The 144,179-nt window shown below is 41.4% G+C and overlaps 5 protein-coding genes, 1 long non-coding RNA gene and 1 pseudogene across 7 annotated transcripts in view; 4 read left to right on the top strand and 3 right to left on the bottom strand.

The window, feature by feature from the left end:
- il17ra1a (interleukin 17 receptor A1a) overlaps positions 1 to 10,795 on the top strand; it is a 13,780-nt gene extending 2,985 nt beyond the window's left edge. Inside the window, exons 5-11 of the mRNA XM_033614239.2 lie at positions 1,538 to 1,664; positions 3,536 to 3,583; positions 3,670 to 3,824; positions 5,943 to 6,017; positions 6,146 to 6,215; positions 8,475 to 8,591; positions 9,193 to 10,795. Of these exons, the coding sequence (XP_033470130.1) occupies positions 1,538 to 1,664; positions 3,536 to 3,583; positions 3,670 to 3,824; positions 5,943 to 6,017; positions 6,146 to 6,215; positions 8,475 to 8,591; positions 9,193 to 10,649 (2,049 nt within the window). The 3' untranslated portion in view covers positions 10,650 to 10,795. The remainder of the gene's footprint in view (positions 1 to 1,537; positions 1,665 to 3,535; positions 3,584 to 3,669; positions 3,825 to 5,942; positions 6,018 to 6,145; positions 6,216 to 8,474; positions 8,592 to 9,192) is intronic.
- A 10,494-nt stretch (positions 10,796 to 21,289) lies between these two features.
- Positions 21,290 to 26,051, bottom strand: tmem121b (transmembrane protein 121B). Its single transcript, XM_033614896.2, has one exon. The coding sequence runs from the start codon at positions 25,930 to 25,932 to the stop codon at positions 24,661 to 24,663; it is 1,272 nt and encodes a 423-aa protein (XP_033470787.1). The 5' UTR covers positions 25,933 to 26,051; the 3' UTR covers positions 21,290 to 24,660.
- Positions 26,052 to 30,769: 4,718 nt separating this feature from the next.
- mkrn1 (makorin, ring finger protein, 1) lies at positions 30,770 to 60,367 on the bottom strand. The gene is made up of 8 exons (XM_033614780.2): positions 60,237 to 60,367; positions 59,417 to 59,548; positions 48,283 to 48,464; positions 40,477 to 40,700; positions 38,945 to 39,159; positions 35,423 to 35,533; positions 34,692 to 34,836; positions 30,770 to 31,170 (listed from the first exon to the last, which is right to left on the bottom strand). Exons 1-8 carry the CDS (start codon positions 60,308 to 60,310, stop codon positions 30,958 to 30,960), a joined length of 1,296 nt encoding a protein of 431 aa, XP_033470671.1. The 5' UTR covers positions 60,311 to 60,367; the 3' UTR covers positions 30,770 to 30,957.
- A 15,025-nt stretch (positions 60,368 to 75,392) lies between these two features.
- LOC117249153 (uncharacterized) lies at positions 75,393 to 77,415 on the top strand. Its single transcript, XR_004500962.2, has 4 exons — positions 75,393 to 75,816; positions 75,892 to 75,978; positions 76,067 to 76,131; positions 76,200 to 77,415. It is a non-coding gene; the product is annotated as an uncharacterized LOC117249153 (long non-coding RNA).
- Positions 77,416 to 83,099: 5,684 nt separating this feature from the next.
- Positions 83,100 to 87,747, top strand: LOC117249146 (toll-like receptor 1). Its single transcript, XM_033614550.2, has 2 exons — positions 83,100 to 83,190; positions 84,731 to 87,747. The coding sequence occupies exons 1-2, from the start codon at positions 83,177 to 83,179 to the stop codon at positions 87,198 to 87,200; spliced, it is 2,484 nt and encodes an 827-aa protein (XP_033470441.1). The 5' UTR covers positions 83,100 to 83,176; the 3' UTR covers positions 87,201 to 87,747.
- Positions 87,748 to 92,954: 5,207 nt separating this feature from the next.
- Positions 92,955 to 143,706, top strand: cnot4b (CCR4-NOT transcription complex, subunit 4b). Of its 2 annotated transcripts, none has more exons than XM_078165087.1 (13): positions 92,955 to 93,186; positions 104,151 to 104,380; positions 114,429 to 114,626; positions 120,095 to 120,181; positions 120,313 to 120,414; positions 120,523 to 120,648; positions 121,833 to 121,957; positions 122,273 to 122,452; positions 123,001 to 123,058; positions 123,889 to 124,144; positions 128,102 to 128,668; positions 137,476 to 137,715; positions 143,310 to 143,706. In XM_078165087.1, the coding sequence occupies exons 2-13, from the start codon at positions 104,207 to 104,209 to the stop codon at positions 143,594 to 143,596; spliced, it is 2,400 nt and encodes a 799-aa protein (XP_078021213.1). In that variant the 5' UTR covers positions 92,955 to 93,186; positions 104,151 to 104,206; the 3' UTR covers positions 143,597 to 143,706. The 2 variants fall into 2 exon arrangements, with proteins under 2 accessions (XP_078021213.1, XP_033470822.2); XM_033614931.2 differs by having other exon boundaries at positions 104,146 to 104,380.
- Positions 108,339 to 110,935, bottom strand: LOC144461813 (E3 SUMO-protein ligase ZBED1-like; annotated as a pseudogene).
- Positions 143,707 to 144,179: the final 473 nt, after the last annotated feature.

Raw genomic sequence — 144,179 nt, 5'->3', positions numbered from 1 at the left:
CATGCTTTATATTCTAGTTTCTTCAAAATAGCCACCCTTTGCTCTGATTACTGCTTTGCACACTCTTGGCATTCTCTCCATGAGCTTCAAGAGGTAGTCACCTGAAATGGTTTCCACTTCACAGGTGTGCCTTATCAGGGTTAATTAGTGGAATTTCTTGCTTTATCAATGGGGTTGGGACCATCAATTGTGTTGTGCAGAAGTCAGGTTAATACACAGCCGACAGCCCTATTGGACAACTGTTAAAATTCATATTATGGCAAGAACCAATCAGCTAACTAAAGAAAAACGAGTGGCCATCATTACTTTAAGAAATGAAGGTCAGTCAGTCCGGAAAATTGCAAAAACTTTAAATGTGTCCCCAAGTGGAGTCGCAAAAACCATCAAGCGCTACAACGAAACTGGCACACATGAGGACCGACCCAGGAAAGGAAGACCAAGAGTCACCTCTGCTTCTGAGGATAAGTTCATCCGAGTCACCAGCCTCAGAAATCGCAAGTTAACAGCAGCTCAGATCAGAGACCAGATGAATGCCACACAGAGTTCTAGCAGCAGACCCATCTCTAGAATAACTGTTAAGAGGAGACTGCACAAATCAGGCCTTCATGGTCAAATAGCTGCTAGGAAACCACTGCTAAGGAGAGGCAACAAGCAGAAGAGATTTGTTTGGGCCAAGAAACACAAGGAATGGACATTAGACCAGTGGAAATCTGTGCTTTGGTCTGATGAGTCCAAATTTGAGATCTTTGGTTCCAACCGCCGTGTCTTTGTGAGACGCAGAAAAGGTGAACGGATGGATTCCACATGCCTGGTTCCCACTGTGAAGCATGGAGGAGGAGGTGTGATGGTGTGGGGGTGTTTTGCTGGTGACACTGTTGGGGATTTATTCAAAATTGAAGGCACACTGAACCAGCATGGCTACCACAGCATCCTGCAGCGACATGCCATCCCATCCGGTTTGCGTTTAGTTGGACGATCATTTATTTTTCAACAGGACAATGACCCCAAACACACCTCCAGGCTGCGTAAGGGCTATTTGACCAAGAAGGAGAGTGATGGAGTGCTGCGGCAGATGACCTGGCCTCCACAGTCACCGGACCTGAACCCAATCGAGATGGTTTGGGGTGAGCTGGACCGCAGAGTGAAGGCAAAGGGGCCAACAAGTGCTAAACACCTCTGGGAACTCCTTCAAGACTGTTGGAAAACCATTTCAGGTGACTACCTCTTGAAGCTCATTGAGAGAATGCCAAGAGTGTGCAAAGCAGTAATCAGAGCAAAGGGTGGCTATTTTGAAGAAACTAGAATATAAAACATGTTTTCAGTTATTTCACCTTTTTTTGTTAAGTACATAACTCCACATGTGTTCATTCATAGTTTTGATGCCTTCAGTGAGAATCTACAATGTAAATAGTCATGAAAATAAAGAAAACGCATTGAATGAGAAGGTGTGTCCAAACTTTTGGCCTGTACTGTATGTATGTACTGTATATGTATTGTTTGGAAGTTATTGACAGCTAGTGCTATTTTGTGTTTTCAGTGGTCATTCTCAGCTAACATGCTGGTGCTGGACCCTGGTCAAAAATACCATGTCTCTGTCTTCAACATCCCCAAACCAGAGATGGGCCACAGCATGTACGACATCAGCAGAGATGTCAGCGTTCCTGGTGAGTTGAAGTCAAAGCCAGCAGTTGGTTGTTGTTTTGGACTGAGGGCATGTACCAGGAACAAGCAGCAACCTCGAAGAACCAAAAACTGCAGTTCCTCTAATGGCCATTGAGGCTGGCTCCAAAAGCGAGTCAATCCCCATAGACCCCCATGTTAACATGTCCAGTTTTACAGCGGAAATAAACATGTTTACAGCCAGGTACAAAAACATTTCTGGTCTCTATAGCTAATTTCTCCATTCATTACAACTATACAGGGGATGAATTCTTATAAAACTCACCTGTTTATATGTTATTAAAGCATAAGTTAAGTTACACATAATTAAGGGCATGGCCACTCCGAGTGACAGGTGGGTGCCATACCCTGACAAGTTGCTACCATGGTACAGCATTGGTTAGGTAATGAAACCTTGGTGTAACCCCAAATTCACACTCTGAGGAGTCGGATATTCAGGTTTTCAGGTATATACATTTTATATTAATGGTTTTAAGCCTGTTTTGTAGCAGTGAAAATTAGCATTTACATTACCAGTATCACAGTTAACCATAGCTATACAGGCACTGTGCTAACTAAGCTAGCAGCTAGCGTTTGGGTTTACTCCTGTCTCTCACCCAAATATGATCAGTTTTGGCTCCAAAAATCCAAGATGGCAACGGCCTGAATGCTAAACTCTCATTACAATCTAATGAGTGTCATGATGGCTACGTCCATTATTTTATACAGTCTATGGTCAAATTTAGCAGTTGGTTTTTGTTGTTGTTTTGGATTGAGCAGAAGCCCCAGGAAGAGTTTCTGGTTTGTTCATACTCCTATCACTGTTTGGTTTACCCTATGGGTTAGTTAGGTGTTATTTTCATATGCCTCAGAGACAGCTGTGGGTGAAGGCATTATGTTTTCGGGTTGTCTGTCCATTTGTTTGTCCGTCCCATTCTTATGAATGCAGTATCTCAAGGGCGCCTTGTAAATTTGGCACAAATGTCCACTTGGACTCAACAATGAACTGATTAGATTTAGGTGGTTGAAGGTCAAGGTTACTGTGACCTTGCATCATCCTCATTCTAATGAACGTGATTATTTAAGAACACCTTGAGAGAATTTCCTCACATTTGGCCCAAACGTCCACCTCGACTTAAGAATGAATTGATAAGAATTTTATGGTCAAGGTCACAGTGATCTTAAAAATAAAAAAGGCCATAACTCTAATTATGATAAAATTTCACACAAATGTCTAATTAGTCATATCTCAGGAACAGAAGGGGAGACATTTGGTCAGATAGTGAATTGGTGACTCTAATCATGGGTGTCCACCTTGAAATTGTGCTGATTGTATAGATCTTCTGTGCTGTCGGGGGGAAGATGTGTGTGAAGCATCCATGGTTTCACAGACATGGATATAAACTGTGAGAGAAACTTAACAGGTTGTGGAGGCATATAACAATGGGGCGATAATTCTAATTAAATGTGTTTCTGTATTTGTGTTTAATTAAATACATCTCCCAGTTTTTGTATTTGTTCATATGTGACTCATCTTATCAATCTGTTCTGTGTGTGTGTGTGTGTGTGTGTGTGTGTGTGTGGAGCCTAAATGAAGTAGTTAACTGGAATATACAGGATTATGAACAGTACTGAAATATGAAGTATCTGAAATGGATACCAAGTCAGCAGCTTCAGAAGTCGTAGGCAGCACACAGATCTGGAAACAGAATACATTGTGAGATGATTCATGCAGCTCTTGCGCAACTTCCTAAACTCAAAACAACTATGTTTTAGCTGAAATAAACAAAGTAGGCAGATTTTGTGCATCCTGTGTTGTCATCACTTTACAGAACTTTTGGTCTTCGGGATTTGATTAATTCTCTTGTTCACTCAGATTGTCAAGATCCCAGAATGCAGATGACCCAGTTTTGCATAGAGAGAGGTGAGTCCTTGATATTCCAAAGTCCAGTAAAAGTGAGTCAGTCACATAAAACACTTCTAACACTTTGTCTCGTTGCTGTACTGTAGGAAGTCTGTGGCAGCCCAACATCAGTCTGACTCCGATCACTGCAGTCAGTGGAAGATCTGCACTGGCTGTCAGCTTCACTCCTGATACACTCTGTGAGGAGTACATAGTCATTGTTAAGTGCTCCACTACCCAGCATGTAGTCCGTACATACAAGGTAAGGCCACATCATGCTGGACATTCAGCTGTATTTGAAGACTACTTGCACAGTAGGCTGTCTCACATAGAAGATGAATGTATTTTCCTTTTCGGTGATTTGACCCAGAACCTTACTGGATGTGCTCATTACAACATCCTGTGTTTCTTACCTTAGCCTAGTTTTTACCCCAGTTTTTTTTTTTATGTCAGTACAGGAAACTGTGCCCTTGCGCTCTGTTTCTACTGACTGTAAAAAAGGCTGCTCATTATATTTGTAAACTACTTGAATGTATGTCTCCTCACAGAGGCATGAGCTGCAGTTCATTAGGGATAACTTCTGTCCTTTCTTAGGAATGAATGGTCTTGACCAGTACCTACATTATTATACAAGACAGAGTGAGAGTGGACAGAGTTGTTGCCCAGTGGGTAAACTTTCTGCTCCCCTCTTCAAAGCACAAACCAAGCTGTAGTCTGTGGTGCTGTTGAATTGTATTGTGATATGAGGAGAGGATACAATTTAAAGTCTACCCTCAATGAAACACGTGATTTATGGTGGATTGCTATATTAAACTGCACTGGTCTTAGCTACATGTACGCAAGAAACTGTCAAATTAAAGGAAAAATTATATTTTAAAATGAAAACAATCACTCAAATGTCTTAGCAGCATTTTAAAAAATAATCTCCTTCCATACTAACAAGCCTAAAAACACATATCACATGACCATTCACCTTCACTGGGCATGTGCGTGCTGATGTTGACAGAGGGAAGTTGTCTACTTTATGGTTGGTTGCTTAGTTACAGAAAATACTATGGAGATGGCTAAAAGTAAGAAGTATGATTTGTTTGTGGAAAAGAAGAGTCGTTGGAAAGCAAATACTGTGATATATCAGAGGAAACCATGGCAATGGGAAAGTAGTACCCACATAAGAATGATGCAATCACAAAAGATATGCAGACCTAGCTTTAATGCTTTGGCTTTAAACGTCATGACTGATAAGACCCAATCAGGAAGTGAATGTGGGTGTCTGCGTTATCATTTTCAAAACGCTCTGTTTCCACCCGTCTGAAACATAACCCCACAATTTTCAAAATATAACGGGGTCAGCAGTGTTTTCAAAGGTCTCTGTTATAGGGCTTTTTAAACACCAGAGTGGTGTGGACCCTAGGTGTAACTGTAGCACTAGAGTGGTGCAGGGATGACACATTCTTGTAGGCTGACCAGGAAGTTAATTTCACCCTGGTTTCGTCGACAAAATGCCTATGGGATTTTTCAGTTGGATTTTTGATAATTGCAGATAATAGGATCTGTGGCAAACAAACATTTATGAGACTTACAGGTTTTGCTCAGCAAGATAATCTTCGCAAATGAACACCTCTTTTATTATGTTTGAAACCTAAATGTAATCACCAGAAGTAAAATGCTAACATTAGGGTATAAACAAACTATCAATCAATCAATCAATCAATCAATTTTATTTATAAAGCCCAATATCACAAATCACAATTTGCCTCACAGGGCTTTACAGCATACAACATCCCTCTGTCCTTTGGACCCTCACAGCGGATAAGGAAAAACTCCCCAAAAAAACCCCTTTAACGGGGGAAAAAAAAACGGTAGAAACCTCAGGAAGAGCAACTGAGGAGGGATCCCTCTTCCAGGACAGACAGACGTGCAATAGATGTCGTACAGAATAGATCAGCATAATAAATTAACAGTAATCCGTATGACTACACCACAGTCGCATGACTTCAGTGTTGCCACCGCTACGAGGCTGTAAAGTGGTGTTTGCCGTGATGACGTTCTGTAGTGTCCTCTAGCCACTTGTTAGCAACTTCCTTTTTGAAACAAGGAAACTCTTCAAAATTCACAAGAGGGGTATTTACTGACATATTCTATGTCAGAGAATAAAAACATTCAAGTCTCTGCAGCTTGTTTTAACCACAAACCTTATTTCAGGCATCTTTGAGATGAGAGAACTAGAAGTGCATTAAAATGCTAATTCATTTTCAGGTTTTAGGACTCATTCCTGCAGCACTTTACAGTTTTATAACAAAGCTATGTTCATGTGAATGTAGCCCTAAATGCTGTGCCTAAATAATAAAACTATGTGCATGAAAAAAACTCTCTTCTCCAGGCTAATCAGACGACCCTGAATGTAACATTCAGCCTTGATAAATGGCCGAGATCTTGCTGCCAGTTTGATGCTCAGGTAAATCTTTTCAAATCTGTTTTGCTGTGTGATGTTAGCGCATTACTAAACTTTTTTTCCTCTGCATTCTCTATGATCACATTTGACCCTGTTGTCAGAGTTAACAGGATTTTTATTCTTCTCTGCAGATCAGTCCTCTTTTCCCACAATGTGGCCCGGACTGCGTCCGTAGAAAGAGAACTCTGGATATTTGTCCTGGTATGTTGGCAGAAATCAGTATCATGGCTAAGTAACTATAGGCGCTGTCTGATGATTACAGTACAACATGTCTTTGTCTCACAAAACACAACCATATAAGATACGGCTTTATTTGGAAAAAGAAGTGCTGTTTGGATAACCTACCAGTGGTGAAGCTCCTGATCAATCAGGACATACAAGCAACACCTGCTTTCCACAGCAGTTGGCCACGTCAGTGAAAATAGATGGAGCTCTACCTGTGTGGCAAACTCTGTTCACAAACATTCCTCACACTACTTCCTCCACAGTGGTGTGTGTTCACTGCTGAACCACAGCGGCTGTTATGAAGAGGGAGTGTGCTTTGTGAAAGGAGGCACTAAAGTATTAAATGATAGCCAGGAGAGATAAATGCTGATAGATAAACTCTCCCTACACCAAGACAGTTTAATTTCAGCTTGTACAGCTGCTATTGAGGGATGAAAATCTAAGTGAGAAAAAGGATGAAACAAAACAATTTAGCAGTAAATACAAAGTAGAGCTGAAGCCGGTGAGAATGCCCCCAAAGGAAATTTTTTTTTTTTTTTTTTTTTTTTGGTTTTGTTTTTTAAAGATACGTTTTGGGCATTTTTAAGCCTTTAATCGGTAGGACAGAAGAGCGTGAAGGGGGGAGAGAGAAGGGGAGTGACCCCACAGGCTGGAGTCAAAGCTGGGCTGCTGCTGCAACAGCCTTGTACATGGAGTGCCTGCTCTACCACTAAGCCACCGACGCCCCGGAAATATTTGGTCTATCGTTTGCATATTTCAGTTACATATAAAATTTCCTCCAAGTGAGTCAAGCAATTCTAACATAAACCAAAAAAGTACAATTTTTGTAATTAAATTAGATAAAACAGATTAATGGACTATGGGAATTTATGTAACGCCAGCTCATAAAATGTACCTAATTTACATTAATAAAGTTGATGTCATTACCTTTTATTTATTTTTAATACGATGATATTCAACATATTTGAAATACATTGAATTTATAAACAATAATCACGTAGACTTTGTTAGAGTAAATTCAGCCTTTTTGAAATACATAGAATTTGTTAACAGTAATTACATAAACCATAAATAAGTTAATTTAACATGTATAGATTACATAGAATTTACTAACCGTAATTACATAATCTTAATTTAAGTAAATTCAACATGTTTGAAATATGAAGAATTTATTAACAATAGTTACATAAACTTGGTTTAAGTAAATTCAACGTGTTTGAAATATATAGAATTTAATAACAGAATTTACATACAATTTAATAAAGTAAATTCACCATCTTTAAAATACATTAAGCTTATAAACAGTTATTACATAAACCTAATTTAAGTAAATTCAACAACTTGAAATACATATTTTTTTATTTATTTTGCTATTTATTAACAGTAATTATATCCACTTTAAAAAAGTAAATTAGATCGATTCTATGACCTTTATTTACTCAAATTCTCACAGTGTATTTATTTCAGTTTGATTTGATTTAATTATATAAACTGTACTTTTTTGATTTATGCTAGAATTACTTCACTCATTTTGATGGAAATTTGATCAGTTATTGAAAAACATAAACCTGACCCAATCATGTGGGAACCAACTCAGTTAGCTGTTAGAGAATTATGTGAATTTATACTTTTCAAAACATTAGTTACAGGCTTAGACTATATTCAAATAATATGTTCAAAATCACAGGCTGACACTTTGAATAAGATCAGATCTTTCTATGTGCTTCAAGGCAGAACTGATCTCAAAAAGTCCACTGTTTAACCAACATGAGATCTCAGCAGTGAGCATGTATCAAGTTGGGAATATCTGTAGTTTGGTTATTGTGGTCACAAACATCAGTTTTCATCAAATTTAAATTTGTTATGTACTTTACATATTGGACGACATTCGGGCTAAATATGGGCCGAGACGGACATCCATTGTGGGCTAAACTTACACCAGATCAGACAGACGTGGATACCGGATGCTTGGTAGGAACTGTTTCAGCAGAGAAGTGAAAAAGTGAAGTGTTACTGAGTGGCACTAAGGAAGAAAAGTTAGGGGATCAACAAAATCATTGAGATTCAGCCCTGATGACCATAAATGTACAAACTGTCATAGCAATCAATCCCGTGGCCATACTGACAGACGACCAACCGACTGACTTTGCCATCCATAGAGCCTTGTCACTAGCTTGACTAAAACATCACTTAATAGGAAATGCTAATCAGTTAATTGTGTTCTGATTTCCACAGCGGTGCCAACAGATGCCCCCGATGACCCTGTGTACCTGTACATTTTTGTCGCCCTGGGAGTGGCATTAATGTGTGTTGTGATGGCAGTTACTATGTACATCTTCTGCCGAAAGCGAGGTTAGTCACACATACAATACATTTTCAGGTCTAGCTCTATAAAACCGGGAAATATTGGTTATATTGTTGCTATGAAAAGAGCAAATGCATGTGTTTATTTCTTAATACAGCAACATTTTATTGACAATTTGTTTGTTTGGTACACAAAATACATGTTTAAGCCATTTATGTTTATCCAGTGGTGTAGTATACGCAGGTACACAAGGTATACCCACCTCTTTTTCTGGCCATTTACAGTATACCAACTTGAACCCACCTTGTCCTTGGTAACCTATTCATGAACCCGGTAGTACATCCACTGTGTATATCTTCATGTAAATTATATTCCTGTTTAATCGTTTGGTGTTTGTAAGGGCCAAAAGCTGCTTTCATTGCACATGGGAGAAGTTTTCCTTCAGAGCTTTCTGACAAAGGTCAAGTGACGTATTATAAAGAGCATTAAAGTCCATGAGACTGAGTAAAAGTGCTAGGCACGGGTCTTTCACCCAGGAGACTGGATTTGAGTCCTGTGTGGGCCATTGTAAGTTTATTATTTGGTTGTTGGTTTGTATGTATGTACATTTTGCTGTTGCCATTTATATGTCCTTTCATGCACTTTCAGGCAAACCTGTTGATCTTGGAGCACCTGTCAGACAGAAGATACCGTGGGAGCAGCAGCTTAACCAATCTCCCAAAGTGCTGGTCATCTACTCCCAAGACCACCACCTCTACAGGGATGTAGTGCTAAAGCTCTGTGCCTTTCTCCAGGCCAAGTGTGGCACCAAGGTGCTGGTGGACCTGTTAGACACCACCTCGGTCGGAATGGTGGGGCGCATTTGCTGGCTTGAGTGGCAAAGACAACAGCTTAAAAATCCTTCAGACAAAATCCTGGTGCTGTGCTCGCAAGGAGTACAGGCAAAGTGGAAGGCCATGTGCGGTCAAGGCCGGGTGACACTGAGGGAAGATGTTCTCTCCCCTACTGACGATATGCTCACTCCCTTTCTCAAACTCTTCCTACCTGATATGTACCAGCCAGGCATGCAGGGCAAGTACGTGGTGGCTTACTTTGATGACATAAGTAGCGATCAAGATGTGCCATCAGTTTTTGACATCACAGTCAAATACAAGCTGATGAAGCATTTTGAAGAGCTGTACTTTCGCATCCTAGACATGGAGAAGTATCAACCAGGTCAGGTCAACCATATCAAAGGCATTGGCGGAGATGATTATTTTGAGTGTCCCTCAGGTAAAGCCTTAAAGAATGCCATTGAAACCTTCCAGGCCTACCAGGTGGAAAATCCTGATTGGTTTGAGAAGGAGTGTGTGGAGAGTGAGGAGGAGGTCAAGACTGAGGCTAACCCACTCATTGACCAGCTGCAGATCCCTCCAGTCCTAGAGTGTGTTCCTTTAATTAGGGAGGGGCCTCCTGTATACATCCATGAGGTAGAAATCCATGAAAATTGCGACAGTGTTCATGTCCTTACACCTGAACTGAACCCAGAGCGCGAGCTGTCATCAGTGGTAGAACTTACTCCAGCAGTGTACCCCGAGTTTGAACATCAGTATCCGTCAAATCTGAGTGAAGTGTGGCCAGATCACCTTTACCCTCACAGCCCCAGTCCATCTGTCTACATAGCGGAACCTGTTTTGAACAGCCTTCAACCACCAAGACAGAACTGGCTCTCCCTCAAGGAAGAATCTGTGGGTCAAATTTCCACCGAGGAGGAGGAGGATTCCCTGCTACCTATCAGCCAACTCTCTGCTCATTCGTACCAGAGAAGCTTGGCCCAACACAACTCACTGGACTCAACACCTCAAGAATTCTCTTGTACCAGCATGCAGAGTGAATATCTCCCTCCATCTGAAATCAGCCACTCTCAGCCTGTGGAGATGGAGGAGGATGAGGTTCTGGAACCCAGTGGAAAGGGTCCAAGCAGTGGATCTGATCAAGGCTACATCTCCAAAATGTCCTCCCAGCAGGAACCCCCTTTCAAAGAGGATCCACTGGTGGCTCTGCGAAGGCTGCAGGAGGAGCTGTTTCATAATGCATACTCAGACTTAGATCCTGAAGGGTACTGATACTCTCAGTCCAAAGTCTATCCATCCATTCATCCATCTATTTTTATCCGCTTACCCAGGGCTGGGTCGTGGGGGCAGCAGGCTGAGCAAGGTACTCCAGACATCCCTCTCCCCAGCATAATTTTCCAGCTCCTCCTTTGAGATCCCAAGGCATTCCCAGGCCAGATGATATATTTAATCCATCTAGCATATTCTGGGTCTGCCATGGGGTGTCCTACCAGTTGGACATGCCCAGAAAACCTCTAATGAAAGGAGGCATCCTGATCAGCTGCCTGAACCACCTCAACTGGCCCCTTTCAACATGAAGGAGAAGCGGCTCTACCCTAGGCTCCTCTGGATATCTGAGCTCTTCACTCTATCTCTAAGGCTGAGCACAGACACCCTACAGAGGAAACTCATTTTGGCTGCTTGTGTGCATGATATCTTCTTATCAGTCACTACCCAAAGCATATCACCATGGGTGAGGGTTGGGCTTTTAATGGCTTCAGAATTGGAGGTACTGACTCTCATCCTGACTGCGTCACACTCGGCTACAAACCACCCCAGTGTCTGCTGAAGGTCACAGTCTGACCATGACCAGTCCAAAATCTACACTTATAAATATGCACTAAACCCTCAACGACTTTAACCAGCATCACCTGAATGTAGGAAGGTTTAAGTGCTCCAAACAAAGACATGTTTCTGTGACCAGTAAAGTGTGGGGCCTGTACGTAACATATCCAATGTTGATGAGTTTTAGAATATGTTGTTTGATCAAAACAGATTCAGACAAATCACTGTGATCATGCCGTAGAACAAAGAAGTAGACACAGTGGCTGCAATGAATGTGTAGGTTTATTTGTCAGTTTTGTCAATGGGTTGTGAATATGTTGTCAATTGATTTCAAAGGTGTGTATGTCATCCGAAAAAAATTGTTACGCACAGAAACCTTGCACACTGATTCTAATGCATTTTATTGTTCTATTTGTTATGCAAAAATTCGTAACACGTGACAAAGTGAAAAAAAAATGCATTTTCTCCTTTGCCTCCCCACTAGTCTGAGTGGGCGGAAGTTCGCTGCATAGATCAGCCTCTCATTGGGCGGAACGAGCCACCTGCTGAAGTCCCGCCCTACCACCTCCGGTTGTGTAGCAGTTTTCAACACGTCCTTTACTAACTTTTGCGGTGTTTGATTTTGCGGGGGATGTAGCCATTTTTCTGCCATGGTTTGCGTCCTGTAGGCGATATTTTTGTGGGTGTGTTACACCAAAACCTGTTTCCCCCGGCAATATTTTTGCAAGCGCACCGTTGCTGTGGCACCGCCAAGAACGATTGTGATTGGTTGAAATAAAAAAAGCCGGGGCGTTTTTTTCTCCAATCTCAAAGTGAGAGTCGGCGCAGTGAGCGAGACTACCTCTCCACTGGTTACCTATCTGGCTGTCACCACTCCCTCCTTGTCTGTCATTTGGCACAGTACCTGCAATCAGAAGGCGGAGCTGTCCTCCACATTCTGTTTGCGGTCCACATCCTCCTCCTCTTCATCATCATCCACCTGACTATTACTATCTGACCTGTTGAAAGTGAGCTGTCTGAGTTCTGAATTGATTCTGTGCGTCCCTGTTCTTCTGATTAGGTCAAACAGCTCTCTTATGCAGTGGTTTTCAAACTTTTTGTGTCCAGGGCATACCAAAGCCAAAATATCAAGGCACACCTGTATTTATATCTGTGCACAAAAGACTCAATAACATGTTGTCACTCTTATCACAACATAAATGTAATATAATAATAGTAGTAGTACCAAATAACAATTGACAACCAACTATTACTCATGAAATATTAATTAACAAAATTATTTAAGAATTAATTTTAAACTTTTTAAAATAACATCAAAGCACCAATAACACATCAATTTAAATGGAAAATAATGTTAGATAATGTGATGTGTAACACACTTATAATTCCCTCGCAGGAACGGTGACAAATAGGTTCCCTGTGAAAGGTTTTTTAAATTAAATCAAATCACATTTTTTAGGTAGAGTTTGCCTCTTTATTAAGAAATGGGTGCGCACAACATACTGATTAAAGATCAAAATTAAAAATTAATTCATAACTTATGATATAGGCCCAGTTGAATATTGCAGTAATAATGTGTGGTTATCACAATATCCCACAGCACAGGATTTCCACCATTTGAGTACCACTGCTTTAAAGGCTTCTGATGGATGCAAAAAATGCAGAAAATCAAACCTGTTATGAAAATTTTTAATTTAAAGTTTCACACTCAATGATTAACACAAAGTAAGGTTGTATTTATTTTTAGACGTGCGACAATTTCAGGCTTCAGTCTGTTACAAAGTGTGCAAAGATTAACTGATTTTAAATCTTGTATACTTTTTGAGATATGTCAAAAAACAATTCCATTAAACCCTGTGGAGCTCAAGATTTTAAAATGTATCTCCTCTTACAATGTTTTAACCAGACACTCCTAGCTCCGGTGTAATAGATACTGTTGGTATAAAGGTTTATACACATTTTCAAAATTCTTCTTAGTATAATTAAGTTATTTTTATTTCCATACTCCCAATACTGTCACATACAAACACCATTCCAACATCCATACTTTTTGTCTAACATAATAGTTTTGTAAAAAGTGGTGGGGACATGCCCCCTCTGTCCCCCCGTAAGTCACGCCCCTGAATAGTGTTTTGAAAGACTGACAACAAAATCTGAGGTTTACTGTTGAGGCTCTACATTGATGATTTTTTTCCCCTGCATTCAAATATTGACATTGATGTATTTTGATGTGATGTGTTGTCTTTCTATCCTTGATAGGATTACATTTTTTTGACAGTGAAGGTCTTTGTGAAATAATGTCACGAATAGCACTCACCTTTGTTGTGTTTAGAGCACTTATCATTTTCTTATGTTATTAAATAATCCAATAATAAATATCATATACAAACCACTTTGTATGGTACTTTCCTCAGATTTATTTCAGGTTTCGACCACATAATACTCTGTCTTACATCTACAGTACATAGATTGGATTATATCAGCACAGATTTACACCACACAACTTTACAGTACAGGTAGAATCCTATCTGTAAACAACAGCAATGTTCTTTCCCTGTAAACAAGTTCGAAGAAAAAGAAAGCTCATATAATATAAGACAGGAGAGTTTTAAGATTGCACACATTGTGTTTTTCATTGCACGTAGGCTAAAGAAGAGAAACCATTTGAAGCTGTGTGGCACAATTGACTCCTTTGAATATCCATGTTCATGAAAGCCTTTGGTAGTTTCAGTGTGGTTATGCACTGTGCTTGTACATGCACGTTAAAGGCCCACTATACTTCAGTTTAAAGTGAATACATGGTCCCGCTTGTGATTAAACTGTGTGGTAAGCTTCATGTGCAAATTCAAATCAAGATTGTTAAAGAGCCTTTCCAACAGCGCAGGATACATATGCAAAAGTTAAGCAGATTACTGGCACAAGGAAATAATACAAAATAGTATAAAATATAACATTTGAAATACTTTGGCAATATATGACAAGCAATAAACAAACAGAAGCCATTCTCAGTGCAACATGAGAAACAATGCCGAGAGAAGCACTGAAGCAGTCAACATATCGTAGTGTGTGTACAGCAGCAGCTCTCCGATCTGTAATCCTCCACAGAGAGGTCAAACATCAGGGTCACCATCATAGCAGCCGTCTGCAGACTAAATCAACAACAATCCATAAATCTGACATAATTATTAATTCAACAGTCAGAATTTTTGAGAGTGAAGGTTCATTTTGGATTTTGTAAAAACAAAACAACACAAAAAAAAAAATCTCGATCCACTTACTTTCAACCACATCTCACAGTCTAAATCAGCAGTCTTCTTCATGGAGATACCTCTGTCGTCATGTGACATGAGTATGGAACCTTTTCTAAATGGGTCGTCATGTATTTCCTGTTGGCATGTTTTGCAGTGTATGTGAATGATCAATTGACAGGAAGCAAACATGGACCCAAGCTGTTGCCCTAGCAATGCAATTCTGGTAAAATGGTCTCATCCATTGATTTTCCATAAGCGCCTATCCTGTTGGGGGGGGGGGGGGGGGGGGGTGGTACACCCTGGACAGGTTGCCAGACTATCGCAGGGCTGACACATAGAGACAGACAACCATTTATGCTAACATTCACACTTACAGCCAATTTAGAGCCACGTCTTTGGACTGTGGGAAGAAGCCGGAGTGCTTTTAAGAGCCTGTATGCATTTAAAAAGGTGAATCTGTACATTTTCAGTGAAATCAGACCTTTATTTTGAAAAAACACAATGCATGTAATGAGCATGAACTGACAGGCTGTCCCTGAGCATCCAAAAGTGACGCTTGAGGGTCCCTGGCACGTCATATTTGATGTGTAGGGCCACTGAGTTGGGAGTGAGAATGTGTTGGAAAACTGGATAAAGATCAAGAACATTCACATGTGACATCAGAGACAGAGGTTACCATCTCCAGCCATACACAACCACCTGTTATCATGTGACCAAAGTTCCTGAGTGACACAAGTTGAGGAAGGCTGTGACATGTGGTTGAAAGCTCTGAAAAAGCAACACTGACCTTGACAGGATTTGGTGAAAATATTTCATTATCTATATTTCATTGTTTTAAATAAATAATTATCATTATTTATTTGTGTTGTTTAGAATAAATAATCCATTGCATTGTCTACAGCTGAATTGACTGAACATTTCCCCGCAATGCTCACATCAAAGCTGACCTGCAGGTGGCAGGTGGACATAAGAAGCAACACATTGTGACACCCGTCTGGCATGTGTCATAATTAGGTCTGGGTATTGTTTAAAAAAATACAATACCAGTACCCTAAAAGCCATAGAGCACTTCATTCGGTACCCATATTGTGAATGGAGTGGTGTGTCAGCACATTCTGGGCATGTAGTAGGCATGCTGAACTGCCAGCTCTGTCAAATACATAGCACTTGACTTCACCACACTACAGACTGCACGGGTTCTAGCTGCTGCTGCGGGAATGTGAGCTTCATGCTGGGTACAGTTGTGAGAGTCTGTGAGAGCTTGTGTTAACCAGACAGACAAACTGTTCACCAGAGAGCAGCTCCAGAGACAGCAGCAACAGAAGGTTTGCTGATCACTTCCCCAAAGGATCGAATGCGGGTATTCTTTGACTTCAGTGCTACTTGCTACCGGGCTATTTTGGTCAATATCCTAAAGATATGGAGTACCGAAACCCTGCCGTAGTTGTAATGGCTGATTGCTGCAGGTCAGAGTTTTCTGAAAAAGTGGACAGATTTTTCGAACAGTCAGTTCAGCTGCACAAGATGCAACAAATACAGGATTATTTGTTAGCAATTTCTGGGGTGTCAGGAGCCTTAAAGGTAAATAAATAAGTCCCTGATTTTGTCAAACAGTACAACAATGAACTCAGATCTCAGAATATTTACAGTCCGAATGAGAGCTATAGATCTGACAGTGTACCTTGAAAATAGGCTGAGATTCCATTCATTTTAAATTGATTTCGATGTGGGTCTTTATTCGTGTTGGTAAAAATCAGCAAAATGTAAAGTACTCGTGACTTGTAGTAAAGGAGCTAAAACTTCACAAAACCCAGTATCATCCTTTATGGCGGACTTTCCTTTCCTCCTCTTCATCAGTCTTGACCCCTCAGCTGTCCTCCTACAAGGCACAACCTCTGACCTGCATACACTGATCACTCTCAGAGAGGCAATCAAAGCTGGTACATTGCACACATCCCCTCACTGTGATTGAATTCATTCAGCTCCAAAATAATAGGCACTAAAATCAGTTCAGACCCCTCTGACCCATATTGCACAATGTCTGCACTATACATCTTCACATACAGTACAGGCCAAAAGTTTGGACACACCTTCTCATTCAATGCGTTTTCTTTATTTTCATGACTATTTACATTGTAGATTCTCACTGAAGGCATCAAAACTATGAATGAACACATGTGGAGTTATGTACTTAACAAAAAAGGTGAAATAACTGAAAACATGTTTTATATTCTAGTTTCTTCAAAATAGCCACCCTTTGCTCTGATTACTGCTTTGCACACTCTTGGCATTCTCTCCATGAGCTTCAAGAGGTAGTCACCTGAAATGGTTTTCCAACAGTCTTGAAGGAGTTCCCAGAGGTGTTTAGCACTTGTTGGCCCCTTTGCCTTCACTCTGCGGTCCAGCTCACCCCAAACCATCTGGATTGGGTTCAGGTCCGTTGACTGTGGAGGCCAGGTCATCTGCCGCAGCACTCCATCACTCTCCTTCTTGGTCAAATAGCCCTTACACAGCCTGGAGGTGTGTTTGGGGTCATTGTCCTGTTGAAAAATAAATGATCGTCCAACTAAACACAAACCGGATGGGATGGCATGTCGCTGCAGGATGCTGTGGTAGCCATGCTGGTTCAGTGTGCCTTCAATTTTGAATAAATCCCCAACAGTGTCACCAGCAAAACACCCCCACACCATCACACCTCCTCCTCCATGCTTCACAGTGGGAACCAGGCATGTGGAATCCATCCGTTCACCTTTTCTGCGTCTCACAAAGACACGGCGGTTGGAACCAAAGATCTCAAATTTGGACTCATCAGACCAAAGCACAGATTTCCACTGGTCTAATGTCCATTCCTTGTGTTTCTTGGCCCAAACAAATCTCTTCTGCTTGTTGCCTCTCCTTAGCAGTGGTTTCCTAGCAGCTATTTGACCATGAAGGCCTGATTGGCGCAGTCTCCTCTTAACAGTTGTTCTAGAGATGGGTCTGCTGCTAGAACTCTGTGTGGCATTCATCTGGTCTCTGATCTGAGCTTCTGTTAACTTGCCATTTCTGAGGCTGGTGACTCGGATGAACTTATCCTCAGAAGCAGAGGTGACTCTTGGTCTTCCTTTCCTGGGTCGGTCCTCATGTGTGCCAGTTTCGTTGTAGCGCTTGATGGTTTTTGCGACTCCACTTGGGGACACATTTAAAGTTTTTGCAATTTTCCGGACTGACTGACCTTCATTTCTTAAAGTAATGATGGTCACTCGTTTTTCTTTAGTTAGCTGATTGGTTCTTGCCATAATATGAATTTTAACAGTTGTCCAATAGGGCTGTCGGCTGTGTATTAACCTGACTTCTGCACAACACAGCTGATGGTCCCAACCCCATTGATAAAGCAAGAAATTCCACTAATTAACCCTGATAAGGCACACCTGTGAAGTGGAAACCATTTCAGGTGACTACCTCTTGAAGCTCATGGAGAGAATGCCAAGAGTGTGCAAAGCAGTAATCAGAGCAAAGGGTGGCTATTTTGAAGAAACTAGAATATAAAACATGTTTTCAGTTATTTCACCTTTTTTTTGTTAAGTACATAACTCCACATGTGTTCATTCATAGTTTTGATGCCTTCAGTGAGAATCTACAATGTAAATAGTCATGAAAATAAAGAAAACGCATTGAATGAGAAGGTGTGTCCAAACTTTTGGCCTGTACTGTACGTATCTAATATACTTTGATCAGCCATGTTCTTTAGATACAACATTACTACAAGCTTATGGAAGAGCTCATCATGGAGGACAGTGAACATGCCATGACATACTGTACCTGCTGTTACTCAAACAAAGCTGTTAGGTTAGTAAATGTACAGTACTGCTGTAAATAATGCACTGACCCACTGAGAGGGAGTCTGGAATCCTGGGTTGTTCCCAGCAGGATGCAGATTGTCTCCCATCTCAACTCATCAGTATGTAAACTTCTACATACACTCTGAAAAAGGTGGATTTTAAACACAAACTGTTAGATATGGCATGTGCATCGCTTTTCATTTGTTTCCAGTCCAACTTTTTCAGTTTGATTATTTGACTGTCTTATACAGAGTCCGACTGAAAGGTCGATGTTGGTGTCATCTCTTTGCATCCAGTACAAACAGGTTAAGAATAAAGACCGGAGGCTTGTTAGCCAGGCCAAGAGTTACAATAGAGCTTCAAGCTAGCAGCTCTGTCATGAGGACAGTGAGCACCACACCAAGCGTTTGTTAATAACAGTGGGGGCCCTAGAAAATCTTTGGATGGCATACTGAAACCAAAAGCCACAATGCTGTTATGCTGTTGAAGTATATAGGCTAGCTGAAAACTATGCCAATATAAGTGTTAAGGTATTGCATACTGATATACTTATCAGTATCCCTATGTAGGACTCATACTTATCAGCTTCACTATAACTCGCAGGTTTCAGAGACAAAGCACTTATCTTTTGCTGGACACATTTTCCCCACAAATACAACATGCTAACATTATTAGCACATGCCTATGACATTTATACATTGTGACGCACAAGTATAAATCTGCCTTACTCTCTTATTTTACAGTTAATATCAATGATTATCTGACGTGCATAGATTAAAGGGATAGTGCAACCTAAAAATGAAAATTCAGCCATTATCTACTCACTCATATGCCGAGGGAGGCTCTGGTGAAGTTTCAGAGTCCTCACAACACTTGAGGAGATCCCAGGGGAGAGGGGGTAGCAGCACAACTCCACCTAATGGAGACTTGTGGCGCCCCAGATTCAAACGTCCAAAAACACATAATTGAAACCACATAATATCTCCATACTGCTCGTCCGCCGTGAGACATGGGCACTGCATTCATGTGTGTTCACGTGTTTCGCTTTTCGAGACCATCGAAAGCACGTGAACACACTTGAACGCGGTGCCCATATCTCACGGCCTTGCACAAGCTCACACAGGTGAGCGTGGTCCACAGAGAGGCAGTCAGAGCTACAGGCTACAATGAGGCTAAAAACAGAGTTCAAATGACATTTTTCCAAACAACTTTTTATGTCGGGGCTTCAGGACACTTGGATCATTACGGACGAGCAGTATGGGGATATTTTGTGGTTTCAATTATGTGTTTTTGGATGTTTGAATCTGGGGCACCGCAAGTCTCCATTAGGTGGAGTTGTGCTGCTACCCACTCTCCCCTGGGATCTCCGCAAGTGTTGTGAGGACTCTGAAACTTCACCTGAGCCTCCCTCGGCATATGGGTGAGTAGATAATGGCTGAATTTTCATTTTTGGGTGCACTATCCCTTTAATACCAGTACAGTTAGTATTTTGAGTTCCACAATCAGTGGTGTATATCAGTCGCGCACACGTTCCCGAGTGCCTATTTTTTTTTAGGGCGCAGCGCCTGCACCTTGAGATAAAAAGAGCACTGCATGATAGGTGACAAGGAACAACCAATCACAGCCAACATATATCTTTCCCTTCTTCCATAAATATCAACCTGTGATAAATATGGAGAAGAGGTTTATCATTTTAGTGCCGGGGCGCCAGGGCTTTACATCTGTCTAATGGACAATATTTTAGGCCTACACACTTAAAAAATAGCACCTGGAAGAAGATCAGGTCTGCACTCAGGATTTCATGTAAGTAGGCAGGTGCTTGTTATGGTTGCTTAGCAACTTCAGATGCAACCTGCCTCTGTGCTCTTTAAAGTTGGCACAGAATAGACACAAGAGTCGCACACAGCGCCCGGCATGTGTGCTGCACCTTTAAGTGTTGACAGGACACAACAAGTCAGTAATGAAGTTTGATTTGTTGGGCCAGCTTGTTCCAAAGAAATTCCCTAAATGTCAGATTGTTCCTTTAACACCAATAAAATAGAAGTGAGTATTATTACATTAAACTGATCAGATCGTTGATGACTGCCATTGGTTCAGATTCGGGAGGTCACCTGCCAGATTACTTTTTACCATTTTGTTTTCCCTCTCTGTAATCTGTGACCTTGGAGGTAAGGGACATAAAAAAGAGAGATTCGAGGAACGACAACGACCATCTCTACATACATGTAAGCACATTATTTTACATCACTAATTTCTTTTTCCCCTCAAACTGATTTTCTTGACAGAATTGGGAATCCATAGATTACGAAGTACTAAGTCAGTAATGCATATATCTGTAGTCCCAGACTCACAGTTGTGTTGAAAATGACTTTTTCAGAGTCTGCTGAGCTTTCTTGTATACTGGGTGCGACCTTTTAGCAATGAAGAAATACTGAGGTCCATGAATGAATAAATAGGTGTTCTTGGTGAGAGATTAAGAGCTGGGCTCTTAGGTGACCCAGAATACTGATGGATGTCAGAGTGACCAGTAGCCAGTGATCTTTAAGGACTCGTGATCCAAGAAGTGTGAGAAGTAGTAAAACAGCGGCACAGCCAGCGACACCAACAGAAACTTCTGTTGGCAGGTGGTCCGTTTGAAAACGGCTGTAGAAAACCTGTTAGTCATGGCACTGTTGGATCTTTATACATGGCATTAACTTACACACAAGTGTCTACTCTACTGTTAGTACCGGAAACAGCATTTAGAAGCAGCACAGATCCGCAGACAACACTGTCACCAATAGAAAACACTGGTGTGCAGGGGGTGAGTCAAAGCAGACGATTCTTCAAATTGCACTTTACATCCCAACACGACACAAAGTCCAGCTGTTGTCTCTCCGTTCAAGGTGAAACTCACAGACTGAACACACACAAGTCGACAAGGTCCAATGCACTATAGTTTGATCTGTGTTTGTTAGTAGGCTATTGCAGGTGTTGGGTTTGACTGTAGCACCTGTAAACTGGTCTGAAAGGGGAGCTTTGTAAGGCTGGTACAGATGATGCATTCCAGACATGTACAAAAATTGAAAAATCCATCCTCCTGTAATGTAAAATGTCATCGGCCGTCCGAGAGAAAACCTCAAAAAGATTAGTCAGCTCCAAGGTTTCAGAGATACAGTTATCTGACGTCACTTGGACGTAGCAACATACCCTGTCAACGAAATCAAACTGCTGAGAAATGAATGTTGTTAGTTGTTAATAATGAATCTACGGACTCTTTTTTTTTTTTGCATCACATGATGTCATATGCATCATAACCGCATTGTGGTTAAAGGTTGGACACAGCTGGACATGGCTGGATTATTGGGCCCTGAAGGCCCCAGGTTGTGTGTGTCGCAATGACTTTCTGGTTATTTGTTTGGCAGTATGCACTGCTAAATGAAAAGGGCCCTAAGGTGGGTCTTGTATTTTTATCCAGTCATGGGGCCCTATGTCAAAATCTAATGTAAGGCTGCAAATACCTTCCCAATAGAAGCCTGTCTTCCTCGTTGCCATGTCGCAGGTTACTGGTACTTGGCAGCATTTCGAACAGCTTAAGATCTGTGCCCAGGTTTAAAGTTAATATCGATATATAGATAATATAGACAATTTTAGGCCAAGCAAATGCTTCTTTTTTAAAAGCTGCGGAAGAGGGAGGGACCCTTTTGCAACTTGACAAGACATATAGAAAAGTACAGTTGCGCTATCGGTTGTTAATCAGTTAAGGAGTTGGCACTTGCAATCCAAAGCAGCTGCCTTAGGGCCACAGACACCAAAGGGCCCCCAGTTAGCTAATTGTAACAGTTGTCTAACAGTCCGAAATTTGGGAGAACCCTCTGACTTCTGCTGGAATCTAACCCTGCAGGTATTGCCATTAGACTGTGTCTATTTTCTTTCACATCTCTTTCTTCAACACTATACAGTGGAAGTGAATTCAGTTTTGTTAACAAGATTTTAAAAGATCTAACGCAACACATCCCTCTCTACAAATGATCTCCCTGTTACTGTGGATCATCCAAAGAACACAGAGACAGCTTTTATAGGAACTACTCTTTTGTCAGTTCCAATTAAAACTGCTGACAGTGTGTTCTGTGGATTATTCAGAGTAACAGGAACACTGTTTGTGAGAAGACAAATGTCATTTTCCGATATGGTGAGTAGTAGAAACACTTTCTGTTCACCATCATTATACATTGTTGAATTACTAACCAGGGTCTCTAAGAAAATATGTATGTCACATTTTGGTAGTGTTGCAGCGGTATGAGATTTTCACAGAATGATAAAATATTGCGGTTTCATGGTATCACAACATTACAGAATTGATAGTATCAGTCAGAATGACCCTTGAAGGAATGAAAACAGAAGGGTTATTGTTGGTTGAACAAACGTTTTATCACTATAACTGAAACTTGAAACCATTTTGTAAATGGTAGCATGTGTAAAAAGTCTCCTCTTTGAAAATAAAGGGGAGAATTAACGTCAAGTTGCTTTTTTCTCAATGTCGTAGATAAGCAAATGTACGCGAAACTTTTATATCACAGTATACCTTGACACCGGTAGATTGCTGCAACTCTACAATTTCAGTAAAGTGACCATTTAAAGGGTAACTTGGGTATTTTTCAACTACAATGCTATTTTCCCATGTTTTTATGTATACGCGACTGAACAGAACAACATTTTTTTTAATTAGTCCAATACTGAGCAAGACTGAAAAAGACTGCAATGTAATCCCAGCGAGCAACTGAGCACCATCAACTTACATCCATTTAAAGTGCTTGTTTTTGCCACTAACAGGCTCAGATTGTTATTTGAAGTTTCTGATAACATTATGGAATGGTTCTCTATCGAGACAGAACTGTTTGTTAAAGAGTAGGGCCTTTTCACACCTAGGTCGTTTGGTGCGGACTTTTGGACTTTCCAGTTTGGTCCGCAGTCAAAACTACCCCCCGACCACGGTCCGGACCAAACAGACGAAATTTGGTCCGGCCAAAAGAGGTGGTCTCAGTCCGGACCAAACGGAACCATGGTCCGGTCCGTTACTAGTGTGAACGCATTTTTTTGGATGGTTCGGACTTTCGGACCATTGACAGGAAATTCTGGTGCGCCGGTTGTTCATTTCCGCCAGGAGAGAAGTCAAGTCCACCATCAAAAATGAGCTGTCAATGGTCACTCACCTCGACACTGGTCGCTCCCAAGTTAGCAGGGTTCTCAGCATTGCTAACATTGCTAGCTGTCTCCTCCTCCTCCTTTCCTGCCGGCGACGATGACATCTTCGCACAAGGTGTAGACTTATTTTGTTTTTGTACGAGCCGCGAATATTGTCTTCTAGGTTGGCGCTGCAGCTGATAGCAATGTCAAAATAGTATGCGTAGCGTGACGATTATTAGAATCGGTTCATCCATTTTCGTGAGGTAATGCTTGTAAACACTGAGGGGATTTCTACCCACCTACTTGACAACACACTGACATCAGACCCCCGCCCATTTATAAACCAATCAATGTCAAATATAAGGTGACGCAAGCTACGTAGATGAACGTAACTATGTCATGTAAAGTTCTTTAGTCCGCTCACAGAATTGCAATGTGAATGCAAAACCAAGGGACCAAATGTATACAATAACAAAAACATGAACCTTGGTCTGGACCTTGGCTTTTTGTTAAGCCAGAAACAGCCCTGAAATTGTTATTGCCAGACCCACCAGACTCCATTTAAATAAATGTTAATTTTATCATCATGAAACACACTTCATTCAAAGTCAGCAGAAGTGAAATAAAACTCTCAAAAGCTGTCTTGGTTCATCTCTCTGCTGTTCCATCATCAACTCTGGTTTGGATGAAATAAACCCTTAATTCACTCTGTTAGATATGAAAATATGCTGGCTTTATATGCTCTTAAATTACTGTTTTAATAAATGGAGTCTGGTGGATTTAGCCATGGTGATTTCAGGTCTGTTTCTGGTCAAACTAAAAGGATCTTACTCTTTAACAAAAAGCTCTATGTATGTGGGGTCCTTTCAGTGATGTTGTCAGACACTTATAATAATAATCTGAGCCTGGCAAACACTTTGGTGGGAGTAAATTGAGGGTGGGAAGATGCCCCATGTGGTTACATTGCAGCCTGTGTCTGCAATTTACTTTGTCATATAACTGTACAGAGTAAATCACTTTTCCCTACTCTCATGTATGTTGATACATGTTGCCTTAATACCTTTGTGTGGCTTCGCTGTCTATCTGGAAGCAGGAGCTGTGTTTGTAATTTGGATTTTCCCATTTCCAGCTGTGTCTGGAACGCAACACGACTCGTCCACTTTGCCCGCCATCAGACAGACAGACGGACAGGCGGCCCCTGGCCCTCAGTCAGCCCGGGCTCTAGGACTGTGTGACGGCCAGGGTGTTGACATATCCGTGCGGACACATGTCGTTCTCGGACACACAGTGGGAGAACTGGGCCGGGTTGCTGCCTCCGGCCAGCCTCCGAACCCCACGCACCGCCACGCACTGCTCCACCAGCTCCAGGAACTTACACGCCAAGAAGAAGATGTTTTTAAACATGAACACCGACACCGGCATCTTGTAGACGTAAACCTGGAAACACCTGACCACAAGCAGGGGCGCGTTGACCACCAGGCCCGTGGAGAAGCGGGCCCACAGCCACCGGCAGCGCAGCTCGGACGCCGTCAGCTCGTAGAGCCAGATCACCGGCACGGCCAGGGCCACGAAGTACACCGTGATGACAGTGTACTTGAGGTACACGGTGGGGATCTCGCTCCTCAGCAGCATCTCCACCAGCGTGAAGCTGTCCAGCAGGTCCAGGCAGGTGCTCATGAAGCAGCTCTGGGAGTGGTGCCGCGTCGCCCCGTTCAGATCCTCGATGATGGAGTTGATGAGGCAGAAGAGCAGCGGCGCGGACAGCAGCATGATGATCTTGAAGCCGGTCACTCCGCACGGGACCTTGAGCGCGATCAGATCCAGGATGGACGTCTCCAGGATGAGCACCACCTTCGGCGTGCAGGCGATGACATAGATGAGCCAGGCCAGGTAGGCGTAGGTGAACTCCCCGAGGTTGCAGCCGAAGATGGAGCTTTTCTGGTGGAAGCCGCAGGCCCGCTCTCTCTTGCTCCGCGCGTTCTTCATGAAGAAAATCCCCCAGCCCGAGATCACCACCAGGTCCGTGGCTATCCATGAGCACCAGTACAGGTCGTTGAAGATGATGAGGTAGAAGTCCAGAATGCCGCCCTGGAAGACGAGGAGGAGGAAGCAGAGCGCCTTATACAGCAGGCTCCTCTTGGATTTGTGCGCCAGCAGGGGAGCGGTCTGCATGAACTCCCCCGATGTCATGATGCAGGCGGCGGCCGCGGCCGAGGAGACCAGGGGCTGGATGCTGCCGCTCTCCTCCGGGATGATGCTGCCGCTGGTGGTCTGGGTGTCCCGCCTCCTGCTGAGGTGCCCGGCTTCCGGAGAGGAGGAGACGGGGGAGTCTGGGCTATAGCTCGCTTCGGATCGGAGATACTCTGCCTTCGGATTGTCGTTCCCAGTTTCTGAGATCATTGTATTTGTGCGGTCGCCTCCCTTTCTCCCCTCTTTCTTCCTCACTGATGCTTTTAAAGGTGGAGAGAAAGAGGCGCGCGCAAAGAGAGGCATGGACTCTGATGGAATGGACTACACCTGCTTTTGTTTACAACAGTTATTTGCACATGTTATAATGTTTTTTCATTACGTCATTTTATCTACAGATTTTTTTTTTTAAATATATACTTCACACTAGCTATGATTGCTTAAAGCAATTTATGTTGTTTTCAATATTTTGTACTGAACATGATCCTGAAGCACGATGATATTTGACATGTTTCAACACTGATGCATGTCGAGTTAAACATATGCACAGGTAGAATGATAGCAAACATATTATATACAAATGGACTAAAAAGAAAAATAGAGAATTAGGAAAATAATATTTTTAAAAGGTATTCAGTTTACAAAAAATGATATATGTAACCTATTCACTTAACACGTTTGGACTTTTTTTAACGTTGGTATTTCTGTATAGACATCTTATACAGTAAAGTGCACTGTATACACAGTGTTATTACTCGTTAATGTTGGTTTTAAGTTGATACAGGGGCTGCATTAATCTGTTTGGGGCCCTGGGGCATAAATGAGCATCTGGGCCCCTAATACACCCCATTCTTCCCACTGTCGCCCTGTTTCCACCAAGCAGTCCGGTACGGTTCAGATTAGTTTGGTATGCATTTTTTTCCCATTTCCACCAAACACTTTTAGTATGGCACCTTTGGAACCAACAGTAACCCTTCAGACATGGTACCAAGACCCTACATCTGTTTAGCGTTTCCACTGCAGACAGTACTCTAACTCTGTGGGCAGGGTTGTCACTCACTGCTCCGTCCAGTATTCACTGTATTTCCTCATCACTGGTGACACTGAGGGAAGTCTGCACCTCATTTATCCTCCACAGAACGAAGCTGCACGCAGACATTTTCAGAACCAAATAAAACAGGCTGCAGTGAGAGTCTCTCTCCATGGGATATTTGAAAATAGGGGTTTGTGCATCTAGTCCTTCTAAGGCAAGCGCAGGGGTTTAGTGTTGCTGGAGCCCACAGGAACAACACTCCACAACACTTTTTATTGTCCATCTGTGTCACCGGTAATGAGGAAGTACAGCGAGTGCTGGACGGCGCAGTGAGTGTCAACAAATGTATTCTTTATATGAGGGGGACGACACCTGTGCAAGGACACACACTATGCAGCAGTCAACAAAAAACAAATGGCAGTAAGCGAAATATGCAGGTTGAAAATTACAACTTCAAACAAACTTGTTTGAATAAAAAAATACAAATTTCAAAAAGCATTCAGGATTTTTGTAAATTTAGTATTACCTGTTAAATAGCTTTACATTCGGTGACAAACACATTATGAGTTGTTTAGGACTCAAAACTCAAAGTTTAGGACTGGGGACTTGAGACTTGACTCAGGACATGCTTCTCTTGCCTTGGGAGTTGAGTGGCAAGTCCTGAGACTTGCAAACTAATGACTTCTTAGTCCCACCTCTGCTGTTTGCTTACACTAGAGTACTAAGGTAGTCATTTGGAAGCACAGTCATTTAGGAATATGCAAAACAGGTTAACGTGTGGTTAGGGTTAGGCACAAAACGCATTTGGTTATAGTTGGAAAAGATCATGTTTTAGCTAAATATAGTTGCTTTTGGTGGCACAATCCCGGCTATTAATGGTGGGAAAAAAAAGTGATGAGTAGCGAAAAACCATCCATGTTTGGTGGCTAAATAGCAGCTGGAAACACAATGGGCCCCTGTAAAACAACAGCTTTTGTTGTCTGTTGGTCTCAAACAGTGGCCTGCAGCTTGTCACCAGATGACAAAGTCAGCTGATAGACTACATCAGTTTAGAAACGATATGACAAGCATAAAACGTGTAACTGTTGACGCATATGTGGTTCGCAGAATCGTACAATGCAAATATTTTCCTCTGTCGCCTTGCTAAACATGCGAGTACAGAACTTAAATGGAAATTAAAGTAGAGGACCAACCTCAAGGTCCAGATTATGTCACTTGATAACACACTTTGGTGGTGCATTTCCTTAAAAACACTTGAAATTAAAAAAGCTCAAATCAGTTTACTCTGAAGCAGCAGATCAGAGGTGAAAACACCACACTGACAAAACACTTCATAAAATTTTTAGGGTGAACAGCCCGGCAAACAGTCCAATATACTCTCTTTTAGCTCTGTTTTTGGTCTCCACCAACTCCTGTTGTTAATATATGCATCTTTAGCTGCTAAATGCTCCACTATGTTCACCAGCTAGTCTCTAACTGTGTCTACTTGCTGTTCAGTGCTGAGCAGGTAGTGTGCAGTGGCTTTCTCAGAGCTTCTCCGTAATTCAGACAAGACAAGACAACAGACAAAGAGTCAGACTCCACACAGCACAGAGATTGATAATAAACTTTAATTTCAAGTTAAGATGGATGGCTGTGGAACATAGAAAACACACATTTCAGTATAAACATATGCATTCCGATGGAGTTTAACAGGTTGAGACCGGCTATCAGGAGTCTGTGGATGAACATCTCAGCAGCAAAGCGTTACTCAGTGAAGCCAACACAGAGCAGTGAATCTACACTTCACACTGGTGCTGTGGGGAAACTAAAAGTGTCTCAGCTCCACGATTCTCTGCACTGCAAGTCTGCTGAAGAGCTTAAAGTGTTGACTCTTTAGCCGGGTTCTGACAAAGGAGTTGTCTTTTGGTACCACAGGTGTTCCTGGATGCTGAGATTCAGGATGGTGTAGGGAGAAGATTTGAAACAAAGTTCTTTGTATTTTGTCTGAGTGACGTAGCTGTTTACTGATGTGGGAGCAAATTGGACCACAGAGAAGTTAGAGCTTTGTAGTTCGATCACAGAAAAACAAAAGTATCTGGAAAACCTGACATGACATTTCACCTTAATTGCACAGTAAATTCATTCTTCATTCAAAGGCAGTATGTTTCCCAGATTCACTACAGGTGCACAGGTGCGTGTGTGTGTCTGTGTGTGATAGAAGAGGAAGGTAAGGGTCATTTAGCCCGTAGCCACTTAGTTTTTTACCCCTAGCCTTGATCCAGGACCTGTCATACAATGCATCAGGGTCTTAGATCATCGTCTTTGTAACCCAGACACTTCACTGAGCAGTGAATGAGACTCTTGACTGCAGCACACTCAGCAGCAGTAAGCTCGCTGCTGCCACTGGTGGCTTTTGTTCAGTAGTATAGCTGTAGTATAGCTTCCAGCCACCAGTGGGAGCACTGAGCAGCACTCTGTGGCCTCAAACTATGCACACCATATGCTAGAGGACTTGGGATCTTAAAGGGTCACTATTTACACAACTACAACTAGAGTCCTTTTGAGATTGTTTTCCATCCTGCTACTGGAGGATGATCAAACTCCCTTTAAAAAATATTAAATAGTAATTTCTTAGTGTGTGCAAAAACACATGATTCTACAAACACAAGACAAAAGGCGTCAAATGTCAACAGTACACTTGTGAATTCGGCATCAATATAATGCATAAAGATAAACTGTATCAGTGGACAAACTTGACATTTTGGATTCTGTCGCCTCAAATTGCTACCAGCCTCCGATGGTTAGCGGCACTATTTTAGCGAGACGAGACCGTAAGAATGAGAGGAATGAGAGATTTCTCACTAAAGTAAGTGCTGGTTGATAGATCAGATACACGCCAAATTAAACACCGACTCCTCCAAACTGGCCACCAACGTCATTCGATGTTGATATTTAAACTTAGGTTGTGATGTCCAGTGACGAAAATTCAATATCGGGAGGTCTAATCCCAACGTCAATTTGGCGTAAAATACTGACGACAGATGATGTTGATATTTTGTTGGTTTTAAGTTACAAAAATCTATCGTCTTCCAAACTTCTCATGTCAAAGTCATCTCGACCTACAGTAACAACATGATGTAAGGTACGGAGAACAAAATCCAATGTATACTTCACAAAGTTAACGTCCACTCAACGTGAAATTCTAACGTTGTTAGACATGTCAACCCAGTTTTCATTCCAACTACAATTTAACATCTGATGTTAGAGTACATTGAGTACATCACATCATTCAACTTCAGTATTTGCATGAGCCAAGGCTAAAAACTTGCATATTATTAAACACGTTTGATTTTGTCGGAACATCAGGACGAGAAAAATACAGCTCGTACTACCTCTTATGACCACTTTACACCAAACTAGCCAGATCACAGGAGCACGCAACACCAAAGGGAAAACTGTCGTGATTTTATTCCGACACTGGAAATTTTTCTGCGACAGTGAAATCGCAGATCAGTGTGCTCTAGAAATTTCACTTTAAATCCCACAGCTGCAGATCAGCCTTTGTAAACCTGCTCAGTCTATGAAATGTCCAAGTTGCAAACACGGCTACTCAGGATCAGGGCTGGTGGTAAAACCTCACAACAGTTTGACTGTTTGGGCTCTGATGGACAGTTTATGTTCTAAATGCCCCATGAAAGACTTTCTGACCCTGAATAAAGGGGACAGTAAATATTTTTCAGTACAACATGGAGATGATTATGGTAAATGTATTAAACATCAGCACAATATATTGGCTATCAGCAGCTTAAAGGAAAAAAAAAGGTATGTAAAATCTTACAACATGCCCATCACGATTACAGTAAATGGTGCGGAGTAAGTTCGAGTGCATCCTCAGAGTCTCAGAAGTATGTATTAACACCTGGGTAGATGATAACAAGTCAAACCCACACCCACAAATAAACTTGACAATGTTTATTAGCAATATTTGAAGTTATAATTTTTGTTAAATCTTATATTGAGCTCTTTTTGTCATTTTATTATTTTTCCTTTTAACATGAACCGCACAAGATAGACCCACAAGGATAGATGTCTAGAAAATGTTTAGCACGAGCGCACTGACTTGCTGAATTTTTTTTTCTTTTCTTTTTTTTTTTTTTTAATCTTTTATAAGTTCATTTATTTTATTAATGGCCTGCTTAAAGGCACTGCCACAATACAGGGGGGTGGGGGAAAAGCTACTGTCCATCACTCGCACAAGACAGTCCATTCTAGTGTCTAATATACACGAGGGCGGGTGGGGATAGTGGGTGGGGCTGCTATAGGTAAATCTCATAGAAATCGTCCAGCTCCTCGTGAAACAAGTCCCATTCATCCTCTGAATCTGTCACCTCGTCGTCGGTTCCTGCGGCGAGCAGCATGAGGAGCATCTCGCTCAGCTCAAACGTCACCATCTCCTCGTCCTCGTTGTCAAAGGAGTCAGTGCTTTCCCGCTCGTCAAAGATGTCCCACAGTGGCGTTCGCCTCGAGTTCTGGGAGGAAAGAGGAGAAGGTTTTATTTTCCAACAAGAACATACTCTGGAAACCGTAAATACTGTTCCCATATAATATCATTTAATGTGGAAACAGACAACCTTTCAACTAGCGCAAGCTAGCTAACACGGCCTGCTTATCAACTCCTTGATCATAACAGTATATTGTAACTTTCACCACTGCTCATTTTAGACAGGACACCACAAGAAAACATGTTTATGTAATATAATGTGTGTTTAGATTGGTTCCTGTTTGGACCCAGGCACAATCCGGGGAAAATTAAGGCTCACTATTGTTAGCATGTTAGCTAACACTGGCAGCCAGACAACAAACATCTATGATCCATTGTCCGTTTGATAATAGAAACAAAGAACACATTTTCTTGTGGTGGCATTTCTGAAATGAGCAGTGGTGGACAGTACTTTATTCTGCCATGATCAAGGAGTTGATAAGCAGACAGCTTTATCTGAAAAGTTGTCTACTTCCCAATTAAATTATATAGAGTAGGGCTGCCCCCTAATAGCTGACCAACTGTTAGTTGACAGAAAGGTCGTTAGTCGGTAAGATTTCATTGATCGTTTAGTCACAAAAAAAACTCTATTAGAAGCTGCACCTCGTCAAAATAAATCAAAACCTATATGACTGGACCATGTGGGAATTTAATTTGAAAGGACAGACACAGGAGGTGACCATGCATGGCAGGAAATCCAAAGTGTGGGCTCATTTTGAGAAGGTGGAGGACGAACCTAAAGTGATATGTGAACTCTGCGGGCAAACATTCGTCCAGTACAAACATGAAGTATCATCTGAAACATGGAAGTAGCTACATGCCCATTAGCCACTTAGCACAATCAATACTGCTTTGCCGACAGCATCATTAACAGGCGGCTCGCTCAGTGTGTGACGTGCACTTGTAGATAAAATATAGGCCTATATTAATGAAGGTTCATTGGTACGGTTTTGTATTTCTCTGTAATGCAGCACAGTGTTAACAATTTTACTGATACTATTCCCTCTCAGACCTTCAACTCAAACCATTGTGTTGCCTCACTCAAAATATAATTTAATAATTTAATAATTACATTAATATTGTAAACATGCAGGCGACTAGTCGACTAATGGCCCTAAATGACAACTATTGGTCAACTAGGAAAATTCTTGGTCCGGGGCAGCCCTAAAAAATAGCCTAACAGACATGAATGACTGCATTCAAACAATACTCATTTGATAAGAGAAGAGGATATTCAATAAAAACAGGTCTTAACTGTGAAACTTCCTTCATGTCTCACATATCTGTTCACCATTTGACATTGTTTGCAAAACTGTATTTTCCGTTTCATTTATTATTCACATTTAACAATGGAACCTACACTGAGTAACAGATAGAAATCCCTGAATAATGTAAATAATGTTCATTTTACTAATTTCAACTAAAATCTTATTCTGTAATTCTGTACAACCATCCTGTCACACTACTGCCTTTACATACAGTACAGGCCAAAAGTTTGGACACACCTTCTCATTCAATGCGTTTTCTTTATTTTCATGACTATTTACATTGTAGATTCTCACTGAAGGCATCAAAACTATGAATGAACACATGTGGAGTTATGTACTTAACAAAAAAAGGTGAAATAACTGAAAACATGTTTTATATTCTAGTTTCTTCAAAATAGCCACCCTTTGCTCTGATTACTGCTTTGCACACTCTTGGCATTCTCTCCATGAGCTTCAAGAGGTAGTCACCTGAAATGGTTTTCCAACAGTCTTGAAGGAGTTCCCAGAGGTGTTTAGCACTTGTTGGCCCCTTTGCCTTCACTCTGCAGTCCAGCTCACCCCAAACCATCTGGATTGGGTTCAGGTCCGGTGACTGTGGAGGCCAGGTCATCTGCCGCAGCACTCCATCACTCTCCTTCTTGGTCAAATAGCCCTTACACAGCCTGGAGGTGTGTTTGGGGTCATTGTCCTGTTGAAAAATAAATGATCATCCAACTAAACACAAACCGGATGGGATGGCATGTCGCTGCAGGATGCTGTGGTAGCCATGCTGGTTCAGTGTGCCTTCAATTTTGAATAAATCCCCAACAGTGTCACCAGCAAAACACCCCCACACCATCACACCTCCTCCTTCATGCTTCACAGTGGGAACCAGGCATGTGGAATCCATCCGTTCACCTTTTCTGCGTCTCACAAAGACACGGCGGTTGGAACCAAAGATCTCAAATTTGGACTCATCAGACCAAAGCACAGATTTCCACTGGTCTAATGTCCATTCCTTGTGTTTCTTGGCCCAAACAAATCTCTTCTGCTTGTTGCCTCTCCTTAGCAGTGGTTTCCTAGCAGCTATTTGACCATGAAGGCCTGATTGGCGCAGTCTCCTCTTAACAGTTGTTCTAGAGATGGGTCTGCTGCTAGAACTCTGTGTGGCATTCGTCTGGTCTCTGATCTGAGCTGCTGTTAACTTGCCATTTCTGAGGCTGGTGACTCGGATGAACTTATCCTCAGAAGCAGAGGTGACTCTTGGTCTTCCTTTCCTGGGTCGGTCCTCATGTGTGCCAGTTTCATTGTAGCGCTTGATGGTTTTTGCGACTCCACTTGGGGACACATTTAAAGTTTTTGCAATTTTCCGGACTGACTGACCTTCATTTCTTAAAGTAATGATGGCCACTGGTTTTTCTTTAGTTAGCTGATTGGTTCTTGCCATAATATGAATTTTAACAGTTGTCCAATAGGGCTGTCGGCTGTGTATTAACCTGACTTCTGCACAACACAACTGATGGTCCCAACCCCATTGATAAAGCAAGAAATTCCACTAATTAACCCTGATAAGGCACACCTGTGAAGTGGAAACCATTTCAGGTGACTACCTCTTGAAGCTCATGGAGAGAATGCCAAGAGTGTGCAAAGCAGTAATCAGAGCAAAGGGTGGCTATTTTGAAGAAACTAGAATATAAAACATGTTTTCAGTTATTTCACCTTTTTTTGTTAAGTACATAACTCCACATGTGTTCATTCATAGTTAAAATGCCTTCAGTGAGAATCTACAATGTAAATAGTCATGAAAATAAAGAAAACGCATTGAATGAGAAGGTGTGTCCAAACTTTTGGCCTGTACTCTATGTTAATTGTTGGTGGCCATTTTGGGGCTGCAACAGCAGAGCTTTCCAACACATAACTTACTCTGTTTACTCTCCAAGCTCCATAAATGCACTACATTTTCAGTATGGCACTATTAACGGCAGGGTTTCTGTTCATCATTACACCTCAGAGGAGTTTTTATTTTCCTGATCACTGTGCATGTTATTACATATCATACTTTCCACATCCAGCAGAGGGTGCTACAGCTGAGGAGCTGTGGTTACTTTTACTGGCAGAGTAAAAGCAGAGGCTTCTGACAGCATTAACAATCCTTACATGTACCAGTAAAGAAAACTTTGGCTATCATACAAACTGTGACTATCTTATGTATGTTTAGGAGTACTTGCTGGTGCAATGACAGGGTGTTAATGCGAGCTGTTACCCGATTCCTGCTGTTGGACCCGGTCTGTCTTCGCTGTGGTTGAGCCTCCTCCAGCCGACCATCAGGGAAAGCGTGCTTGTAGAAGCAATTTGAGCCAAAAGGACATGTTCCACGACCCTCGTCAAAGTATCGACACGGTTTACTCCTGGGGAGGACAAGAAGAAGTCAGAGAATACAAACAAAAAGTGAGATTGTCTCAGTAATTCCAAGTAAACCTGTCATAATAATGTTGTTATCAACTTATCGTACGATATTCAAACATGACCTCAATCATTGTGCTGACCTCGATACTGCCCACTGTGTTAAGGTTACATGTGTGTTTGTTTACATCATGCATCGGCCCGCTCCCTGTAGAGCTTCCCACCATCACCACCCACTCCTGCAGATTCACCATCCCACTCATCACATCCACCCGCAACAGCTTTCTATTCAAAATCTGTCTGCTCCATCCTGAAGGGAAAATAATGGACTTTGCATTGCTGATATTTAACAATTTCAAAAGACCAGAAAATTACAAGAAGAAGCAGCTTCATTAAATGCCTTTAAAGAAAAGACAAGAAAACTCAGCTTCAGCTTTAGTGAAAACTAAAGAAGCAGAAAAGCTGTATGCATTGTGTCCTTGTTTCTCTGGTTTGTTTGTTTCCTGTAGTAGATACAAAGCAGTTGGTAGAAACAAGGCTTCAGTGCAGCACTTTGTGTAGTGAGTGTGTGGATGTGTATCCTTTGTGTACCCCATGCCATCCTTGTATTTCTGGATGAGTTTCTGCTTGTCGTCCTTATCCTCCACCCAGTACTCGCTTGGGATGACAAAGTTAGATGTGATTCGACACTCTGGGCAAGACCTGCGAGGAGAAGAAAACAAGTGGTGGAAAGAGTCCTGGAACATTGAGAGTCTGGTACAAGTACTGTTAAACATCAGCTGTGTGGTGACTGGGATTGGGCCAGTGTGGCATCCTGACCAGAACATTACAATAAGAACACAACCTGTTAACAAAACTCCACCTATCTGCCCATATTTTCTTTACAACAAAGCATTCCCATAAATGAATATGTCAAGGGAAAGTATGGGCTACGATTAGCTGTGGTTAGCTAGAGGCAAACTGGTTCCATGGTGGACAACTTTACAGCTCTGTACCTTTTATTCATCCAAAAATGTATGCCTCTGTATGTAGATTTCGCCATGCTGTTACCGGCTTCTTCTTCTGTCACGCATTTAATGCTATTCCACTTCCGCGTCAAAGCCCAGGGCGGAAACTCTGAAGCATGCGCAGAGTGCCTCGGCTAGTTTTGACCCCCAATCCGACTTTGAGAAATCTGATTTTGTACGATTTCAGTCGCACTAACATGGGCCCCAATCACACACAAAGCATTTTTCAGGTCCCAAAACACCTCTACTTTTTTTTTTTTTTTTTTAAATTGCACTTAATTGCCTCTAGTAAAAACACACTTGCTGTGCCCTTTTATTGTTGTCAGGCAACCAACCCCTCACCTCCATAGCCTAACCTTACTGTGTAGTCAACCTACCGCTTATTTATTTTATTTGATAGTAATTAGCAGCTGGTTACTAAAATGGACAGGCAGAGGGTGTTTGCTGTAGCTCTGGTTGAGGGTGAGAGGCTGTCAGCAAGTAGTTTGTTGGGCACAGGGAAGCGGAAATCTGTGGGTACATGACATCATAAAAAAAAGAAAGAGGGTGGATCACAGGGCGTGCCACCAGTTGGTTCAGCAGCTTCGCCTCCATGATGGCCATTTCCAGTTTGACAACCTGCTGTCTGCTGTCAAGCCTAGCATAACAAAATGAATACTAACTATAGGGAGTCCATTGGTCCTGCTAAGTAACTGAGTACCACCAGTTTCTCCTCCATTGTTTACCAACTGTAAGCTTGTTGTTGTGAATACCACAGAAGTCCTGCCACTCAAATCATCCGATTGGACAAGGGGAAAAAGACAGAGACAGTGGGGCGCTTTTCTGCTTTGAGTTTAGGTCTTTTTTTAACTCAAGGAGTACAGAGCGCTCCAGCAAAAAAAAACAAACAAAAAACAAACAAAAAAAAAAAAACAATAAAAAAACAAGGCGCCTAGAGTGCAGCAATGTAAGGTGTGTGGCAAGGCAAAAACAGCAAGCAAAAAGCTTTATTCTCATTAGAAACAATTAAGGACAGACCGGTACATCGGCCGGCCGATATACTGGGCCGATATTTGAGTTTTTTACTTGTATCAGCATCGGCCGATACGCGCGTGGGTTCGCGGATTTATTTTTCCCTGGCACTTTTTTTCATTTGAAAGTATGTGGTTAAGTTGAACAAAGCTGTTGAATCCTACTGTGTACAGTAGTTGTTGTTTTATTTATGCTTCAGCTTAAATATTTGTTTATTTTATAAAGACATTACTGGAAGATTTAAGAGCACTGAACTCTTTTTTTTTATTTGAATGTATAATAATAATAATATTCTACCTGTTCAACCTCAACTTTCCATCTTGTTTTAGTATTTTTTACTGTTCAATAAATGTTTCTTATTTTAAACTTGAGACCTGTAATATTTGTTATCATTGTGTCATTTTTTTTTATGTAAATTGAGGGAGCAAAAGCAGTATCGGCCCCAAATATCAGCTCAAGAAAATCGGCAGTCCATAATCGGTCATCGGCTAAGGGTGATGGAAAAAAAATCGGTATCGGCATCGGCCCTAAAAAAATCTGTATCGGTCTATCCCTAAAAACAATTACAAAAAGCCGCTTCCAGCTGCTAAAATGCTTTTTGCGATCAGGGCCTTAGTTGATTTCACACAATAAATCGCTTTTTTCTGATGTCATGTAAACGCACTGAGTGGCCTCATATTCCCTTAGCATATGCATCAGGGTTGTGCTGTCTTAAATAGCTTCTCATCCACTTTTAAGTCACATTTTTACAATTTTATGATGATTTTTAGATCTTTGCCATTTTTGACTACATATTTCAGCTAGATGAAGGATTCTAGTCATCTGACGTCTGGATCTTTAATTATCAGAGAAACAAGCTGAGCAAAAGTTGCCAAACACCATCAGAGAAACACTGATTTTTAATGTAAAGCTGCTTTGGTCAGTGTTGTTACCACTTTTAATCACCTCGTAGGTTTGTTTTTCAGAGAAGGAGATCTCTGCGGATTATTCGGTTCCTGGTAAAAACTTCCTTAACAATGAACACTGAAAGAATCCTAACTGTGAGAAACTGACTGCACTGAAAGCATTGCTTGTTTTATTTGTTACTGTTTTGATTAAGAGACCCCTCGAGGCAGAAAATTCCATACTGTATGTTTAACTGATCCTAACCTATCATTGATTTTATTTAGACGTTCCCAGTTCCTACAGCTACAAACGTCCTAAAAAGCTTTCAAAACTCAGCCTTACAATCCCAGAGTCGGAAATTCATTCTGAAAACATTTCACAACCTCTGAATGTTATTGATTTTTTATTTGAGCTCTTAATAAAGGAGCTTAAAATACAAAATAAATTCCTCACTTTGGGCTGCTTTGGAATTTAAAGTATTCAATTGCAATAAAGGTGAATTACACATTTAACAATGGATTTAAAAAAAGGACATAAAGAGGATGACCTGATCTTGACTTAGTGAACCTGCTTCTCTTGTCTATATAACATTATGTGCTAATATTGCACGCAGCACTGTTGTATTTCTGTCAAGATGGGATGCCTGAAAGTATTTCACTTGTCTTTATTTCCTATCAGAATAAACAGGCAGATGTCTGCCCTCCAGCACACAGAAGAAATGAGCTTTAACTAAATTCATCTCTGTAACTTCCTGCACTGACAATTTAGGGAACTGGCTTTATAAAGAGGAATAAAATGTGAAATACGGTTTAAACTGAAGTATCAGCTCAATACAGCACTACAGATAACAATGTTGAAATGATCGTCCATTTAAGGATCTTGACAGAAACTTAATCAATGGCTATTTTGATAGTTGATCGAGGAGACACAAAAAATGTGCTGTCCAAAGCTTCTCAGTTGCATGGACGCTCTGTTCGGTTCACTACCTGGAAATCAAATACCTCTGGATTTTTACACAGTTTGTCACATAGATTTTACAACTTTTCTGGTCATCTGTTTTCATGTTCTACAGACTATAACTCAATAAAAGCTACCTAATTGATTAGTGAATATTTGACAGTCTTCTGAGAAAATCGACGAGAGATTCAAATTCAAAATCATTTAGCCTCAGAGTGATGGAGCCCTACTTTGCCATGTGTAAGTGACTCACTTGATGATTTTGCTCTCAAACTGCTTGGCACTCCTCCACTTGCGAATGCACTTTAGACAGTAGCAGTGGCTGCAGTTGGAGAGGATGCCAAAGCGGCGCTCGCTTGGGTTGGCCTTCTCAAACACCACCTCCATACACACGCCGCACATCATGTCCTTGCTGCGTTGGATGGCAAATGAAATCTCCATGTCTTTCTCGTGGGCCTCGATGCATGCCTAGGAGAGGAAAGAGTTAAACCAACACACTGAGGCCTCTTCTGTTTAACCAGGGTTCTATTCAACTGTGCTCCTTTAGCTAACAGATCAGGAGAAAGCAGCTGGGAGAACGCGGAGGAGTTCAAAACATGGCAAATGTAAAGTATTTCTTATAGACTGGACTTTACAGAGCTGTGTTCAGATAAGAGTGGCTCAATCTTACGTGCAAGAGTGAATTCACCACCGCTTTATCAGCCCCGCATTGGTATCGGAAGTTATTTGCCTTGTTGACTGCCATTAGCCAAACAAGATGACATTCACCGATGGCAGCAGCCGATAGTTTTTAGTTATGTCACAAGAGGGCTCAAAACTAACTGTGTCCTGTTGTACCAGGGACAACAGAAAGGTCTCTGGGACAAACTAAGGTCTTCCCTGGGACACCACTGGGGACAAAAAGGACACAGTAAACTTGGTATCGATGTGTCAGAGAACGCACCCCATTTTTTTTTTCTCATAATGCTACACTGAAACAACGAACCCGTGTCAGCTGTTAGCAGCCAGTGGCTGGAACCAACAGCTAACAGAGGCTACATTACATATCTTTACTGAGTATCAGCCAACAGTAATCAGCTGGCCATCAATCTGGACATCCCTAATGTGGTTATAATATCACTGCAGCATCTTGAGACCTCTCTTTTTGTTTTTGCCTTTCTCCTAATATTAGGCACATTAGAGCCCACGGGAGTCAACATTTTTGGCTCCGTGTTGCCACGGATTTGCACAGCAGCCAGAGCTTTCCACTGTGCCTGTTCTGCTTGGCAACCATTCTGATAAATGTCACTGAAGTTGCTTGGTGGAAGAGTCACTTTTTTATCAATAACTTATTGCATTTTGTTGTTTTTTTATTTTCTGAATGTTGCCAGGTATACGTCCTAAGTATTGGTTTGTTTGATAAAAGCAAAAATCTTCTTGAGACTTATTGCTTAAATAAACTGCTGTGTCATGTTTTGGTGCCTGATCAACCTTCAATAGGGGAAGGGGAAAAAAATTGTTTAGCAATACTGAGGGACTGCTTAGATGGAGGGAAGTTTACCACAGTTCATTTACACATACTACCAACATTGTTTTGACACAAAGCTGGTTGAAAATCAGCAAAGTATTCCTTTGAAGTATTGTGAATTCATTATCCAATCTTTCATCTCTTTTCATCATTCTCTAATTAGCTAAGATCAGGGTACAAAACATTTAGGTATTAGCATCTCATTTTGAGCTGTTGCAAACAGTCAATGTCACTGGATAAAATGGCTTTATAATCCATTCCAGGGTATTCCAGGTTACCTTTGTGTGCTCAGAGCGCTGAGCGTTGTCAGTGGGGTGGAGCACCTGGAGGCCACACATGTCACACACATCGCCGTGGAGATAGGCACAGTTGATTCCGTAGCGGCACTCTCCAACAGCTGCATACGGACAGAGCTGCTTCCTCAACTCTTTGTTGTCCTGCGATGCCTCACTGTCAAACTCCTCGATGAGAGGGACGGAGCTCTCCACCTTCACTGGCTCAGCTGCACAGAGAAAGATTTTTATATTTATTTTGTGCCACATGCATGAGAACACTAAAACCTTTAATGCTTACGAATTGTCTTCCCTCACAAATGAAGATAAGATGATCTGAGGACACTTTCCCTTTATCTGTTCAGACATGCCTCAAAATGCAACCTAACCCTCTGAACTAAAGTTGAGCTGCTCCAAATTTCAGACCACATGACCTTGGATGAACCCTATTCACAGTGGAAGCCACATGGCATTTTTTGTGTCATTCATGCCTCTTGTTCCGTTGACTGGTACAGACCAAAAGAACAGAAATTACACATAAGCTGTTTTCAGACCAAACTGTTCTGGGGACTCCCTGTCCTTAGTACTATGGAGTTTCTGTGCCCCTGAAAACATCTATTGTTGTTTTAGTGCTAGTCATTCTGTGTTCACAAACCAAGAGCAGTAAACATGGAGGTAAACAAGCACTTTTTTAGGAAGTCTTGGTCTCGTTGTTTGGCTAAAATCAATGTGGCACAGACATGGTGCAACACATCTGCAGCACCAGACTGATTCTAATCAACTAAAGCCACCATATCAACCACGGAAGCATCACCCTGCTCTTCACTATTTTTACACAGCTGGTCTCTTTTTCTCTACGCATGGCTTTGTGGCACTCAAACAGATAAAAAACTACACAGAACTGTGTCAAAAACAAGTACAATCTGTGCAAAAATGATTAAAACTACTTCAGTTCAAAGCATGTCTGTCCAGCATTATATTAAAATTGAAAGCTCCACCTTTACCAGATGTAAATGCAACTACTTTGTTGCATTACAGAATGCCGCTCTTCCAAATAGCCATGCCACTGTGCCTTTCTCCTCTCTCACAATCTCCGCACAACTCCGCCCCACTCACTCACTCATACACAAGTTATCCAGAAACACTTCAGGTGCTTTTACATCTAACCTGTTTGGTTCGGTTAAAACTAACTCAGGTCTGTCTGCATGGTTAGTACGGTTTGTTTGGGCTGGTATGAAAGCTGTCAGTCGAACCCTGGCATGGACGAAGCAACTGAACCAAGACCGCTTGAAAAGGTGGGTCTCAGTCTACTTCAGAATGGGCTCTGGTGCAGTTTGTTTGTGGTATGAAAGAAAATGAACCAACCACAGCATTTTATGATAGCAGATATGTGATTTTAGCAACAGTTAAACTATCAATAAATCCATCTGCTGATCATGAAATCTGTCTGCGATCTCATGATTGATCCTAATAAATTGCCACTTATATCCCATAACCTTTTAATGGTAATGCATACATGTAGCCATGGTAACACATATGCACGTCAGTGAGGGTATTTTCCCTGATTAAAAAGCTGTCACCATTGTATCTGACTCCATGTACTTTATCTGTTCATTAACTCCATTAAAAGTGTGTGATACTGATCATCCCACAGTTTTAAGCCCCAAACCATCACTGTATAAGACGCCTTCTTTTCATCCTCTCTGTTAGTCATTATTCATAACATGCCATTGATTTGCAGTCTAATAATAGCCTACTAATAATGCATACAATAAGTTATTTCTCCACAAGCTCTTTGTGAAACCAAACGACATAAATATAAACACTTAAGAAGCATTAAAGTGCTGCTGCATTAACTTCTGTCAGTCAATCGAATTTGATTTCCCCACATGGGTCCTGATGATGCAGGATGGGAAACACCCAAACTGTCCAGTCACTGAGTTACCCATCAGTCTGTAGAATTTCATGTTTACTCCTCTTGTTTTGTTTACAAAAAAGTCAGTGTGAACAGAAACCGAACCAAAACTAAAATGCAACAAAGGAGCATTTTTTCCCTCTGGTGCGGACCAAATGAAACCTACAGGTGTGAAAGCAACCTTAGAGAAACACAGTGCTGCAGCTCTGTTTAATCTGTCTGTTCATTAGTCTACAGTGTGACATCGGTCTATATGTTTCACACACTACACTAAATCAGTCTGTGAGATAAATGAAATGACTGCAGTAGCACACGTGCAGTACAGCGCTGTGCTGTATGTGTAGGAGACAGAGCTGCTTGATTGTGTCAGGTCAGTGTTTGTTTGCTAGTTTGTGTGTGAGGTGGACCATAGCGCATTTCCATTCTTCTTGGTAGTTGTAGTCTACTGTGTGACATTTAAACAGTGACTGGATGCAGGCAACAGATGTGTTTTTAAAAATGCAGTGACAACACAGACTTGTTATATACAAGACATATATGACAAGGACAAAGTGTCTCTCGCTCCTTCACTCCCTCAGCCTCTCTGTTGATGCTGTGTGCATAAATAAGATTAGTAGACTAAAGAAATAAAAATATTTAAATCATTTTCCAGCACTAACGTCTTTTAGCTTTTAAAGGCGCTGTATGTAAGAATGTGGCCAAAACAGTTACTGCACTCAAATTCAAAATGCCGTGGCAGGGCCGTGCCGCCACATCCTTGATCTTCAGTTTTCCGCTGCTGCTGGAATACAGCTGAGGAGGAGCCGGCTGCTAATGCTACGTACCGGGACACTGCTGACGCTGCTGCTGGAATACAGCTGAGGAAGAGCCGGCTGCTAATGCTATGTACCGGGACACTGCTGACGCTGCTGCTGGAATACAGCTGAGGAGGAGCCAGTTGCTAATGTTATGTACCGGGACACTGCTGACGCTGCTGCCGGGATACAGCTGAGAAGGAGCCGGTTGCTAATGCTATGTACCGGGACACTGCTAACGCTGCTGCTGGAATACAGCTGAGGAGGAGCCAGCTGCTAATGTTATGTACCGGGATACTGCTAACGCTGCTGCCAGGATACAGCTGAGGAGGAGCCAGTTGCTAATGCTATGTACCGGGACACTGCTGACGCTGCTGCTGGAATACAGCTGAGGAGGAGCCGGCTGCTAATGCTATGTACCGGGACACTGCTGACGCTGCTGCTGGAATACAGCTGAGGAGGAGCCAGTTGCTAATGTTATGTACCGGGACACTGCTGACGCTGCTGCCGGGATACAGCTGAGAAGGAGCCGGTTGCTAATGCTATGTACCGGGACACTGCTAACGCTGCTGCTGGAATACAGCTGAGGAGGAGCCAGCTGCTAATGTTATGTACCGGGACACTGCTAACGCTGCTGCCAGGATACAGCTGAGGAGGAGCCAGTTGCTAATGCTATGTACCGGGACACTGCTAACGCTGCTGCTGGAATACAGCTGAGGAGGAGCCGGCTGCTAATGCTATGTACCGGGACACTGCTAACGCTGCTGCCGGGATACAGCTGAGGAGGAGCCGGCTGCTAATGCTGTGTACCAGGACACTGCTAATGCTGATTGCCATGCTGCTGTAGCTCAGTTGTAACTGTAACTGATGCTGAGACTCTACTGACTGTGTGACTGGTAGATGGCGGTGGGTGGCGCAACAGGCCAAAACACAAATTCAAAACATAAACATGATTTGCGGACTGTAAAAATGTTTTTTTAAATGTGAATATTCTGGCTGTTGTTGTTGTTGTCAGTGAGATCAGTATGTTATAACAACATTTTTTTTTTTTTTTTGATGTTTAATAATTATTTATTTGATTTTGAAAATCATCTGTACATAGCGCAATGTAAATAAAGAACCAAAAATAAAAAAACATGAAAACAAACAAACAGAAACAACCAAAACTAATGAACAAAGCAAAAATTGTATGCTGTTTCATATGGTAGAACAAAGGAAAAAAATGTATGCTGTTTCACATGGTCAATAGAGAATTATACAACAGTTAGTTCCGGCCCTGCAATCTGATTGGTCGAGAGACAGTAAAACCATGACGATATTGGAGTACAACATCACGGTTATTTCACTGTGTATGTATCACTCTAAACGCTAAAGCTCCGCTGGGAATAAACTCACTCGCACAGATGCTGCCGAAGATGTGTAAAGAGGCGGGGACAACAGCTATCTACACCAATCACAGCCTCAGGGCGACTGCCATCAGAAGCCAAGCGGCCTTTAATGAAGCCAGCTTGGTCTGGATGAACCAAGGACGAGATACAAGTGTCCAGTCATCTTGATAAAACTTTTGCATATAGTTTGACATCACAGTTTAAGATTGCTATGGGTCTATAGCTGGAACATTCCAACGGGTCTTTACCTTTTTTTAAAAGAAGAGAAATAAGTGCAGTTTTTTGATCCCGATGGAAGCCTCCAACCACAAGTGAAAAATTAAAAGAGTCCAAAATGACTGGACCAACCAGGTCCCATAAAGCCACAAGAAGCTCTGGTGGAACGCCATCTAAGTCTGGTGATTTTGCTTTTGGCATTAAGTCCAGAGCATCTTTCATTTCAGTTAGGATAATAGGGTCCTCATGCTTAGAAATCTGCTCTGCTGAAAGAGTGGGTAGATTCAAGGAGTTTAGAAATGACAATATTGCCGAATTATCTTTGTGACACTCAGATGTATATAATTTAGAGTAACAGGAAGAAAAAGTTTCATTAATTTGTGAAGGAAGTGTACATAATTCTCCATTAGCATTTTTGATCATATCTATGGATGCTAGTTGTTCAGACTGCTTAAGTCTCAATGCCAAAAGTTTACTTGGTTTCTCAGCATTTTCATAAATCTCTTGACAAGTTCTGAGATGTAAGAACTCCGCTTTAGAAGTTGCTAGAGATTTAAACTCTGATTTTACTATAGATAAATCTCTCTGTCTATTCTCAGAAAAGGAAGATTTCTGAAGAGATTCAAGTCTCGATATTTCATTCTCTAGAAATAGAAATTTACTTTTACATTCTCTACTCAAATGAGAGGAGAAAGAAGTACATATACCTCTTACACAACACTTAGTAACTTTCCACAGGGTGTGAGGGTTAATCCCTGGTTGTAAATTAACCGCTAAAAACTCTCTCAGTTCGTTGGTGATTTTGTTCAGGAAATCAGCGTTCTGCAACAGAGAAGTATTGAAATGCCACCTTTTGAAATGAGAGTGTCCAGGCATAGTTTCAAAAGAAATAAGGACAGGTGAATGATCAGAGATAAGCATTGATAGGATGGACGCATGTGAGATGCATTTTAAAAAAGTTAAAGAGATTAATATATAGTCTATTCTAGAGAATGAATGATGGCGAGATGAGTAAAAGGTGTAATCCTTAATAGCTGGATTTAATGTGTACTGAGTCAGCAGAATCCAACAATTTCAGCTTCACACCATCAAGGAATGTAGGATTAAACACATTAGGTGCATAAACAGAGCACACACAGAACTTTGTTCTGTTGAGGATTAAGGTTGCATAGCAAAACCTTCCCTCTACATCTCCACCAGAGATACCTATTTTTATGTTAAGTTTTCTTTTGACAACAATTAATACACCCTTTGATTTATTAGGGGCACAGGAATATGATATAACTTTATACATTTTATTATTAAATCTACTTATATCTACCTGTTTCAAATGAGTCTCTTGCAAAAAAGCCAAATCCACATGCTTGAGTTTTAAAAATTCAAGGCATTTCAATCTTTTCACTGGTGAGTTCAAACCTCCTACATTCAGGCTCATAAAATTGAAGTTAACCATAAAGTGGAGATGTAAAAGGATGAAGAAAGATTATGTAGATCATATACCATATTTGGATACAGCATACACAAAAAACAAAACACAAGGCAAATGAAGCAAAATTGAGTAAAAGTAAAGCATAAACGAAAATGAAAAATGAAAAAAGTGAATAAAAGTGTGCAGTATAGGCTATGTACCCATAAATAGCTAATTTACTGTGGAAAACAAACAATACAAAACCGGTATGCCAGGGAACAGCTCTGAGAAGCCCCTGTGAAGGCACCGGTAAATAAGAGCATATAAGAGCTCATTGGGATACTGACACACCATGATGTTATCCATTCATAAATCAAGTTAAACACTGGGATCAAACATATCAAGTCACCGTTTCTGAGCATTGTAGCAATGTGGGGATCCCAAGTTGAGAGTGAAAAGGTGAGGGAATGTAAGCTTGTGTGTATGCATTGGTCCCACTGGAAGTGCACGCACGTATACACGCATGTCCATAACCGTATGATGTTAGCGTCTGTCTATGTGAGCGTCTGTGAATGTCTGTAAGTGTAAGGAAAAAAAAAAAAAAAAAGTTCACCTGACGTAGGGAGGATTCAGACTGTAGTTCAACTCATTGCAGCTCAGCCAAGAATTTCTCAGCATCATCCGGAGTTTCAAACAAGAACTGCTTGCTGTTATGGGAAACCTTCAGCTTCGCTGGATAGATGAGGAAGTGTTGGATGCCCTTCTTACGTAGATCGGACATCACTTGGGCGAAAGCTTTCCTTAGCCTGGAGGTGGATGGAGAGTAGTCAGCAATAAGAGTAGTTTATGGCCCTCATATGTTAGAGAAGATCCAGCAGCTCTGTAGGCATCCATGATAGCTTTCCTGTCAGAGTAGCGGAGAAGTTTGGAGATCAGTGTTCTGTTGAAGTTCTTGCCATCCGATTTTGCAACACCATAAATCCGACGTGCTCTTTCAATCTCAATAATCCCACGGGATGAGAGACTGGGCAGCCAAGCTGATAGATGACGCTGGAGAAAAGCGATGGCGTCACCCCCCTCCGCTCCCTCAGGTAAGAAGCCGATGGTATCCCTTTGTTTGCGCACCTCAGCCTGGATTAAATCAGTGCAGCTTGATAAAGTTGTGAAAGACTTGTTAAGAGTAGTAAGCTCCGTTTCAATCTTGTTACTGACCTCCTTACGGATATTTTCAAGAGATTACTTAATGTCTGTGACTGCTGTGGAAATTCCAAGAACAATAGATAGGACATCCATGGTGGCGGCTGAATCAGCTATGTGCTGGAATGGATCTATTGGAAGAACGCCGTCAAGGGCTGTTTTCGGCTTAGCCCATTTCGCCCAGATAATGTGATTGGAATTCAATTTTCTTCGGCTTCGCCCATTTCATAGAAATTACCGAGCTACATACTGTATATCGTGTATCACTGGCCTAAAAACACAGTGATATGAATTTTTGTCCATACAGCCCAGCCTTAGTACAGCCAGCATCTAAGCTGCAGTCAATAAGCGGCGGCCAGCACACTGCTTCTCATCTGTGCAGAGCGCTGTGCTTCCTTGGGTCCAGGAACAAAAGTGTACATCCTGAAAGTGACCTCGCTAATGCTTGAATTGTTCAACGTTGCCACATGTAAAATCTCTGGTCTCTTTCTTTATCTGGTGTGTGAATGTATAGTAGAGAACGATAGAGAGTCCTTGTTTACAAAGATGAAAACATGCTTGACTCTGCAGAGCCCTAAAGCCCCGCCTCCGCACAGACCCACAAAGCACTGTTTTGTTGATGTCACATGTCCAAATCGCACCACTGCAAGTCCTTGGGTCCCCAGCAATACACATACCAAGTACAAAATAGGTTGGATGAACAGTTCCCAAGATATGTAAAAGACACTCTCACATGCATATTACAGCACATACAGACAGAGATTCCTTGCTTTATAGTAAGATAAATTCATCATTGTACCAGAAGCAATGTGTGGCTTGTTGAGGCTTGCTGTGTTTTTACACAAGTGTTAAGTATCAATATCAAACTTGATGTAATCAGGTCTGGTCACTCACCCCGTCCACAGTATGGCTGTCCTGGAACAAACTCGGCAGCGTTGACCCAATCTTGTGCCCCTGAACCAGGTGTCGGCCCACTGGGTTCTGGGTCTGACAAGCCGGCCAGCGAGGCAGAGGGCAGCGGCAGCGTCTGAGGTGTTGGCAACTCCTCATTCTTTGCTGGTTTACAGTGTTCATACCTGAGGAAGCACACAGGACCAGGACTGTTACAGTACTAATAATCTACTACCCCACAGCACTCATGCAGGAAAGTTAGAACCGGAGAAATGACTGGGAAAACATGCAGCTGAAAAGGTGAAATACAGACAGCCAAAACAAAGCTGATAATTAACAATCATAAATTACAACATATAGTCACTAAATATATGCAACCGGGGATTTTAAGATTGCTCACCCTATTTAACATCTACTTACAAGAGTGTATGAAACAAACTTCTACCATCAACAAAAGGGATGGACATCGAGAACCAGTTCCAAATTGTCTGATCCACTGGAACTGTATGCCTCAGAGCAGTTGTGCATTGCAAAACAATGACGTCAAACTCATATGTCTATCCTGGAAACAGCAACAAGAAGGAGTCGTGGTAGAGCAGGAAAAAAAAACAGTCAGAAGAATGGTTTCATTTCAGAAAAAAAGATGACAACAGTGCTGTAAAGCTGCTGGTGAGTTATGTAATGCAAACTCATCCATTTGACACAATGGCGGCCAGCTGGTAACAAATAATCTCATTTTACAGTTAAACAGTAAGCTAAAATATGTTTCTAACAACAGTAACAGAAACTAGTTTCACAGTTTGATCAGAGTTTGGTCTAAGAAGGAGATCGAGGAGCGTTTCTGTCTGTTCATCCACTTCTATTCTCTTTGTGGTGGCAGCATGGGTGGCAGGCAATATGAAAATGCACAAGTACAGCCGGTGGTTCAAGCAACAGCCTGAGAGCCAGCAAAACTCTGCCATCCAGCTCACATCACCATCTGCCTGCTTGACTACCATGGGTTCTAGAGCCTTCAGCTGCTCTGCCCCCTTCCTCAGGAACTCTCTTCCCCCATGACAGTTGCAATATTGACTCCCTTTCCTCTTTCAAATCCTGTCTGAAAACACACCTTTTCAACCTGGCATATTTGGTCTGATTTAATGGTGAAAACACATCGACTGTTCGATATTGTTATAATAAAATAGATCAAAGTGAAACCACTGGTGCTTTTATTTTGAAGCATCCTTTGAAGCTTCTGGTCAACAGCTATTGTTAGTAGTTAGCACAAAGTTAAACTGTTGCAGCTGCACCTTTAAACATGACGATGTTTTTACTGTGAGCTGAAAACAAACCAATAGTTCTCCACTTCATACATTCATAGTATCTTGCAATGAGGTACCTTGTACTTCAAGGTACCTCATTGCAAAATGTGACTAAATAGTAGTGGTCTGGAGCCCAGCAGGTATACAGATTCACGCTTCCTCTGCTCACGCCATCGTAAATCCTGAGGAGTTAAACTGATGCTGCGGCACCGTTAAACATTAAGATTTATTCACTGTAAGCTGGAAACAAACTAACAGCTCTCCAGTCAATTTATTAATAATACTTGCAAGTTGCAGTGGTGCTCCATGGTTGCAAAATGCAACTACGTAATTGTGGTCTGGAGCCCTGCAGATGACAAACACACCTCGCCTGCTCACAGTCACTCAGGAGACAGTGGTCTGGATGGGCGGAGGAGTGTGTGTTACGAATCATGTCTGTGAGTCTTTTCATGTGTATCTGTGAATCGGAGAGAGCTACAGAAGAGAGCAAGAGAGCCAAAATGCTGAAGTCTCTTGCTGGTTGCTTAAAAAATCATGTGACCATTTATACTTTCTGTTCCCGACACAGTCATTTTATACATCCCACGAGGAACAAGTCGCGATACATCGATCATATTTGATCTATCGCCCATGCCAACTCAACGGCTAGTGCTCCAATACAATACTATGGTCTGATACAATCAGTACGTTTACATGACACTTGAAAAAACCGAATTATTGCCTTAATCCGACTATAACTGGACAAGTACATGTGCATGTAAACGCGTTACTCTGACTAATATCGGAGTTCTCCAACTCCGATTAAGACACTCAGATAATGCGATTGGAATTCGATTTTCTCCGGCATGTATACGCCTTAATCAGAGTTAAACTAGACAATGCATGTGCGTATGATCCACACCTGCACTGGCGTATGACCCCGGAACAGACAAGACATGCTATTGTTGTAGCCCTCCAACAGTATACGGTGTTCTTGTCTGCCTCTCGAAATCACCATGACCATGAGGGATAGCGTGCACCTTATCTGCACAATCAGTAACGCATACATTACGTACAAGATGAACAAAGCTGTACGATTATCCATCTTGCTGTTGTTCGAAAATAACATTCTGCCGCCTGACTCCAGCTGTTTATTATTAAGTGATGTAATAGGTCAACCGGAAAGGCCGTATTAACCCGCTGAAATGACGCATATCGCCACCTAGTGTTGAGGAGGAGGACACATTCCCGTCAGTAATTCGATTTTCTCAGTTGCATGTAAACTGGGACAAGGACAGAAGTCCGATTAGACACCAAAATCGAATTTTGAGTATAGCTCGATTAAGCTGTGCATGTAAACATACTGAATGAGAAGTGAATTTTCAGCTTACTGGACCTGTGGAGTGAGTTTTATTCAGTTAGGTCTTTATAGCCTTAAGGCACTAAAAAGAGTCACTGCACCTGATTTATCACTGCTGACTGACCTCTGCATCTAAAATGTAACGTCAGTTTTGTTTACAAATTCCTTTGACATAATTGATGCATAACCTATTAACACTGCAGCAATATGAATGGGGACAAACACAGGTTCTTGAAAGTAGGCTAATGGCTGAATGACGACTAAAAGTCAAACCTATCTGTTCCAAAATGTTCAGCCTCTCTGAACTGTTCTGTTCTGTTTGAGTAAAAATGTATTCTAATTTTCAGTCCTCAGTGTAAAATTAAAAACACTCAGGCAAACGCCATGGATCAGCCACTGCACGCCACGGTATAATGTTTGTGCAGTGAGACAAAAGTTTACAGAGACAGAAGACAAAGACAATTCCAAGATAATGAGCTTTGTCTTCAGTATGTTCACTTTTTACAAACTGGCACACTCCTTTGAAGAAAGGACACCATGTCCCCAACTGTTCAACTCTAGTGCTTCTATCTGAAAATAAGATTTTGGTTGTCCTTCTTCCCCTGTCAATAATAAGCATGTAAACATGCTGACATGTCCCCTGCTGGGCTGTTTTTAGTTGTAGTTACCCTCCATAGTATTGGGCTGCATAGGGGATTACAGATGACAGTTTCAGTTTCACAACGTGACAGACAACTTGAGCGCACAAAAAGTGTCCTTCAGTGGTCATGGTCAAAATATTAGGGATACAGAGTGTGATGTTTCATCATGTTGTAGAGACAAAAACACAACAGAGGATGTTAAATTGGCATATACCGCACTTCAATAATACAAATACAGAATGCTTATCCACATGTGTACAGATTAGCCAGGGGCTTCTGTCATAATGTGCTTTGTCACCAGCAACTTCTGTGATTTAAAGAACTACGGAAAAAATGACTGAAAATTGTTGTGATCACATGCGTCATTGTAATAACCTTGAAACAATGGAGAAAGATGAAAGAAGAAAGATGGAGGCTTTGTGGGGGGAGAGTCTGAATATTTTAATGTGTAAATCACAGAGCAGAGCTTGTCTAAAGGCTATATTTAGTTAGGATTAACGTCTCTTGTTTTTCCCCGCTTATGATAAGGTTGTTTACTGAGACCCTCACACATAGATGGGATAAAAACAGGATATGGGCTATTACATGTTCCATGTTGAGGATAAAATGCCATAGTAACACTCGTGTTACCGATGGATGACACTGATGAAATCCTCTATCAGGGTGTATGTATTTTACAATATATCTAAATATACATCATGGTATAGCAGGTTTTCTAGACTCAATCAGTAAGTGTCGTATGGCAAATTAACCAAAGGGATGAAATGCAAATATCAGATTAAAATCCAATAGTTACATATAGTGACAACAGTCCCACTCATTGATTTGCAACATTGCCCGCGATGGTCTGATACACACAGAGATATTACAATACAGGAAAGCTACCACGGGATTTATGGTTTGACAATACCGGAGTTACCAGAGTTTCAGTATGTACATCATCCCCAAGAATTTACATAGTCAAATCTGATCCTTCAAGTATTGCCTTCCATTGAATGACAGTCATATCATGTTTTTTGCCCTCATTGATCCATATTCTCACATTAATTTAGATATTTTTTTTTCCACCAGACAAAAGAGCTGAAACTACCAATTAAGAAATTTGTCTTGTAAGAACATATTTTATAATAGAACATATTCCATCCACCACTGTTTGTTGTGTGTTGGGTGTGTGTGTAGGTGATTATGTAGGTGTGGCAGCAACGCCACCCACAGTACTAAAGGGGGGCGGAAGAGATCGACAAACAGAACATGACACATAGTGAGGGAGAGAGATATACCCTGTAGAGCTGCTGCAAAGTCCCTTTTTTATGCCTCCTTTGGATATTTACACATAACCAAACAACAAGGGCATCATGCCACTCCGGTATGAGATTTTAAACCAAGTTCAGACCAACGATTCACAATGAGACGAGTTGAAACAGGCAACTATTTGCAATGTGCCATTCTGCAACATTCTAAAAACCTGCTGGTTCACACCAATGCAACTAGAGGGGACGATGCATCATCACTATGCAACAACTCTCTGTACTTCTGTAATGATTTTCAGCTTTTCAGGCTTATTTTGTAGCTGAATATAATCTGTAGCTTCTGTAATAAACCCCCCACAGTGTTTCCTCCTCCCAATTTTGACAGAGAACCCTTCATAACTTGAAAAAAATAGTGCCACATTCTTATGCAAGTGCCTTATTAAATAATTAATACATTTATACCAAAATAGCTTATAAAATCTGACATTCAGCACCCTCTTACAGCCCGAATTAAAAAATCCTTTGATTCATAAACACATTGTCCCGAAACTGCAATGATTCCACTGTGAACCTGTCCATCGAATAAAGCTCCTCATAGCAAATTGCCAAGTATTTGATTATTCTAAGTCAACCCTAACTTCTATACTTAACTTTCAGATGTAGTCATGCTTTTGCTACAAAACCCCTTAAGTTATCATGTTATTTAAGTGCCACACTACACACATTATCTGCTGGGCTTTACAGTGTTTGTATTTTGCCCACATATGAGAGTGAAAACTAGAGTGTGCACCTGTCAAAAATTATTAATATTAATATTTGGCTGAGCGAACACCCTGGACACACAAATTAGCAAAATACATGGATTTGCTCAGCACATGCACTAACAAATCTATTGTCAAGTCATAGGGGCCATACACATGCCGTGTCTTTAACCGGCTGGAAAGCGCGAGGTTGGGCGCTGGGTACTACTTTTGTGCCTTTTGTGCCAGCTTTCAAGAGCACGGCAGCAGGTTGCGTCTAAGGTTGCTAAGCAACCTCAGCAAGCACAGTACCATAGCCTGTTGACCTGAAATTCTGAGTGCAGAACTGATCTTCTACCAGGTGCTGTTTATAAGTGTGAGGGCATATCGTCTGTGGGACAGATGTAAAGCTCTGGCAGCTCTGCACTAAAGTGTGCCGCAACGGCATTGCTCTGGCATCTGAGTGCACCTCCTGTGCGTCTAGATTGAAAACAAAGAATTGGAGGCCGCAAAAAACGCAGCATTTGCACGGCCCCTTAAGGCTTGTGCATCAGCTCTATGTAGAGCCTAAACTGTAGCTTACACACGCGGCCTACGCCGTTGTGAGCATTCATACTTGTGTGGTGGTGTGTCTGTGTCGATCTGCAGTTACACCTCCAAAACATGAGACAGCGGTGGGATTTCTATGAAGTGTTTTAAAGTTGATTCAAAACACACATTAAACATGGCTTGATAGAGACAATTTCAAACACAAGTACAAAATTCAGCTCCATTACAACTCACAAGGTTCACCGACAAAATAACTGTCTTATACAAAACACGTTTTCTCCGCAAATACAACATACAAATGTTTTTAGCACAAGCCTATGACATTTTACATTGTATAAATTAGCCTAGTGACTAGCGAAAATTTCCTTTAATCATATGAAGCCAGGATAAATCACACTCAAAACTTAAAATGGTATTTTGTGGGGGCTTTAATATCTTCACAATTTAACGGCTCTTATCTGTGTCAACGCAGAGCTTACGCCATAGGTACGGTGTTGATTTGACGCAGAAGTAAAAGTCCCACTTTACATCTCTCCTTTCCTTATAAGCCAAGGCAGTACTGGTTACATTATCAATTAAGTTAACGCTGTGAGTAACCTGTAGGGTTGTGCCAGTAGATGTTGATCTAAGGATGATGAATTAGTTTTATTAGATTAATATTACATTTAATTTGCCTCATCATAGTTTAACGTTGGTTAAACACACACACACACGCACACGCACACAACTGACAAGGCTTTCTGTCAAACACTGTGTAGAAATAGATGAAAGTGAGTCTTTCTTCAGTGGAACAAGCAGCACCACTGTAGTCTGAGCCAAAACTTAATTGCATATTAACACAGACCCAGCATCATGAGGGGGCAAGAGGGGGCTGTCTTTTCTGCCCCTCCACTTTAATTTGTATGTGCCCTATGAATAAATGGCAATATCAACAAAAATACAGACAGGCAACATTTAGGCTATGTGCATTGTTTTTAATTCTCTTTATACAATTTAGTGTTGTCACGATACCAAAATCTTTGTTTCGGTACTGATACCAATATGAATTTCCATACTTTTCGGTACTTTTTCCTAAGGAAAAGTCCTTTTGGATACAAACCTTTAGAACAATAAATAGTAGGGGTGTAATGGTACAAAAAAATCATGGTTCGGTAAGTACCTCAGTACGGATGTCACAGTTTGGTTGCTCAAATGTTTCATAAGTTGGTGTTGTCTCGTGTTGTCTCCCTTTGCGATTCAGACTTTCTCTTGTCTTTTTTCACGTGCGCCAGCTGCGGATGTTGATACAGGTGTTGTCATACACACCACTTTTGCAATCTGCGCTCCATTAGGAACAAGAAAGGCGTTTGTGTGCATAATTGAGTAAAATAAATTAACTAAATTAATGAACTGAATCAATTTCAAAGTACCGGTATTTTCCAAATGCAGTATAGTACCGTTTGGAATACTCTAGTACCGCGGTACTATTTTAGTACCGGTATACTGTGCAACACTAATACAATTTCACTGAGCACTGTTGAATGAATTTGCAATCCAAGATCTTAATTTCCAACTACAGTATCTCTTTAACTGTGCAAAATATGGCAATGCAGAACTTGAAGTAGTAGTTGACCACTTGCACTGGGGTCAGTGAACAAGTGTGGGAACTAACAAGCTTTGGTGACAAGCTATGACTTATACATACTGCAGCAATCGCATAAAATGTCAAGCTGCATTTTGGTCTGAAGCCTGCCATGTTGCATGTTAGGAGGACAGCAAATGTGATTCTATTTGGAGTATAGTGCCAGCATTAGCAGCAGGTTGAGGGTGGGGGATGGGAAGGATTAGGGGTCCAGTAGGGTTCTGGATGGAGCAAGATCTCTATTGCACAGAGGCTTTCTCCATCTGATGCTCTGACTAAAAGCAGTTCATCTGTCATTCTAAAATACTACCTCTGTAATCTCGGCAAAAATAAAAGTGTGTGCTCCTGACAGTCATCAACAAGCATTGGATAAATATCTAGCAAACATGGAGGAAGTTTTGAGTTTGCATTAATCAGGAAAAAGGCAAAATTATGTCTGCTGTTGACGAAAAGCTCTGGATACTGTTTGTGACTTTATGGTAGTCTTTCATTTCCATCACACAAGGGAGATTTGTTTTTTTTGACCTCTTTGATTACAGTTTGTCATGTGGTGTTTGTCACAGACTTATACCACTTGTATATCCAGCAGAGGAGAACTAACAAGTACTTAAATGCAACTCATCTCCTGCTAATATCAAAACAGCAGAACCATTGTCATGCAGGAATGTGATGGCATAGAGGTATGAATCTACATCACAATTACAGTATGATGTGGTGCAGCCCAATGATAGACCCTCAGCTGTGTACATAAACTGTCTGTCAGAGTGGCCTCATAGCAAACAAGTCAACTCCACAGCTACAATACAGCACAACTAACAGGCCATGACAGCCCGTGCACACAGCCATATAAAAAGGAACACCTGACCTATCTCTCCTCCAGCCTCCTCTATGATAGTGAGCTCCATCAGTACACACTGTTAACCAGTCTGTTCCCAAAGAGCTACTGGAGCGCTGGATGAGCGGGGAGGGGAGGGGAGGGGGAGGAGAGCTGCTACAGCTATGCATAAATAAATGAGAGAGGAGGGTGCTGCAGCAGAATGAACCTGGGGAACCCAGCAACAGCACAGGAGGAGGGGGGGCAGCTCAGGGAAAGAGAGCAGGAGGGAAACAGAGAGCGTTATGCAATTGCCATGCAGGCTGCAATGCACTCTGTCTGGCCCTGGGGGTTGCAGGGGAGAGAGAGAGGGGGAGAGAGACACAGAGGCAGAGTGAGAGAGCGAGACAGAGCCCATCACAATAGACAGAGCCCAGGGAATTCAACCATAATAAACCCCCACAGTGAGAGCCTTTCTCCGGACTCTTAATACAGGGTGCACGGCCCCACGGGATCACAGAAATAATGAGGACACCCTCCTCACTGCAGCTCCATCACAAGGATGGAGGAATGTGACTTATCAACACAACAAAACATCAACAACGGCAGCTCAGAGCCATACACGCCCAACCAAAGGCTTCCTACAGGCAATAAGCATAAGCAGACTGTTGAAGAATAATTATCAAGCATGTGAGCAACTGATGTGCCCCTGCTGCTGCTGGGCTGGTCTTCCTAGTGCCTCGGTAACTATGGGGATGCTCCTGAAGCCAGACATGGAGCAGACACTGTCTATACAAGCTGGCTGCTGCTGTCTGGGTACATTCATGCCTGGCAACAGACTGGGAGCTTAATCCGCTCCTCAAAGGACCATACCACTGCATGTGTGAGCACATTTACGACAAATAAATCCTGCTCGCCATCTTCAAAGCGCCATCCAGTGTGAAAATCAGCATGCATCCATGAGAGAGCTAAGATGTGTTTAGAAACAAAATGTCTCCTTAACCATTTTTAACTATTGATAGGCTGAGAAATATCACAATATTTTTGACTAAATACCTCAATATTGATTTTGTGACTATATTATGGTAAAGGCAAATAATAGAGCAGCTGGAACAGTCTGGTAATACATAAACATATTACAATATCCAAAATAAACAACGATACCTAGTGTTATATCACCATATCTATTAAATATCGATATACTGGCCAGACCTAGTTGATAAAATCAAACACTCTGACAACCTGAGGCAACATTATGATGGATTTATATTTTTTTTAAATGCATAACTGATGTGATTATGGGAAATCACATGGCTAAGCTCCAAACTGAATTTTAATAATGTGCACCCAAATACACACAGCATATAGAAGATGAAGTGTATGACAACGTCATGTTTAACATTTATTTTAACGGGATATCCTGTGGATATACTAAATGGATAGTTAAGTTTCAGGTTTCTGCAATTTCATTTTCATAAAATAGGCTACAACATGCCTTGAAAATGTAGAGCTGAAAGGATTGGTCAAGTATTGATTAGCCATTCAACGCATAATTATTAGGCACTCATTTTGATGACTGATTACATCGATAGGTCAAATTTTTAAGCAAAAGGACCAAAAGTTCACTGGTTCCAACCTCTCAAATGTGAATATTTGCTGGTTTTCATACCCTCCTCTGATAGTTAACTTAAGTTCTTTGGGTTTATTTGTACATCAATATATTTGAACTTGGTATCTTGAAAATTGTGATGCATTACTTACTATTTTTAGACATTTTAAAAACAAATTACTGATGACAACATTTGCAGATGAATTAATAATGACAATAATTGTTAGCTGCAGCCATAGACTTAAAAATAATCGACGTAGCTACTGGGATGTTACTCAGTGGTTTGTGGCATTTCAGCCGTCGTCATGTAGGCAGAAGTGACCATGTTTAGCCAAGAGGTTGGAGCTGTGAAGGATCGAGCTTTCCCACCCTTATAATAATTTTAAGCTTTGAAAAATGTGAATGGAGTTATATAAAGCTTCACTCCCTGTACAGTAGTCACAAATGTTGAAATAAGCTATAAAAAGGCCCTAACAGTTTTTTGTACCAGGCTGTAAACATGTTTATTTCTGCTGTAAAGTTGGGCATTTTAACACAAGGTTATACTGGGATTGGCTGGATTCTGGAGTCAGCCTCAAGTGGCCATTCAAAGAACTGCCGTTTATGGCACCTCAGTGTTGGCTTTATTTTTCTGCCCCTTGGTTGCAACCCAGTGATGTGGTCCTTTACAACAAAAAAACACTTCCATTAATCACATTCAGATGCATACCAGTCTTATCTACATCTTTTAAAATACTAAATGGATATTTCAATGTTCAGATAAAATCAGCCAGGATCCCTTGCATTAAAGAAAAGACCTATGATGAGACAGCCAGAGTGAAGCTTACACTGGCAGATATTAGCTCCACAAACACTCAAGACAAAAATTCAAATGCATATTCCTTCATACACAATTTCATCTGGCAGAGCAATACCGAAACGCCTCAGATGAGTGATTCTAGTTCCTTGGAGTTGCCACAAACACAGACCAACAACATGTTGACATTAGGAAGCAGCAGTCTCGGGTGTCAGATCCACTTGAGGAGCAGGCTGCAACACTTCTGAGAAGCCCTGCCAGCAAAGTTGCTGTGCTGTCATCTGGCCGAGAGCAAGGCCAGTTTTAGAAAGGAAGTTATAATGACCAGACAACTGGGAGCGCTTTATTAGGCTGGGGCAGCTGACTTTGAACACGCAAGCTGAGAACAAACATCCAAGCCTTTTCAGCTACATCCACATTTGACTTATTTTCTAGCATTTGAATATATAATAACCCAAATTTCAGTTGTGTCTTTACCTGCAACGGTCCCCAAACACACAGTTTCCTTTCTGAAAGAACTTGCAAATCATAGCTGCAGGTTTGCTGTTGGTTAAATCATGGGAGTACCGACAGTTGTCTCCTTCTTTGCAAAGACCGTGCAGGAAATATCTGAAAACACAAAACAGAAACAGAGTTGTCTGGTTAATGGATAATTTCCTGACATACTAGAGTTTTAACGGAAAACATGTGTTCACTTTCAAATCCGCATGTCTGTTTGAAAAGCTACATCCAAATAAGACAACTGTGTGTGATGGTCCTCTTTCACTTTCATAATAATAACGCATCAAGCTAATCTTAACACGGCCACAACAACAATTATACTTCTAACGTTAGCTAATGTAGTCCGGCTGTAGCTCCTAGCAGGTTCTCTGACTGCTGTTGGTGTCTATAGTTAATTTAAACTCATCAACCAACTCTTTGGTTTTAACATTGGCTAGAGTCGAAGTGTAACGTTACAGCTAGTGAAGGCATTTATCACTCTCTTCTATGACAGTTGTTCATCGTAGTCCGACATTATAGTGTGGCATTAGTGCAAGCCGAGTTACTCGTTGACAATGTAGCTAGCAAGCTAGCCGCCAGCCTACCACACCAGTTTGATATGACCATAACACAGTCAACATAACAACACAGGAGTCTAGCTAGTAACAGCTAACGTTAGCAAGCCATCAGCTGAGCCGACCCTCGGAAGACGCTGTTGTCAGTCGGTCGTCAGCCAGCGTATCACCGCTATTTTAGCGTCAAACGATAGGCGATATTACCATCTTCGATATTTCAATAGTCCTGTGTCTTGTCTTACCTGCAGGTTACGTGTTTGGTCCAACCTCCTGTTACTGGTGAAGCCGCCGTAGACGCTGCTGCTGCCTCCGCCATTGCTGTTTATGTTGAGACGCTAGAGCCGGATGTTCCGGACAGGTCCGCTTCAACTCGGCCTCTTTCGTATAAATACGGTTCAAGTCGGAGACTAACGATCACCCAGCGGCGGGTACTGTCCACTACGGGGCGCCATTGTCACACTGAAACTGAAATGACAACTGGATTAGTGAGGTGAGTGTGCTGTGTCTATGCTCCTGAGACCCAGAGGGGAAAAAAAAATGGATATTTAGATTTTTGTTTTATTTCATTTTACTTTGATTTTTATTTTTCATATATTAGTAATTGTAGGAAACTTTTTTTTTTCTCAGAAATGTTATTTATCAATGTTTTGTAACATGTCCCTTGTATTGAAGAACAGAAATATATCTACAGATTTAATCACTTATCTCCCTTTCTGCCATAAAACATATTTGCTACAGTTCCTTCCTTTTTGAAAAGACAAAATATATGTTCTGTTGGTCACACCGCCATGTGTGTTACATCTCCAGAAAGCCTGAGATGTCCTTCTCACAGTCAAATATACTGCATGCATGGTGTTTAAGATAAAGGCCTCAATGTCATGTCCCCACAAAGGACAAATATGATTTGGTGGGTATTAGGAGGCCATGGTACTAGGTAGATGGGTAGGTGACAGAGGAGGAAGTAGATATACCCTCCTATATATTCCAACGGGTTCTTGGCTGATAGGTGGGTATACTGTAAGCAGCCAGTAAACCTCCGAATGTGAGCCGCTCTTTAAGGGAGTGTTCTTAACTTATCAGAGGATAAGGTGGAAAGTGCACAATCCTACCTTCACCATAAATTAGTTAGGCACCAATCACACAGAAAGCATTTTTTTTTGACATGGCGTCCCAGAACGTCAACAGCCAACACACCCGGGGTACCTTGCATGTCATATCTGGATGTGGAAACTCCGTGACCAAACACCGATATGTGACGAGTTTGGAATGAGAATGTGTTTCCATGACAGTGGGGACAAGGGTTAGGGTAAGTTGGGAAACATTGTTCTGGGCTAAGAAAAATCATTTATATTAAAAAAAAAGTCAGATTTTAACATTTTATCCAACGTTGTCACCTGCTCAAACATTTCTTTTTACAAAAATATTTTATTTTCATAAATTAATAAAAAAATGGACTTTGGCTTCTTAGGGCCAAAACACACCGGTGCTGAATGCCACGTGTCAAAGAATACGCCCCCATTATTTTCAATGTATAACCCCTCACTGGCGGTAGATGGATGTGCATCGGCACTCCTGGATGCTCCATGTGGCCACTTTACATTTCTATCCTATTACCAGCCTCGCCGCCCCTGAAATGAAATGAATTTTTCCTCCACTGGCTCTCTGCTTGAACATACCACCTTCCATAGCAGCTCTTCTTCTCTGCTCCTATGGCAGCTCAACTCCTCTCCTCACCATGGATGCATAAAGTGAACTCTGTTGCTGCTGATGTCTCATGTGTGACAAAGACTGGATGACAAGAGACTCATGGTTGACATCGAGAAATATCCCAATCTAAATGATCCACAATCCTGTGTTTATGAAGACAGTGGTCAAAAAGATATTGCCTAGTGAGTCATAGCTCTGGAGATTGGCTCTTCAGGTGAGAAATCAAGTTTAATGCTAATGCTAATGCCAAGGTGGAAGGTATACAGATCTTTCAGTAAGAATTGTAATAACTTTGTGTGGTCGCTTGTTGAAAACCTGCAGTGCGACGCGTCTAGTGTGTGCTATGGGCGGCACTTGACGCATGTCACGTGACATACCACACAGCCGTAGCCCCAGTGTGTTTTTTAGCTGTAGTTTTCATTTTAGTGGCCCATATCAGCTCAATGTGGTTATCATAGGCTACGTGTAGCCTATAGGTTTATGTAGGCTATTGAGTTTGTGTTAAAAAATGGTAAATAACAACAACTTGAGAGTTAATAAAAAGGTTAAAAAGCTGAACTGTACACATTTGGAATATGCTCTGGGGTTGAAATGTAGGCCTACATGAAGTTCATGCAGTAAGTCAATAAGGCACTGTCCCAACCATTCCCATTTTCCAGCCGACCATACTCTCCCCTATTTCAAAATTTTGAATGGTAGTTCATAGCACATTCATAGATATATGCCATAGTGATGGAACATGCTACCTAATGCAAAATAGCTCTTTTATATGTTTTAAGATTTTCCAGGTGTTAAAAGATCTCTGTGATACTGTTATTTGCTGTGGATCTAGTCTTCTTTCATCCTGAAGGGTCCCTAAAGAACTACGTCCTCCTTTAAGTTTCTGAAACTGAATTCCATTAAATAGTCAAATTGTTCTTGTGAGAAATGTCCACCCCCTGTGGAGCTCTAATTTCCACAAGTGTATTGCTCCACAAGAGTGAAGACTTAAAAAACTATACTATGATTGCATATTTATTGAGACGCTATATATAAAAGCATAATCATTAGTCATTGCTCTCTTCATTTGTTCCTGTATCGGGAGAGAGAAGTGCAAAACGCTGTGATTAGCTCGGCATGCTGAGTGCTTGCCCTCTTCTTGCTAATACACCAGACACCTCTCTGCCTATTTCCCTGTGAAATGGATTTATTAGTCATTTCCCCTTTCCTTACTTCCTCCTTTATGTATATTCACCTTAGTAGTCAGCTGTATTGTTTCGTTCCTTATCACCCAAAGATTTCTGGGGCATTTTGTCACAATGCAATCTAAAAACAAACAGTCACAAGATGAGGTACAGTATATGTAGAGTGAGGACATTTTTTGTGTTTGGTTGCTTCTACTGTAATCAGTACTGTAATGGATGATTGTTATAGTGATGGCCACGTGCTGTTTGTTGTCAGTATGAGTAATCAGCTGATCAGAGTTAGGCTGTGCAGAGAAAACTGAAGGGTTTTTTTGCTATAGGACAAAACAGTGGGCAGCAGTGGCCTAAAAGTTAGAGAAACTGTCATGAGTTTGTACAGTTGTTGTTCAGTTCCCTGTAATATTAACATTGATTCATGAATTAAATTCCAATAAATCAAATAGACTTTGTATCTCTCTACCACAGTGATATTCTCAACAGTGTGGTGATATTTTCCTTGATGTCTTTAAACTAAGAGGAAACCAGGGGCAATTGCTCTGAGACAACAAGGGAGGCTGAACTTCCCCTAAAATTTCATAGAAGAAATGGTCAAATATGTACTATTGAATTTACATTAAAATAAGAATTTACACTGCATTAAAAGTGCGCTAGGATGCATTTAACATCATGACTATGATGTTCAAACATTTATCACCGGTTTTCAAACGCAACCTTCCTGTCATACATTCTCGTGTCAGCACGGTGGACACGGAGCCTCCAAGCATTCCTATGAGACAGTGCTGAGCAGGTTTTTTTCATGCAGCAAAGCAAGACGGTCATTGGATAAATGGTCACTTCCAGGGAGGCTCAGCTTCCCTAGGACCTAATGGAGCTGTAGGTGGGACAGGACACTCGGTGTATGCATGATGATTGGAGGAATTGTCTAAAAGGCTGAACCCCTTTGTGATTGACAGCGCTTTTGAAATACACACTGGCATCGTCACATTTCGAGCTCAGTCCCATGCAGATATTTGTGAGTGGAGTCCTCTTACAGAGTGCCGTCCGGAGTTCCTTATTTCCATGAGTGATATAGCTCATTTTCAACCTTTAACACATCTGAAAATCTTTGAGGTGTGTTTTGCTGTGGTTCTATGGCATGAGTGTGGTTGAAAAATGGCTTCAATGAAATGTTTCTTTTATAATTTACTGCTTCGCTACAATATGACGGATTTTATAATGTAAACTTAAAGTGAGCTTCCCCTGTTTGAAAGACCAGCAGCCACCACTGATGGAAACCTCCGGGGCTGAAAAATGATGCCACTTGGAAGTGCAAAAAAAAATGCAGTTCCTCTAATGGTCACTTGAGGCTGACTCCAGGAACAAATTGATCTCCATAGACCCCCATGTTAAGGTGGTATTCTATGATGCATCGCCACACCAAATTTGGTCACTTTTGGCACCAAAAATACAAGATGGCAACAGCCAGAATGCCATCCTCGAGGCTTAGAAGCATGAGTCCAAAATAGATGTATAAAGAGAACTGAAAACAGCGTTGGAGGCGGGGCCCTGCTCGTTGGTATGAAAGTTGCTCATTAGCAACATTAGATACATTTAACCCACCTGAACATGTTGGCTCAACTTGGGCTCACTCCCAACTGGTCAAATACCGACACTTGGTCAGTGGCTCTTGGTGTCAGATACTGATGCAGCAAGGAAACCTTTAGCCACAGTATGAGACCATGGATGTATACAGGGACCTGGATACAGTGTTAGAGGTAAGACCCTGTTCATTCCTATGAAAGTAGCTCAGTGGTGCATCAAGCCAAAAAAGCTCTTTTTCCACTGAATGAAATTACCCATAGAGCAAATGCTTAGATACTTACAGCAGCCGAGCGCAGCCAAGTGGCTAACTTCCAGAGACCAAATGTCTCCACATTTAAGACCAGACTTAAGACTTTCCTCTTTGATAAAGCTTATAGTTAGGGCTGGCTCAGGCTTGCCTTGTACCAGCCCCTAGTTAGGCTGACTTAGGCCTAGTCTGCCGGAGGACCCCCCTATAATACACCGGGCACCTTCTCTCTCTCTCTCTCTCTCTCTCTCTCTCTCTCTCTCTCTCTCTCGTATCCTATTACTGCATCTTGCTAACCATTCTGGATGCATTCTGGATGTCACTAACTCGGCTTCCTCTCCGGAGCCTTTGTGCTCCACTGTCTCTCAGGTTAACTCATATCGCAGCAGTGCCTGGATAGTGTGACATGTGGTTGTGCTGCTGCCGTGGTCCTGCCAGATGCCTCCTGCTGCTGCTGTTATCATTAGTCATACTTCTACTGTTATTATACACATATGATTATTGTCACACATGTATACTATCAGATATTAATATATTATTATTAATTATAATATTATTACTTTCATTAATGTTGTTGTAAGCTACTGTCATTACCGTCTGTCCTGCATCTCTCTCTCTGTCTCTGTCTCTGTCTCTGTCTCTCTCTCTTTCTGTCTCATTGTATCATACAGATTACTGTTAATTTATTATGCCGATCTGTTCTGTACGACATCTATTGCACGTCTGTCCGTCCTGGAAGAGGGATCCCTCCTCAGTTGCTCTTCCTGAGGTTTCTACCGGGTTTTTTCCCCGTTAAAGGTTTTTTTGGGGGGGAGTTTTTCCTTATCCGCTGTGAGGGTCTAAAGGACAGAGGGATGTCGTATGCTGTAAAGCCCTGTGAGGCAAATTGTGATTTGTGATATTGGGCTTTATAAATAAAATTGATTGATTGATCATCTTTTTTTTCCTTCTTTTTTTTGCATTTTTATGGTTCACTTATGCCATACGTTAACATACTTTTTGGCTTTTCTTTGTAGTAATCTCATTTTGTGTCCTATATTGCATGTTTTACAGCTGTATATGTTTTATCTTGTATCTTTGTTCTACATTGTCTGTCTGTAACTTATGTTGCTGCCTGTCTCAGCCAGGACACTCTTGGAAAAGAGATTTTTAATCTCAAGAGGTTTTTCTGGTTTAATAAAGGTTAAAAAAAAACGGATGTTGAAGTGGTACCTAGAGTGTCATAGTCAGAGGTTGAATGACCATCTAGCATACTGGGCAGTTTCCTAGTGGGGAGCCATGCCTTTTGGGCTGACTCAAATGTCAACTGTTTCATTCATTTTTTTATTTTTTATTTTATCTGACTACCAATAATACAGGTAGTCTGGTTCATTGATATATTTTCTTAATTGACACTGGGCTGGCCCAATCATATTTTTAACCCCCCTTTGAGCTCACTGCCATCATTAAACAGCACCTGTTACAAAACAATGTGCTGAAATGGATGATACAAAACACAAGGGAGGTGTGGAGACATTGCAGGTAGGAAAAACTTTTAACTCACACTTTTCATGGCAGTAATCCAGTCTCTCCTGCTCCTCTCTCTTAGAGGGCAGGCAGGCAAGAGAGAGGGACCATGGGGTGGTGGGTTTACACACACTGTAGATACGCATGGCGTGGCTAGTGGGGCCCGGCCCTCCTGGGCTGAGGGTTGGAGCCAGGGAGCCCATTTACATCATGGTGGTTTGGCTGGGTTCCCGTGTCTGGGGGGTCCCGTGGCCCTGTGGCGGGTGGGCCGGGTGGCGCCCTGGGGGCTCTGTGGGTTCCTGCCGGGGTTCTGCCTCCTGACCGGCTGTGGTTTATGGGCCCTCTGCTATGGGGTCCCGATGGGGGATTGACTGCTCGTGGCGGTCCGCTCTCTCCTGTGTGTTGGTGGGGGCCCGTCCTGGGGGGTTCGGGCGGGTGGCCCTTCGCGGTCCCCTGGTTCCCGATGCGCCGGGGACATATGCCTTGCAGTATCACCGCCTCCTTGCCTCCCTCGTCCGCCCGGGCCTGGGTGGGCTCTTGTTACTGTCCGGTCCGGCGTCTGCTGGTGGCCGGTGCCTGGTGCGGGCCTGTCCGGTGCGGTGCTGGTTCTCTCCCTGGGGGCGGAGCCGGGCCCCCGCGCCTGGCTCCTTGGGTCGGGGGCGGTCCCTGGGTGCGTCCGTGGGTGGGGGCGGGCGGGTGGTCGGGGGCGGGTGGTGGTTGGGGGGGGTGGGGGCGGTCCGCGTCGGGCGTTGGGTGGGCGGGCCCTCCTGTCCCGCCTGTCTGGGGTGTGTCTCTGGCTCTCTGAGGGTGCCGGCCTTCGCCGCCCTGGGTCCTTGGGCCTGCGTGGTGTCCTGCAGCCTCTGCGGCTCCCTGGTCTTGGGGTCTGGGCGCTCCTGCGGTCTTGGGGTGCCATACCGCCCCCCTTCCCCCGCAGGGCTGGCCCTGGACCCTGGTGATGGTTTTCATAAACACATTGGAAGGGTTCAAATACACGCATGCATGTTCGATACTTCAGCTCCGTGACGCATCGCAAAGAACCGATGGGATCACTCCAAAGGGGCCCACTTGCTTCTCAAACCTACCACACCGCGCTGGCAACTCTTCTCTGCAATCGGGCTTTCCCCCTCCACCAAGACTCTCACATTTTTGGTGTTCAGTATAGACTTCTCTTTTGTTTTTGTTTTTCAGTACAGTATAGTAGACATGTATATGTTTATTTTCGATAATCTGCATGGAGCACAATCACCTCAAGGCCACAATACATCAGCTACACTGCCTGTTTCTCCCCTGTTTTTTTTTCCGTTTGTTTGTTTATTTGTTTGTTTTTCCTCCTTCTTCTCCGCATGCACTGTCACTATATAACTCAGGACTTAAGCACCTGCCCCCTCCCCCTTGCTTGTTTCCTTACTTTCCCCCTGACACACTTTGGTGTATCACGGCCCTCTCTGACTCATATTAGGAAGTTTTTCTAATAAAGGCTGATAGGCTAGTCTCCAGGGAGGGTGGGTGACGGTCACAACCACGCATTATGGGTATAAAATACTTGACTGCAAGATTAACAGTGCATCAATCTTCACAAGAAGCTTACACCCTTTAGTGGCGCTAAGCTATGAAGACCAATGCAGACAAGTATAAAAAAGAAAAAAAAAAAAAAAAAAAAAAAAAAGGAGAGAGGGACCATGGTTACGCGAATCAGCATTGCCAGGTCATTTTATCAGTTGTCTGTCACAATGTTGCATAAAATTCACTAGAATGTAAGAAATATAGTGATTAATGTTCAAAAAAGAGCCCCAAACCCCTCTTTGTCCTCTTAAATGCTGAAACCAACACCTTTGTATCATACAGGCTAATATATTACGACTTAATTTTTTGTGATTGATTGTGGTGGGCTGGTCTGGGCCAAAATGCTAAAGCCAACTCTTTGTCCCACTTCACCCCTGGTCATAGTTTGACATGTCTGACAAAGTGTCAGTGTTTGACAAGTTGAGAGTGAGAATGTGTTGGTGGGCCAGGAGGGAGAAGTCGCCTCAGTGTTGTCACAGTAAATGCTAGAAAGAGAGTTTTTCATTCACAGCATGAGAATGAGTGCATTTTGACTCACTGCATTTGTGTCAAATATTGTTGGCTGAAATTATTTCTTAATCTTATTGTAAGGAAGTGTCACTGGAAATCCCCACACTTTCCTGTGTTTGCGTAAAGACGTATTAGAGTGCTGTCCTACAAAATTCTACAGCTGCACAAATTCCTAAAAGCCTCCAAAATTACATTAAATTGGACTAAATACCTCTCTAAACCACCTTTAAACACAAAGTGCACATTAGAATCTATATAAAGGTACGAATTCCACAGAACTGTGTGATTAAACTGTGTTAGTTTTAGTGGACATAATAATGTGGAACTAAGTAACATTTTCTGAAAAATTCCGCTCAAACTATGCAAACATTTCCAGCGGGAATTTGCACAGAGGATTTTCTATGCCACATACCCACAGTGTGAATGTAAAGTTGCCTGGATCCCTGCAGTCACTACACTGTAAACATCCATCATCCCTCACAGCACAGGACTAACAAGTGAAAGCAGAGCAAACAGAGCAGGGAGCAGGTGTTCTCTCCTCCATCGCTGTCTTTGTCTCGGCCTCCTCTGTGATTTCAATGGTGCTGTTTGAGTGTGTAAGAACATTCATTTGATCACAGCGTATGTTTTGGTGCACGACACCACAGCTCTGTACCCTGTTAATGTTTGGACTCTAATCACCTGAGCAGACATCCTGTGCTCTGGGTTGGTCTCTACAGGAACAACACACCAGCTATGTTAATGCACGATGACGTCATGGTAAACATCTTGTGTCTGTATAATCATGCTTCCTCAATGAAGGATGTGTGATGCACAGTGAAATTAAATACCATTCTCTATTGGCTAATCTGTTTGAGTGCTGCCTCTCTGGAAATATGAGTCAGCTCAGGAGTGGTTTATTTACAGAGAATAAACAAAGAGGAAGACAGAGGACACAATTTGTCAAGATTACTTAGTGAGCGACATGCAATTTGTTTTGTTTTCATATGTAAAGCTGGTTTATTAACTGGATACTGTTGCACTGATCAAAGGTTTCTGAGAAGCTACAGGAACGTACCATGTTTGACACTAGTCTGACTTCACTCCTTCTCTGTTGTAACAAGCAACTGTTGTGGTTTTGTGTTTGGTGCCTAAAAAGCCACTAGAAAAAACAGCAATGGGTTGCTACAAAACAGCCATATTTATGCTTAAAAGGCCGCTGAAAAAACAGTGACAGGCCATTTATAGTAGTTATAGTTAATAGTTTTAAACATTTCCTCTACATACCTTCTAAATGCAATTTGTGTTTCTATATTTATAATATAATATTATATAATATAATTCATATACTTTTGTTTTGTTTTGTACATGCAAGGCCGGAAGATGGTCATAAAAATATAACAGTGTCTTGTAACCCATGTGGGCCAAAAATGACACAGCACTTTAAAGAAACGAATGAATGAATGAATGAATGAATGAATGAATGATCGTACCCCTTCAGTGTAAGTGGGATTGTCAGCTGATCACCATAACAGCGCCGCATGAAACTGCCGTGACATCGTCTCCAATGCTGAATCCTTTCATTGACAACCAAACAAAGGAGTTTCATCAATATTTCTACTGAGTGTACATAGTGTATGGCATAATTTTGTGGACTGGCATTTTTGAAAAATGTAGGGCAAGTGAATAAAAAAATTGTTATCGCTATTGACCGGAGCTTGGCTATTTAAAATGGTGGGTTTGTAAAAGATGTCCTTTGTCGTTTTAGTGATTGCTCTCTCAGTGGTCTGCAGTATTGTAAACATAGATTATAAAAAATAATGGACATAGCAACCGGGACATCACCCATTGGTTCGTGGACTCACATAACTAAGACTCAAGTTTAACATTTTGACCATTGCCATCTTGGGTTTTGGAGCCAGAATTGACCTTATTTGGATGAGAGGGTGGAGATAACCCTAATGCTAGCTGCTAGCTTGCTTAGGACGGTTCATTTACATTTATGGTTAACTGTGGTAATGTAAATGCTAATTTACGTTAGTGAAAAACAGATGAAAAAAACATTCGAACAAAATGTATTTACCAAAAAAAACTGAACATCCATCTATGTAGAAGGTCTTTTAGTAAAAGTAAACATTGAACAAGATTTTTTTTAGGCAACCAAATGTTACACCTTTAGGTTTATTCTGCAATTCTGGGATCGTGCCATGGTTACGTAATCCAAATATTTTTTTTTGTACCAGGCTGTTTATTTCTGTTGTAAAGTTTTGCATTTCAACATAGACTGAACTGCAGTTTTGGCACTTCTGCATTGGCTTTGTCTTTCCGCCTTGCAGATTGCTGCTTGGTTTTAACATCACCTGGTGGTGAAGAGCTTTGAAAGTGAGGAGGAGGATTTTAAAGTTGATGCGTTGTTTGATGGGGAGCCAATGGAGGGAGTGGAGAATGGGAGTGATGTGTTCACGGGACCGGGAGTGGGTAAGGAGGCGGGCAGCAGAGTTTTGAACCATTTGGAGTCTATGGAGGGAATGGGAGGTGATGCCAGTGAGGAGGGAGTTGCAATAGTCGAGGCGGGAGGAGATGAAGGCGTGGATGAGGGATTCAGCAGCAGGGGGAGAGAGGCAGTGTCTGATTTTGGTGATTCGGCGGAGGTGGAAGTAGGAGGTCTTGACGATGGAGCTGACATGGTGATTGAAGGAGAGGGTGGGGCCCAGGATAACGCCGAGATTACGTGCCAGGGGGTGGTGGTCGAGGTGTCGATAGTGAGTGAGATGGGTCCAGTTTTGTTGAAAGTGGATTTGGTACCTATGAGGAGGAGCTCTGTTTTGTCACTGTTGAGTTTGAGGAAGTTGTGAGTCAGCCATGTTTGTATTGTAGAGATGCAGGTTTCGATGTGGGTGAGGGGAGGGTTTTGGGTGGGTTTGGTGGTGATGTAGATCTGGGTGTCGTCAGTGTAACAGTGGAAGGCCAGGTTGAGTTTGCGGATGATGTGACCAAGGGGGAAGAGGTAGCAGATGAAGAGGAGGAGGTCGAGGACTGAGCCCTGAGGGACCCCCTGCGTAACTGGGGAGAGGGTGGATGTGTGGCCAGAGAGGGAGACGAACTGTTGCCTGTCGGTGAGGTAGGAGGTGAGCCAGTCGAGTGCAGTGCCCTCAACACCCTGTTGGCGCAGCCTTTGTAGGAGGATGGAATGGTTCACTGTGTCAGTTGCTGATGGTGGCAGTCAGGGAGCTGTTGATTTGAGAGATTGACGGTGGAGAACAGGATGGTTGGTGCTGTTGATGAGGGTGGAAAAGTGGGCGGATTTGGCATCTTGGAGAGCATCACGGTAGGAGGAGATGTGTTGTTTGTAGGCTTCGGCGTGAATGGTGAGGCGGGTTCGTTTGTATAGTCGTTCGAGTTGACGGCCAGTCTGTTTCATGGTGCGGAGTTCCGGGGTGTACCAGGGGGCGGGGTTGGTGAATGAGACAGAGGAGGTTTTCCAGGGGGCTAGGGAGTTGAGGGAGTCAGAAAGGATGGAGTTAAGCATGATGGCATAGTCGTCGGGGGAGGAGGGGGCAGAGTCAGGGGGAAGGCAGAGGAAATGAGCTGGGAGAGCGTGGGTGGATTGACTGCCTTGATGTTGCGGTAGGAGATGGTTTTGCGTTTTTTGGGATTATGGGGTGAGGGTAGAGGGGCGGAGAAGAGGATGCAGAGATGATCAGAGAGTGGGAAGGGGAGGGGATGGGGGTTAGAGATGGGTAGGAAGGAGGAGCAAACTATGTCCAGAGTGTGGCCTTTGGTATGGGTGGGGAAGTCGATATGTTAGGTAAGGTGGAAGCAGTCAAGGAGAGAGAGGAAGTCAGACGTCAGTGGGGCGTTGGGCTGATCAATGTGGATGTTGAAGTCACCGGTAAGTAGGAGGCGGGAAGAGAGAGAGGATGCAATAGTGAGGAGTTCAGAGAGAAAAGAGGGGTGTGGCTTCGGGGGACGGTAGATTAGAACAGTGGTGATAGAGTTGGGGAGGGAGAAGGCGAGGTGTTTGAAGGATGAGATAGATGGGAGGTTGAGGTTCAGTTCAGTGATGGGTAGGGATTGTTTGTGAAGGACAGCAACACCTCCCCCTCGCCCGGAGAGGCGGGGTTTGGCGATGTAACTGTAGTTGGAGGGAGTGGCTTGATTGAGAGCATAGAAGTCCAGGGGCTGCTGCCATGTTTCACAGAGGAGAAGCAGGTCAATGTTATTGTCCAGTAGCAGTTCAGATAAAACAGGTGATTTGTTGGAGAGGGAGCGACAATTCAGCAGTGCCAGGGAGATGGATGGGGGAGCCGGGGGGGGGGTGGAGGTTGTTGGGGTTGGCAGTGCGGTAGGTGGGGATGACGGGGGGGCGAGAGTTAGTCCAGAGTAAAGGGATAGGTGAGCCATCAGGGAAGTGTCGGTTGCGAGAGGACCAGAACCTCGGTGGATGTAGCGGCGTCGGCAAAGGATCCCAGCTTTGCTAGCTGCGGTGGCAATCCAAGGGGGAGATGAGACGTGACAGCAGATGAGAGTAGTCCGGGTAGTATATTAGCAGTGGCTAGTAGCTGATTAGCTAGAAGCTGGTAGGCAGTGAGTTGTGTGGAAGCAGCAGTGGACCAGGTGTTGAAGTTAGTGAAGTGAGTGATGTTAGTTGCCCCAGACCGTACCCACACGGCAGGCAAGCCCCGCTGTGCCATGTCGGCACTCAGCTAGGCCACAGCAGACGAGCTGGCAGGGAGTGGAGGCTCCCCCCGAGAACGTCGGCTGGATAGCCAGACAGCTGGGCTAGTGTTGTCGGTGAGGCACGCAACAGGTCGGTCCGGGTTGGCACAATCACCACCACAAACACACAACATATTCACCCGAGCCCAGAGCAAGTGATCACACACTCGAAGCCGGGAGACAGATGGATCCAGTGGTGGTGAAGTTTAGCCAGCTGTTAGCTAGCTGGCTAACATAGCTAATAGTCCAGGAGTAATGGAACAGATGAGTGGGAATGGAGAGGAACTGGAGAGAAGCACGGTGGGCTGGAGAAGCACGGAGACTTACTTAAACAGGTAAAGTAACAGAGACGCGGAGATAAAACAAAAGACGAGCACACAAAACGTTAGACACGGTCCGGGACAGAAGCGACAGTCAACAGTCCAGACGCCGGCGTTGCTCTAACCCAGATGTAACCTGGATGTAAACCAGCAAACACGAAGTGTTGAGTTGAGTAGAGCTGTACAGCACAATGCAGTGGAAATGCAGCATAACTGTCTGTCTGCTGTTTGCTGCTGAGCACGTAGTGTACGCTGAATTTTTACAGCTTTTTCTCTGTAAACAGCTGCCTGCTGTGGCTGAAAACAACACTATGAGAGTGGTGAGAGGGAACCAGAACTGTAAGGTTGTGCGCCAGACAGCTAAACAATGAACTGAAAATCACAATGAGGCTGTGTAAAGCTGAGTGGAGCTATAGATTCATGTGATGGATCCCTGTTGGTTCATCACTGTAAATACCTTTCACATTGTCACATTGTCATTTGATGCACTGTTATTAAAAAAATAAAGTTTATGCTCCACTGAGAAAAGGGATTGCTGACATTTTGAGACTCCATACATTTTTACAGTCATAACTGATGACTAACTGTGAATCATCATTAAAACCCAAAAAACAGTCTCCAAAGTTTTGTAATTTGAGTAAGACCTCAGCAGCAGAGGGTTTGGTTCTAGTTCCTTCTTGCTTGTTTCATATCTTGCAGGGTTTACCCATGGGCAGCTGAGAAAATGTGCTTACAGAATGAAAGTAATGAGCTTGAAAATAATTAAACTGGGGAAGCAGTTTTCAAACTGGGAGAAAGGGTTTTCCTGGATTCTTTGAAAGAGTTCCAAGGAAGTTCCAGCAAACCCAGAAGAAGGTAACTGAGTAATAGCTATGTTTCTGAGGTGGAAAATGATGTTTTCGTCACCTTGTTAATGTGGGACTTGAGGACTTGACTTGAAGATTAGTGTGGGACCAAAAAACCCACAGTGATGGTCAGATATTGGTAGCTCAGATACCTAGAGTGTTGCCATGTTGATGAGTGGCTTTATTTACATGTTAAGTTCAAAGCTGTCAAGTAGATTCAGAAACTCAGTAGCTGTGGAGTTCGTTTTGTTGATGTGAATGTTCAGGTCTCCATTCAAGATTTATCTATCATATCTAGTGATACTTAGTGAGATCAGCGATGAGAATTCCTGGAGCAATACTGATGAATATTTTGGTGGTCGATATAATGTAATGATGAGCACTGATAACACTGCTTTGACCTCAAGTGCAAGGTATTCAAAAGATGTAAAAGGTCAATGTCATTACACAAAAACTGTGTAGAAAAGATAGCTGCAATCCCCCCTCCTTTCCTGATTTGTCTGACTGACTGATGAAATTTATAGTTTGGAGGACACGCTTCAATCAGTATTTCTACACCAGTAGTGCTGTTTAGCAAGGTCTCAACTAAAAACATTAAATGCAAATTCTTTTCGGTTATCAAATCATTAACCAAGAAGGATGTGTACATCAATGATCTGACATTAAGTAGAGCTCATTTCAGCTGTAGGGATTCTGTGACAGCAAAGGAGACTGGTTGTAGCTGGACACTGACAAATTTAGAATTTCTGAAAGAGGTACCAGATGGTCTGTGATTTCTATGATGTGTCCGACCACCATGCCACTGGCTGTTTAGGATCACCGGTATGCTGAAGGGATGTTCAGAGGGCCAAGGAGACCTTGAGTGGATTCCAGGTTATTTTTGATCCTTGAGGAGTTGATTGAAGGGGCTCCATGGGTACAAGATTCCAGGGTGCCACAAGCTGCTTGCTGAGTGTAGGGCCCCTGAGGGAGAATGTAGTAATCAAAAGTCAGGAAGTCCAGGATCCTTTAGGGAGGAAGTTTGTTTAAGAAACATCCTTGATGTGATTCAGAGTGTCCTAAGGCCCAGATACACCATACCGACATCACAGAACTAGTGGCGACAAAGGCCCCCTGCTGCTGCGCCTGATGTTGGTGTGTCTCACCCCAAAAGTTGCACGTGAACACACCATAAAGACTGCGGCTGATGGTCAACCAGCACGTATATCCTGCGCCTCCACAAGAGGTACAGAGATATAATCCTCATCCAAAAAAGGGAAGCCAGAAGACCACCTTGAGGCTAGTTAGCCAGTTAGCACATTAACAACACAATCCAATGTTGAAAGAACAGAGCATATTTATTGTGGCAGGACGGCACAGCCCGTCTCCACTCATGTTGTGTATGTGCTGGGTCAGGTGGATAGCTGTGTAGGCTCGCCCCTTTGCTCCCCGCCCATTGAGTGACACTGGGCTGGGAGCAATTATCCAATTTCACCAGCGTACTGGGCGAGGCCAGCCAAAGCTATATATGGGGGAGAGCTGCGCCTCTCAGATGTGCGTCCCCCCACCTTATCCGGAAACCTGAGCGTGTGTGTCGGCAGTGTGGTTTGGCGTGGCAGAATTTGATCCACGTGGCTGTCTTGAGACGCAGGTCGACGCGTCTCCTCTGCTCACTTTGCCAGGTAGGCTCAGACACTATTATTGCGTCTCCGGCTCGTATTGGTGCCGTGTCTGATGCGCTTTCTGTTCTCCAGCAGAGTTGGCCTGTACTCTGGCCGGGGGTTGGGAGTGCGTGGCCTCGGAGCCGTGCGCAATAATCCGCGCACCGCGTTGGGAACCCTCAGGTAGGCTGGCTCGTGTGTGTCTGGCGTGTCTCATGCGCTCTGTCGGGCTGCACATTATGTGACTCTGGTCTCTGTTTGCTGTTAGCAGCTATAAAGGTGGTTGGTTGGTGGCTATCTCTCCTGTTGCCTGTGACGCTGCGCCCTCACTCACGGGTATGTATGCGTGATTGTTTTAATCCATCTAATTGCAAGTCACGTATTAATTTTAGTCTGTATCACAGCAGGTGGCTCCTCCTCTGACGTGGGCCGCTGCGCTGCTGCTGCTGTTCTGTCCACCTGTTCTGTCTCGGGTTCACCCCAGCAAGCTTATTGTTCTCTTACATTTGTGTCTATTGTTTTTCGTTGTGTGTGTGCGCGGGTGTTTGGAGTTTCGTAAGTCAATCTGGATGAAACTCAAGTGTTGGCTGAACTGTATGCAGTGCTGCTCATGTGGAGGAAATGAATGCAGCGTAGGACTTAAAGCTACACCAAGAGGACTGATCCACGTCAGCAATCTATTAGTATTGGTTGATTATTGTTTCTTTGTATTGTAATTAGATAATTATTTCGATCATTGGTGGATTTTGTGATCGTTGTTGTTTTCTGTAGATTTTTTTTTGTGTTTAGTTATCCAGTTATTTTTGCATAGGTTTTGGTTTCTTATTTTTTTTCGTTTATTATTTGTTTGTTATATCAACAAAAGCACAATCAACCTTGGTGGAGACCTCCTGGGCCCGGCATAGTGTGGTGTTGGGGCAGTTTCTGGCTTGGTTTTGTTTTTTTCTTGCCCCTTGCCTTGACTAATATCTGCCTCTTTTGTTGGACAGGAGCTGTTGGGCTGGTGTGGCGAGCGACTGACTGATTCCTGCGGTGGCGGTCCACTCACTTCCTGTACAGTAGTGCACATGGGTGTCAGTTGATGGTGTGTGGTTTCTTTTTTTCTTCACGTGTGGTGTGCCTCATCAGGACCCTTCCCCTCCCCCTCAGTCGTCGCCGCCTGGTGAGCCCTCAGCCCCTTTACACAGCACATGCACTTTTTTTTTTGGCAAACTTAACCAACCTGTCAAGAGGCCCCAGAGGATTGTGCAATAATTTGCCTTTTGTTATTATTATTGTAATCTTGCTTGCATCATCACTGAGATTGGTCAGCATTTTAAATTTTGAAATATTGTTAATAAACTTTCTCTTTTATATTTTATTTGGAATCCGTCAGTCTCTGTGTCTCTCGTACCTGTGTGACCTTGTTTACAGTATTAGAGAGGCGTTTCCCCTCTGATATATTTCCTGGGAGTGAAATTCCCCTAGGTGGCGTTGTCGGACACTTATTAACAGAAATAAATAAATCCAACCCTCGTAGCACTGCTACATTCTCATGCACCAGTGAACAATAACACAAACCATCAGGAAAGCTTTCTGCTAGAGAAAAATAATCTTTCATTATGTAACAACTTTGTTTTGGTCACACTTCCTCTTAACTTTAGCTCTTTGTTTACATTCCTCACTTCTGTTTCTCTTCTAGTGCACTGAGCTTAAAGGGTAACTTTGATATTTTTAAACCAAGACCCTTTTTTTCCTAGATGGTGTGTCTAAGTGACAAGAAGGAATAAAAGTTTTTGAAATTGGTCCACTATTGAGTGAGAGGGTTGCATTTGGCAGCACTAAAACGGGCTGCAATATAATTACTTGGGGCAATTGCGCACCCCCAATGAATTTCCACTAAAAGTACTCGTTTTTGCCACAAACAGGCACAGATTGTTATTATAAGTGTCTAACAACATTATGGAAAGTATCCTTACAGAGATAGACCTTTGTTTGCCCCAAAACAACCCCAGCATTGCCATCTCCAAATCCACCAGACTTGCCAGCATATTTTCCACATCTAACAGGATGATTTAGGGGTTTAATTCAACCAAACCAGAATCAGTGATAGTTGGAACAGTGGAAAGACGAGGCAAAATGTTTTTTTTTTTTGTGGACTTGAATAAAGTCTGTGTTATGATAATAAAATTACTGTTGATTTAAATGGAGTCTGGTGGCTTTAGAGGTAGCCATTTTAAGGTTGTTTCTGGTTAAACACAAAGGACTTCACTCTTTAACAAATAAGGACTATCTCTGTGGTGAATCTTTTCATTATGTTGTCAGACACACTCAGAATATCAGTCTGAACCTGTCAGTGGCAAAAACAAGCACATTTAGTGGAAGTAAACTGACGATGCACAATTGCTGCAAGTGGTAATTGCAGCCTGATTCGCTGCTGCCAGCTGCATCAGTCTCACTAAAAACTGGACCAATTAAAAAACTGTTGTTGCCCTTTGTTACTTGGACACAGAAACATGAGAAAATGGAGTCCAGATTGAATAATACCAAAGATGCCCTTTAGCTGCCAATCAGTCATTTCGTTCACCAACGGGACTTGCCGATGCCAATTCAGTATGCTGGATTGACCAAAAAAAAAAAACAAAAAAAAAAACAGAGGCAACAAGGGGCAACATTGCCGACCATTAAATGCTGCCTTTAGAGTGAAATACATCATCTGTAGGGGATTTTAGTAGCCTAATATTAGACAGCATTGTCAGTATGTTATACTCCATTTCCATCTTCAGTCTAACATTGCATCCACATTTACCCAAATCACATTTTCCCAATCACTAGAGACCAATGTGCCCACCTAAATCTAAAGTCATTTAAGTCCACACTGATGTGTATTGCCATACCAGCAAGAGTGGAGTGAAGCAAAATCAAACTTTTTTGCTAGGCGATATTGAAAAGAAACATTGATTTAAAACAACCTCAATAGCAGCATTTATCTTGCTTATAGCAGTCACCATTGTCATTATTAGTCCTCATAGCAGGAGGAGCCATGGCCACCCTGAGACCGTTGCTGCCCAACCCCCACTGGTCCCCCTGGCGAAAATAATTGGAGACCAACATTACTGTCTATAAGAGGCTGTGGCGCACTCATTTTTAAAGCTATGTCAACATAGCTTGTCTGGTAGGGGGCTAAAATGGAATGTTTTCCAAGAAAAATTACCTTGCAGACAACAGTTGAGTAAATAAAATTTATATATATATATATATATATATATATATATATATATATATATATATATATATATATATATATATATATATATATATATATATAAAATCAATATCTATATGTAAAAAATGCACCAAATGGAAGATCGGGGGTTCGATCCCTGGCTCCTCCAATCCTCATGTCAAAGCATTCCTGGGCAAGATACTGAACCCCAAATTGCACTTGGTGGCTGTTTCATCAGTGTGTGAGTGCGTGTAAATGGTTACTGAGTAGCCCCTATGGCACCCTGTATGGCAGCCTCAGCCACCGGTGTGTGAAACAGTGTGTAAATGGGTGAATGTGACTTGTAGTGTACAAAGCGCTTTCAGTGGCCAAGAAGACTACAAAGGCACTATACAAGTGCAGTCCATTTACCATTTACTATCCTTCTTACTGTATTTTATGAAGGAAGCTGGATGCCAGTCAGTAATATTTATTGTTTCTACCAGCTTGCTGCTCTTCCTCTTTCTAAGACAGCATTATATGACAATGAAATTACTTCTGCTTTTTAATTTTTTCAGCATAGCTGTAGAATCCAAACGAAGAGCTGTAGCTGCTCCTCACACTGCACAGGATGCTTAGGACCATACCAAGTAACCTGATCCTGGGAAAGTGACAGTTGAAGGGCCTGTCCTAACAGACAAGTACATATCTCTGTGGCCCCTTGACTTTACCAAATATTCTGCAACAGTTCCTCCAGTTGTTGCTGTAGTGAACAAAATAGTGATTGAAAGTTTCCTGTAATTTCCTCTGATCTCAGTAACCTCTGTCAGCTGGGAGTTTGTTTAAAGGGACAATTTACACTGAAATCAAAACTACATATTTTTCATCTTACCTGTAGTGCTATTTATCAGTCTAGATTGTTTTGGTGTGAGTTGCTGAGTGTTGGAGATATCGGCCGTAGAGACATCTGCCTTCTCTCCAATATAATGGACCTAGATGGCACTTGGCTTTTTGGTGCTTAAAGCGCCAAAGAAATACATTTGAAAAACTCTTTCCAGAAATTATGACCTGATTACTCAGGATAATCCACAGTTGTTGTGAGCAACTGGCAACCTCCAAGGCTGAAAAAAAAGGAGTCAGTGCAGAAGTGCCAAAAACTGCAGTTCCTCTAAAGGCCATTAGAGGCTGGCTCCAAGAGCAAGTCAATCTCCATAGACCCCCATGTTAAAATGCCCAATGTTACAACAGAAATAATTATGTTTACAGCTTGGTACAAGAAACTGTTTTGGTCTGTGTAGGTAATTTCAACATATATAACAACTGAGTGAGAGATTATTTTTTATATATAGCTTACCCATTTACATTGTATTAAGGCTGAAAGTTATGCATATTTAAAGGGGAATTTCGGTTTATTTCAACCTGTCTCCTATCGTCCTAAATTTGTTTCAAGTGACTAGTGACATAAAAATAATAGTTAGCATGTTAGCCATTAGCCTAGATACAGCCGGGCACATAGTAGCGTCAGACCTGTTAAAACGTAAATGAACGGGCATACTTGGGGTTTAATTAAAATTATTTTCCCTGCTTCTTAACAGTGAGATGGATAAGTCAGTTTACAAAGAACCTGGGTACAAATCCTAGTCATCTCAGGTTAGTTTTTGAGAGCATAGATAGAGAGATGTTGAGTTTTTTAATTGATGATCAGTAAGTGTGTGCTCGTGTATCACTCCTTAAACCTGTCAAAAACTGCTGGAGAAATGACAGTTTATAAGTGTGCAGAAATAATTTATTAGTTGAAGAAAAAAAAAGGTTGTAAATTTTTATACAACCTGTTAACTTGATTCTAATTTCTATTATGTCGTGTTGTTGCAAATGAAAATTACATCACTTCCTATGTGAGGCAATGGTGCTTGAGAAATAATGGCTACAAGAATATGTTGATTTCAAACAAATCCTATGCGTAACTACAAGGGCGATGTTGAAAGACTGGGGGAGGACAGAAGTCAGTAAAGTCCTGTATTGAAGCTGCAAACACAAAAAGTGAAATGAAACTTAAGAATAGTTATGAAAGCTTTTCTTTTTTTCTTGCAGATAAATTCCTCCAGAAATCCTCCAGGGATTTCTGATCACCACACTGAACTTCCATGCACAGCAGAAACACTCCAATGTGTTGTTTGTCAGTTGATTTGATTGACACAGAGAGTTACACATAGTCTGTTTACCTTGTGACTTCATACCACAGCAGATCATTTCATGCCACTTTGATTTGGGTAATAAATTTACTTGTGACACTTTACGGTGTTGGGTCATATCTATTTTTAGATGTGTTGTTTTCACTAGTTTTCTTCTGATTAAGCAGCTACCCACAGTCTGACACCGGCACACTGTGAGGTTGGAAACAGAGAGCTCGGCGGGGACGGAGCACGTGCTGCAGCCATTGAACATGCCATCTGTATTCATTTTGACTTGACCAGCGAACTTCACTACAAGCCAATTGGCTGTTGAAACAGGTGACATGCTTTATGTTCTAAAACTGGCTGCCGTCAATTTGACCAGTGGAGTTGCAGGTGACACCATCAGCTGGCTTGAGTCGAGCTCAGACCAGCCAGTTCACACCGCTGTTGTTTTCCTTCAGCTGTGGTAGGTTCTAGTGAATACCATTAGAAGCACTATGATGAGGCAGAGGAATATGACTTTTTTCACAGATCATCTGTCTTATGTACTACTGTCAAGATATAGTAACAGTTTCAGCAATTCTGACAGAAAGATAGTTTTATTAAGGTTACCAACTACAGTTTTAAAACTCAAGTGTGTAGGATTTAGGGGGATGTATTGGCAGAAATGGAATATGATATAATAAGTAGGCTTTCTTTAGTGGATGATTACCTGAAATTAAGAATTGTTGTGTTTTTATTACCTTAAAGTGGGCCGTTTATAACTACGTAGGGAGCAGGGTCTCATCTACGGAGATCACCATGTTGTACCACCATGTTTCTACAGTAGCCCTGAAAGGCGAAACCAAGCATTGGCTCTAGATAGGGCCGTTCCCATTTATGCATTGGCCAAAATTGTAAGCAGCCCCTTCACAACGACATCATTGGAAAAACACTGATATTTTACCTTCCAATTACTTTTTTTTTCTCTGTGTTAGACCAGTTTAAATCACTGGGTCTGTTTCCTTGGAGACAAAGAGAGCTCTGTGGATAATTTGCCTCTCCCTGTCTTGACTTTAAGTTATCAGAGAAAAAAGGTGAGCACATACTAGCAGTCGTTAGGCTAACAACCCATCTCTGACATGCAAAACAGGGTCAGAGAAACACTGATTTGTTTTATGAAACTGCTTCATTCAGTGTTTTTACCAGTCTAAATCAGCTGCTCTGTTTGTTTTGGGAGAGGGCGAGACCTCTGCGGATAATTTGACTCCCACTAAAAACCTCCTGAGGAATGAACACTAAAAGAATTCTAACCAGGGAGGTTTCAGCATGTAGCAGTCTGTAATACTTGCCACTAGATGCCACTAAATCTCCCTAAATCTTACATACTGTTCCTTTAAGGCCTTTAGGCTAAGTAATTATGAGCTCTTTTGAATTTTGACCTTGCACAGTATTATGATCATGTCCTTATAATACAATATGACTTGAGAGACATTAGACTTTAACAGTGTGAACCTAATCTTAGCGCCATCGTGTATCAAATTCTTATGAAACACTTTAAATGATGTTTTATAAAAGTGATGGATGAGCTTATAAATTCTGAATTCTCATGGCTGTTTTCTTATATTTTTTGTCAGGGGTGGACACAAATGAGGCTGAAAAAATATGTAACTGTTGGGCTTTGCATGTTTCTTACAAAATGGACAGGGGTCTGTCAGTTATTGTCTCCAGTCCAAAAACGTCCAGATACTGAGATACAAAAAAAAAAATGCTACTGGCTAGTTATTTATACCATTGTAATTTATTTTTATCATATACTATCTTAATGTACTTTGGGCTAAATCCTCAATCAAACATCATTTGCTGTCATGTGAAAAGGGAAAAAACAGAGAAAAGAGGAATTTACAGGAAGAAGAAACAGGAACAGAGATTTAGTGGTTGATAGATTGCCTTTCAGAATACACAGAATAAAAGTCAGAGCACACAGAGTACAGCTCAGACCTTAGCTCCTCATACTCTGTTGGAAACAACTGCTTCGAAAGCTATGTCCACCCAAAGGTAATGTACTTATTATTCTCCCTTACATTTTTGTTTTCATTTTGTAGTACTCAGTGGTGCAGTGGAGGGTATATGCTGGTATATGGAGGCAGAGATGGGAAAAAATACATCAAACTGTATTTTGATACAAAATACAAAATACACTTCAAATAAATGTATCAAAATAAAATACATGTATTTTGTATTTTCAAATACAGAAAATACTTTTTTTCGTTTTCTTTTTAGCAGCGATCCGCAGCTCTATAGGTCACTCTGTCGGTCAGTTGGTTGTTGGCTGGTCGGTGGGTCCACAAAGCTTTTTGTGAATAACTCAAAAAGTCCTCGACTAAAAATGCTCACAATTTGCATTCTGCAACTAGAGACCATGATTAACTATACCAGAAAAAATGCCTATGATTCGTCCATGTGATAGTAGCAAATTTGCGTTTGTTTTCTCACAATTTGGTATAGCAGAGTATGTAAGTTTGGGCTATAGGATATACACAAAGCTCTGATGAACCCCACTAAAAAACCGGCAGAACAGTCACAGAACTAAGTGTAACGAAGCAAAGCCATTAAAAGACAACAACTTGATTATGTATATTTATTAACCTGACTTAACAGCCCATAAACTTTTTTGTATCAACAAATAAAATATTCAGACACTGTGATAATAACATATGAATAGCATTAGGCCTATGTGTACTATGAAAGTCATACGAATAAAAACATCAAGCTCTGCACAGAAAAATGAATAGAAATAAATGGCTAATGAATACAAAAGTGAACAGGTAGTCTACTGGTAATGTGGGTCCATCCATGTGAGCAGCATGCCTGGCAAGTCTAGTCTAGCTGTGCTGTGAACTGTCCACTAACGGTCTAGCTAAACAGCAGCAAGATACTGTAGCTACTGTAGCTAGTTAACTTGTTTGCTGTCTAACTTGGAGCCTTTGGAGCCCTGTGTTCAACTTTTTTCAAATAAAAAAAGAGAAAAAAAGCTAGGGACATGTAGGCTACCCTAAAATATTATTTATTGATTCAGATTTAACTTCAGACAACTTTATTGATCCCACGTGAGGCAATTCATTTGTAGCGTACTCATCCCAAGCATCAACCACAACAACATACAATTTCCTATGTTATGCACAGTCCAGTAAAACAGACCACTAGGTCATTGAAGGGCACGTTGAATGGCCCAAGTTAACAAAACATATAGATAAAAATATTAAAAAGCTATAAGAATGTGTAGCCTATTATTTTTGTTTTTTGATTCGTGGAGAAAGTATTTTGAATATTTTAAATACAAAATTACTCCACTCAAAAGTATTTTGTCACAAATTACATTTGCTTTTTATTGGCCTTATCAAATACAAATTACAAAATACTCAAATGTAATTGAAATACGTATTTTGAATACAAGTAATAGAAATACTGCCCATCCCTGTACGGAGGTATACCTACCTCTTTTTCTGGCCGTATAGAGTACACGCAACTAAAAAAAAAATAAGTCTAAAAAGCTGAGCATTGAGACTTATTTTTTTCCATTGTTTTTCTGTTTCAGCACAAGTGTGACTTTTCTGATTGGGACCATTGCCATCGTGTCCCTAATCAAACCTGACTGTGTGGCTGTCAAAGAAGATGAAAGTGGATTTAAACTGTGCGTCACCTCAAGGCGAGGAATGAGAGACCTCTCCCATCAGAATCTAACAAGTGTTCCCTCAAATCTTCCCAATGACACGCAGTATCTGGATCTTTCTTACAACTCCATCCAAAGACTGAACGGAGCTCCGTTTTCTGGACTGTCCCAACTCTGCTATCTGACGGTAACTCACTGTGGCTTGCGAGAAATTTCTCCTGCTGTGTTCAGTCACACACCAGCACTCAAAGTTCTCAACATATCTTACAATGAGTTACCCATCATCCCGGACATTTCATTGAAATGGCTGAAAATCCTTGATTTGGCTAACAACCTGTACAACAGCTATCGAATTCCAGCATCCTTTCAGAAGCTAATCAATCTGGATGTGCTGGTGTTAGGTAGTACAGCTGCTCTGTCAATCAACTATGATGACTTTGATCCACTGACAAACGTTTCTCTACATCATCTGACTTTGGGAGCAGGGATTCACTGGCAAAACTATGATTCTGGTGCTCTCACAAAACTGAAGTCTCTTGAAACTGTGTCAATTTTTGCACCTTTTTGTGGGGATTTGAATACATTTGAGAATGTCCTCGCGGACTTGAATGTGACAAAAGCAACATCACTGAGATTCATCACTCTATTTCCAGACAATTGCAGTGACACTGGCAACCTTTTTAAAAACCTGAGGACAATGCCATTTATAAAGAATCTCACCATAGAAAACACTTGGACGAACAGCTCATTCATGGAGGTGTTTCTGAAGAATGTGTGGCTCTCCTACCTTTATGATCTCTCATTTGTCAACATCACTTATAGTGAAGATACACCGGATGGGTTTCAGTTTCGCACCATTAATCACACAATCAACCTATCCTCGATTACCTTCAATGGGATAAATCACTATCAGTACAAATACCCCACATTCAACATGAGCTTTGAGGCCATCTCAAATCTGACCTATTTAAAATTCTCTGGGACTGGAATGAACATTTTACCCTGCAACCTGTTATCTGCTTTGCCCTCCCTGGAGACATTGGATCTGTCAGATAACCTCTTGCCGGATTCAGGCTTCTGGTGGATTCATTGTTCATACACCTCCGTCTTCCCTAAACTCAAGAGACTATCTTTAAGCAAGAACCGCTTCAGCAGTCTTTCCTTTATCTCTGAGAAGACGCATCAGATGAAGACATTAGAGTCTCTGGACCTCAGCTTTAACTCCATCAGCTTGGACGGGGACTGCTCTTGGCCTGCTCAGCTGACTGAGCTCAGCCTGGGAAACAACAACCTGGGCAACAGTGTCTTTAAATACCTCTCAGCAAACTTTGAGAGGATTGACTTGTCAAAGACGGGAATAACAGCCATAACGAAAGAGGATCTGTCTCGGTTTCCCAGTCTGACACACCTCCAACTCAGCTCCAACAGCATCCAGGTTATCCCTGCTGATCTCAGCGCCCCGGCTCTGCTCAGTCTCTACATAGACCAGAATGCTATCACGACTATATCCAGGGAGGGCTTGGCAGGACTTCCCAGGCTTCAGACCCTCAAAGCTGGAGGCAATCCGTTTGTCTGCTCATGCGACTCCTACTGGTTCGTCACTGTTCTCAACAAATCTATGCTACTCGATTGGCCCTTCGATTATACATGCAGCACCCCACCAGCTTTTGCAGCTCTGCCACTCTCAGAGTACAAAACCAGTGAGCTGTCATGTGAGATGTGGCTTCAAGCTGCAGTTGCTGTTCCTGTAATAATCCTTATATGTGCTGCGATAGGTCTTGTTTTCTATAAATGTGATGGAGTGTGGTATACTAAGATGTTATGGGTGTGGATCAGGGTGAAGAGGAGAGGCAAGAAGCGCTCTAACATGTTGAAGAATGTATCATTTAGTTATCATGCGTTCATCTCCTACAGTCATCAGGACTCTGACTGGGTAGACAGCCAACTGGTGCCCTCTCTGGAAGGTGCTGGGTGTTCACTCTGTGTTCACGAGCGCGACTTCGTCCCTGGTGAGTGGATCATAGACAACATCATCAACTGTGTGGAGTCCAGTTACAAGACGCTGTTCGTCCTCTCCAAACATTTTGTCCAGAGTGAATGGTGCAATTACGAGCTCTTCTTTGCCCAGCACAGAGCCATCAGTGTCCAGCGGGACTCTTTAGTCTTCATATTACTGGAGCCCATTCCAACTTACTCTCTGCCTAAGAAGTTCTTGAGACTCAGGAGTTTACTGAGGCAGCAGACATACCTGGAGTGGCCCAAGGATGAACGGAAGCAGCAGGTTTTCTGGGCAAGTCTTAAATCCATGCTGCATATGGCAGACACATCTGTGGTTATGAAGGATGTGGCTTTGGCTATTGCAGATACAGTACCTTTACTGACAGATCAAGACTAAGACTTCAGCAGTCTGAGTTAGACAAATTGAGTCGGTACTTTCCAAAGACAGTGTCTTTTTAATGCAAGAAATGACTCTTTGTGCTTCAATACTGTGTTTCCTTGCTTATCTGTTACAGAGAGCAAGTAACACAAAGTGGAAATTCAGCAATTTGTCCCTCATTGCTTGCAGTTAAATTGCTTTGAAAGAGAATCTCTTTGCAGTCAGCATGGACAGGAGAACTGTTGCAGCTACCAGTATTGTTTTCAGTGTACTTACAGGCATGTGAGTATTGTATTAAAACGAGACTTGAACAAATGTGAACGTATCCTATAACCACAAACTGAAGATGACAGAGTTGGTTCTTCATCTATGATTACTGTAAATCTGACATGAGAAGTTGTACTGTAAATACAGATCGACAGTTGTAGATATCTATGTATATATATTATGACCTGTGCTACCCCTCTGAATATACATGTGTATATACATGTGTATGGTGTGTAGGAGTATGCAAAGAGTAACACTTCAGCTGCATTTTGTGAAATTGCCTCTGTGGATTGATAAATAAAGCATCTTTGAAAATAGTCATCAGTCACAATGACAGTTCTTTAAGAACACAAACAGAACCAGATCTCACTTTATATAAACATGTTTTTTTCTACAAACCCCTTTTTATTAAATAAAAGAAGCTAAATCATTTAAAAGTTGTATATTGTCTAAACACACACAACTGTCATGAGCCTTGTCTGAATAAAATAGTCAGAAATTGCCAACATTATTATTTATATCACATGAATAAGTAAATAAGATTACAAATCTAAGTAGACATTCAGTGCCAGCTTTTGGTACAGTAGTTTTTCAAAACACATTTTGGTCTTGACCTGACACAAGGTTCAAAATTAAGTCTTATTATTTGTTTGTCAAAATATGTTAATGATATTTACTTTAATACTGAGGATATCCCCCTTTGATTAGCCAAATATAGGCTACTGAATTGGAGTTATGTATATTTCTGTTGTAACTGGTCAAAATTAGTTTTATGATGACAACACAAATTTACTTTTAATCAGGGTTTTCGTACAACTTAACTTAAAAAAAAAAACAAGTCATTAGGTACAGTAATTAGAGGTCTATCCAACAGGACCTTTTTCAAAAAGCATTTCAGTAAGTCAAAATCTAGTTAAAGATGTATCTGTGTAGTCAGAGTTAAAATGGTTTGCACAAAGCTTGAACAAAAAATAGAATCATTTTCTGACATTTAAAGATATAGGCCTAACAAAATAGAAATATTCAGATCTTCAGCAGTGTCAAATGTTTCACTAATTCAACTGGCTTCATCTTTTGCCTGCTGAGAAATGGATCACTTGTTCTGCTCTGTGGCCTTGTGTTTGTGTCATCTGTTTAGAGCATTTTTTAATGTAAGCAAATGTCTCCATCTACTGTTTGTAGAGCTACCCTACACCACACACCAGTATGAAGGAATGAATCAGAAAGGCTGTATAGATGTCTTTGGCAGATATTTTGTACAAATAATTTAAAAAGATTTCATGCATTTTCTTAGATACAAAATGCATATTTGGGTTCATAATTCATGTGAGTACATATTTGAAACTTGGTTGTCATGGTTCCTTGCATATGGCTGCTAATGTAATTTGTATTGAGAAGCTGTGTGTTAAATAAATGTATGTGGTATATGCCATTGCTGTCAGCTCTATATCAGTGGCACTCCCAAAGGGTGGCAAAAAGGTCCATGGCCACTGACCCTGAATTGCAGGCCTCCCTACTGACCTCTCCTGATGAAAACAAGAGTGGCACATTTTAAAGCTAGCACAAATGTTGTGGTACCTTGTGAAACTAGGCCACCTGGGGTCCGTTTCACAAAGCAGGTTCAACAAACTCTGAGTCTAATCCTGAACTCTTAGTTGATCTACTCTGAGATAGGAAACTCTGAGTTTCCGGTTCCAGAACAGCTGATTTGAATCAGTTTAATCAACACGGAGTAGTTTCACCTGGAGTTAAGCGCGTGCACCACGACTAAAAAAAGCCAGCATCAATGGAGCCCCGATTCGACGAGTCACCATGACAACGGGGACGAGGAGGGCTGCGTTTTTCACCCCACTAGAATTAGAAATCTTAATGCGCTCATACGGCGAGTTTGCACACGTTGGCAGCAGTTTAGGATGAAATATAAAAACATTGTTCAAACAGGTAAGACCTCGGCATAATCTCATCGAGGTATCTCATTTTGATCATGTTTTACATTGTAAAGTAAATATTAAGTGGCTGTTTGACAGTGCAGTTGTTTTATCCCCAACATAATGCTGTTTTCACACACATAAATGTCTTCTCATCTGTATCATGTTCTGTTAAATAATTAAGCCCATTTAAACTAACACAGACTTCTACTCAGCCAACAGAAAGAAGACAGATGCCCGTAAAACGAGCACACTTTTCTGACCACCCTGCATACAGTTGCCTTAGCCTACTCAAGTGCTCAGCATCTCCGACATTGTACAAAAAACTTCCATTTGCAAAGAAATACAGTGCAACATACAATATCTGCTGGGATGTGAGAGCATGACTATGACTGGTAATGTTGCAAATGTAAGGACGGATTAGGTTGTGTAGATGATGGACTGTGACGTGAAACCATCTCCCGACGAATATTTAATTCTCTGTGCAGTAATTCTGCACCTTCATCCACGGGATCGTTATCAAAAGGACATGCCATGTTAGTGAAAAAAGTCGCCACCTACTGTGCCTAATGGACTTCTAATATACTGACTCTGATTTTTTAAATGATTTTTTTTAAATGACAGACGACAGAACTAGGCTACGCCAAAACTCGCCTGCTGACTGAATGAATGAGGAAATCAAATGGAGTGTGTGGCTCTGAAAGAGGGCGGAGACAGAGAGAAACTCAAGGTTCATTGAGAAAAACCTGGTCCCGACCAGGTTAGGTTCATAGAGTCTGTTACTATGGTAACTGACCGAGCGCTTAAGTTACCTCTCTCTCTGAAACAGGCTAGAGTTACCCCTCTTTCTCTGGTTTGAGTTACCTCCCTTTTTGAAACGGAAAACTCAGAGTTTCCCTCATTTCAGGGTTAACAGATTCTGAGTTTTCACTAAACCTGCTTTGTGAAACGGGCCTCTGGTATCAACCATGTCAGCATAGCTTGCTGGGGCTAAATATTGCTCCAAAGTGAGGCTAAATTTTGGCAAGCAAACAGCTGGCAAGGGCAATTTTAAAGGGGTCCCCTGAACTCTCATCTCAACATATCTGAATGAAAATGGGTTCTCTTCTGTGGGTACCCACGAGTCTCCCCGAAACTTGAGAAGGCTTGTTCCCATTAAGTGTTTTGTTCCTTACAATCAATGTACTCCTTCAAATTAAAGCTGTAGCTATGTTTGTGTTTTGAGGTAAAAGGACAGCTAGCCTATTGAAAAACAATAAATTGCCTAACACAGGGGTCAGCAACCTTTACTATCAAAAGAGCCATTTTTGACCAAAAATTGAAAAAAAAAAAAAAATCTATCTAGAGTTGCTGAACATATTTGAGTCTTATGAAGGTAACACAGACTATTGCCTTAAAAATAGCCTATCAATAGGTCTAAATTAGTATTCATTATTATGTTTTAGCACAGGGTGGCTAGTCAGCAGTGAGCTATTAATCAACATTTGGTAAGAGCAAATGAATCTCTCCACCCATTATCAATATCTCTGTTTTCCTCCGAGACTTTTACCATTGTTGGATGTGGAGTCCATAGGTAGCTTTGAGGTTCAAGACTAGCTACTGCTATTGAGATTCATTTAGACATGACCTCAGCAGCATTTAGAGGAAAAGATACCAGGATGTTGACAAAATGTTTAAAAAAAATAAATAATAATAAATATATATATACAGTACAGGCCAAAAGTTTGGACACACCTTCTCATTCAATGCGTTTTCTTTATTTTCATGACTATTTACATTGTAGATTCTCACTGAAGGCATCAAAACTATGAATGAACACATGTGGAGTTATGTACTTAACAAAAAAAGGTGAAATAACTGAAAACATGTTTTATATTCTAGTTTCTTCAAAATAGCCACCCTTTGCTCTGATTACTGCTTTGCACACTCTTGGCATTCTCTCCATGAGCTTCAAGAGGTAGTCACCTGAAATGGTTTCCACTTCACAGGTGTGCCTTATCAGGGTTAATTAGTGGAATTTCTTGCTTTATCAATGGGGTTGGGACCATCAGCTGTGTTGTGCAGAAGTCAGGTTAATACACAGCCGACAGCCCTATTGGACAACTGTTAAAATTCATATTATGGCAAGAACCAATCAGCTAACTAAAGAAAAACGAGTGGCCATCATTACTTTAAGAAATGAAGGTCAGTCAGTCCGGAAAATTGCAAAAACTTTAAACGTGTCCCCAAGTGGAGTCGCAAAAACCATCAAGCGCTACAACCAAACTGGCACACATGAGGACCGACCCAGGAAAGGAAGACCAAGAGTCACCTCTGCTTCTGAGGATAAGTTCATCCGAGTCACCAGCCTCAGAAATGGCAAGTTAACAGCAGCTCAGATCAGAGACCAGACGAATGCCACACAGAGTTCTAGCAGCAGACCCATCTCTAGAACAACTGTTAAGAGGAGACTGCGCGAATCAGGCCTTCATGGTCAAATAGCTGCTAGGAAACCACTGCTAAGGAGAGGCAACAAGCAGAAGAGATTTGTTTGGGCCAAGAAACACAAGGAATGGACATTAGACCAGTGGAAATCTGTGCTTTGGTCTGATGAGTCCAAATTTGAGATCTTTGGTTCCAACCGTCGTGTCTTTGTGAGACGCAGAAAAGGTGAACGGATGTATTCCACATGCCTGGTTCCCACTGTGAAGCATGGAGGAGGAGGTGTGATGGTGTGGGGGTGTTTTGCTGGTGACACTGTTGGGGATTTATTCAAAATTGAAGGCACACTGAACCAGCATGGCTACCACAGCATCCTGCAGCGACATGCCATCCCATCCGGTTTGCGTTTAGTTGGACGATCATTTATTTTTCAACAGGACAATGACCCCAAACACACCTCCAGGCTGTGTAAGGGCTATTTGACCAAGAAGGAGAGTGATGGAGTGCAGCGGCAGATGACCTGGCCTCCACAGTCACCGGACCTGAACCCAATCGAGATGGTTTGGGGTGAGCTGGACCGCAGAGTGAAGGCAAAGGGGCCAACAAGTGCTAAACACCTCTGGGAACTCCTTCAAGACTGTTGGAAAACCATTTCAGGTGACTACCTCTTGAAGCTCATGGAGAGAATGCCAAGAGTGTGCAAAGCAGTAATCAGAGCAAAGGGTGGCTATTTTGAAGAAACTAGAATATAAAACATGTTTTCAGTTATTTCACCTTTTTTTGTTAAGTACATAACTCCACATGTGTTCATTCATAGTTTTGATGCCTTCAGTGAGAATCTACAATGTAAATAGTCATGGTTAAATATGGTACCACATTATAAAAACAAAAATTACAATTCATAAACTTTATGCTGTTATAAATGGTGCTTTTTCATAAAAGACAGTAACATATTTAAAACAGTTAAGTCAAGTGATTCATTTTAAAATTCATTCTTATTATTTTTTTTAATACCATTTTAAGCAATATTCTTTGTATGATAAACTAATAGCAACAACAACGTTTTAGCCATTAGTTGTGGAAATGCTTTGCTGGTAGAGACTACAATACCCATCATTCCTTGCATGCAACATCAAGACGATTTGCGCCGACTCACTGAGTTGTATAGTTGCCCCTGTTCTCTCCTCCTTTCAATGTAAGATGGTGGTTTGTGGTGTAAGTAGGTAGCCAGCACCTTTATAAGCTGAGAGAAAAGGCCGGTTGTCTCCTGAGGACAACCGCTACTGAGTCCCACAGACGGCAGCTCGCTGTGACGGAGTAACTGTCCCATTCAGGCATACTTCTCTCTCAACATCCTACAGAGGAATCTCCAATAACACTTAGGCAGGGTGAGTATTCAGACTAACAGTTATCCCAATTAAACCAACGCCATAAACTAGGCTATGCCCTGAATCATTATTTATATTGGTTGACATAAGAGACATAGTTGAGCCCAAGCTTTCTACAGCTGTCCGACTATCGCTGGTCTGTTAGAGGCGCCGCTACGACAGGAGAGCCGAGGCAGCTTCACTCACGTTGGGCTGCTGTTTCGGTTATGTCGGGCTCTACCGGCGGAGGGCAGGCCGCATAAACTCCTCTTCCTGACATACTTCTGTGAGGAACACAACTTATTAACAGCACATTTGCGTGAGAGGAAGTGTCAGTGTCTTTTAATAACTTTGGTGGCAGGGTTTATCACACCGTGAGCGTTACGTTTTACGATATGGCAGAGCTCAAGAAAACCCCTTAGCCGACGTCATACAGACAGACCGTAGCTAGCAGCAGTCTAGCCTGGCAACCAAGCCGGTTAGCATAGCCGGTTAACTTACTAGCTGGTTAGCTTAGCTACACAGCCGGTGGCGCCCCACTGTAGTGTTAGGCTACTTCACCCGGTACATGACTAACAACAAAGCTGCTGGTGCTAACCCTCAAACAATGTCATTTCACACTTTATTACAATGGACTGTTCCCTACTTATTAGGGGAAGGGGGTAGCTGGGGCGTGACTTCGTTTTTTTGTTGTTTTGTATTTTGACCCTCCCTAAAGCAACAACTAGATTTCCTTGAGCCAGCCTGAGTGACTGGCGGAAAATGCATGACCCTCCTTCTACAATAAATCAGTTATTAGATTTTTAAAACTTACCCGTTATGTTTGAAAGTTAAACGTTGACAAAATTCCGGAGCTGAAAAAAGCCACAGTTTTTCATTCTTGTCATGCATGTTGATTAGTTCATGCAAACATTTATTTTTGGTCAAATAAGACATAGGATAAAGTGATTTTAATTTAATATCCCTATTTCAAGCTCAGATTTGGTTAAGTTTTTTTTTTTCCTGACAGAAGCGTCATCACACATGATGTGTCCAAGGACTATCGGAAATTTGACAATCCAACAATAGATTCTGTTTTTACAGTTTCTGGCTATGACAAATGGTGTAATTTTGGTGATTTTTAAAGAAAACATATGTCATGTTGTCTTCAAAAATCTGCAGTGAAATAAATACAAAATGCAACCATTTAAATTTATATGCCCTTCCTTTGTCCAGGGGTCGAGAACCTTCACTATCAAAAGAGCCATATTTGACCAAAAATAATTTAAAAAATTTATCTGGAGCCGCAAAACATATTAATACTACTGTAGCCACTGCAACTGAGATTTTGCACATGTGGCTTCAGAGCCGCAGGTTGCCTAACCCTGCCTTAAACTGAACTAGAAAGTCCCTCCCCAGTGGTTAAAAACTATGATACAATTAGACAAGTGCATAACTTTAATATTTATATATAAGCTAAATAGGCACTATACAGAGCTTACAAACTTTACAAAATTCTCAACATGTTTGGCACATTTAGATTGTTTTCACTGTTTAAGAGCCATTCTGACCATATGAAGAATAGTTAAAGGAGAACACTGCCGAAATTACGATTTCCATGGCCTAAGAAAGTTCAGCTGTGAACTTGATGTGAACATGAGCTACTCTCTCAAAGCCAGAAACCTGAGAAGTCAGTCTCAAACTTGTGATGCCACAGGTCAAGACTGTATACTACAACATCACAAGTTTAAGTTCTAGTGCCATAGTTTTTGGATTTGGGAGAGTTGTTTATATACTAATGTTTTTGGAAGTGGCATTTATACTTCTGCGTCGTAGCCTGATGTGCACCTCCCCAGAAATGTAACTTCCCGTTACGTGGACCTCCTGTAAATCTTTGTAAGCTGAAAACGATTTCCCTCAGTGGAAACAAAGCTTTTATTTACTTTTATTTCACAGATAAGAAACAATAAATTGTGAAGAAAATAAAGCCTCCACAAAATAGCATTTTAAGTCTTGTGTGCGATTTATCCTGGCTTCATATGAGTATAGGAAATCTCCACTAGCCACTAGGCTAATTTATACAATGTAAAATGTCATAGGCTTGTGCTAATAACATTAGCATGTTGTATTTGTGGGGAAAATGTGTCCGGCAAGTGCTTTGTCTGTGAATCCTGCTGCGAGTTATAGTGAAGCTGATATGTGTACTTGTAATTGAAATTGTTCCTATTAAGCCATGTTTAATGTGTGTTTTGGGTGTGTTTTGAATCAACTGAGGTTATCAGTACTTCAAAGAAACCCCACCGCTGACTAGTGTTTTGAAGGTGTAACTGCAGAGTGACACAGACACAACACCATACAAGTATAAATGCTCACAACAGCGTAGGCCATGTGTATAGGCTACGGCGTAGGCTCTGCATAGAGCTGACGCACAAGTATAACCCCGCCTTTACACTGTAGGGATAACATGTATGAACTTTGAAAATGTCCTTTAAGCTCACTCAGTCCTGTCCTTTTCTGAGCATGCAGCTAAGGAAAGAAAAGTAAAACAAGTCTGGGACAGGTGGCAAGCTATGATGTGATCAGAATCAGTAATTGTTGAATTCCTGGCTTGGAGTCTGTTAATTGATGTGCATATATTAACTATTTGGCCTCATCACCAAAACAAACCCCAGTGTCTCTGTAAAGCCTGAATAAGTAAAGTGCCTGAGGTTGTCAGCATGACTTCTCAAACCGGAAGATTGTGGTTGTCTGTGTGGTGATGCCAGTATTCTCCTTTTGGCACAGCTCTGACACTATTCCTATTGGACTCCTCCTTATAAACAGAACTTAGCTTTCCAAAAGTACCAGCCCCAGAGGCACACAGTGCTATCACAGGGCAGCTGACGTCTCTTTAAGTGTTTGTTTCATTGTAATGAGCAAGTTTAATGGAGTTGATTGTAGCCAATTTTTATTCCTCTCCTTACATTGTAACTGTCACCCCCATGACATATTCAACCTGGGTTGCATTAGTGTGCTGCAGTAGGAATCTGGTCCTGTTGTGGCACACTTTGCCCTGCAGTGATTAAAACCTGCATGCTGAGAGCCAGGAGCAGGCTGTACTGAACTGTTTGGACAGAATCGTTTGTGCCTTTTAAACCAGTTAGAGAGCAACCATGCCTCCAGGCAAAGTTTCTGTGTCACATGGTAAAACTAACCACACGGCTTTGCTGTTATGAGCTATTAAACTGCATTCCCCTTTGAAAGAGTATTGTAGATGTGTTCTCCACCCTTTACTGTTTATCATACTATATTTATAATTTATTACACCACTAGACATACATATGTACATTACTCTGCACTTTACTGCTTTTTACTGCGTCTGGTTAGATGCTGAACTTAATTGTGTTGGCTCAGTACCTGTACTCTGTGCAATGACAATACAGTTGAATTTAATCTAATCTAATCTAAGAGGGGTGACGTGGAGTGTTTCCACTAGCAGGAGGGAGTTGAGACTGACGACGGTAATGTTAATCGGTCACTGTAACACTGTGGTCCAGATCAAAACATCCCCACAGCTAGGAACCAGGCTGTCGTATGCTGTGTGATATTTCTTCTTGTGTTTGAAATTGCATCGAAAAATATTTTTACAATGGGTCAAATAACTATGTTTAATGTGAAAGATGTCTCTGGTAGTGATGAACCCACAGAGAATTATTACTAATACTGTAGTGTGTCTGAGCATTATGGAGCTTTTTAACCAAATTTAGGCTGCTGTCATTGTTTTCAGTAAAAAGCTCTGATAAATCCATTATACACTACACACTTCCTGGTATGAAATTGAGTTTGAATTTGTTGGTGTACAGATCTAGGACTCAAACCTCAATATTTTTTTGTCTTAGTACCCTAAATGTGTCCACAGCGCCAAGTGTCAGAAATATAAAGGTAGCCTTGGGTGGTATGATGGTATTACAGTGATACTGATGGTTTTGTGTGCACCATTGCACAAAGGTACACTTACATACTGTATACCCCAGTGATATTCCAGGAAGGTATGAAGAAATAAAACAAAAAATAGATACTGCCCAAGCCTACTTGACAGATACAGGAAGCTGCACTGAATGTAAAAATTCAATGTAAAAACAGCTGAGTTTTTTTTGTTTTTGTTTTTGTTTTTTTTTTATTATTAAAGGGTAACTTTTGAATTTTTCAGCTTGGAATCTTTTTCCCCATGTTTTTGTGTTTTGAAAACAACAGTGTTTGAAAGTGGTCCAGTAATGAGTGCTGCAGCTGGCAGCAATGTAACCACTCAGGGCGGGTGCACCCCATCAGTTTACATCCATTTAAAGTGCTTGTTTTTGCCCCTTTGGCTCAGATTGTTATTATGAGTGTCTAAGAAATTTATGTACCCCACAGAGAAATGAAACTTTTTTCTTTACCTTTCACTGGTCTGACATTCTGAAATCTAACTATAGGTGACTTCTTGCAGTTGGAAACTAAAAGAGCCACTGACAGGCTCAGATTGTTATTATGACTGTCTTAATGGAACAAGTGTAAGGTAATTACTCTGCATGCTCCTCTCCATAATGTTGTCAGACACCCATTATAACTGTGAGCCTGTTGGCAGCAGAAACAAGCACCTTTTAGAGGACAGAAATTGACGAGGTACATATTTCCCTGCCGGGTACACTGCAGTCTGTTTCACCACAGTCGGCTGCAGTGCTCGTTCAATACTAGACCAAATTTCAAAAATTGTTGCTCACAAGAGTAACTTAGACACAGACATGTGACAATAGGATCCAGGTTGAAAACTACCAAGGTCACACATTATAATAAATAAATGGGGTGTATCTTTAGTGTTATTTGGCGTCCCGATGGTCTAGTAGCGGTAAGATGACTCAGACTTTCAAGGAAAGGGCAGGCACTTCTCAGTCATGTATCACACCCTCTGTGTGGTGACTATGAGTTGTTGCTTGCAGGACAGAGGTACATGGTACCAGCTTTGCAGACTCCCCATGCTGATGCTACAGAAAATTAGTTATTTTTTACTGGTAGTAGCAGTGACATGTTTCAAACAACAGGCTACCCAAACGTGATACAGCTTTGCTTATGATGTACCTATGATAGTGTTATTAATGTAACTTTTCTCTTACACACTCGAGACATTGCGCCCTGCTCTTTGTCATGTTTAAATAAGCAAGTTGTCATGGGATAGTAAGGTTTGAAGTCTTATGCAAACAGTCGTGTGTGTCGTTTATGTTTCTTTATGAGCGTTCAGACAATGCACTTCAGTTAATTATTAATGAGAAAAAGTCATAACTGCCTGCATGCATGCTTAACAACGATCAGAAGACAGTGTTGTAGTTCCTTTTATGTGCCTGATTTGCAACAGTGTCATTCTGCACGTGCAGTGCTGTCTCTGTTGGTTAGTGATGGCCTCAGCTTGGCTTCTTCTCAGGCAACACCCTGTAAGGGGAAACAAATTACTGTATGATCATTTTTTCTAACTGACACACTGTAAATAGAGATATTTCTGCCTTGCTCCCTGAGGAGACTCTTCATCTTGTGTTTCACCACAATAAAACGGTCAGTGTTTATCTAGCAGTGAGCTAAGGGGCAGTAAGTTGGGGTTGTTCTGCTATGAGTCTCTAGCCCCTTTACATGAAGGTCACGCTATAGAGCTGGTATGAAGTCCCTTCTTTATGCTGCCTTTACATTTTTACAGAGCCAAGCACTAGCAGCATCATTCCGTTCCAGTGTGTGTTATTTTAGATAGCATTCCAGCATTGTGGAATCAAAAGAGGTGTGACAGGCATGACTTGTAACACAACAACATCAGCCTCTAATATTCCATACAGTTATGCAATTGCAGCGCCTTATAAACAATAACAATGGCATAACATGGCAATAACAACCATTTACCGTCTCTCTTATTTGACGGCTGATTTCGTCCTCTGCTCAGAGGTTAAGGAGCTCCCGGACCTCGTTGTTTTCCCAATTTGCAGACACTTTGGTCTGCTGTTTTTGTTTTTTGATTCAGCTGTTAACCGCTACCAACCGACTTTTAAGTCGTTTGTGGTTGATTGCACGCATAACATGTGTTACGTGCGTGTTACCCATGATCCTGTCCTGTCTGCTGTCCCATTTATACAGACCTAGTTTTGATACTGTTACTACCTCTGATGCCGCCTTAAAAGTGAAACTACTCTGTCCCCACATTCCACGATCGTACCTTTTAGGTCAATTTTACACTCTCTTTAAGGCAGGAATATCAAGCTGTTAAAATGTATTTGAAAATTGAATTTCCCCTTGGGAATAATAAAGTATATAAAATGAAAAATTAAGAATGGGGGCACAGAGTTGTTTTGCCTTGATTCCGCCATTGGAGGTAGTAACAGCGCCAAAACTACGCTTGTACAAAACAGCTGACAGAACCGTATCATGGGCAGGACAGGTGTGATATTTTGACGACTTGTTAAGCGTGCAATCCACTGCGGGAGATTTAAAAGTAGCTGATAGCAGTTAGCAGCTAACTCAAAGAGGAAAAACAGCAGATGAAAATGTGCCCAAGCTGGGAAAACAATGGGATTCAGGAGCTCCTTACCCTCTGAACAGAGGATGAGATCAGCTGCCATATAAGAGAGATCATATAACAGAGATGGTAAGTGGTTGTCATTGCCATGTTTTGCCTTTGCTACTGTTTAGAAAGTGCTGCCCACATGTATGTTATATCTCAGGCTAGAGGCCGAGGCTCTTGTGTTACATGTGAAGCCCGTCAATCAATCAATCAATTTTATTTATAAAGCCCAATATCACAAATCACAATTTGCCTCACAGGGCTTTACAGCATACGACATCCCTCTGTCCTTAGGACCCTTGCAGCAGATAAGGGAAAACTCCCCCAAAAAAACCCTTTTAACAGGGAAAAAAAAAAACGCCACTTTTGATTCCATGACGTTGGCATGCTGTCTTAAATCACACACTGGAGCGTAATGATGCCGCTGGTGTTTGGTTCTGCGTAAAAATGCAAAGGTGGCATATAGAAGAGACCTAGTAGTAACCCTATAGTGCGATCTCTGTGTATAAAGGGCTTTATATAGGATGGAGAAGCAGCAAAACAATGTGTAAAAGGGACTTCTCCCACCTGAAGGAGGAAAATTCTCCAGGTTAGCACCATGCAGGAAAGCAGAGCAAACGAGGAGCTGTTAGTGTTTCAATACTACAGTCTTGCCACTGAAATGTTGTTTGCACAGCGCTGATATCACCTGGGGAGCTCCTGTGTTTGTAATAATCACACCGGTTGTCTGTGATTTTAATCCTTTTAACCTAACGAATACCATTTGCACCAAAACTTGTAATGCACACACACAACAATGTCACACAACTGGGCAGCTGTGGCTCAGGAGATACAGCGGTCGTCTACTAGGACAGCTTTAATTTTTCCATTTCACATCTATGAGTAGACGCCTGCCAAGCTGCAGACCACTGCTTTAGACCAACAAACAAAGAACAACAGTTTTGTTTTAGCCATCCATTGCTGTCTTTCCAGTGGCTTTTCAGACTCCACACGTGGGTGTTTTTGCGGCCTGCCGCTGTTTTTTCAGCCAGGAAAGTGCAATGAAAAGCGGGTTTTTTAAGCAAAAATGGATCTTTTCCAAACCATAACCAAGTAGTTTTTGTGCCTAAACCGAACCACCCCTTAACCACAGTGATGTTGAAATATTTTTACATATCTGCGACATAATAACTTACAACTGTAATGTATTCATAGTTTGCAAAAACGTACAATGCCTTTTTTTTGTGGTGATTGGGTTCTGAAGCTGGCTTTACAGCAGTCTGTCTAAACTCCCGCTAAAAAGATATAGCTTACAGCGAGCAAAAAAGGTCACAAAGCTTATGTGTTGCAGTTTTGGTCATCATCCATCCATTAGCTGAATGCCCATCCGTGCTTAAAAGTAAATCATGTGTTATAAAATCACCCAGTTTCTTGCCAATTAAGCCACAGTGTCAGCCTGCAGAGGTTTTTACAATAGTTTTATTGGCCACTTAGACTGATCCAGACTAAGTTTAACATCTTCTCTCTAGCCCTCTGTGACACAGCTACATCATGACATAATACATAATAACAGCTTCAGTAGTTCTTATGGTTGTGAAACGCTCTCACTGAATCCACACATCATAGCTGGAAAGCGGCACTTTCAGCTGCCTTACTAGTCAATGTTTCATCTAAGCTAATTTTAGATTACTTTCTGTGATGATGGGCCCAAACAAGCATATTTCATAGCACAAATACTAACCCGAAATCTCATCAGCAGTATGCATTTATCAGGAAGTTTGGGTGACTCAGACATTTAGTACACTATACCGCATGCTTCCTTGAATTCGTGAAGAAAACCTTTGTTTTTCTGGCAGGCCTCGATGGGGAACGGAGAATACAAAAAAGGTGAACTTTCGCAGTCCACATTTAACAGCATTTAAAACTGTATCAAAACATCTGTTTACGAACTCTCGCACAACTTGTCTAGTCCTATTATCCTGCTTAGAACTTCCTTTTTTTCCTTTTTATTATTTTTATATGATTTTATGCTTTGCACCATGAGGTTTTACTTACAATCTCTTTTCACAAACTTTTTTTTATAAAGGAACTATACTCAGTACTTCCCAAAAGTGTTAATTTCGTTGATGAAAACTATGAAGAAAAGTTTTTGTCAACCACCTTTTGTCAACCACCTTTTTTCCATGACGAAAATGAGACGATGTTGAGCTAAAAAAAGGTCTTGATAATAAAAACTAAGACAAAATCTTTGTTTCATTTTCATTGACGAGACGTTGACTAGTGGACACTGAAAGCCGAGAACAGCCATGTTTTGTAATTGACTTGAAATGCTGTATGAGCGTCAGGCTGGCAAACTACAGTAAATAGTGTGTGCCAGGATGTATTGCCACCCGCTCGCTGAACGGCAGCAGAGCAATCAGCCATCGGCCACAAGACTTCACAGCTGATCCCTGCCGGACTCCACTCAGTCTGGACTTTATGGGTTGCTGCAGTTTGACTGGCAGATAGAGTGCTCAGTTGTCTGTGAGTGTAGCTGTGCTGTAAGTAAACAGTTTGAAATTTTAATTTCCGATTCTGTGAGAGGACACGAGTTTAAACCTCCAGACTAACATGTTGCAGATTAAGAAATCATTCAGGCTTTAATTTTGTTATTTCTCTGCTTCTTAACAGTGAGATAGATAAGTCAGAGTTTACAGTGAACCTAGGTACAAATCCTGGTTGTCTCAGATTAGTTGTTTGTGGTGCCAAAGTTTTTCAGAGCATAAATAGAGAGATATTTTGCTTTTCAAATGATGTATGTGCTCGTAAATCACCTCTTAAACCTGTCAAACACTGCTGGAGAAATTAGTTTGTAAGTGTGCTGATATATTTTATAGTTGAAAATATAGTTTAAAAATGTCCAAATTAAATTTTTACACAACCTGTCACCTTGATTCTAATTACTGATACATGACTTAGCCTCACTGGATTTGTTTAAAGATTAAAAAAACATATAAACATATTGACTAAAACTATGACAGGTAAAAATGACTAAAATCAATAAGTCTTTTCATCTGAAGACTAAGCCTAAAGCTGTCAAAATGAACACTGCTTTCCAAACGTGCATTTTTGCTAAAACATTACGATTTAAAAGATGTCAGTTAAACAGTCTCATGCATGGAGCAGTAACATGCCTGAATAAGTGCATGAATCTGAACTCTGCTCAAGCAGGGCTTATATGCACGCTTGAGCCTGGGCACACTCAGGGAGCACGACTTGAAGGCGTAAGTGTTTTATACTGTAACATTTTATTGAAAATGCATGTGCTTGGGAAGTACTGAGCATATGACTGGATAAATTAGATTTGCATGAGTTGTGAGCGTTTGTAAACAGCTGTTTGGATTAGGGATGCATGATAATATCAGCACGTCATCGGTATTGGCCGATATTGGCTTTGAAATGAAATATCGGAATCGGCCAGTATGCTTTTTCTTATTTTGCACAATGAATATGTCTCCATCTGCTGGTGGGCCATAACAATAACAGCATGCATGCATAATATGATGTTAATTCCACTACAGAAGCAACTTGATGATCACTAAAATAAGGTGGGGAAAAAATGGATGTATCGTTATCAGTTATCAAATAAGTTGTTACATATTGGCATATCGGGTATCTGCAAAAGAACTAATATCCTGCATCCCTAGTTTTGATAGAGTTTTGCTGCTGTTAAATGTGGACCCTGATTGCTTCAACTGATGAAGAATGTTTGCCTTTTTTGGATTCTCTGGTCATTTTGTTAAGGGTCTTGTGCTACAGCCACACACGGTATGCGGTAGGTTATGGTAAAAAAAAAAAAAAAAAGAAGAAAACACTTATCTGCAACGTCTCAGTTCAGGGATTGGATTCTTCAAGGTACCTGGCTAATAGAAATGGGCCCTGTGTACTGTATGCCCTGAAGGGCAGACTGTTCGTTCTTGTCCATAGTATTACAAAACACTGTGCAGTCTGTGTTTTTTGTGTCTGAGAAGCCTTTTAAGTCATGGATCTGTTACTCAAACTGGACTTATTTGAACATAGTGGCTCAGATACAGATAGAACTTCAGCGACAACACAGGGTCTAGCAAAAACCATAGCTTAAATATTGTCATGCAGTGTAATGAAATGTCATGTGGCAGGGTGCGGTGTTGGTCAGTCAAATACTTGACAGATGCTGGTCTATGCCAAAACAGTAAAAATAGGATGAGAGTAGAACAGACATTCCCATTCAAATCAACATAGCAGGATGGTCAGAGCAGTGGCCATTTTTTTGTTTACTGTTAAACTGATAAGAATGAACCATCACTATGTTGTTGCTTCATTCAACACTTTTGCTTTGGTGTAGCCAGGGATATCAGTCTGTAGAGATTGCGAGTAAATGGACTTAGGATTTTTCATCTAGTTGATTGCTCTTCAGGATATATCAAAGCTCCTGTTTCTCTCTGTTCCAGTGCAGCTCCTCCTGTCCCTGACCCGTGAAAGCTGTCCTGTCCAGCAGTGTGCAATCATAGGATGTCCCGTAACCCTGACTTGAAGGACGACCCAATGGAGTGCCCACTGTGTATGGAACCGCTGGAGATCGATGACGTCAACTTCTTCCCCTGCACCTGTGGATACCAGATCTGTCGCTTCTGCTGGCATCGAATCAGGACAGACGAGAACGGTCTCTGTCCTGCCTGCAGAAAGGTAGATCTCCATCTTTTTTAAAGTGTGTTTAGCCTGACAAAGTGTGTGCACCAAAAAAGTGTAGGATTTCCTGATAACTGATACTAGTCCCACTGAAAGTGATGAATTCATCTCATTCACACAAGCCCTAATGCTCATATTGTGTTTCAATACATCCCATGTCCAATGATCATCCTTTTCAGGTGACTGGTATGCACAAGAGAAAACATTAAATCCATTCCATTCAGGGTACTCGGAGAAGTATAGAGATGGGGCTTTATTAATTAAATCATCTTTAACTGAATTTGGCTTTATCTTAATTGTTTTATTAATCTATTCCTTTTTTGCCTCCACGCTGGTGATAGCCGTGGCTGGAGCCATTATGTTTTTGGGTTGTCCGTCCATGCGGATATTGTAAACGTGATATCTCAAAAACACCACGAGGGAATCTCTTTAAATTCGGCACAAACGTCCACTGGGACTCAACAGTGAACCCATAAGATTTTGGTAGTCATAGGTCAGAGGTCAAGGTCACTGTGACCTTGTTAGTCTTATTCTTATGAAGTGATATCTCAAGATCACCTTGAGGGAATTATTCCAAATTTGGCACAAATCTTCACTTGGACTCAACAATGAAAGTGTTAGAATTTGATGGTCAGAGGTCAAAGTCATTGTGACCTTGTGCCCGTCTCATTCTCGTGAATGCAATATCTCAAGAAGGCCTTTAGGGAGTTTCCTAAGATTTGGCACTAATGTCCACTGGGACAGTGTCCCTGTTCAATGAGGGATTATAACAAACATTTCAGGAACACTAACTTTGACTCCATATAAAGAGGTTTAAATGGTTAGGAGAAACTGCCCACTTTTTTCTAACCTGCTTTATCTTCTGACTGCTCGTGTTTATTGACCGGTCACACTTTGTTTTAGAGATGTCACCACGTTTCCAGATCTCTTCAATAAACTTTGAGTACAGTGTTCTCATAACCAATAGAAGTGATGACCAAAGCTACATGAATAAGACTAAGTTGCAATAAAGTGGAATTATTAATTCACTATGTATTTGTATTGCAGCCATTTCTCCTCTGACTGTTCTGCTAGCTATTTTTATAACATTTCAAGCATACAGTATTGTCAGGTAAATGTGGCATCACATGAGGAAGAAAATCACATATTGGACACCTTTATCTGAATGCAACCTCTGACACATCAGGAATAGGGTCAACAGTGGATTTCAGTGGCCATACTCACAAACATTCTGAGGACCCTCTCAGAGCTCTAGCTTGGCCTAAAAACTTCTACCAAGGAGTCCTAGTATAGGAGGACTTGAGGAGAGTTCTGACGACAGCTTAGAGTAATGAGCACAGGAGACAGAAACGTTTACCTTAGTGAGGAGGTGTGGTGTCCCCCCCCCCCCCCCCCCCCCCCCCCCCCCCGCACGTGCGCAAAAAAGAAAAAAGTTTGGCCATTGGAAAAGTAAACAATGATTTGTGCAAAGGCAATGCCATCATGTGCAAAGGCCTATCTCTCTGTAAAGGCCTTGGAGGTAGTCTCTTGTAAACAATTATAGGCTAAATAATGCCATTATCATGTGCAAAGGCCCATCTCTGTGTAAAGGCCTTGGAGGTAGTGTCACTTGTAAACAAATGATAAATAATGTCATGAACAAAAATGTCAATAGAACACTGAAAAAAGACCTCTTGCTTGAGGGGCTAAACCTCCCAACAGTGTCTGAGGCTCAAAACGAATCTCTGTGTGCACCAATAATGGCAGAGGAACTGAACAGGGCAATTTCCAATCTTAAATCTAACAAAAGTCCAGGGCTGGATGGATACACATCTGAGTGGTATAAGGTACTGAGGGAAACTTTGACACCCCTGCTGCTTGGGACATTCAATTGGGTGCTGCAGGGGGGAGAACCTCCCCCCTCCTGGGGAGAGGCAGTAATTACAGTTATCCCCAAATAGGGAAAAGATAGGCTGGACTGTTCAAATTATAGACCTGTGAGCCTTTTAAATCAGGATTACAAAATTTTTGCATCAATATTAGCTAAACGACTGGAACGAATTCTGCCTGAAATCGTACACCTGGATCAAACAGGCTTTATTAAACAGTGGCAAACTCAAGATAACATTAGACGTACATTACACGTGATCCATCAGATAAACCAGGAACAAACTGAAGCAATCATATTGGGCTTGGATGCCGAAAAGGCGTTCGACTCTGTAAGTTGGTCTTTTTTTATACAACACTCTGCATAACTTTCAATTTCATAGAACGTTTATTCGGACAATCTGGAGTCTCTATAACAAGCCAACAGCAAGAATTAAAATAAACGGTTCCCTTTCAGCATCCTTTGAGTTGGAGCGCGGCTGTCGACAGGGATGTCCTATTAGTCCTCTCCTGTTTGCCCTTTTTTATAGAGCATTTAAGTCAAATGATCAGACAAAATGATAATGTACATGGTATCTCATTGGTTGGTGAACATAAGATAGCACTTTTTGCAGACGACGTCCTGGTGTTCTTGTCACGCCCGGCCTCCTCTCTCCCTGCACTAATGCAAACACTTTCAGATTTTGGAGCAATATCAGGCTACAAATTAAACTCCCATAAATCTCAGATGCTAACATTCAAATACACGACAAGTCAACAGTTCAAAGATAAGTATGCCATTAATGAAGTGAACAAATTGAATTACCTGGGTGTGAAAATACCAAAGGACCTTACAAGTCTAACCTCTGAAAACTATGACCCTCTGCTCTCCAACATTAGAAAGGATTTGGACAGGTGGAACCTGTTGCCCTTCCTGGGGCTGATTCAATGAATAGAAATAATTAAACTGAACGTGCTCCCGAGGCTGCTTTATTTGTTTCAGTCACTTCCAGTGGAGATCCCTGAAAAGAAATTTGCTGAGTGGGATAAGTGGATTTCGAGATTTCTGTGGCAGGGAAAGAAACCTAGAGTTAGATACAAGACACTCCAGGTTCCAAGGTGTAAAGGAGGCCTTGCTCTCCCCTGCCTAAAAACTTATTATCAAGCTGCCCAGATTAAACCCTTGATCCATATTTGTGACCCAAGCTATTCAGCTATATGGAAAACCATTGAATGCCATTTCTTGGGCAAGATCCCATTACAGGCCATCATTGGGGACAATGAATTAAAACACCATCTTGAGGCAAAGCCTAACCCATGGCTAGAGGTATCACTTAAAACCTGGTTTAAAATGGTGAAGTTATACGGGCAGAAGGAACCTTATTCATTGATTAGGTGGGTGACTTATGACCCAGGCTTCACTCCAGACAGACTGAATGCAACCTTTAAGTTGTGGCAGCAGCGAGGGATCAATATTTATTTGGACCTCTTTGAAAAAACCTCTCTTAGTTTTCAAAGCTTGAAGGATCAATATGGAATAATCAACCAGGACCTCTTTAGATATTTGCAGTTAAGGCACCATACAAAAAGAATAATTAACAAAGATGATCTGGGAAAATCTACATCTGGTGTTAAGAATCTTTATTGCTGCATACAGAGCAGACCTAGGTGCAGGGACTGTTTCCAAGTTATATAAAGGCCTTTAGGAATTAGGTGGGACCAATACATCTTACATAAAAGAAAGATGGGAAAATGAAGGAAACTTTGTACTATCACTAGAGGATTGGGAAAATTTAAATGACATGCAATGGAAATCAACTAACTCTTTGTCATGGAGAGAGTTTAATTGGAAAAACAGGGTCAGATATTTTTTAACACCTGCATTCAAGCACCCTGGGGGGAGGCAGACAACATGCTGGAGAGGCTGTGGGACAGACAGAGCAAATCACTTTCATGTGCTTTGGGAATGCACTGTGATTCATCAATATTGGATTGAAATTAGAGACAGTATGAAAAATGTATTAAGATGTGGCATTGATTTTTGTTTTCAAGTTATGTATTTGGGTAAAAAGCCACACCAACTTTTAGGTTTCTCAAAATTATATATGTTCAACATAATGCTGGTTGCCAGTAAAAAAGCGATCACAAAAAAATGGCTAAAATCAAAGAGCACCCACACTAGTAGCATGAAATTTACCTCATGGAAAAATTAACATTCGCTCTAAGACTCAAGATGGATCAATTTGAAAAATGCTGGAAAGGATGGATTGATTTCATTAGCCCACATAGATCAGACTTCAGGTTATAATGGAACATCATTAGTAATGTAACCCCCATGTTCGTTTTTTTCTATGCTACACGCCTCCCTTTTATTTATTTATTTTACTTTACCTCTATTTTTAATTCTTTTACTTTCTTTTCTGTTTGTCCAATTTGTACTGTTTCAGTTGTTAAAAAAGTGTACAAAGTATAATCACTCTGTATATGTTGACTTTAAACATAATAAAAAGATAATTAAAAAAAAAAAAGAACAGTGAAAAAACTATTGCAAATAAACACTAAACACTGCCATGTGACAGGTGACAAGTGACAACTTTAAACTCTTTTAAACAAATACGTTAAATAGTGCCATGTGCAAAAATGTCAATAGAACACTGATGATTAAGAATAAGATGGGCTTGAACAGGGCACATAAAAAAGGGGCAGCAGACTTGGTATCCTGACCTGTTTACTCAGACTAGTGTTGTAGATGTGAATCTGACTCGTGGCTGCTGTTGCATGTGATCACTCTACTCTATGCACTAGTGTTTACTCCAGGTTCTTGCTAAGAAACACTAGCATGTTTACCATTTCAGGTTTCAGGCAGGATCTGAGGCATTAACAACATTTCCTCCAGAACTGAAAACCCGCTCAGATGGGGAGCTAGTCGCTGGTATGCACAGGTACTTTTTTGCCACTTTACTTAGAGTGGGAAGGTGTACCTGACGCTCTCTCCACCAATCTAGTGGATTTCCCTCACTATCCTGCACAGGAGACACTGAGTAGCTGCTCAGCTCTGCTTCTACTGCTTGCTCAGGTGACACAGTGGGTGCAGTCTTTGCTTCTGATGATGTAGAAGGCTGAGGCTCGGTGCTGTCTGCGGTACTTCCTGTGTGGACTGCAGCTGCTGACTTCATCTCGGTTTTCACTTTCTCCTGAGTGGCGGTGACACGGTCTGCAGAAATGTATGCTGCTTTGAATCTCGGGTCAACAAAACTGGCTGTGTCCCAAAGCTCTACAGTGGGGGGATCTAAGAATTTGTCATCAAGGTACGCAAGGATGTCAGATTTGATGGCTTTGGTCAGCGCCACGTCATCTTCTTCCTCAGCCAGCACTCGTGAGCAGAGGATGTGGAGGACAGGCTTCACAGATGAGATGGTGACATATTCTTCCCCTGACAGGGCGTCGGTGAACTCCACCAATGGAGCGAGAGCTTTGTTGACGGCCTCCAAGACATCCAGGACTGACCATCTTGGAACAAGATGCCTTGATGCTCTGTCATCAGCAAGGACCTGTAGTAATAATAATAATAATAATAATAATAATAATAATTATTATTATTATTATTATTATTATTATTATTATTATTATTATTATTTATTTATATTGCACTTTTCATCTTAAATGACAGATCAGAGCAATTACAATAAAGGCTAAAATCATTACCTGAGCCCAGCCACTAAAAAAGACATACAATAAAATAGAGTACCAAGGATCATGTAACCTACCTGTGTGATGGCATTCTTCTGCTCCAGGATCCTTGCTGTCATCATCTGCATGGATCCCCATCTGGTTGGACATGCCGTTTTGAGCTTGTGCGTTGGCAGGTTCATCTCTTGTTGTACCTTCCGTAATGCCTTCTTCTTTTTCCAGCTGTAGGAAAATGCACTGACGATCTTTTTGCAGACCTTCATTGCCCGTTCCACAGGGGCTTGTTTTTTCAGGGCGTTTTCTGTAACACACGCACACACACACACACACACACACACACACATATTAAGAAAAGGAAAAATAGCTGTAGCCATTTAGCTGTAATTTTATAGCTATAACGTTACTGCTGTAGCTCTACTATGTGGCGATAAGATATAATTTAAAATTTTAATATGGCCTACATTATACAACTGAACACACACAAACAGAGAATATAACAGCCAGTCACCACCCAAAGATATCCCCATTAAAATGCGCACACTTACCGATTGCCAGGTGCAGCCTTTGCCCAAAACATTGCACCCGCGTCCATTTGTTGAGCTCGGCAGCTTTCACAATATTTGCGCCGTTGTCAGTTGTTATGGCGACAAGGTCCTCTTCTCTGATGTCCCATGCAGTCTGCATCGTTCTCAAGCCCTGTCCGACCATCTCTCCTGTGTGATCAGATGGAAAATATGCCGTCTCGAGCACTCTGGTGCGCAGTTTCCATTTGTCATTGATGTAATGTACTGTCAGACTGATATAGGGGTCCATGGTGCGACTGGACCAGAGATCGGATGTGGCTGCAACGTGCTTAACATATCTCAACTCAGCAGCGACCTTTTCTCTCTCTGTTCTGTACATGCTGGGAATCACAGTTTTTGAAAAATACTTTCGCGATGGCAGGCCGTATCTCTTGTCGACGGTTTTCATGAGGTGTTTGAACCCCTTGCGCTCCACTGTAGCAATGGGAGCCATGTCTTTTGCTATATGGTAGCCTATCGCATTGGTGATTTTGATCCATCTTTTTGACGTTCGCTCATATTGTTGAGTACTAGCAAATGCTTCGGTTATTGACTGCTGCCTGGAGGTGGAAGCACTTTTTGCTGGTCCTCCTGATCGCTTCTCACTTTGAGCTTTTTTTACTTCTTCGAATTGAATCACGTGGTTGTACTGCAGGTGGTGGAAGAGGTTGGATGTGTTACCTTGACTTGTCGCAACAGTCTTTTGGCACAGTTTACATTTGATGGTTTTTTGATCGACATCGTCCTTGCTGAACCCAAAATGTTGCCAAACGATTGAAGCATTTTTTTTGGGAACAAGCTGCTGCTCTTCCTCCTCGACCAGATCTATCTCTACCGCCGCAGCTGCCGCTTCGACATTTGAACCGTCCTCCATTTCGTCACCGTCTCTTTCCCTTCTTGTTACAGACTGGATGGGGTGGAGTCACGTGACTAACGTTACACACGCTGGACTACGTGTGCAGCGTCTTAAAGGGACATGAGCATAGCCTACCTACACACACACAGCCAAAAAAGACAAAAACAACTTTACTCTTCTTTTTTTTTTAACACCGAATATACCGACATGGGCAAAATGACGTCAGTTATCGTCGTAAATTTCGGTATCGGTAAATTTTCGGTTTATCGCCCAGCCCTATTTCTAGGTATGATGTATTCTTTTAAAAAGATATGATTGATTGTCACACACATGCCCTTCTGTGAGCCTTCAAGGTGTGGACACCAAGTGGAAATGAAATGAACTGTGTCACAATATGAGAATGTGAAAGTGCTGTAATTGTTAGTGTGATCACTCTGGTGATGGAAGGTGGTGATGGAAGGTTGAGACAGACAAAGGCCATCACTGCTGCATTTTTCCAGTTGCACATAAATTAGTGGTGAGATAACTTTTTTGTAGCGTTATAGCATTATTACGTTGGTTGGGAGATGTGAGTCCCTCTCTAATGAGATTGTCCATAAACATTATGCCTGCATGATCTTATCTGTACTGTTTCATTAACTCATTGTTATTCAGTGAAAATTTCTCTTACCCCCATCTTACCACCATTTTCTCCTCTGCTTAAAAAAAACATCTTAAGCCTCTGAAAAGTCCTCCTTCCTACTCCTAACAAGGGCTGTGATCAACCAAAGAAAATCTTGGTCGACTGAAATTCTACATACTATTTGATTGGTCCATGGGGGAAGAAAACTGAACAGGTTATCACTAGACTAACTAAATCGCCACAGTGTGCAGAGTGCACGCCACCTGATAGCACTGTGTCCACCAAAGTGTTTTTTCCCTGTCACAAAGCTCAACAACAGCTCATCCATTGCAAGTTACCTCTGTGTTCAGGCTAAACAGCTAAAGTAAGCCATTCTGCTGCTCCAACAAGGGCTCTGATGTGATCCTATTCCTTTCAGAGGCTTTGTTATCCAGCCCTGAACTCCAGTGTCATTTTAGTCGACTTAGTGAAATAAATCCAACACTGAATGTCTTCTATTATCCATGTTCTGATTGAAAATAACAGTGAAAAATGTTGAACTTTGAGGAAAATGCAGTACAGTGGAGAAGGGGCAGAGCAAACACAGCATAAACCAACCATCACAGAGGACAAATACAAGCACTGAACAACAACCCCTGGCATTTTCAGCTGGGAAAAGAAAGGCTTTGTTAGACACAAGACTAGCGATTGTAGGACCAGTGAAAATTTGGTCAAACAAGTACATAACGACCAAACAATTGATCAACCCACCAGTTTACAGCCCTACTTCTAACAGTTTTTTATGTTCAGAGTTTTCTTAATGGAATCACCCATTTATAAATCAATGAGTCATGCTGTGTTGTCTTAAATTTGTGTAGAAAACTTTTTTTTTTCCCACGTCTCCATGGGAAACGGCAAACACATTGATTTATTGATTAACTGAGGACCACGTTTAACACAACTATATCAAAACATCCATTTACAAACTCAGGCATCTTGTGCAGTGTAATCCAAGTATGATTTATCTAGTTGTATGATCAGTGCTTCCCAAACACCTGCATTTTGATAAAGTTTTTCTTTTAAACGTGGTCCCCAATCAGTCGGTAAATTAATATGTGTACCATTTTCCTTTGAGGCATGCATGAACTCTAGGAAACACAGCACGACTTATTTACAAATGATCATTTTGTGAGTGAAGTATTCCTTTTTTTTCCCCTAAGATTCTTTATGAATAACTCTAGTAGGCACTAGTCTGAACTGTAGAGACAATTCCTGGAAAATGTCATAATTCTAAGAATTTTCTTAGAATTTTGTCACTTGAAGCAACTCTTTAATAGGAAGCCACATTGGTGTTAAAAATAAACTTGTCATTCCATCTTCAGTTGACATTTCCATCCTCAGCAAAGAGATGACTCACACTGTTCCTATGAGCTCCAGATTGTATGATATCTGACAGTGTTAGAGCATCTACAGAAGCCTTTAGTGGCAGGGTGAAAAAAGTTTTTTTTTTTGGTTTGTTTTTTTTTTGAGTAATGTTGACCAATACCAGTTGAACTGGTTTATGTGCAAGTTTATCTCCTACGTACAAGATGTTGTCTGCTATACAATATATTTTCTTCTACATTACTCCTACCTGTAGCTTTTACTTTTATGCCTCTGCATAAATATAGCTGTGGCTGTGGGCATTATGTTTTTGGGTTGTCCAACCGTCCGTACGTCAAATAGCCGTTCGTATGTCCATCTGTCCGTCCCATCCTTTTGAACACGATATCACAAGAAAAAGCCTCAAGGGGATTTTTTTCAAATTTGGCACAAATGTCCACTTGACTTGGATTTAAGGATGAACTATTTAGATTTTGGTGCTCAAGGTCAAAGGCCAAGGTTGCTGTGACCTTGCATCCATCTCATTCTTGCGAAAGCGATATCTCAAGAACAGCTAGAGGGATTTGATTTTTGTGTTTATAGGTCAAAGGTCAAGGTCACTGTGACCTTGTCTGTCTCATTTTCGTGACCACCTGAGGGGAATTTCTTCAAATTTGGCACAAAGGTTGACTTGGACTCGATGATGAAGTGATTAGATTTTGGTGGTCAAGGGTTAAAGGTCAAGGTCGCTGTGACCTTGCATCCATCTCATTCTTGTAAACAATATCTCAAGAACACCTTAAAGGAATTTCTCTAGATTTTACACAAACTTCCACTTGGATGGAAGAATAATCTAGTCAGAATTTTGTGTTTGAAGGTCAAAGGTCAAGGTCAGTGCAGCCTCACAAAATACATTTTTGGCCATAGAATTCATATACTAATTATGACAAAACTTCACACAAATGTCTAATAGGACATTAGGATAGGTTATTTATTACTTTTGAATAAGTTCTGTTTTATTCTGTGCATTGAATTTAGTTGTATTCATTTACAATGACAATAAAAGGAATTGAGTCGAATCGAATATGACTGGGCAAGTTTTTTTGAAATGATGTTTGTGTTCTGCAGCCGTACCCAGAAGACCCAGCAGTGTACAAGCCGCTGTCACAGGAGGAGCTGCAGAGGATAAAGAATGAGAAGAAGCAGAAGCAGAACGAGAAGAAACAGAAGATCACAGAGAACAGAAAACATTTAGCCAGCGTCCGAGTGGTCCAGAGAAACCTGGTGTTTGTAGTGGGGCTGTCTCAGAGGCTGGCTGACCCTGAGGTGAGACAACACACACACACAGAGTAAAGTAAGCATTCACAGTGTATGCAGCTGTGATGGTAGTAGCTATCTGGAAGAAATACTTTGACGCTGGTCTGATGTTGACTCTCTTAAAAGTGCAGCAACGTTCTGTCATGTACTAGAATAAGCATTACATGAATGGGATGTAATTGTGCAGCAGCATTTCAGTCTGCCAACTTCTCCCACACTCAGCAATCCTGGAAAACAACAGCAGCAGCAGTAGCACAGCGTCAGTGCCTGATGGCGTCTGTGATGACGTTTTATGCCATAAATATCTTTGAACCTATTAATCATCATTCCAGCAGTGAAGGGCAGTCTGTCTGAAAGCACCATATCAAATAAGTACAAGGCTCTGGGAACACTTAAATCTGGGTATGTGATTTAGAGCTACTCTCAAACTCTACATGCTGTTAACACTAAGTTCAACAGGGCACGCACGCACACACACACACACACACACACACACACACACACACACACACACCCACACCAAATGATGTCATTCTCTAAACTATTCATTCTGTCAGAAGAGTTCACCAAAAATATAATAGCACAATGGATTGTCATTGTTTCTTGTAGAGTAGAACAAATGCATTTTTATATTAAAGTGACAGTATTGAAAGGGCAATGAAGAATCTTCTGTGATTTATTTCACTTAACTTAAGATGAGATTTAAGACTATTTGGAGTCATGTCAGATTTATTTTGATCAATGAAAGTCGCAATGAAACAGTAGAGACATGGAACTGTCGAGAGCTGTTGGCCTTCACACACACCTCCCTCACCTGCCTTGTTAGATCGGGAGAGGGATGACTAAATCAGTGTAGATTTTGCCAGCTGAAATCCAAACACTTAAGTTCTACAAAATATTTGGGGTCAAATGTGGTTTTATATAATGAGGCCAAATTAAATGTAATTTGGCCTCATTATATTTATGTAACCGCTCCCAAGATCAAGATAAGCCCTCAAAAATATTTTTATTTTACTGGAAATAAAGAGAGGAACTTTGAAATAAAATACTCTAAATTACTTTTCTGACACACCGGTATGTTTAGCATGTCTGCTAACAGTCATTAAATATACTTAGTGTCTCGTGGCTTGTTCCCGTGCAGTGTATAAAATGACTGTATCCCGAACACAGAGTATAATTGTCACATTTTTTTAAGCCCCTGGCATGAGACTCGATTCAGCACACACAAACACACATTAAGAAAGACTCACAAGCCTGATATGTCACACACACTTCTCTGCCCATCCAGGTGACTTTCTCCCGAGTGGTAGTATGTGAGCAAGTGAAGCGCGTTTCTCATCTGCATACCAAGTATTTAGTATTTAGTAGCATTTTGCAACCATGGAGCAACTGGCAAAAATTATTAATATATGGTCTAGAGAGCAGTCAGTTTGTTTCCAGCTTATAATGAATAAATCATCACATTTAACATTTGCGATCATGGAGCACAAGTGCGACTTGCAAATATTATTAATATAAGAACTAGAGAGCCATTAGTTTCTATCTTACAGTGAAAAAATTCTCATGTTTAAAGGTGCAGCAGCAACAGTTTAACTTTGTGCTTGCTGCTAACATCTAGTTGTTGACTGGAGACTTTAAGTCCACAGTAAAAACATCAACACTTCTGTCCTGAGATGAGCCAGCTGCTTCAAAATAAAAGCACCAGTGGTTCTGCTTTGAATTTTTTTAATATACCAGTACTTCATTTAACTTCATTATAAGAGTGTTTTATTTTACTTAATTAGAGGAGATGTCAAAATATCTAGATATGTGCGTGTATTGCGTTATAGCCTAAAGATATCACAATATTATTTTTAAGCCATATCGTCCAGCCCAAGCGACACACACAGACAAACTGTATTTTTCATTTCACTGTCTGCTCAGAATGTCCAGGCTTGTTGTGTTAATACTGCAGTTCAGGGCTCAATAATAAGGATCGCCCAGTTGACTGTGGCTAGTACATCTAGCAACTCACTTGCCTGACTGGGCATTGGTAAAAAAGAATTAAACGCATTGTTTTTTCTGGAACTAATGATGGAAGTAGCTATGGAGCAAGTCATCTTGCTTCTTCCTCATCTCTTGAGAGTTGCATATGAGCAGTACCAATTGAACAACTGCAAGAAAATGGCGGCGGGTGAAGACAAAGTTTATAAACTGAAGCACCTGCGAGTATTTTACTCATCCTAAAAACAGGAGTTTAGTCGGATGGATGGCATTAGGGGATGTGGGCTAAACTCCAACTATGTATTGCGCAGTTTGCTGAAGTTTGAGAGCAAGGCAGATAAAACAGGTTGTTTGTCTTGACAGTTAACTTTAGTCTTTGTTGTTTTTTAATAATAATATATAAAACAGTCTGAATAAAGTCAAGTACAAATTTACTCGGGCAAGTAGGCTTCTGACCACTGTCCCGACCAGGCAAGTGACAAAAACATACCGTTGAAGCTTGCAGTTTCTCTCCGCATACCACCTGTTTTCTAACTGTACAAGATAACCTGTGAGCCGAGAGAAAACTCTGTTTGTCTTCTGTCTCTCTCTGTCATCCATGTCTTTCTTTCTTCCTGTTTATGTGTGACTGTCTTTGTGTTTTGGAGGAAGAGGATGGGAGGCTGAGCAGGCAGGACAGCTTCAGTCACACAAAGGCCACACAATAAAATGACCCCCCCCCCCACTGTGTGCTTACTGCCAAGACTGAGCAGAATGTCAAAACTGCCATCCAGCTTAGACCGCTGACACCAACACAAACACTTCCTCTGGGTTCTCAACTGTTAGTCTACATTCAGTTGATGATTCCTGTCTCTGAAGGAGCAATGTACAAGTGCCTTTTTGTCTCCAGACTTATGCTGTAAGTGTATTTTCCAAAAGAACTGCTCGTTCTTTCTTTCCCAGGAGAAGTTTGAGGTTTTATACTTAAACCTTCTGTCACAGGTGAAATACACAGGGCAAGGACTTGGCACGACATGTCCTCTGCAGAATGCACACATCCATTATAATCAACTGAAGCTGCTATACTGACCACAGCTCGCTGCTGATTTTTTTTTCTTTTCTCTGTGCACCCCTGAAAACTCCATAGCATTGTGAAACTCCCCCCCCCCCCCCCCCCCCCCCCCCCCCCCCCGGAGACACTCTGTTTAAAAATCAGTGAAATAAATACCTCATTGTACCAGAGGCTGCTGCAACACAGCAGAGGAACTTTGTGGGTGTTTTTACATTTCACATTACAATAAATCAATCAAATCGGTGAATTCTGTAGTTAAAGTGATCCGGTTAATTAATTCAGTGCCAGTTAATATAGCCTACGCTTCTAAACCCTACATAACAAACGACATTATCACTTGGCAGAACTCAATGTGCACACAGTGAAGCTGGCAGCAACCACATGCGGCAAAGACAAAGTCTGTGTAGCAGGTAAAAAAAACAAAAAACACTTGGCCCTGCCTAGGTGACACATTGTGTCCATGCCAGGCCCCAAGGAAGTTCACCGGGCTTTGAAGCCAATTTTTATATTGGCCAAACAGTGGAATACATCTGTGGCCCAATAAGGTTTTTTCACTTTGACTAACATGGTGAGAGAAACCTCTCTAAATCAGTGAATACAATTCCCCACGGAATCCCCACAAAATGACTCGTTCCACTATCGAGATTTGATTAATTTGATTTAATAACAATTGTTAAGTCTAGAAGAGCCGCACAATTGAATAATTTCATCTCCATTCAAGCTAGTGGAAAACTGAAAAAAAAAAGCTGGTGGAAGACTCTAGTGCACCTGCTCTATAGCTTGGTTCCACCAAAAACTAGGGATGCTCAATCTTGGATTTTTTTGCAGACATCCAATTTGCTGATATGTAACAACTCATTTGACAATAACCGATATATCCACTTTTTCTCATGTTATGCATGGGTACTCTTACCGTAATGGCCCACCAGCAGATGGAGACATAAAATACACAACTTTTCATTGCATGTAATATTCATTCATTTTGCAAAATAAGAAAAAAGCATTTTGGATAATTCTGTTAGTTCATCTCCAAGTCAATATCGGCCGACACCAATAAAGTGCGGATCTTATTGCGCATCCCTACTAAAAACCTTCAGGAAAGTACCTTTAGAACCAAAAGTAACCCCTACAGACATGTACCTAGACCCTAGATCATTTTCAGCGTTACTCCTGCAGACAGTACTCCTAAATGTGGGCGGGGCTGTTCTCACTCACTGCTCTGTCCAGCTCTTGCTGTATTTCCTCTTCACTGCTGATGCAGAGGAACGTCTGTTACATAACCTTCAAAACCAGCCACAACTTAGCTCTGAGCAAGAGTGACGGTTCTCTGTTGACCAATCAACGGACTACCGTGTTGCTAGCTCCACCTTGTAGTACCTTTTCAGTGTGCTAGGTACCCCAACAGAGCATTGACAGAAATGGGAATGGTTCCACTAGTACCATCCACAGCTTTTTGAACCCTACAATGGAAACCAGAGCAATAACCGTTCTAGTGTGTACCAAACTGAACTGAACTGGACTGCATGGTGGAAACCAGGCTTATGTGCCTCAAAGTGTAGAAGCAATGGCAATAATCTGTGTAATTTTATACATGGCATTTGAAGGTTTTTGGTTTCATGCACCACTGAGAAACTTTCATAGGAATGAACGGGACCCTGCCTCCAACATAGTATCCAGTTCTCTTAATACATCCATTGTCTGTGTCTGTCAGTGTTCTGGTGGAATAATATGGCACTATGAGCTTTCTAAGATATGATGGAGCTTGACCATTTAGAGCTTTATGAGTTAACAGTAGGATTTTAAATTCAATTCTGGATTTTACAGGGAGCCAGTGCAGAGAAACTAAAACAGGAGAAATATGATCTTGTTTCTTAGTTCCTGTTAGTACACGTGCTGCTGCATTCTGAATTAGCTGGAGAGTTTTTTGTTGTCTTTTGTTGTCTGTAAATTGCTATTAATAACCTTAAGGAGGAGAACGAATAAGAGACAGAATTTTCTGGAGGAGGTGAAATTTGGATGGCCCACCGAAGTGTTGTTTCACATTTGAACTTGGACTGGACTTGCATTTGTATAGTACCTCTGTAGTCTTCCGACCACTTAAAGTGCTTTTACACTACATGCCACATTCACCCACACTGGGGAGAATTTGAGGTTCAGTATCTTGCACAAGGAAATTTCGACATGCAGGGATAGAACAGTCAATCTTCCATGGACTGCTCTACCCCCTGAGTCACAGCCATTCGAAGAGCAATTTCAGATGATCTGTATTAGAATCATCTGCACAGCAACTGAAAGCTGTGATGCTCCCCTACTTACCATTTCAAATTCTGTTGCTAAAATTAAACAAAATGAAATAAAGACAATAGATGGACCATTAAAGCAATAACCATTTTGATAATGATGCTACATGACGACATTGACTATTTGTCTTCTGCATTTACAGGTTCTAAAGAGGCCAGAGTATTTTGGGAAATTTGGGAAGATTCACAAAGTTGTGATCAACAACAGCACATCATACGCTGGCTCACAGGTGAGGCCCTGCACAGCTAACAGCAGGTCGGAGTCAGCAGTCTGGTCAGAGGAAACTCTGTCAGAGAGCCACATGGATCAGACAAGTTTGTAATGTTAGCTTTGTTTCTGTTGTCTGCCCTTTCATCCCAGGGGCCCAGTGCCAGTGCCTATGTCACATATATTCGCTCTGAAGACGCCCTCAGAGCAATCCAATGTGTCAACAATGTAGTGGTCGATGGTAGAACACTTAAGGTAAGCTCGAGAGATGGAAGTAGCGCATTTAGATAAAGGACAGAATTTTCGAATTCATAGTATGTTCAGCTGAGTTGAGTTATTATTAAGTGTATTTTGTGTTTTCAGGCTTCTTTAGGAACAACAAAATACTGCAGTTACTTTTTAAAGAGCATGCAGTGCCCCAAACCGGACTGCATGTATCTACACGAGCTGGGGGACGAAGCTGCCAGTTTTACTAAAGAGGAGATGCAGGTAAGCTAAGCCAGGGTCGTAGTTCAGAAGACACTACAGAACCTAACTCTTTAATCCTCTTCTCAGAGTCATACATGAACTCACAGATTTACACATACTGCTGGAGTGATTGTTATCGCAATGATTTTGGATAATTGTTCCTAAAAGAATAGTGGTAATCAGATGTTCCTTATACCTCAGAACTGACATAATCAACAAATTCAGACATTTTCTACAGTATCAAAGGATCCAGAGGATCATTGTTTGTATGTTTATGGTTAAGTGTTGGGTTTACATCAACCAAAGCATGATGGAAGCCCTGATGGGGAAAGGAAAAAACACATTATCCCATATTGCTGGCTGGCTGTCCCAAATACAGACATTGTTTCAGCACTGTTACTACCTCTGATGCCACCTTAAAGGTGAGACAACTCTGTCTCGCCATTCCAGCATTGTACCTTTTATACAGAACAGTGAGGTGGCATAACGGCATGAAATTCCTGCCTTGAGGAGGCATTGTTAAAGGGGCTGAGATACCCAAACTAATTTAAATTGTCTAAAACTAATGGCATTTCTGGGTAGCTTTATGGCCAGGACACAAGCCACTGCGTGGAGGCAGATTGTGCCTGATGTTGCTAAGCTATCTTAACCAACACTGAATCATAGCCTTACCAGAAATCTGGCTAGGGATCAAGCCAGGTGTTTAACCCACATACCACAAGTTTATTTACAGCTCAGTCCCAAATAAAAAACAAATATTTTTCCGCTTTACTGTAGTGCTGTTTATCAGTCTAGATTGTTTTGGTGTGAGTTGCTGAGTGTTGGAGATATCGGCTGTAGACATGCCTGCCTTTTCCAGTATAATGGAACTAGATAGTACTCGGCTTGTGGTGCTCAAAGCGCCAAAAAATACTTTTGAATATCTACAGCAATGTCTCTTTCCAGAAATCATGACCTGCTTACTAAATATAATCCACATACTTTGTTGTGAGCAGTTTTATGTAGGAACTATTTTCTTTCTACCAAACTACACCTGCCAACCATATCACAGCGCAGAAGGAAGCGTGCATCTACTGCTAGCTCACCTAGCACTACTAAGCGAGCTAATGTTACAGCTCAGCCAAAGAGGACGCCAGTGATTCTGGTTATGTTATGTTTCTCCAGAAACATAACTCTCTCTCTCGAATCTGTTGTTTTGTTTCCAGGCAGGAAAGCATCAGGAGTATGAGCAGAAATTACTACAAGACCTCTACAAAATGAACCCGACCTTCCTACAGACCTCCACTGTGTCAGGGGACAAGCCAAAGGGCAAAGCCAACTCTTTACAGAGGTATTCTAACTCCAGTGTCTGTGTCTCTGTGTATCAGTCTCTGTGTGTCTTACCTGTTGACACCTTCTTCATGTCCTCTTTGTACTTGTCATGTCCTTTTTGTTCTCTTCAAAAGAACTGTTTTGTGTTCTGTTTTTGTTAATTCAGATCTACTGCTGTACTGTTTTAAATTAAAACTATTTAAAATAAATGCAAGATTTGAAGCATTACTCGTTGTAAATGAAGATATTTCTGCTTAGCTTTATGTTAAACTGTTTAGTTCAGTTTTGACTTTGTGTATTCCCTGTGTGCTCTTGGGTCTGTGTGCTGTCACAGGTCTAACAGCTCCAGTAAAGACGGGAGGATGACCAACGGTCTGTCGTCAGACCACAGGAGGAGTCCGCCATTAGACGGCTCAGACTCTGATCACTTGACCCCTGAGGGGCCTGAACCAGACCTTAGCCATGGCCCTGTACCGGCCCTCTCCCCTTTCTCCTCAAACAGTGACCTCACCAGGTGAGATACAACTTTAGAACTCTGCATGAGGTAGATCGGAGTCCTTTGACTCTTTGTTTCCTTTCTAATCAGTGTTAGGCTACTGTGGATGTCACTCAATACTTCAAGGAGATTTTTCACATTAAAAGTCTTCCAGCCTGTCTGTTATTGGAAAGCTTTTAATGTAAAGAAGTCTTGAGTTTCATCAACAGAAGCTCAACTTTGATTGGGGAAAATCAAAATGTGGAAAAACTGGCATTAAAATGTGAATGAAACTGTTCTTAGGACAGTGAGTGCGACATGTCTGTTGATGTTCTTGTGGAATTATTGCTGTTGTAATGTACCATGTGAGAACAGTGTTTATGGCCTACATGTAATTTAGTTTGCCCATTATCAGTGACTGGCCTTTATTTGTTTGTGCTTGACATTATTCATTACCGGCTTTTATATGACAATTTACAGTAACTGTAACATGTATAAACACTGACACGATCAGATAAGGATAGAACACTCCTCAATTGTCTGGTGGGTAAATATAATTACTCCTTTTCTCTGCTTTTATTTTACAGCCCCAGCATCAAGCTGACAGACATCATCAGCATAGGCAATGGTGAAACCTCACAATTGGTAGGAAACACTTGAATTACAAAAGCAGGAGTATTCAAATGTTTTAGTGAAAGTGTCCTAAGACATTGTTGTACATTCTAATCTAGACGTAGCTTATGCACAAATCCGGCATGTTTGGAATGATCAACCCAGTCACCAGAAAAAATGTTGTATGTTTCTGAAAACCACAGATATATTACATTTGTATGTTTTATGTAGCGGATACAGTTAAACCGTTTGGTTTAAGCAACATTGTGGTTAACGTGTGGTTAGGTTTAGGTGCAAAAACCACTTGGTTATGGTCAGAAGAAGATCATGTTTTGGCTTAGAATATCTAGTTTTTGCGGCACTATTCCAGCTGGAAACACAGTGATGTCTCAGGAGAAAACAACCACTTTTTTTGGTACAATCCCAGGCATTATATGCAGTAATGTCTCAGTGAAAAAAGACCGCTTTTTGTGGCACTACCCTGGCAGGAAATGCAGTGATGTCATGGTAAAGAACATTTGCTCCTCGTGGTCTTGAAAAGTGGTCTGCAGCTTGACAGTCATGTCCCTAAGATGTCATCCCATACACCACCACCCCCACCTCCCAATGACATTATTAGCACATATAATACATCACTTAAGAAACATTGATATGAGTCATGTAACACACAAATGTAACATATCTGTGATTTGCAGAAACGTACAGTGCCAACATTTTCTTTTGGTGATGGGCTGAATTTCTACATTGTGTTTTGTCTGCATTTTTTCTATGTTCTGTTCATACATATGTGTTGTAATTAAACTACCACCAGACTGAGTAAAGGATGAAGTAAGTAAGATGCTGTCCTCTCTAATGTCCTCCAGCTCCCTAGCAGTGACTCTCCATCGCCCCCTCCTGGCCTTACTAAGGCCAGCCTGGTGGTTCCCATCAGTGTCACAGGACACACGGCTCGCTCCCCATTTGAAGTAGCTGCTGCAGAGTCCCAGTCGCTGTTCTCAGACAACAGTAACTTCAGGCATCCAAACCCACTACCCAGTGGACAGAGCGGCTTCCCAAGTTCTCCACACAGCAACGCTGACTGGCCCACTGCACCAGAGCCACAGAGCCTCTTCACCTCAGGTGGGTCTGACAGAGAAATGATCAGCCTGATGTGTGAAAAGAAACCATAAGAGCAGCAGTTGGTTAATCTTTTATGCTTTATAATAGAAGGGTGTAATAGTTCTTCACAAAGTCTCAGATTGCCCTTAGAAATTTCACAACATAAAGTGTAACAGTACAGAAGAAAATCTAGCCTAAAAGCTCAATGTACTTTGAAGTACTCCACTGCATGTCTTTTGAGTATCACACCATAAAGGCTTGAGCTGATGTCAGTTACACTGGAGTAGATGATCCACAGGTAAATATACTCAAGGTGTTTTTAAAAAGTTGGAATGAAAGCAAATCCAGATGTACTAATAATTGATTCTTCCTTCTTGTAAAATGTAGGAAATAGTTTTCCAGTACCAAAAGAATAGAATCTCTGAAATGATAAAACTCAACTAAAGAAAGATAAAAATGCCTAGATGTCCTCAAAAGAGTTATGCCTCCCATGCACAAGAAGACTTTTAAAAGAATTTTGAAAGTCTGAATCCTCTCATATCTAAGGACAATATGAGTGAAGTCACAGACTTTAAGATTTTGCAAAGACTGAGGATCTTGCAGGGTCACTTTTTGAAGATTACAACTAGATTCCCTTTGTGATTAGTTCCTTTGTGGAAAATATTACACCAAACTGCCTTTTAAGAAATATGAAATTAGTGTCAAGCAAGCTACTTAGAAACTGTAGTGAACTAAGCTATCAATTGCTCTACATCAAAATAAAGTTTTACTCCACTGAAGCCATCCCCAGAGAAATGCAACAAGCTACAAGAAAATGGCAATAGTAACTTGCTGCTTCCAAAGCTATTTTTATTTTTTGACTTAATGTCAAATCAGTGTTACCGCAGGAAAACACATAGGCAGGCAAAAAAATGTTCAGTTGGACTGCGTACTATAAAATAACAGGCGGAAATTAAAACTTACTTCTTTTCTTTCTTTGAAGACTTTGTGACATTTGAACATGTCCTCTAATAACATGACATCATCAGTCAGCCTATTGCTCTCTCTCTCTTTCTCTCTTCGTCTTCCTGCTTAATGCATTTCTCTGTCTTGGCCTTTTTCAGTAGGCTATCTGGCTACATCACTAATTCAAAAACAGAATTCCAAAATAGATTTTCAGTCAGTTAAACTATAACATATAAAAGACAGTAATATAAACAATAAAAATAACTGACCTCAATTCAGACGTTTCTTTTTGGAACATTAGAATATGAACATCTCTTTCTTCTTATTACTGCTCTCTGTCTTCCTTAGCTCTTTTCTTGGCCCTTGTTGTGTCTATTTTTCTAGTGTGCACTGCAATTTCACTAAATATATACAAGACCTTTTTAGATAGGAATTGTGCAAATTTGCAGGAAAGCCCAATCAGTCTTTTTTCAGCATTGGTATAAAAACAAAATCGGGGAGTGTGGCAAAATGCCGCCTACCTACTTTTGTTTATACAGAATGCGCCTTTTTCGAGGCAATGGGGGGCGTGAGCAAGTAACAAAACCTGTAGCTCAGCGTGTGATGTAAACTGTGACGTGGGAGGGAAGCCGCGGCTGGTCAGTCCTTTGGCGATTCTCTTGTAAGTCAGCCCGTTCTTCACCGTTTCTTTCATCTGACGGTTAATGGCCTCTTTGTTTGCGAGAGCAAGGAGGGAGCGCAATTCCTTGTCTCCCCAGTTGCTCATCTTTACAGTGTCTGTCAGGTTTGTGTTTCCCTCTTGCTACTAGCTGCTCGCTAATTCCTGCTATCAGCTGTTTCCTGTTTATCCATCGCCAGTGGGTCGCACGTGCGGCGTCATCAACAGCTCCTCGCACAAGTCTTCAACAGCCCCTCCCGTTGCGGAAGGCCGCCTCGGTCTGTTTAAACTAAAAGGGTTCCGCCAATATGACTACTCTACGAGGCGGAAAATTAGGCACCTCGGATCAACTAGCCAATCTGGCTCTGTGTGTCTAAACGCTTGCAGCTTGCCAGCAAAACGGCCCAACATTCACGGAAAATCTGGTAGTGCAAAAAGGGCTACAGCCTATGGGCAAGACACGTGAGAGATGCATCAAGAAGTGCAGTGTAGCCAATCAGAGGCAGAGTCGGGTGGATCTTGCCAAGAAAAGCCAATAGCGAAGCAGCAAGCAGAATAAACTAAAAGATTGGTATGTGATGTCATGCGGAAGTGTTTCCCTTGTCTACATGTCTCGATGTAGAGCTGGTGTCAGTCACATTACTTATCCTCAGTTTTATTATCCTTTCTTTTATGGAGACCTCTGTAGAAAAAAAGTTTTGTGGACGCTACCACCCTACTCGGTAAATTAATTAACTTCATTACTACTTCTGTTGGACTTAGAAAATTGTGACATTACCGCCACGGTACTGAGAAGTGTAATTCAGTTAGTAATGTCACTACTTGTAGAGACGCTACTGCCCAACTCTGTATGAAATATTAACAATTCCTCGTGTCTGTAAAAACACATAACTCTAGAAACACAAGATAAAAACATCATATGTCGACAGCATTGTTATTACTTTGGCATCAATATAATCTACAAAGATAAACTGTATATGTTAACAAACTTGACATTTTGTAATCTGTAGCCTCAACTCTCTACCAGCCTCTGTTAGTTGGTGGTACTATTATAGTGAGAGGAGACGGTGAGAAGGAGAGGCCAACCGTTTCAGAAATTAACATTTCTCAGTGAAATAAGTGCTGGCTGGTGGATCAGATACACGCCAATATAAGCACTGAGTCGTTCACTCCACAACTCCACTTGTTTCTCCTCCTTTTCCAAGGAAAAGAATCAAGACTTGCCCACGTTCTTGTGCCTCCCCTGAGTCCCCTCCATGTTACTGGCTTGCTGCCTCTTGTTTGTTGGTGGAGAGAGCACAGCTATTCTTTGCTATTTGGATGAGCCAAGACTAAAAGCTTAGGAAAATATTAAACATGTTTGATTGTATTGGAATGTTGAGATGAGAAGAAGGCAGACTCAAGACAGCTCAGACTGAGTTTTATGACAACCTTACACCAAATCATCGAGATCAGAGGAACGTGCACCAACTGAGCTAAAACTCTCATGATTTTATTCTGACACTGGAACTTTGTCTACAATAGTGAAATCACTTGAAAAGTCCTTTGGTGTAAGGTTGGCAGTAGTGTCAGAGTATTCTCAACATGTCATTTGGCCTCAAGTCAAAGTAGAAACATCTGCACACAAACTGATTTAGATTTTTATAGTATAAGAACATTTAAAAAACAAACAAACCTGTAAGCCTGTCAGCCTTTTCTCTAGTTTAGACCTCCAACAGTTCAGTGACATTTAATGTTTTTTATGGGGAGTCGCCTGCTGTAAAGTTCTTGGAGACCAGCTGTCGGGTGCAGTTCCTGGAGTCTTGGTGTTGCTATGAAGTTGGCAATCACAGATGGAGATGCTGCACAGACGTGCTGGGCAGATGGAGAAACTGATTCTTCAAGAAATAGTTTAGCTTCCAGTCTTTAGTTTACCTGAATTTAAAAATGGAAATGCAGCTTATTGTCCAGCTGTATCGACATTTAGCCAACCAGTTTACAAAGACATACTAATGCTAGTGCAGTTATCTTCTGGGTATTTATGTAGAAATAAGGACTAAGGTTAGCAGTAGAATCAAATCTGTAAATTAACTGGAATTAGTTTTGGTCATCTAATCTAAGTGAAATACTATGAAAATAGATTAGAACAAAATATACAATGTTTTAATGTATATATGTCTATTATAATATAGTGTTGGTCTGATGGACCAACCTCCTCCTCCTCCAAGTGTGACTTCTGTCTGTAGCTGGCCATTTGTCCAGCAGCCAGTGTAGGAGGAGCCTTCTAAATGAAGGCGTTCAGTGTATAAATGCTGAATCGTTCAGCAGTCACCTGTTGAAAGCTTGACTTGTTCTGTGTGAAGCCTGCTCACAGTTCATCTCCTGTGTGTGTGCAGATACCATGCCGGTGTCGTCGTCCACAGACTGGCAGGCGGCGTTCGGCTTCGGCTCGTCCAAACAGCAGCAGGAGGACGATTTGGGCTTCGACCCTTTTGACATCACTCGCAGGGCTCTGGCTGACCTCATAGAGAAGGAGCTCTCTGTTGAAGACAGCCGCGGCTCCTCCCGATCACCTGGCTCATTCTCCCACAGAACCCACGGACCCCTGCTAAACAAAGGCCTCGGGCCCCCAGGAGGGCTCCCACTCCCCAACCACCTCTCACCCTCTCACCATTTCTCCCAGCATCAGCACCCTCACAGGGGAGACTTCAGCTCCTTCAGCTTCCCCCCTCACCCTTCATCATCATCATCATCTTCATCCTCCTGCTCCTCTTCCTCCTCGTCCTCCTCCTCTTCCTCAGCATCTTGTGGGTCCTGGATGGGTTCCACCTCCTCACGCAGTAACTTTGTGCATTTGAACCACACGGTCAGTCTGACAGCCTCCAAGTCACACAGCGGCTTCTTGGACTTGACAGTGCTGCCAGGACATCACAGTACTGGGCTGGGAGGAATCCCCATCACAGGTAAGACTGGATCAAGGTCAGAGATCTGACCTGTACGTATATAAAGATGTCTAACTTCATGTGGATTACTGACGGGTGTGGACTCAAGTCACATGACTTGGACTGGAGTCAGACTCAGCCACAAATTTGATGACCTTGCACTTGACAATATCAAACACGACTTTCAACTTGACTTGGACTTTTACATCAGTGACTCGTGACCACACTTGGACATGAGCCTTTTGAATTAAGAGCTAACCGAAAGATTAAAAAGTATGTTATTGAGAAAAGATTGCCACAAATCAATTTCTTTCCTCCATTTCCTGGATCATTTAGCATTAACACTATTCATTCCCAGCATGTTGACACTAAAGTCCCCAGTTCCACTGTGTTTGGACCAAAGCGACAGCATCCAGTCAACTTGCAGGAGAGAACCATGAAGAACTAATGTTACATTACTGAGCACCAGTTGGAAAGAATTATTTTAAAGATGGTTTCGTCAGCGTACTGAAACTGATCTCAGTATGCAAAATGTGCGAGTCAAAAATGACAGACAGAGATGCAGCAATGTCAGAAAACTTGTTTTAACAAATAAAAACAAAATTTAAAAAGCATTCATGGTTTTTGTAAATTTAACACGTCAATATTCTGTCGTCAATAGAACTGCAATGATTAGTCGATTAATTTATATGTTGATTGACAAAAAAATGAATTGGCAACTATTTTGACAATTAAGTAATTGTTTAAGGAAAAAAAACAAAACATTTGCTGTAGGGCTGGGTTAAAATGATCTGTTCATCCGATTTTAAATGGATCAACATTTGAATGATTTGGTTTTTCAGTAGTAATACTGACAAGCTCCGACGTTACTGGTTCTGTTATCTGTAACTGTTTTTAAGGTTTTGGTGTAATTTATCATCATGCTGCTGCAGCCTCTCCTCCTGATGTTTCTGCATCAGAGCTGATTCTCCACATTAACACAGACACACAAACATGGAGTGAATAGCAGAGAGGCTGCGCCTGGGACAGTAAAGTTAAGATTACTTGAGTTGACTATGTTTGTTAGTGTAAGGGTAATAAAACCTTCGCCAGGAAAAAGCCAATACTTTTAAAGGTACACCTGTTCAGCATTTGAAATTCGGAGTTTAGGACTTGGGACTTGACTTGACACTTGTCAGTCTTGACTTGGGACTTGACTTAGGACTTGAACGCAAATACATGAGATTTACTTGTGACTTGGGAAACAATGACCTGATTCCACATCTGTGTTAATGATGGCTGTGGTTTAGTGTCATTTATTTATTTCTAATCATAGTAGTATAGTATAGTATAGTATAGTATAGTATAATAGTAGTTATATGTGAGCAATCATTGAAAGCTGACATAAACAGAAGTCGAGGTTGAAATTTTAAGGGTGAAAACAGATGGACAAATGAACTTTTGAAATTGGTTTTGGTTTTGAAACGAGTGTGGACAGTGCATATAATTAGAGTCAGGAGCACAGAATGCAGGGCTTTTTATTCAGTCTCTGCAAAACAAGTAAATCACTGGGAGCTTCAAGAAACAGCTAGTACATGACGTCATTTTAGTGCACTGCATTGTGGGTAAACTTATGCTAATTTATTGACCACTTGGTGGCAGCATATCATTTGCTGTAGCATTATTGTAACACAACAGACAGGCTTTGCACATGTACATATGGAGACAACAGCCTGATAACCACCGTCGCTGTTATTTCAGTTTAGTGTCCGAGCATCTTTACATCATGAAACACAGGCCCAGTGTCATCTCCACTGGTTTATGTTTAACCTTCACTCAACACCTGCTCCAGGAGCAAATCACCCTCCTAAGAGCACTTCAAGTACTGAAGTAATCTGGCTGTAAATGGCATCACAAGTAATGATTTTGCTTCAGGCACATGTTTACAAGTGTGGAAGTGTTTGTGATGAGAAAGGAGATGGAAAAGTCTTGAAGGGATGGAGGAGCAGCAGCAGCAGCTACAGGGAGGAGACTGACCCACAATCCATTTGTAAGCTGCACTCCTTTAGAGAGAGATACCCATAAATCATCCCTCATCGCAGTCCAGGCACATCGGATTCTGCACTGAGACCTCTCTGGACTTAAAAGGAAATGTCAAATGCTGTTTGACCAAACAATGACGCAACATTAAAGGCATGGATAAAGATATAATGCCTTATCTATGACTGCAGTTTATTGTTGGTTTGATTATATTTATCTTTGACCATTATATCTCAAAAAAGTGGTATTTTCTTACATTCATGGACTTCACATAAACCTTTTATGATAGTGGGTAAAAGCATCTTCTCCCTTTTAATCAGTTTTTATCTTGGCACCTAATTTTTGGTTTAGTTTTAGTCATAGGGCCCTGTTTTCACTGTGGCACAATGACCAGCACAATTTGATATTTCCCTGCCCTTGAAATGGTCTGTGGTATTTTGGTGTCCAGCACAGACCGCATGGTACACAGTTGGGAGGTAAGGCACAAACAGGCGGGAGGTTCATTGAATTGAGGCAGCATAAAGAGAGCCGCTGGTGTTTTGGTTGAAAGTGCGTCTCAGAATCACGTCTGTTTCTGGCACGATGGTATTTAGCTCCCAATCTGATGATTTTGTCAACAAGAGCAAACAAAGTATTTTGAGCAAACACACAGCAATGACAGAATTATACCTTAAAACATAACGATAACACATCAACAATCTCCATCAGCCACTGAAAACTGTGAGATGCATTCATGAGATCAATATCAGACCTTTGACTTGCTTGACAAAATTTTGAATGTGGCTGGCAAATCTGAAGTTTGTCTTGGTGGAAAAGATGACGAGTAAGAGAATATACCTTACATCTATTTATAATGACTTGAATTCAAGCACAGAGTTCTCCTTTGCAATTTTTAGTGCTCACCTGTTTTAGCTGAAAAATGAAAAAGGAAGATTAACCTGGGGTAGGCGGTTTTATTTTGGTGTCAATGGGCCAAAATTCCATGGTAATCTTTGTGTAATTTAAGTGAACTGAGAGAAAACTAGGCTTCTGCACCTCCTCTCGGGCTTTAGAAAATCTAGTCCATGATAGGAGACTTTTGCTAATCACAGGTCATGCTCACCAGTTCCTGTCTTAACAATATTTTGCAAGTCATGTGTGGTGCTTCATGGTTGCAAATGTGACCAAATAGTCGCAGTCTGGAGCCCTGCAGATACACAAACACGCCTTGACTGCTCACACTAGTGTTGAACTTGCTAAAAGTTGAACTGTTACTGTGGCTAAATGTGAGGATTTTTTCACTGTGAGCTGTAAATAAACTAAGAGTCCATATCCTAATAACAATTGCAAGTCACACTGGTGCTCCATAGTTGCAAAATCCAAGTAATAGTTTTCTGGAGCCCTGCAGATACCAAAACACGTCTCACCTGCTTACACTGTCGCCCAAGAACGAGTGATCCAGAGTGTGTTACTTATCATGTTTGTGAGTCTTTTGTGTGTGTGTGTGTGTGTGTGCGTGCTAATGCTAGTGCATGTGCATGTGTGTCTGTGTTTGTCTGTGAGAGGTAGAGAGTGAGAGAACCAAAATGCCAAAGTGAGTCTCATGCCGGTTGTTTTAAACATGTATGCTCAATGTTCACCATGTAGGATCGAGATTTCTGCCTGCCCCAGCTTTAATCAGGTACTTTCAATAGTGTCTGTGATAGAAAGTCTGCTTGTTTCCATGTCAAGTGGGTATGCCTGTTTCTGTGGTAGTAGGTAGTTTGTAACAAAATATCATCTCCTTTAGTGCCACTTGAGTTCCATTTTAGTTTTGCTGTGAAAACAAATCACTGCTCTGCAGCTTACTGACAAAATTCACCACAAAAGCAAGCATTTGTGGTCAGAATCATCACAATAAAATGTTCTGTAGTCATTGTAATGTATGCTCTCTGGTATTATACCCATACTCCTCCCTGTGAGACACAACCCCAACAGAACATTCCTCCCTCCCTGTTGTAGATCTGAAGTTTTTCTCAATCTGCACTCCTGACTGTTGTGTTCTCATGGACTTGTGAAACATCATCAGTCACAAGTTAAGTACTGTCAAGTACAATCAAATCCACATCAAGCCAAGGATGTAGTCCAAATGCCTATAGTCCAAGTCCAAGTATCCCCTTCATATCAACCAGAAGATGGTATGATGTCGCCCATGCAGGTCTTTGACCAGTGTCACTGGTGCAATCTCCTGAAACCTGGCTGAGCTGGTGATATCAGCAGCAGAGCTGTGGTGCCAATAGCAAATTAAGCTCACCATGTTTCCAGTTTTTGCAATTTGGACCTCTGAGTTCAACTTGCCAATTGATTTTCTTGCCAAGGATGTGAGTTCAAACTAGTGTATTCGTAGGGCAGTTATTAACACCAACAAGATGTGCTTGGAATACCGGTTCTTGTACTTTCCTGTCTGCCTCAGCAGAGCCAAATGCTAATTTAATTTAACACGGTCCAGCAGTCCCTCCATCTTTATTCACCACCATCCCTATCGACCTTTAGCTTATCATCAGGAGAAGACCAGACAGGCGGCCATGTCCTGCCACAGATATGGATACAGATAAATGATGAAAAAAGGATGGATTTTTTTAGATTAACATAATGACCAAGCAGGGCCTGATTGGCTTTGCTCTGTGTATTTTTTGATGAAGTTGGAAAAAGTTAGATACTCTACAGGGCTCAAGTATGTGAGTAAAGTTGTTGGTTCACTTGAACATTGGGACTAACCAGTGAGTTTGGATAATGTAATGTTATATCTGCAATGCTGAAGATAAGATCTCGTTGCTGCATTGTAAACATTTCTAAATCCAGTAAGAGCAGGATTAAAGGACCGCTAACAGCTCTGACATAGGCTACATCCACACAAATATATTCTTGTTTTAAAATACATAACGATTGCCACATTTATGCCTAGCGTCCAAACTTTTAGGGCCCTTTGGAACCCCTTAAACAGAAACATTTAAAAACGCTACTGACCCCATTTTAGTTTGTAAACTCAGGGGTTACATTTTAGTCTAGAGGAGGTAGAACACATCATTCACTAATCAAAAGATCAGTGGTTCGGTCCCTGGCACTTGCTGGAGGAGTTCAGCAAGATACTGCTCCCGATGGCTGTTCCATTGGTGTGTGAGTGTATTAAAAACTGAGTAGCACCCTGTATGGTAGCCTCAGCCATCAGTGTATGAATGTGTGTGTGAATGGGTGAATGTGACTCGTAGTGTAAAAAGCTCTTTGAGTGGTTGGAAGACTAGAAAGGCTCAAAGTGCAGTCCATTTACGTAAGAGTCCAACGTCTTTCTGAAGTCACCTTGACGTATGGTGCCAGCTGGGCTGTCTGCATCGGCACACACATGCCCCTTTTTAAGTGAAAGATCATGTGATATGTTTTTCAGACATATTAGTATGGACAGAGATTATTTTTGAAATTCTTCTAAAATTGTCATGGTATGGAGATTGTTTTCATTTTAAAATGCTGTCTCAACTGAAAACGTTGTGGATGTGGCCATAGTAGCATTCAGTAGCCTACCAGCACACACACACACACACGCACACACACACACACACACTTATACACTTAATATGACACTTTGGATGTGATGTGCTAGTCCTGAACAAAACCTCACAAAATATCGTAAGTAGGTAATGAAATGCTCCTTTGCCTTGAAAGCAATATTGGTTGCTACTTTAGGTAGAAAGCCATTTAGAAAAGGTGCTACCCAAAAAAACAGCCCTCGACTGAAAGTACGTGGATGGGTCTCTGTGTGCCTTTGACCATATTGTGTATCTGTACACTACCTTGCAATATAAACCAAATGGCTTCTTCTCTCCTGGCTTGGAATTGTCTCTCATTTCTAAGCTGCAATGTTCTCATTAACAATCTGTCAGTTAGTAAGCAATGTCTAAACATAAGATAATGGTTGTTAAATGACACTCGTTGAAGAAGATGAGGCTGCATTAGCAGACAGTCCTCTTCTGATAGCAGTCATAAAAGACATCAGCTAATTCAGTGGGAAAGAATCCCTCCCTGTAAAGGAATGGTATTTGATAACTTGGTTAGAATTGATTTTAAAGGCAGCTCTCAGTCTCATGAATTAAACATGACGGCACTTGTTTACGTGGGGATGCAAATGGCAGCATAGGTGATGATGTTAATGCCAGCCATGCTTCCCTGCCTGACAGCCTGATTAATAGAAAAAAGGGAATACGGAGGGAGGATTGTTTCTTCTTAATCACTTGTGTTTTGGGGGTTTAGTGCTTGACAGTATTTAATTCCATAGCTTAATATAACTAATGGAATCTTCCGAAGACTTAATGCTCGAAGTAATGGCTATGGTAACAGCATCTCATGACATGTAATAAATAAGACTTGATAGCCTTTCCATAGTTGTTTCTATTCCTTAGCCATCTCATGGGAAGCTAGCTGCGGGGGTTAATGAATAAGTTGACTAACAGTCATTTCTCAATTAGTATTTATTATTCAAAATTCATAGAGCCATGGTAACTGGAAAGGCTGTCTTTCTTGTAAGGCCAGCTGTCTGCAATGTCTCATTAGACAGAGCTCTAAATGATTCCAGCACCCAACGACCGCACCTCCATGCTGCTTTTGGGCTGCAGGAGAAAACATGGCATCTGAATAATTAGCCCAGTGCTGCAGTCTCTCCGGACTCAGGACTTACACTTTGGACCACAGGCAGAGAAAATAAGTGCAGAAAACTTGATATGATTGTCTTAACACATTTTATGATTTTGAATTATTGTTTACTGATGTAAAAGGTAGGTGATAGGTGATGTAACATATGGTAAGCAGCTAACTCTGAATGTCAATAGGCCATTTTTCACTCTTTCCCAAACTGAAGAGAAAGCAGCTGTGGTGACACTTTGTTTACTATTTTTGGGGGATAGCAATAGTTAAATTTGAGGGTTATTTGTCAAACCTCAGTACTATTTTAGTGCCAACTTATTTATCCATAGCAGAGTGTCAAAAATTGTTAGGTATCAAAATCTGCTATTCGGTTATATTCATCATCTTGTTCACTTGTTTCTTTGATCATTTCTTTTGTTAAATCAAAAACAGATATTATACTGAAAAAATGAGGGTTTTGGAATTAGTACTGAAACTCTAGTACTATTGAAACTTTCAAACAATACCCATCTCTACTGGCCCTAAAGCTGGAATATTTTGCCGTTGTCTCACAGGCCCACATGTTAGTCTATCACTTTGCCAGCCACCAGTAGCCCATTATTTACTTTCACCACCAACTCCAGTATTGTCTCCTAGTGCTAAAATAGAGTCCACATTGTATTTAGTTTTGGATTTGTATTGAAGCCTGCTATAACAACCAACCTGTTTGTAGTGCCAGACTTTGCACATTTGGTGCCCCCCTCCAAATGTGCAAACAGTAGTAATAAATAACAATAATAGAATGTATGCAAATTTGCAACCTTTGTCTTCTTCTTTTTTTCTACTGGATTGCTTTTGCCTTTTCATTTTTTTCCTCACTCCATCCAGAGGGGCTGCCTATTTCACCTGTAAGAAGCACCCCCACTGCCTGTTTGGTTTTTCAAAATGTGCTTTTGCCCATTTTTTTGCAGATTTGAAAGCTGTCAATCAGACCAAGCACAGGAGCAGGGGGTGGGTTACTATGCTCTGCATGCCCACCACAGGAGGAACATTTACCTTCTTCTTCAGACTGTATGAAGACCATTAGCGCAAAATGTCACTCTGCCCCTTAAAAGGAGAACCACATCCTGAAGTGCTCCATCTCAGTTAAAGGAAAAAGGAAGACCTGGACTTTGAATCCATTCAGCTATCCATTATTCAATATAAATTATGTTGTTCCCCCTAGTGGAGGTAGTGTAGAATTAGAAAAATAGTACACATACTATACACCGATCAGCCACAACAGTAAAACCACTGACAGATGAAGTCACTTTCATTGATCATGCAGTTACAATGGAGTGTGATGATGGGAAACCTCCTGGGACTCATGTGGCCACTTAACATGCAACAACCACCCAAATGCTGTTGCAGACCAAGTACCCCTCCTCATGGCAGCCTCATGGTGCCTCTGACCTGATGAGGCATGGGCACAGGATCTCTGGGGGCAGCGTTCCTTCGAATTTTATTGGTTTAGAGGTGGGGTACTGGCGCTACCCACACATGCCCGATCGGTTTAGGATTTGGGGAATTTAAAGCCCAGGTGGACATCTTGAGCTTTTCTTTTCCACATTCCTCTGACCATTCCTGAGCACTTTATGTGGTGTGGCATGGTGCATTGTCCTGCTGAAGGGGGGGCACTGCCATCAGGGAGTGTGTTCCCTTGGGGGAGGGTGGGGTACTTGGTCTGCAACAGTGTTTGCGTGGGTGGAGCATGTCAGGTGGCATCCACATGAATGCCAGGACCAAAGGCTACCCAGCAGAACATTGCACAGTAACAAGATGATCAGTAATATTCACTTTGCTTAAGTCCGATTTTGTTTCACAAATTGTTTTATTGTAATAAATTTTTGTTTAATATCCTCGAACACTGAGGAACAATAACCAAGTGCCAAAATCTCAGTAATGTTTGTTGCTGGGACATAAATCATTAATGATCTTGTTGTAGATATTAAATGACAATAGTTGAGCACTTAGCCTTGGTCTTTGGTGACCAGGCAGTGACTAGGTTAAAAAGAACATTTAAGACAGTATGTACAATGAAGCCTGGCAGAAATTTTTTTTTTTTTTTTAAGGCTAATGCCATGTAGCGATATCGCTATGTTTTTTTTCTAAGAGCTTCCTCTTTCCCTGTTTCCATGCAGAAAACAGCAGCTGTGGAGAGAGTATAAATGTCAAAGAGTGGCAGGACGGCTTGAGAGCGCTGTTACCCAACATCAACATCAACTTTGGAGGACTACCCAACCCCTCGTCTTCCTCATCATCATCTTCTTCTTCTTCATCCAGCGTCAACCACACAGGAGCACCGGGGCTCTCTGGGAGCATTTCTCACAGCCTCTGCTGGGACAGCGCAGCTAGGTGGATGGACCCAGCCATCATTACAGGTAGGAGCCAGATCACGCTTGGGGCACTAGCCTGCTCTAAAAATACGATAATGAGCTTTTAAAAAGCCACTGGCTGATTCCAGAGAGTATTTCAATGAAGATGGATGTAGTAAGGTACTCAAAACACCTTGCCAACAGATTAAAATAAAGCTCGTAATACTGAAGGTCCAAGTTTACACAACTCTTTGTAAGTTGAAAATTTGCAGTGCTGATGGACTTGGAATGAAGCAGCCGTCTGTCAGCAGGATTATCCATCAAACCACAAACACCACCAACGCTCCACAAAACCAGAGCCAAACACCCACACCAGTCAATACATACATACATAAATAAATAGCTGCCAACGTCTAAAAGAACAGAAAAAATAAGACCAAATAGGGTTTCCCTCTAAACTCATAGTGACTGTCCATTAATAAAGGAGAAATCAATTACAGCAGAGGGAATGCAGGCTAAATCAAGATACCAGGCACACTTATGAATAGCACGTAAATGCAGAGGCTTGTGATCAGATGTCATTATCCAGATAACAGGCATAAGGGGACAGAATGACAAATATATATTTTTCCTCTTACCTGTAGTGCTGTTTATCAATCTAGATAGTTTTGGTGTGCATTACTAAGTGTTGGAGATTTTGGCTGTGTTGATGTCTGCCTTCTCTCCAGTATAATGGAACTAGATGGCACTCAGCTTGTGGTGCTCAAAGTGCCAAAAAAATACATTTGAAAAAGAGACACTGCATTATATTATACCCCTTTTCCACCAAAATTAGCACGTGTACAGGTTGTTTTTTTTTTTAAACACAGGTAAACCCGCTAAAAATAGGTCACAGACTCCTTTCCCATTGCCAGTAGAATAGAGCTGTCTACATGACTTTCTGTTTGTTTGTGTCTTTTTTTTACTGATGTCACATTCGATGTCACAGAAGGCTAGAAAATAGGATAGTAAACAGTAGAAAGCAGCATGGAGGCCAGTGGAAAATGTTAAGGTGGTTACTTTTTTTATGCTACTTACTTATTCAGTGGCTCTTTCAAACTCAGTGCAGACTCATTAGGATTGATGTTTGAGCACTGCTTGGGTGGAGACAGACGGTATTTTGTGGTGGCATGTCATTGCATCTAACATGTTAATGGGCTAAAATTAGTGTGTTCAGCCTGGTGTTGTGGTTACATCAATGCCGATCAGAACTGTAGGTGATAAATATCCATAACTACTGCTGAGTCATTTGACCTAGGTGTGAATGCCAATTGTAACCTTTCTTATATTAAAAAGCCAGTGGGAAAGGGGCTATAGAGAGAAGGCAGACATCTGTACAGCTGATATTTTCAACACTCAGCAACTCACACCAAAACTGTCTACACTGATAAAGTAGCACCACAGGTACATGGAAAAACATGTATTTTTTGGTGGACTGTCCCTTTAACTCTGTGCCACATGCAGATCTGCAGGGACAGCAAACATGGGGTTGCTACAGCTTTGCTGCTCTGAGGCACCAGTCATTAGTATCTAAAATTACAACAGGCACACGTGAAGAACAACTGACCCAAAACCAGCAAGTAAATATTTTTAGTCACATATTTTTCCAGGCAGATCTGTGACAAATTTATCCTGTGACCTCAACTATCTGTCTCCAGCGCCACATGGGGACTGAGTGCTGAAATAAAGTTCACCTTACTTAGTCTTCATGAAACTTTGAGCAGAAATAAATACTACCTTTTGGACCTACTATCCTCACGTCACCTGGTGTGTCAGCTCTCATATCTCCACCCAGCTCCGTGTTCCCAACTGCTGAGGTCTTGTGGATGAGCTCACCCTGCTTTTAGTCTACTCCCAGGGAAACAAAGGTTGTTTTTTAGCACTGTCATAAATTCTTTACTGCCTGTAGGTTGTGACCTTATTTCTATGTGTAAGTGAGGATAATCCCTTAATTCTACTTGTGTTTGAGATCATTGTTTTTTGGGATGGAGATGCTCTGTTTGTAGCTAGAGGTGGCACAATTTGCTTTGGTTGTGCAGTATATTTGCTTTTCCATTAATCAACTATAGTGATACTTACACCCCTCTATTATGGTGTCCTGTAGCACACTCCTCCATTCCCACCAATCCCAACCCATGTTGTTCCCTCCCTCGCTGGCCTGTGGGATAGCACCTCCCAATGCAAAGACATGATGCCCTTAACACCTTCAGGCCAATCAGGCTCGTCCCACTCTGTAGTTTATGTGTTTAAACTCTAAATCCTGTTCTATCTGTGATGATTTTGTAACCCAGTTTTAAAAACTCTTCAATTTTGTATGATAATCATGTTCAAAACTGAGCACTACAACTGTCTTTGTAGATTTGAGAAGCACAGGATACCTCATTTTTAATGAAATATTTGTCAGTTAACTAATTAAAAGTCCACTAATTATACATATTATTATTATTATGCCTCCAAGATGCTGATAGCTGGAAGCATTATGTTTTCTGGTAGTCCATCCGTAGTAGTACGTCCCCTTCTCATGAACATGATATATCAAGAATGCCTTGTGGGATTTTTTTCAAATTTTGCGTAAAAAACCCACGTGGACTCAAGGATTAACTGACTAGATTATCGTGGTCAAAGATTAAAGTCACTGTGACCTGGTCAATCTGATTCTCGTTAATGCGATATCTAGAGAACACCTTCAAGGAATTTCTTCAGATTTGGCACAAATGTCCACTTGGGCAAACATGATGTCTCAAGAAGGTGTTGAGGGATTTTCATCAAGTTTAGCACAAATGTCCATTAGATTGTGGTAGTCAAAGGTCACTGTGACATCACAAATCATGTTTTTGACCGTAACTCAAGAATTCATACACTAATTTTGATGAAATTTCATACATTTCACACAAATGTCTAATGGGATATAATGATAAAGTGATGACATTTTATGTCCAAATGGTCAACTTCACTTTGACATCAAAACATTTTGCAAAAGACTTAATTCAACACCATAAGTTAGGAACAGCAGGGGGGACATTTGGTCAGATGCTGAATTGGTGACACTTATCTGGGGTGTACTGTCCAAATTGAAACTGAGCTGATTGTAGTTGAAGATGTCTGTAAAGCGTCCATGTTTTAGAATATGCAGCTTCTTTGCAGCAACATCCGCTGCTGAAGCATTGTCTACTGTCATGGATTCATATGAGTCTAGGGCAGACATGGATGTAAACTGTAACTGCAACTTGACTGGTTTGCGAAGGCATACAATAGAGAGGCTTTAATTCCAGTTTTTTATTAACAATGAATCAAATAATGTGTAATGTGAAGGAGGTCACTTGCAGTGAAAATCCCACTGAGAGTTATCACCAACTTGGCAAAGAGTTTATGAGGAGAGAGGTCAGCTCTCTTCATCGCTTTTACGAGACAGTGTACATCACTTTCATTTTTGGCAGCTCTTCCAAGCAGCAATTAAAAAACAAGAAAACATAGCGACCTAATGTTAGCTAAGCTCTGAACATCAAAAACACTAACTGCTATATATACAGAAATGAACGGTAAATACTCTTAACGGTATGTACAGTGCTAACTGTAAAAGAATTGTTGTCTGTTACTGTAACGAGACCTTTGCCTCCAACCTTAGTGATAACAGAACTTTTTCATGCTCAAGTTAGTTACTTTCCTTTTCACAGTTGGCTTTGTAGATATTGTTAATATTATTTACTGTTAGTTTTCTGATATGTTTATATATGTTTTAGTTTTAGTGATCATTAATAATCAATTTTAATTATGTCCTAGATAACCATTAAAGACATCTGCTAATAACTCAATGTAGAAACAAACGCTGGTTTTCAGAGCTTAGCTAACATTTGGTTGCTATGGCTCTGTTTTATATACAGTGCTTGAAGGAGCTGCCAAAAACAGAAATGCTTGATGTACAGTGGCATGCAAAAGTTTGTGCACCCTTGGTCAAAATTGTGTTCACTGTGAGTAGTTGAGTAATTAGAAGATGAACTGAGCTCCAAAAGGCATGAAGTTAAACGTCACACATTTCTTTAATATTTTAAGCAAGATTACTTCTTAGTTTTAATCTTTTATAGTTTCAAAATAACTAAAAAGGAAAAAGGCCTAAAACAAAAGTTTGGGCACCCTGCATGGTCAGTTCTTAGTAGCGCCCCTTTGGCAAACACTTTTTATAGCCAACTAAGAGTCTTTCACTTCTTGTTTGGAGGATTTTCATCCATTCTTCCTGCAAAAGGCTTCTAGTTCTGTGATACTCCTGGGCCATCTTGCATGCACAGGTCTTTTGAGCTGTATCCACAGATTTATAATGATGTTTAGGTCAGGGGACTGTGAGGGCTTGTTTAGATGTTCCTTTGCTTAATTTTGTGGTGAGGACACAGGAAAGGTTTTCTTCTGATGACCCTTCTATGAAGGTCATATTTGTAGGTGTTATATTGTATATTTGTAGGTGTTGCTGCACAGTAGAAGAGCGCACCACCATTCCAGAGTCTGCTAAATCTTTCTGCAGGTCTTTTGCTGTCAAACTTCGCTGCTTTGTGCTCATCAGTTATTTTAGTTTTCAGAGTGCTAGGCAGCTGTTTAAAGGAACCCATGGCTGCTGATTGTTGGGACAAGGTTTCAGGAGGCGGAGTGTTTTATAAAGTTTTGAAATTTGCATCACCTGGCCTTTCCTAACAATGATTATGAACAAGCCATCACCCTAACAAGCTAATTATTGTCAGAGACCCTGGTAAAAGCAGTGTGAGAGCTCAAATGTCTTTGGTGCCCAAACTTTTGCATTTTGCTCCTTTCTGTTTTTTTCACAAGTGTACAAAACAAAAGTAATGTTCTAATCTTGTTTGAAATGTTGAAAAGCATGTTTCATCTTTAACTTCTTGCCTTTCAGAGATCAGTTCATCTTCTACTCACCTAACTATTCACAGTAGAAGACCACAGTGGATTTTGGCCAGGGTGCCCAAACTTTTGCATGCCACTGTACACTGTCTCATGCAAACAAGCAGCAAAGTGGTGACTGCCTTCATAAACTTGATGGTGCTTTTCTTTATTTTAGTAGCCAGCCAGGCTAGCTGACTGCCTAACCTTGCTGTTAAAATGATCAAAAACACAAAACCAAAACAAACAACAAATATTTCAGGCTAAAAAAGCTCTGTTATCACAAAGGTCGGAGGCAAATGTTACATTACTTTAGAGTTGGGAGAAAGTAAACAGACATGCACATATAATGGATATATTTCAAACTACATGATGCAATTTAAGAAAATTGGGTAATGTAGGCACCAGGTTTGGATAAGGCAAAAGTACGTGTGGAATTAAAAGGACCGTATTTCTGGTTCTGTTGCCTCAATTTTGGTCCTTTTCTTTAAATGTCCATCATGAGTCTGACAGTGTTATTGGAATGCAATCAGTGAAATACTCATTACTCACATATCCTTTGTAGATGTAGTTATACTACGTTACTGGCTTGTTTTCATTTTGTTTGTTAGAATTTAAGAATAGTAAATCCCAAAGATTTGAAGCTGGTAGATAGCATTAGAGCATTAAGGTGTTAGAACATTTGTTCATGTTTAAAAATGATTTCACTTCCAATGAGTGTACTGTTGCCTTTTCTTCTGTAGGGATCCCAACCTCCAGTGGCAACGGTGTGGACTCTATTCAAGACGACAATCCCCCACACTGGCTCAAGTCCTTGCAGACGCTCACAGAAATGGACGCCCCGCCCAGCTCCGCCACACAAAATGGCTCTTTCGGGAGCCAGCCACCCCCCCACAGAGCCGCCTGGGCACACTACCCGGCCCCAACCAGCCGGTTCCACTCCCCACCACCAGGCTTCCAGACAGCCTTCAGACCCCCAACACAGACCCAGACAGATCTGCTACAGAGCGCCGGTATCGACCGCCACTAGGAACTGTCAACACAAATATCACCACCTGGAACCACACAGAATCAGCAGATACAGAGTACAAAACTATTAACAACTAATAAAATAATATATTATTTTAATTTCTTTCTCCAGCAGATCTTCTGAGCTTGTGTCTTTCTTGGTTTCTGATTGGTTGTTGTAGTTGGTCGAGGCAAGCTACCCCAGCCACACTTCACAACACTGAATGCGTCATGATCACACAGTACTGATTAGACAGAAGCGTATTATGTGAGAACAAGAATCAGAAGATTTTACTGAATCTTGTAAAGTATTTGTAATTACATGTGATCAGCCACAGTCATGAGAAAGTGTGTTAGAGAGATGCTCTGAAATAAAATCTGCTGACATCTGTGATAATTCATAAAGAAAAAAAAAAACAAAAAAAAAAAACATTGAACATGTCTACTGATAACCCATGAGGGAAGTCATTTAGAGACAGCAAACTGCATCTAAGAATCAGATCCTTTGATCAAGAAACAGGGTGTAGTATGGCCCAGCTAGGATAGGGTTTAAACTGCACATCTATGGAGGTATATTGATGCCAAAAGTTTTGAGTGCAAAAAAC

The sequence above is a fragment of the Epinephelus lanceolatus genome, chromosome 23, assembly GCF_041903045.1.
Source record: "Epinephelus lanceolatus isolate andai-2023 chromosome 23, ASM4190304v1, whole genome shotgun sequence".
Classification (NCBI taxonomy): domain Eukaryota; kingdom Metazoa; phylum Chordata; class Actinopteri; order Perciformes; family Serranidae; genus Epinephelus; species Epinephelus lanceolatus.
This window is presented reverse-complemented; position numbering and strand designations above follow the sequence as displayed.

Coding starts and splice junctions, on each gene's coding strand:
- tmem121b (XM_033614896.2), bottom strand. CDS start 25,932: ATGCCTCTCTTTGCGCGCGCCTCTTTCTCTCCACCTTTAAAAGCATCA.
- mkrn1 (XM_033614780.2), bottom strand. CDS start 60,310: ATGGCGGAGGCAGCAGCAGCGTCTACGGCGGCTTCACCAGTAACAGGA. Junction 39,160..40,476: donor AGCGCTCTGAGCACACAAAG/GTAACCTGGAAT, acceptor TTCCTCTCCTAG/GCATGCATCGAGGCCCACGA. Junction 35,534..38,944: donor TTTGAGAGCAAAATCATCAA/GTGAGTCACTTA, acceptor TTCTCCTCGCAG/GTCTTGCCCAGAGTGTCGAA.
- cnot4b (XM_078165087.1), top strand. CDS start 104,207: ATGTCCCGTAACCCTGACTTGAAGGACGACCCAATGGAGTGCCCACTG. Junction 104,381..114,428: donor TCTGTCCTGCCTGCAGAAAG/GTAGATCTCCAT, acceptor TGTGTTCTGCAG/CCGTACCCAGAAGACCCAGC. Junction 122,453..123,000: donor TCAAACAGTGACCTCACCAG/GTGAGATACAAC, acceptor TTTATTTTACAG/CCCCAGCATCAAGCTGACAG.